General features: G+C 41.8%; 1 protein-coding gene across 1 annotated transcript; it reads right to left on the reverse strand.

Moving 5' to 3' along the window:
- Positions 1-1931: 1931 nt before the first annotated feature.
- PIKFYVE (phosphoinositide kinase, FYVE-type zinc finger containing) lies at positions 1932-114234 on the reverse strand. The gene is made up of 42 exons (XM_087706636.1): positions 114061-114234; positions 104717-104898; positions 101475-101663; positions 91894-92009; positions 91087-91258; positions 88468-88675; positions 86859-86948; positions 83768-83903; positions 80500-80657; positions 78234-78345; positions 73300-73447; positions 72566-72733; positions 66453-66515; positions 61597-61726; positions 58379-58559; positions 57493-57567; positions 55137-55244; positions 53167-53307; positions 52772-52898; positions 49301-50460; positions 46557-46657; positions 44554-44625; positions 41051-41222; positions 37698-37876; positions 36352-36465; positions 35612-35720; positions 35072-35226; positions 33129-33219; positions 30391-30451; positions 29735-29890; positions 26541-26661; positions 24636-24731; positions 21964-22047; positions 20487-20578; positions 19298-19462; positions 17423-17482; positions 12232-12408; positions 11211-11314; positions 10553-10681; positions 6820-7081; positions 3462-3536; positions 1932-2088 (listed from the first exon to the last, which is right to left on the reverse strand). The coding sequence occupies exons 2-42, from the start codon at positions 104886-104888 to the stop codon at positions 1973-1975; spliced, it is 6345 nt and encodes a 2114-aa protein (XP_087562762.1). The 5' UTR covers positions 104889-104898; positions 114061-114234; the 3' UTR covers positions 1932-1972.
- Positions 114235-117662: the final 3428 nt, after the last annotated feature.

The raw sequence follows: 117662 nt of genomic DNA on the forward strand, positions 1-117662 counted from the left end.
AGTTGCTACTTGTGTATTAATATGCACATTCATTACTCACAACTGCACACAAATATTCCAGCCTCTGGATAATTAGCAAAAGAAAGTCACTTCATGCTATATTTTGTTTTTTTAAAGTCAGGCAAAACATTTTGTTTCGAGTTACTTTGTACCAGCTAAAATACTAACACTGCTGTTTTAAGTAATGAATAATTAAAGAACGTGTTTTTTCATCGATATCAAAGCTAATGATCTTTGCTCAATCGTTCTGAATAAATAAATAAATAAAATGAATATAAACAGAATAAAAACTTGGTTATAAACATTAATTTATTCAAATTATTATCTGGTTTCATATAAAAATCTTTACTATTTCAGACATAAATTTCAAACAAGACTAGCCACAAAAGGAGATTTAAGATTTGAACTTCCCCATGAAAAATACAGCCTACAACTTAAGTCCACGCATGGATCATCAACTGTCTCTAAGCCAGAATTTAATGATTTCCCCGGAATGCTGTAACATTCCCTAGGCCAGTGTTTCTCAACCTTGGTGACTTGAAGTCCTGTGGACTTCAACTCCCAGAATCCCCCAGCCAGCTGGCTGGGGGATTCTGGGAGTTGAAGTCCACAGGACTTCAAGTCACCAAGGTTGAGAAACACTGGCCTAGGCTATGTTAAATAGGGTAGGTTTAAGGCTCCTGGCTGCAATCAGAAGCAAAATGAAAAGGGAAAACCTACCTCAACTCAACCAACTACTTGGGCTTAAATCAAAAGGTGGACAATCAGTAAGGCTACAAATCTTATCCGCTTAATGACACATCTTTTTCTTTAAATATAGTAAACATTTTGTATTTACAAAAAAATACTAAAAAAAGTGCTTACTCTCAATTTGTAAAAGTACCCAAATCTTTACCATGAAGTCTAATTTACTACCTACCCCACATCCTTTCTTTTTAAGAGCGCAACTACAAATAGTTTGTGGTGCCAAAAACTGTTTTAACAGCCTAATTTATATTTAATACAACCTGAGTATGTGGCAGCACAGCAACATCAAACGAACATTTCTCAAATGATGCTAAAATGAAACCAGGATGATGTTTTTATCAGGTAGCTTATTAGTTAGTGAATTAAAAGAAGATCTAATCAAAAACATCCCAATATTTTGCTGTGACAAAAAAGAGAGCCTGGAGTAGAGTTAAAGGCATATTTTAAAGTAACACCTAGTGGTTTGAGACTGTTTGACACGCAACCACGGAGGCTCCATTTGAAAAAATTTACCTTTGGGACACATAAATATTAGGACCTGAACTTTTCTGAAATTTTGCATGAAGCCTAAATTAGAATTCAGAAAAGGGAAGTAGCCCTCCAATAAAATATCAGAACCACACAAGAATTTTACAACGTTAAAAAAGGGGCTTCAAATGACCAGATGGGATGTTATGAAATGATTAAAATAATCAAAATACTGCTCAAAGGAAAGTTGCAAAATAAATCCAGTGCATAAGAAATTACACAATATACAATAACACTTACAAAATAGACTCCTACCACAGGGGCAGCACTATTAACCGACTCTCTTGGTTCCTCATGATTAAAGACAACTTTCAGATCTGCAATCAGTGGGGCCAGCATCCCCCCCCCCCCGGTCCCCCATTATTAGGACCACTCTTTCGATTGTTCGACAAAAGCCACTGGTTATTCAGTGCATCAATACAAGGCCGTGTAATTTCTGGCAAGCTCTCCCCTTGGTCCCAGACTTGTTCTACTTCAGGTTTTGTGAAAGTAACATTCCTGATCCAGAGAACTGAATGCTTCTTCCACTGCAGTGCTGATATCTCAAGGGCAAATTCACATGGCAAGAAAGCCTTGCTGCGAAGGCTGCAACAGAAGACCCTTTGGAGTTGCTGTTGTCAGAGGCGAGCTGAGGATGGCGATGTAGAAAGTCCTTTTTGAATCAGAAGAAATCATTCCACTGCACCACTTTTTAATCTTAGCAATTGAGGCCCAGGCCCGTCCAATGATCTGGCACCATCAAAAAGTACTTATCCATTGCTTCACAAAATCTAGTACGGTACAATTCTGGAGATACCACAGTTGGCATTTTACCTAATAATGCAAATGAAGGAAAAGACATTAGACACTGAAATAGCAGTTAGCAATAGCAGTTAGACTTATATACCGCTTCATAGGGTTTTCAGCCCTCTCTAAGCGGTTTACAGAGTCAGCATATCGCCCCCACACAGTTACAGAGTCAGCATATCGCCCCCACACTGTCTGGGTCCTCATTTCACCCACCTCGGAAGGATACAAGGCTGAGTCAACCTTGAGCCAGTGAGATTAGAACTGGCGAACTGCAGATAGCAGTCAGCTGAAGTGGCCTGCAGAACTGCACCCTAACCACTGCATCACCTCGGCTCCTTCCTTGCTTCTTCAATCATAAGCTATCTGGAATTTTTTAGTCCCGTATGACTTGGCTTCATCCTTCATTTGTGCTTTAACTCCTCTTTTGTTAAGCTAACTATAAACAAATTAATAGCAATAGCAATAGCAGTTAGACTTATATACCGCTTCCTAGGGCTTTCAGCCCTCTCTAAGCGGTTTACAGAGTCAGCATATCGCCCCCACAGTCTGGGTCCTCATTTCACCCACCTCGGAAGGATGGAAGGCTGAGTCAACCTTGAGCCAGTGAGATTAGAACCGCCGAACTGCAGATAGCAGTCAGCTGAAGTGGCCTGCAGTACTGCACCCTAACCACTGCGCCACCTCGGCTCTATAACTGAAACTGAGCCAATAGGAACATATTAATAGCCAAAGTTATATTTCAATATTACACCACCAGCTTCTGAATATCATTAAAGCCATAAAAGTAGGAACAGAGATTAATGAAGTTAAATCTTCCATTGTGGAAATTGAAAAATTATATTGGGTAATCGAACAGTCCGTGATAGAACTAAACCAGTGGTAGTCAACCTGGTCCCTACCGCCCACTAGTGGGCGTTCCAGCTTTCATGGTGGGCGGTGGGGGGTTTGCTGTAACTCTGCTTTATAAATTTTATAAAGTAAAGTTACTTCCTTACTTTATAAATCACCGTTACTGTGGAACCGGTGGGCGGTTAGAACATTTTACTCCTAACAGAGATGCAAAAGTGGGCGGTAGGTATAAAAAGGTTGACTAGCCCTGAACTAAATACTGAAACTCAACTGAAATATTTGGTTATAGGTGTTTAAACAATACAAGTTATAAATGATGCTTCTTTGTAAGCAACTACCTTTACTTTTATATCTATTTAGACCTTAATTCCACAACTAAATAAAACACATATTTAATAATCTCAGTAGCTTAACACTGTAAACCATTAAGCCAGTATTCAAAAGATCCTTAAAAATAATAAAGGATACTTCAAAAATATCCAGCATTTGGCAGCTGGGAAAGGAGGGAAATGCAATCAACATTGATTAGAAAAACTTTTTGCGCCTACCTTGTCCTCCTAAGATCCCTGTGGACTTCACCACCATTTCAAGTTTTTTATCCCAGGTAAACGTGCGGATGTAATCTGATGTAAAAAAAAAAAAAGTACATAGCATTAGGTAACTACACAAAGACCACTTTGGTAAAATAGGATATCTTTATTACCTTTCCTAGGTACTATGAGATTGCAACCAATTCTAGTAGTTTGGCAAAATGCCTTTTAAAGTATAAATTATACTTAAACTATAAATTTTATAGAGTTACAATTCATTACAGTCAAGGGATCCTCAGAAAAGTTGCTTCCAATGGACTCTTCTGACCTTTATTAAAATGAAACATGTTTTACAAGGGGCAACAAAGATGAACTCAACCCTGAAAGATTAAGATTTCTATTTTACAACAAAGCCACCACAATTCCTCAGGGTTATGTATTGAGAATTTAATTATTATTTTTTCTTCTTCTTCTTCCTTCTTCTTCTTCTTCTTCGTCCTCCTCCTCTTCCTCCCCTCTTCTTCTCCTTCTTCTTCTTCCTCTTCTTCTTCTTCTTCGTCCTCCTCCTCTTCTTTGTCCTCCTCCTCCTCTTCCTCTCTTCTTCTTCTTCTTCTTCTTCTTCTTCGTCCTCCTCCTCTTCTTCTTCTTCTTCGTCCTCCTCCTCCTCTTCTTCTTCTCCTTCTTCTTCTTCATTCTTCTTCTTCCTCTTCTTCTTCTTCTTCCTTCTCCTCTTCCTCCCCTCTTCTTCTTCTTCTTCCTCTTCTTCTTCTTCGTCCTCCTCCTCTTCCTCCCCTCTTCTTCTCCTTCTTCTTCTTCTTCTTCCTCTTCTTCTTCTTCTTCTTCGTCCTCCTCCTCTTCTTTGTCCTCCTCCTCCTCTTCCTCTCTTCTTCTTCTTCTTCGTCCTCCTCCTCTTCTTCTTCTTCTTCGTTCTTCTTCGTCCTCCTCCTCCTCTTCCTCCCCTCTTCTTCTCCTTCTTCTTCTTCGTCCTCCTCCCCTCTTCTTCTTCTTCGTTCTTCTTCGTCCTCCTCCTCCTCCTCTTCTTCTTCTTCTTCATTCTTCTTCTTCCTCTTCTTCTTCTTCTTCCTCCTCCTCTTCCTCCCCTCTTCTTCTTCTTCTTCATCCTCCTCCTCTTCCTCCCCTCTTCTTCTTCTTCTTCTTCTTCTTCTTCTTCTTCCTCTTCTTCTTCCTCCTCCTCTTCTTCTTTGTCCTCCTCCTCCTCTTCCTCTCTTCTTCTTCTTCTTCCTCTTCCTCTTCTTCTTCTTCTTCATCTTCTTCTTCTTCCTCCTCTTCTCCTCTTCTTCTTCTTCTTCTTTTGAGAATGGGCTCCAAGGAATTTGATATACAGAACCAGAATTTAAAGGATTTAACAAATGTTAACTGAAGAAATGTGTTTTGAATTGAATGAAACAAACTTCATCAAAGTGTAGGAAATTTATATTATTCAGCCAGATCTTGAGTACACTGCTATAATCTAACTACAGGTAGTCCTCGACCTACAATTACCTAGCAACTGTTCTAAGTTAAGAGCAACGTCCTCCCTCCCAAAGCTACTGACATCCCAGTCCTGAACTTATGGCCACTGCAACATCCCCAAGGTCATATGACCTTACAACAACCCACAGCAACACTCCCCCAGGAACCCCATATGCCTTGGGCCTGCTTCACAACCCACAAGGCCCCATACTCTCCTCCTCACTTACCTTTCAAAGATCTCTGAAGCTCCGGAGTTTGGGTTAGGCAAGGAAGACAGGTCGCTCTGTTGTTGAGCTGCGTGCCATGATCCCAGAAGTGACCATTTCTGGGACACCCGCATTGAATTATGGCCACTGGGAAAATGGCAACCACTTCTGGGATTGTGCCACATGGCCCAGCAACAGAGCCTTCTTAGCTTCACTAACCCAATCTCCGGAGCTCCAGAAAGGTAAGTCCAGAATGGGTGACATGGAGTGAGGAGGGGTGTATGGGGTCCGGTGCGGTGGGAAGCAGGGTCAATGCCTGTGGGGACCTCAAGGGGTGGAATAAAGAGCAAAGGATGCCTCAGGAGTTGGGGATGGCCTTGAGAGGCGTAGGGCAGGGCCTACGCTAGGCTTCCCAGGATCTCTTTCAGGGCTTCTGATGCGTATCATTCTCTGCTTAATGATCCGCTTGTATGTTTAATGACTGTACTAGGGAAAGCAGGATGGCGGAGACATGAGGTGGTCATTTGGGAATTTCACTTAACAACCATCGTGACTTCTGGCCATAAGGTGCAGGCTCAATTTCAGTTGGGAGTCAAGGATTACCTCTATTTGACTGGAGTATTTTTTTTTTAATTGAAAATTTTAGAAAAGGTTTTACAAATATTTACCTCCCTCCCCCACCCAAGTCCATCTCCCCCCCCCCAACCTCCCCCCACCCTGACTTCCCAGAGCAAATACAGGGAATAAATCTTTAACAATCATATTCTAAAATAAACTAAAGGTGACTTGGCTTCATCTTTCATTTGTGCTTTAACTCCTCTTTTGTTAAGCTAACTATAAACAAATTAATAGCAATAGCAATAGCAGTTAGACTTATATACCGCTTCATAGAGCTTTCAGCCCTCTCTAAGCGGTTTAGAGAGTCAGCATATCGCCCCCACAGTCTGGGTGCTCATTTCACCCACCTCGGAAGGATGGAAGGCTGAGTCAACCTTGAGCCGGTGAGATTTGAACAGCAGAACTGCAGATAACAGTCAGCTGAAGTGGCCTGCAGTACTGCACCCTAACCACTGCGCCACCTCGGCTCCTTCCTTGCTTCTTCAATCATAAGCTATCTGGAATTTTTTAGTCCCGTATTTATTTTGAATATAGTCAATCCATCTTCTCCACTCCAGTTTATATCTCTCATCTGAATGATCCTTAAGATGTGCTGATATTTTAGCCATCTCTGCTCATTGGAGTATTATGAAGACCGGTTTACAACATAACATCTAGAAAATCATTTCTCATTCCATCACTTTCCTTGCAACACTTTTTCATGCAATAGAGGTAGTCAGGTTATATAGCAGTAGCAATAGGAGTTAGACTTATATACCGCTTCATAGGGCTTTCAGCCCTCTCTAAGCGGTTTTACAGAGCCAGCATATCGCCCCCACAGTCTGGGTCCTCATTTCACCCACCTCGGAAGGATGGAAGGCTGAGTCAACCTTGAGCCAGTGAGATTTGAACCGCTGAACTGCAGATAATAATCAGCTGAAGTGGCTGCAGTACAGCACTCTAACCACTGCGCCACCTCGGCTCATATGCCACAAGTGATCTAAGACGAATATTAGCCAACCCAAAATAATCTATTTTATGTAAATTAACCATTTATGGACAATCACACCTTGGTTATTTTGCAGACAAAGGTAACATACCGATAATTCCAACCACAAGTTCATTAGTGGTATCATCCCTGCCCACGAGAAGAGAATAATCAATGATCAGGTGGCTGGAGAGGAAGTAAGAATCGCTGTGGATGGAAGCCTTCAAGACAGCCTTGGAGTGAGAACGGATATACAAGGGATTATCGCGCACCAACTTCAACAAATTTTCATCCAGCAGAACCACATCACAACTTTCTTTTCCTGTGTCTGTTTTCACATTTCTGTTTCGCAGAGAACCTTTCAGGTCAAAAACCTAATAGTAAAAAGAAACAATACACTCATTTACCAGATGGAAGCTTTTTGTTTCAGAATTCTAAATTCAAAAGGCAGAGCTAATTTATATAATTTAAAAAAAATATACATATTACAGACTTTGTAACTTATAAGCTTGGCAAATTTGCAAATAGCATAATAACCTCGTGGGAGCAGCAGCGTGCAAATTTAATAAGTATTTTAAGAAATAAACGTAATTCCCATTCACGCCAGATTTAATATTTGTACTCATTGTACAACAACTACCTAAATTAAAAGCTCACATGGCTACTTCTGATACCACAACATCCTTTATTTTAGAACTTATTTAAGTCTTTTTTTAGATTATCAGTGCAATTATACTGGTTATATCTATGTCTTCACTGATAAAATGATCAGGACATTTCTTGGTAAAAATTAAGATTCCTGGCACCTATGGGAAGATTGATTCAGTCCTTCCTGCGGTGTTCTGCAATTTCCAACAATTAAGGAGCAGATACACCCCTGCTTCAATGTGGAAAAGTGCTATTGTACCCATAATCCTGCCTGCTCTTTGGCAATGAAGGCAGCAAAAATTGCTTATTTCATTGCTTCATTGCTTTCATCCCAGCCTGAAGTAGTGATTCAAAGAACTGTTCTAAATAACCTTGGGATCAATGTTATTTACTCCAGTCAATTTCATCTACCAATCTTCACAACTTCTGCTAGGATGGATTTTCAGAGCATTTTAAGGATAGAACTGTGATTGTTACAAGTGGCAGCAGGGGTGGGTTTCTCGCCCCGTTCCAACCGGTTCGGTTGGAACGGGGCCGGCGGCGTCCTCGTGCACGCGCGCAGTGCACGCACGTGTACTAGCGCCTGTGCGATGCTCCAGCTGCTCCTGGAGGATCGCGCAGGCGCTGTATGCGTTCTGAGCATGCGTGGAAGCGCAGAACTCGTCAAAACCGGGTAAGAAGCGCGGGCAGGCGGGTGGATCCTTCGGCGTTCCCGGAAGTTACTTACTTCCGGGTTCGCCGACCAACCGGTTTGTGGGGACCGCCGCGAACCGCCTGAAACCCACCCCTGGGTGGCAGCCAGGAACTAAGTGTCCAATGCCTGGTTGGTCAAGTTCATAAAATCAGTTCCACTTTCTTCAGCCTAAAAATGTGGACCCAGATGCTTGCAGTAATTCATTTGGTCAACTTCTCCTTTGTCCATGGGTTGAAGCATGCATCATTTCACGATGGGATAATGGCTGCTGCCTTTAAAGGAGCAACTGAATGAACCAGGAAGGCATCTTTTAATTTGGGCCTTCAGGCCTTCCACATTTTCTGCTGTGGGAAAATGGGAGGGGGGGATTATATGGAGTACGGGGGATATATATTCTAAATAGCATTCCTTTCTCAGAGAGTCAAGGACATCTTGCCCTGCGCCTGGAGTGGTGTGACTGGGAGGCATCTCCAGTTTTGGACGGTGCCTGATTGGACATGTGAGTCCTGGACAGGGGGCTGAACTTTTTTTTGGGTGGGGAAAACCTGGAAACTTTCAGATTCGGGTTTTCCCAGATGTGCCAATATGACATCTCTAATAAAATGGAACTTTGAGGGAACTTAAGCCTCGGAGTCTTCTTTCGTTGGGGGTGTTACTTGGAACCCTGATAAAAACGTGGCACGACAAAACCGCGGTCCACTAAAGCGCGCCCGATTAAAGTGCGTCGCTGACGTCATCAGCAGCGCGACAACAGCGACCGCGGAGAAAAAAGGGCGCTTTAAAAAGCACTTTGAAAGCAAGCCGATTCAAGTTAAGGTAAGGGTTAGGTTAAGGGTTAGGGTTAGGTTTAGCGTTAGGTTAAGGGTTAGGTTTAGGGTTAGGTTTAGGGGGGTTAGGGTTAGGTTTAGGGGTTAATTTTAGCTTTAGCGCTCACAGCGTGCTTTTTTCGTTGCGCTGTGATGACGTCAGATACGCGGTTTCGTCGAGCGCGCTTTAGTCGAACGCGGTTTTGTGGTGGAACCGATAAAAAGAACCTCTCTGGATTAAAAATGTTGCTCAGTTTACACAGCAGCAGTAAACTGATGACATGCCCATTTGGGGAAAACGTGAGTTTTCAGATCTGTTCTTTCTTGAATCCCAGCCTCTTTACAGGACAGAAGAGGCTTTAATCATCTTGACCTTCAATGGGAAGGTGGGGAAGAGAATGTAACACCTCAATTCTACCACTTCTCGTGGTATTCTTGCAGAACGTCCCATAGATTTTAGGGCACTTTCAGTCATCATTTCCGTTCCCCTCTGGGCGATGGATTTCCAAGGAACAATATTGGCAATCTTATGATGGGGAAATCTCAAAAAAAAACCATCCTCTTTCTAGTACCGTTCAAGGTCTACATGAAGCCACATGATGTGGTAGTGAAAGGATTTGGAGGACATGCTGATCATAGTCAGGACTATTTCTCGGATTGACATGAGGCCTTGCATAAGCCAACCTGTCCTTAACTGCGATAGTGGACTGGATGAACTAAAATTAAAACTCAACAAAAGGATTAAGGGTAAGTGGTTCCTAGGGATGAAGAAAACGGCCTGCTTTAATGGAGGACCACGTTCTCCTGAAGGAACCCAGCTGCAGTTAGTAAAACCCCTCATTGTCATTAGAGCAGTGTTTCTCAACCTTAGCAACTTGAAGATGTCTGGACTTCAACTCCCAGAATTCCCCAGCCAGCGAATGCTGGCTGGGGAATTCTGGGAGTTGAAGTCCGGACATCTTCAAGTTGCCAAGGTTGAGAAACACTGCATTAGAGAAGCAGGTGATCTTTATATCTAGGAATGCTGACTTATCAACTTAGAAGGGTACCCCAACTCTGACTTTGGCCAGAATGATTCATACACTGATAACCTCCAGAATGGATTATATTCTAATATATTCTAAGTGACGCTGCCCTTTTTTAAAACCACTTCAGGGCTCAATGCAAAAAGCAGTGGATAAATAACTTTAATAAAACTTTTAATACACTACATTAAGGTAGGGCACGTCAGAACTATAGCAATAGCAGTTAGACTTATATACCGCTTCCTAAGGCTTTCAGCCCTCTCTAAGCGGTTTACAGAGTCAGCATATCGCCCCCAACAACAATCCGGGTCCTCATTTTACCCACCTCGGAAGGATGGAAGGCTGAGTCAACCCTGAGCCGGTGAGATTTGAACAGCCGAACTGCAGAACTGCAGTCAGCTGAAGTAGCCTGCAGTGCTGCATTTAACCACTGCGCCACCTCGGCTCTCTACATCCCACTAAAGCAATTAAAGTGGAACGGAACTCCCCAGTGGAGATCCAGAGGAAAACATTCTCTCAATATTCTCTCAACATTCTGCAATATCGCAATATTCTCAAATACAGCAAATTGCCATTTAAAGGAATAGTCTTATTAAATCTTTCAGTGGGAAAAGAAGACACAGCAACCAAGAAGACAACACTTCCCATTTCTGTAACACAACACTTATTCACCTGAGCCATTTTCCTGCCATAAAAGAGGTTTTCCATGACCAGCAGATCAAGCTTCTTTTCTGCGTTGTTCTGAGAGTTTTTATAGCCTATTCGATAAACCCCAAGAATCTTGGCCAAAGCTGTGGGTTTCTGGGGGGGGGGAAAAAAGTGTTAATGTATTCATCAGTTGCTCAAGGTTCTACTCCCCAATGCCAATGTTTATCTAGATTTAGTAAGACAGAACACAGAAACAAGTTAAAAAATATATACAAAGGACTAAACAAATTCACCAATGTCTTCCTTAAAAGGCATTCTCAGTTGATATCATTCAAAGGTAAGTCAATATAAAAGTGAATAAGCTATGTTTCTTTCTGTCCCATATTTCTGTTTAATAGCAATAGCAGTAGACTTATATACCGCTTCATAGGCCTTTCAGGCCTCTCTAAGCGGTTTACAGAGAGTCAGCATATTGCCCCCAACAATCTGGGTCCTCATTTCACCCACCTCGGAAGGATGGAAGGCTGAGTCAACCCTGAGCCGGTGGGATTTGAACCGCTGAACTGCTGATCTAGCAGTAGCCTGCAGTGCTGCATTTAACCACTGCGCCACCTTGGCTCTTAATCCTGTTACTTCGTTCTTGGTTTTAAAGGCAGGGAATAAAATATTCCACAAATCTTACCTTTTGCTGAACCGCGTTCGTAATGTATGTGAAGTAATGTGGGGCGAAGTCGAGAAAGGACTGGACTTCCAGGCGAGGCATTTGTTTCAAGATGAATCGGTCATCTAAAGAAGAAAATATGTTGATATATTGTATACGTACGAAGACATAAAACTATGCAATTCCTCCAAACGTCATCAGTGAAAACCGAGAAACCAGAGAGGGGTTGATCTGATTCTAGTTGTTTCTTTCGCTACCAAGACAGCTAGAGTCGTAAATCACAGAGTTGTTCGTATGCCGTAACAAGGAAGTAGCAATAGCAATAGCAGTTAGACTTATATACCGCTTCATAGGGCTTTCAGCCCTCTCTAAGCGGTTTACAGAGTCAGCATATCGCCCCCACAGTCTGGGTCCTCATTTCGGTTCCACCACAAAAATGCGGTAGACAAAAGCGCGCTCGACGAAAGCGCGTACGTGACGTCATCATAGCGCGACGAAAACATCGCGCTGTGATCGATAAATGTAAAAATAAAGCGAAAACCTTACCCTAACCCCCCCAAACCTAACCCTAAACCTAACCCTTCACCTAACCCTAAATCTAACCCTAAACCTAACCCTTAACCTAACGCTAAACCTAACGCTAACCCTTAACCTAACGCTAAACGTGTAACCCTAACGCTCTAAACCTAACCCTAACCCTTAACCTAACCCTAACCCTAACCCTAACCCTAACCCTTACCTTTATGTGAATCGGCTTGCTTTAATTTTATTTTTATTTCAATGTTTAATTTTTTTCGTCGCGCTGTGATGACGTCAAATGCGCACTTTCGTCGAGCGCGCTTTTGTGGACCGTGGTTTTGACGGGTCACGCTCATTTCACTCACCTCGGAAGGATGGAAGGCTGAGTCAACCTTGAGCCAGTGAGATTAGAACCTCTGAACTGCAGATAGCAGTCAGCTGAAGTGGCCTGCAGTGCTGCACCCTAACCACTGCGCCACCTCGGAAGTGCCAGTAGTCTATGAGGTACTAAGAAGTTAGCTACCTTCAGTCACGTAAAAAGCAGCTCCTGATTTCCCTCCTCTTGCCTGCCAAGGGAGTGAGTGAGAGAGAGAATGGATAAAATCTTCTTCACTACTTCCAAGAATCACTTCACGCATTTTATGGAACTCCCCTGCATAGTAAATCCTGCAGTAAAACTTGGCATTCGCATCGGAGAATTCTGCAAAAACACACAAAATAAATATTTTTTAAAAATTAATTAAAGGAAGCTCCATTTTCTAGATTGCATAGATTACATTATTTTCCTAACCCATACCAGAGGGTCTATGTTCTTCCTCGGAACATTTTGATTTCAATTGTGCAATAGTAATCTGCAGTATGTGAGTGAACATATACACACACAGAGAGAGAGAAACAAACACACAGCTACCTTTTCCCTTTTTTAAAATCATCAAATTCCAAACTCCAGGCAACCCAAATATGTACCCAAAAATCTCAATCCAGTTACTCTCTTGTTTTTAAAGATTATCTAACAGTTATACAAAGAGTTTGGTGGCCCTGGAATCTACAGTGTCTTGTAAAAAGAGTTTTGAAAAACAGCTATTTATTTATTTGTTTGTTTGTTTGTTTATTTGTTTGTTTATTTATTGAAAGAGAGAGGGAGGGAGGGAGGGAGGGAGGGAGGGAGGGAGGGAGAGAGAGAGAGAGAGAGAGAGAGAGAGAGAGAGAGAGAGAGAGAGAGAGAGAGAGAGAGAGAGAGAGAGAGAGACCAGATCAAGAAACTGATTCCACAGGAAGACTAGAACTATAGGCCAGTGGAAGTCAACCTGGTCCCTACCACCCACTAGTGGGCGTTCCAGCTTTCATGGTGGGCGGTAGGGGTTTGCTGTAACTCCGCTTTATAAATTTTATAAAGTAAAGTTTACAAAAGTGGGCGGTAGGTATAAAAAGGTTGACTACTCCTGAGATAGGCTATAGTAGCAGAATCCTGCAACCCTGAAAGGTAACATATTTTACTTTTCTTCCCTTTTATAACCTTCTGTGTCAGTGTTTCTCAACCTTGGCAACTTGAAGATGTCTGGACTTCAACTCCCAGAATTCCCCAGCCAGCATTCGCTGGCTGGGGAATTCTGGGAGTTGAAGTCCAGACATCTTCAAGTTGCCAAGGTTGAGAAACACTGTTCTGAGTGAAGAACAGCCTTCTGGAGCACTCCAGAGGCCCCATTTTGAGCCTGGAAGACCTCCTGCGGTATTCTGGAGGCCAAAAGCGGTTGTGAGGGGGAGGGTGCCCCCTCACACTCCATTTTTGCTAGTACAGGCACTGCAGGGCGTTCCTTTGCTATTTTCAGACTAGTGCCACAGGCCAAATCGAAGCACCCCGCAGGCCGGATTTGGTCCGTGGGCCTTGAGTTTGAAATGTTTGAAATGTTTATTCCATTTGTTTGCCACCCTAGTCCCGAGAAACTCAGGGCGGCTAACAAGCAGAGCTGAAGGGGAATACAAACAAGAAAAAAACAACAACAAGCAAGTTAAAACACAGCAACAGCCGCAACAATTCGAGTGGGGCTGGGAACTCATCAGCCCCAGGCCTGCTGGAACAGCCAGGTCTTAACGGCTTTGCGGAAAGCCTGAAGGGTGGTGAGGGTCCGGATCTCCACGGGAAGATCATTCCAGAGGTTCCAGTGGAGTTTGACACCACTGGAATATAAGATGCACCTAGTGAACTATCTTTACCCTGTTTCTTTGAAAATAAGACCTCCCTGTATAATAAGACATCCCTGAAAATATTTCAACGCAGCAGCAGCCGCCATGAGGTGACCACACTCGCCGCCTCCTGAACCTCAAAAATAATAAAATCTCCCCCAAAATAAGGCCAAGCGCTTATTTCGGGGGGGGGGAGAAAATAAGACCCTGTCTTATTTTCAGGGGAACACGGTAGTTGCTCGAAAAATGTGTTAATACAATGAATACAGGCTTGGAGTTACTACTAAGACTCAGGACACTTCCTGTAAGACTACAAAGTAACGCCCACAAAGTTATTTATTTTAGCACTACAGAGCAGCAAGGCCTAAATTTTTAAAGACAGGTTTTAATTTTAAAGACAAATTTTTAAAACAAGATTTCAAAATGTAAATAACACAGGCACTTTAGGAGGCTGCCTTACACTGTCTCAATCTACTGATGCATGTACCCGATATCCTCTAAAACGGATTAGTTATGGCCCGCCAGGATTTCAGAAGACATTTTTCCAGGAAATTATGGAAATTGGAACTTTCTTCAAGCAAAAGATGTTTTTGGTGACTGAGCTATAGACCCGAGGTCCCTTTTATTTATGAAAAAAACGCCAAGTATAGAAGGGGGGAAGTATTATTTGTCATACAATATATAGTCATTTATATTAATTGCAATCAAAAGGTATGAAATGGAATCTCAATATTTGCAGAACTGAACTGTTTGTGCTCATTCCTTTTCTTCTTACTCCACTGCATTTTTTAGAAAAGATTTTGAAGCAAGAACAATGATTTATATATTCATGTAGCTGCAGAATTTAAATTGTGTTACACAAATTATTTTAACGGTACATGCAAGAGAATCTGTGTAACTCAGGGCTGAACTGCGGAGCCCTTGGTGTTCTCTGAGCTTGGCTATTTGCTTGAAGATGTTTCATTATCCAACTAGGTAATATCATCAGTGCAAGTGAGAGTGGAGTTTGCTCCCTGCTTATATGTAATAGCTTGCCCTGCCTGTGTTAGTGGGGGTATCGCTTCTCCTGGTAGTTCCTTGATTAGAGTATTATTTTCTGCCTGATTGTTTGCCTGGTGTTAATATATGCTTATCTGAGTTGGCTGCTGGAGAGAAGGACTTTTTGTTGTTTCCTTGTTAGCTTTTCTCCAAGTGGTTCTCAAATAGCGCAGTGCTGTTTTTCAAATTGTGCGCAATCTTCTTATGAAATTTCAGAAGGCCTCAGAAACCTTCTGAAGCATTACAGGAAGAAAACTCACTAATTGGAGAATGGTGTGTGCTATTTGAAGTACACCACAAATGGCTTGGGAAGAAGGCCTGGCAATCCAGTAGCTGGGGAAACACCTCATTAACGCTAGGAAGAAAGGTTAGGAACTATTTCAGCTGGATCTGGTTGGGCCTGCAGAATGTGGGAGCTTTGTGCTATGATGACTGGCTGTGGTATATGGTTTAGTGTCACCATATACCATATATGGTAGAGCAGGATCTGAAGCAGACGTGGGTTCCTACCAGTTCGCACCTATTCGTTAGAACCGGTTCGTCAAATCTACGGAACCGGTTAGAAGAGGTTCCACCAGTGGACCCGGAAAGCAGGCCACACCTACAAAAGAGGCTCCAAAATTTTTTGAAACCCACCACTGCTAAAGGGTTAGATGTGCAAGGATCTTGTAACTTGACAGCTTTAAGACTTACATGCTTCAATGCCAGAGTTCCTGAGCCAACATGACTGGAGGAGGAATTCTGGGAGTTGAAGTCCCCAAGTCTTAAAGCTGTCAGGTTTGAACACCCCTGGGTTTTTTTCTCTAAAGGGTTAGATGTGCAAGGATCTTGTAACTTGACAGCTTTAAGTCTTGCATGCTTCAATGCCAGAGTTCCTGAGCCAACGTGACTGGAGGAGGAATTCTGGGAGTTGAAGTCCACAAGTCTTAAAGCTGTCAGGTTTGAAGACCCCTAGTTTTTGTTTCTAAAGGGGGTTAGGGGTGCAAGGATCTTGTAACTTGACAGCTTTAAGACTTGCATGCTTCAATGCCAGAGTTTCTGAATAGCTACTTGGACCGACCTAAGTACTAATTCATAATTTCATATCCGGTCACATGGGCGGCAAGCCACTCCCATCCGGTCACATGGGCGGCAAGCCACTCCCATCCGGTCACATGGGTGGCAAGCCACTCCCACAAAGGAGGCCACACCCACAGAGTAGGTTCGAACAATTTTTGAAACCCACCACTAGTCTGAAGAGTGTGTGTGTGGAGGGGGTGGAGTAGCAATTGACTGAGACTTTTGAAGGTCCCAGGCCTATATTTTAGCCTCAATGCCTCTACCGCTGAGGAGTGCCATTGTATGGAGTAGCTAACAGGGAGCTGAAATGTCCCTGCGGTCATAAGTGGACTGACAAGCATCCAAACGTCACAGGAGTACTGCAATGGCCATAATTTCTGGGACCAGACATAAGTACCATTGATTCAGCCCTACCATCATTTCAAAATGTTGCTGAATGAATAAGTTGTTATTTCATTTCATTTCATGGATTTATAGGCCGCCCAATCCCAGAGGACTCCGGGCGGCTTGCAGAACAAAAGAAAGTAATTAGTAGGGAAAAAAATAAAAGAAAACAATTTAAAAAGCATCACCATGCACCCAGTCTGATCGGGGCTGGACCTCGGTCATGAGTTCAACAGCCCGGGGCCTGCCGGAACAGCCAGGTTTTAACGGCTTTTCGGAAGGCCATAAGAGTGGGTAAGGTCCGGACCTCTGGGGGTAGTTCATTCCATAGGGTCGGAGCGGCCACAGAGAAGGCCCTCCTCCGGGGAGCCGCCAGCCAACATTGTCTAGCTGACGGCACCTGAAGGAGGCCCACCCTGTGCGATCTCACCGGCCATTGGGAGGTATGCGGCAGTAGGCGGCCTCACAGGTATCCTGGTCCTAAGCCAAGGACTATCTATAATATCTTCTGAAATGGCTGTCAAACGAATTTTATGAGATTGCTTTTTAGTGGCTCACGGAAGTAGGCATAGGATAGGTCGTCAAATACTATTCTGATTTTTGATGGTGGTGTAACTTGTTAATTGTTATCTTGTTAGTATACTAGCACCTACAGACTTCTGTTCCAAATTGTCTAACTTAATGTGTTACGTGCATTTTAAATCACGCATGGGCTACATTTCATGAGAATGGAGAGAGCTGCCAGGAAAGGAGAATCTGAATACTGGAGTATTGTATACAACAGCAAAAAACCTGAGCAAAGTTAGTTCATAAAACACCTCAGTATTCTGCCTCCTTGTGGAAATAAGAACAAATAGCAGGGACATAATGAACTAAAGACATCTTACCCCCCAAAAAATGACCCCCTCTGCACAAAAAATAATAATATGCTCCATCTCAATTTCAAGGATCTGCTGAATTCACCTTGATATCACAAGATCACAGAACCTAGAGTTACTGTATAATTTACAAAGGACTTTGTAGTATGTGTTGTTTTGTTATCTACTTACGAAGTTCAACATGTGGGTTTCCAAGCTGCTTCTTCTGTGCATCACCTCCCTCTATTTCATCTGGAAAAAAATATGAGCAAGAGAAGTAAACTAGGGCCATTTTTTCTGAACCTGATGTCTTGACTTGGTCTGTAATTCTGGAAATTTAGTTTAACACGTCTAAAGGCAGCAATTTGGAGAAAAATACTTGACATTCTCAGAAAAGCATTATCCCAGGTTTCCTTACTCTTGAACAGAGTATTTTATCTAGTCTGAGAGATACAGAACTATTACTGAACTATTACATTTTTCATGAGTTCCTAGGTTGGCTAATATTAACACCATGAAGGAAACGGGATCAGTGTTACAACCTGCCATTCATAAACTCTTATCTTCCCACAATCCCAAAACACATTTGTTAAACACGGCAATTAATAAATAAAACACAGCGCCCCAGCAAATTATAATCAATTTTGTAGGCTTTCTGCCATTAAATGAAACTAACAAGGAAAAAAAAACCCTAGAATTTAAAATTATTCTCATTTTATGTGATTTAATCTGCCTAATTTTTCAACTCCACCTTTTTGTTTTTTTAAAGAATGAAAATATAAGTCAAATCCTGACATTTCTGATTCAAATGATGCACTTTTTGCCCACATAAATTCAGTCATTCTGACCATTTGTAAATCATGGGAAATCGTTTTTAAAGGGACTAGAACTGATGAGCTTTTTAAAAATGACTTCGGTTCCCCTTTCTTTCTCATTTGGGTCAGACACAGCTTCACTAGATATCTTCTGCCAGCTTGCTAAGAGAGCAATTTTTCTTTTCTCTCCTTTTTTCCAGTGAGAAACGATGCAAACCAGTAATTTCAGACAGGAAAAAAATCAGAAAATGATCATCAAAAATGTAAAAGATTGTCACTTGCCTTGAAAAAGATCTGAAGCTTTTTATTTTGGATGTCAATGTGGTCATGTTTATCCCAAACATGTATCCTCCTCCCACCACCACCAGCCCCATTAGGTTTTGCTACTAGTAATATCATTATCATCGTGACCCGTCAAAACCGCGCTTGACTAAGCCGCGCCCGATTAAACCGCGTCGCTGATGTCATCAACAGGGCGACAACAGCCAGCGCGGAGAAAGAAGGGCGCTTTAAATAGCGCTTTGAAAGCAAGCCGATTCAACTTAAGGTAAGGGTTAGGTTTAGGGTTAGGTTAAGGGTTAGGTTTAGGTTTAGGGTTAGGTTAAGGGTTAGGGTTAGGGTTAGGGTTAGGGTTAGGGTTAGGGTTAGGGTTAGGGTTAGGTTAAGGGTTAGGTTTAGGGTTAGGTTTAGGGTTAGGTTTAGGAGGGTTAGGTTTAGGGGTTAATTTTAGGTTTAGGGTTGACAGTGTGCTTCTGTCTCTGCGCTGTTGTTGCCCTGTTGATGATGTCAGCGACGCGGTTTAGTCGGGCGCGGTTTTGTGGTGGAACCCATTATCATATCAATATCAGCCTTCAGCTGGACAATGCCGGCTGGTGACGCCTCAGAGTAGGGCCTTCTCTGTTGCCGTTCCGGCCCTATGGAATGAGCTACCCCCAGAGATCCGGACCCTACCCACTCTCATGGCCTTCCGTAAAGCTATTAAAACCTGGCTTTTCTGGCAGGCTTGACTGAGGTCCAGCCCCCCTTTGATTGGGTGCATGTTGTGTTTTCTTCTTAATCTTGTTGTATCTTATTGTTTTAATCCTTTTTAATGTTTTTTATTTCTGTAAGCCACCCGGAGTCCTCCGGGATTGGGCGGCCTATAAATTCAATAAATTAAATGAAATTTTTCAGAAGATGGAAACATTTCATTAATCCAGGAATACTAGGTAGGGGAGAGGAAAGCAAGAATGGAAGTTTCTACATTTCGTACCTTGGTTTTCTGCTCCTTGGTTTTCTGCCCCCTCTTTTCCGGTCTGCCCCACCTGGTAATAGGCACTGTCGGCCCCACGCAAGGTCTCCCTTTTTTGAGAAGAGAGATCTGGGCTTTTCCCTCCTGTGCCACGGAAGAAGGCCAGAACTCCATACTGCTTCTTTGCTAACGACATAAACACAAGGAACGTTTGGCGGGGGCTCCTCCATCATCTACTCTGTCATCAAGCCAAGTGATTCCAACCTAATTATCAAGTTGCTCCATGTCATTTCATAGCAGCTTGGAGAAATTCCATTGAAATCTCAGGATAAAATCTCAGGATAAAATTTCACCAAATGCTAGTGACAAACAGACCATCTATTACAGTGTTTCTCAACCTTGGCGACTTTCAGTCCTGTGGACTTCAACTCCCAGAATTGAAAAGCGTTCGGAGACTACAATTGGTCCAGAATGCAGCCGCGCGAGCGATATTGGGTGTGCCAAGATACATGCATGTTACACCTATCCTCCGCGAGCTGCACTGGCTCCCTATCAGTCTCCGAACGCATTTCAAGGTGCTGGTTATTACCTTTAAAGCCCTACATGGCCTAGGACCCGGATATCTGCGAGACCGTCTTCTGCCGCATACCTCCCAACGGCCGATAAGATCACACAGGGTGGGCCTTCTCCGGGTGCCGTCGACCAGACAATGCCGTCTGGCGGCTCCCCGGGGGAGGGCCTTCTCTGTAGCCGCTCCGACCCTATAGAATGATCTACCCCCAGAGATCTGGATCCTTCCCACTCTCACGGCCTTCCGAAAGGCTACTAAAACCTGGCTATTCTGGCAGTCCTGGGGCTGTTGATCTCATGAATGAGGTCCAGCCCCGCCTAGATTGAGTGCATGAAGTGATCTTTTAATCTGTTTAAATCTGTTTTTTCTCTATTTTTTAATTCTTTACTTTTTAAAAAAAATGTATTTCTGTAAGCCGCCCGGAGTCCTCCGGGATTGGGCGGCCTATAAATTTATACTTAAATACTTATTAAATTTATTAAAACAATATTTCCATTAGATTTGTTGTGGGGTTAGGACAGAACCTTAGATACATCTGAGCAACAATATACTGAAGTTTTCAGGATCTGATTTCCAAGTCCTGCATTAAGACAGATAATAAGAGGTTATGAACACCCACAAACTCTTAAAATTTCTTACGTTGTTCGGCTTCCGTTGTTTGGCTTGCCTGCCCCACATTCGTTTCAGATAGTCGGACAGGGCTGTTACTCTTCACTCTGCTCTCAGCCACACTGGAAGTCAAAAACAGTTTCTTTGGCTACAATTTACTTAAAATCCCACTTGATGCAAAGGTGATTGCACCAAACATAGAAGCCTACATTTTGCAGAAGTACCACCCTACATACAATACGGGTCGTATTTAAATTTAGTGAACATAAAAACAACTCTGCCGGATTGGAATATGATTCTGTAAAAGCTAGCATACGTTTCCCCAACATATGCCTTCTAAAACCCACCAAGAGAGAAAATTTGCTCCCAGGTTGTCTTCAAGAATGAATGCTATGAGAATGTTGCTTCTGAAATTTGGGTTTCATTTTGTTAATAAATAGCTGTCAAAAATCTACAGATAGGTGTTGTGGCCTAGCAGGAGCCGTTGGAGCTGCCACCAGACTCCGACAGCGAGGGGCCCTATGAGTCGGCTCTGGAGGATGTGGAGGACCCTGGACAGGGTTCCGACTCCAAGCAGGGCGCAGAAAGACTGGTTGTCCACCAGGAGGCGCCTGAGCCTTGGACCAGTGGGGAGGAGGGTGATCCGGACGTCAGCAGTGAGTTGTTCCAGGATGCCCGGCACCGAAGAGCTAATAGGTTTAAGGAACAAATCTCACTGGCTCAAGGTTGACTCAGCCTTCCATCCTTCCGAGGTGGGTGAAATGAGGACCCAGACTGTGGGGGCGATATGCTGACTCTGTAAACCGCTTAGAGAGGGCTGAAAGCCCTATGAAGCGGTATAGAAGTCTAACTGCTATTGCTATTGCTATAAACAGAATGCTGTATTTTGAAAATACCCCAATTTTATATAACACAATATCAAGAGAAAATGTTAGTAAGAATACAGATCAGCTTTTTTCTTAACTTAATGCCTTTCCAGATATGCTGGGATTCCGCTTCCAGAATTTCCAGCTAAATTCAAAGGATGGCTGGATACTCTACCATTTAGAGTGCTCTTGAAATCCATAAAAGTGCTCTTCCAAGCCTAGTCCAGGTGTGTCATTTGTTTCCAAAAGAGTGAATGGATCAAATAGAACCTATTGTTTGACAGTTTAAAGGAGCAACCAAAAATAGCCTCTGCCAGCAATTATAAGGCTACAGGAGGACCTGAATTATAGCAATAGCAGTTAGACTTATATACCGCTTCATAGGGTTTTCAGCCCTCTCTAAGCGGTTTACAGAGTCAGCATATCGCCCCCACAGTCTGGGTCCTCATTTCACCCACCTCGGAAGGATGGAAGGCTGAGTCAACCTTGAGCCGGTGAGATTTGAACCGCCGAACTGCAGATAACAGTCAGCTGAAGTGGCCTGCAGTACAGCACTCTAACCACTGCGCCACCTCGGCTCAGAATTATTCTCAAGAGCCCTAATTGAATGTACAGCTAAGAGTGAAAATTTAGTTTGTCACCTGTTTGACTGAAATCCTTCTTCAATACTGCTCTTCAAAGATACTTTTGATAATTCATCTAAGGCATTTTTGTATTCCTTGCAACTGAAAAGAAACAAATAGAGGTTTTATTCAAATGGTTTGATTCCATACTTTAAAGGATGAGTGGGAACCACGCAAAGAGATAGTTAAAAGTATTACTGGGAAGACAAACTTGTTTCTTGCTTGTACTACTCTGGACTTCAAGAGGTAATTCTCATAGACTCCTGCATGTTTTTGTAATGCAAATAACTCAAGCAATTATTTCCGCTTGCCTGTATCTTTTCTGCTCTGGATAGACTGAAGGAGGACGATAGAAAGGGCATCAAGTTAGTCAATTGTTGTGGGGGAGGAAGGCGTACTCTAGTCTTCCCAATGACTGTACAGCAGTGACAACAAAGCTACCTGTCTGATCATTCCAAAAATTCTAGAGCGCGGGTGTCAAAACTCGATCAGGCCACATCACGTATCACAACATGTTTTGTCTTTGAGTAGCCAGGTTGGGCGTGGCCTGCCTGTGAGGCAGTGGTGGGATTCAAATAATTTAACAATGGGTTCTCTGCCCTAATGACCATCTGGGTAGGTGGGGCTCGGTGGTCATGTGACTGGGTGGGCTTGGCCAACTCAAGGTCACTCAGGTCGATGGGCGCTTCGCCTTAGTTGTTACAATGGTAATAAGGGTTAACTGGAGAGGCAGTTTCTGTAAGCAGGGCAATAAAGATTAAGCTAGAAACAACACCAGAATGTTTCCTTCCTGCCTTCCTTACAGGATTAGCCCTGTAAAGTGGGGAAAAACAAAAGGAGATTTATTCCAACAACCGGTTCTCTGAACTACTTAGAAAGTTACCAACCGGTTCTCCCGAATAGGTGCGAACCGGCTGAATCCCACCACTGCTGTGAGGCATCTAGCCCACCCCTGATCTAGAGGATGGTGCAAAAGGACCTTGCTTTCAGTAGAATACAGCAGAATTCAAAGGGCTGGGACAAAGCCTGGGTTCCCGATAGTAGAAAACTGCTTCCATAACAGCTTCAGAAAAAAATGCATGATTTGCAAAGTCTTTGGGATACTATATGTGGGTATACTAGATTGTAACATCAGTCTAAGATCACTGCTGACGGGTAGATGAGACCAGAACTTTTTGCCCTGCCTACTTTCATGTAGATCAGTGGTTCCCAAACTTGGCAACTTTAAGACTTGTGGACTTCAACTCCCAGAATTCTCCCAAAAAAATTTTGAAACCCACCACTGGTCCTTGGATATGATTATTCTACACTATCATGCTCCTATTTATAAAACTCAGTGCCTCTGTGAAAGGCAAGGATGACTACTGCGTTTGTGGTGCAATCAGAACATTGCGTGTGTTGAAGTTGTTTTAAGGCAAACCAAAGATGCCTTTTAAAAAAACAAGTTTGCATCATATTCTTATGCATGCCAGTGCTGTGTGTGGGGTAATTTAAGGTGGTTCTGACAAGTGTCGTCGGCATCTTCATATCCGGTCACATGGGCGGCAAGCCACTCCCATCCGGTCACATGGGCGGCAAGCCACTCCCACAAAGGGGGCCACACCCACAGAGTAGGTTCGAACAATTTTTGAAACCCACCACTGGAAATGACCCAGTCAAATAATATTAATCTAATCTGACAGCTATACTACGTAGCACTTAAACTGACCCACCAGAAGGCAATTTTGGGTACTAAGAAAGTTAGTGGGACTCATGTTATAAAGCACTGTTTGTTTATTCTCTGTTCTTCATATATACTGCATCAAAGTCAGATACAAATGAAATAAAATGTTCAATTGAAATATACAATATTTGTATGCTCCCCTTCCCCAGTCAGAAATACTTTGATGGAGTCTAGATGGGGGCTCTTGGTAAAGCTTTAAAAAGAGGCCAGCCAGGGTAGAATGCGAGCAGTCAATTAAACAAGACGAATAAAACGATTTAACCAGTGGTGGGTTTCAAAAGTTGTTCGAACCTACTCTGTGGGTGTGGCCTCCTTTGTGGGAGTGGCTTGCCGCCCATGTGACCGGATGGGAGTGGCTTGCCGCCCGTGTGACCGGATATGAAGATGCCGACGACACTTGTCAGAACCACCTTAAATTACCTCCCACACAGCACTGGCATGCATAAGAATATGATGTCAACTTGTTTTTTAAAAGGCATCTTTGGTTTGCGTTAAAACAACTTCAACACACGCAATGTTCTGATTGCACCACAAACGCAGTAGTCATCCTTACCTTTCACAGAGGCCCTGAGTTTTATAAATAGGAGCATGATAGTGTAGAATAATCATATCCAAGGACCAGTGGTGGGTTTCAAAAACTTTTGGAACCTCTTCTGTAGGTGTGTCCTGCTTTCCCGGTCCACTGGTGGAACCTCTTCTAACCGGTTCAGTAGATTTGACGAACCGGTTCTACCGAATAGGTGCAAACTGGTAGGAAGCCACCTCTGCACTGTGCTTTAAAGACTCAAAAGCAAGCAAAGAATTCGTTTTTCTGAATGTGGAAAAAGAAATTCTATTCCCATAATCCCCAACAGGGAACCACTAGGTTGGGAAAGATGTCTAGGATCGAAGCAGGAAATGGAGTCCTTCGGGATTGGGCGGCCTATAAGTTGATTAAATACAAATACAAATACAAATACCAACGTACGTGAGAGCAAAGGCGATGATGGAGCTTGGTTCCTTTTCACAGACAGCTATAGGCACCCGTTCGTGCTCATACATTAAGTAATGCTTGTCGGGTTCACTACAAGAAGGACATTAAAAATTATTTGTTTACAGCAAGCAGGTCTACGTCACAGATTTCTCAGATGCCAGGAAACTTTGGATTTAAAATAATTTCTATTCCCCAAAACAGAAAATGAAGCAGAAGAACCTCACTGGCCTCTTTCACTATATTCTTAAAAGTAAATTATTGGGGGGAGGGAGAAATATAGAGCTCCTTCCAGGTGAACACAGCAAAATAAAGCAATTGGGGTAGTCTTTGTGACTTTTATTGTTTTATCCAAGTATAAAATATAAAGGAAAATAAAAATAGGAAATGAGGGGAAGAAAAAAGAGAGGAGGGGAAGAAAATATGAGATACTGGGGGTGAGGGGAGAAGCATTGATGACACTTTTTAACACAGTACAGGATAACATTAGAGCCTCAACTCTTTACTTTTACACATTACTATATCTTAGCCATTTCTATAACAACAAATCTACCTAATCAGCAAAACCAAAGTCAAAGTTTCTTTTTTTTTTTCACCACAAGCACAAAATCCAGAAGTGATTTCCAAACAAAAAACATAATTATCGTATTTTTCGGAGTATAAGACGCACCTTTTTTCCTCTAAAGAGAGGCTGAAAATCTGGGTGCATCTTATGCACTGAATAAAGCATTTTTTGCCTCCTGAAGCCCCGCCCCTTCACCAAAATGGCCGTGCATAGCCTTATGGAGGCTTTCAGACAACTCCTGGGGGCTGGGGAGGGCAGAAATGAGCAAAAAATGGACACCCCGCCCCAGCAGCACTGTATAAGCCTCTCCCTCCCTACCTACTGTATTTCTCTCTCTCTATTTCTCTATCTCTCTCTATCCCTATATCTACCTACCTACCTAACTACTCTCTCTCTCTCTCCCTATCTACTGTATTTCTCTCTCTTTCTCTCTTTCTCTCCCTCTCTATCCCTCTATCTACCTACCTACTTTTTTAAAAAAAACTTGCCTCTTCAAAACCTGGGTGCGTCTTATACTCTGGTGCGTCTTATACTCCGAAAAATACGGTAAATATATTCTCCTCTTCCAATAAAGCAATCAATTTAACGATTTCTCCTTTTACTTCCTTACTGTGCAAATAATATGTATTTCTGTTTGCACTTAATAATCTTTATAAACTATCAACATTTATAATAACAAAATTCATTGTATTCTTTCAGATTCTTTAACCTTAAAGGGAAATTTTCCCATCCCCTTTTCTTTAAAAACATTTCTAAGATGAAAAAGTTCTAATACATCTTTTTGTTAACTTCCTCTTAACATACAAACTTTAAAGTTCACTTTCAGTCAGGCCAATAAAATTCCAACTAATTCCAATTAACACAGGAAATAACTTTTAATTTAGGTATGACATTAGTTATAATATTTGGATAAGGATAAAATTGTTATTCTTTATTTTTATAATTCCTGATGCTAATGTTTCACTGAAAGGAAAATTCCAAACTAGCGTAATAATCCAAAGAAGAAAACCTCCCTCTCTCTCTCTCACACACACACACACAAATGCAAGTACTACAGCCAGTTAACAAATCTCCAGCTCTTCTTCTTAAACTAATATTAAAGTCCCTGTGGAGGTAATAAACAATTAGCAGAAGACAAAGGTTAAAGCTATCTCATTCTAAGTTTACTATTACTCCACAGAAAATATATTACACCTTATACAAGCCAATGGATTAAATATTACTGTCTTTTCACTTGACAATAGGCATTGCAACCAAGGAGAAATACGAACAAAACACACACACATAAAAACACATTGTACAAAAATTATTTTCCTTCCAAGCTGGATTTTACTTACAAGGGGGATGGAATCGGATTATAGCTATTCCCAGGTAACAGATTTGCTAGAATAGCCTTCATGGTGGATTTCTCTTTCACCTGACTATCCATAGAGCCCAGCAAATGCCCATCAAACACATCTGGAATAAAAAAAAAGGAAGGTACAACTTTTAATATTGCTAAAGCTCTAGGATTTCTTTAAAAGGCTCATTCTTGGGGTTGCTACAAAGATAATTTGTCATCTCAAATTGATAACTTCAATAATTTTGAAATATACTGCTGCTTCTGGAAAATGGTCAACAAGGCTACGAACTTTTATCAATAATAACAACATATGAATGTTAAGCTCTGAAATAAGTTTCATTGATCAATCCTTTTATGTTCTGAGAAAAACAAGGCCAGACTTATAAAATATGACATTGCAAAAGGACAGTCTGTGAAATCTCTCTCGCTCTCTCATCTATCTATCTATCTATCTATCTATCTATCTATCTATCTATCTATCTATCTATCTATCTATCTATCTATCTATCTATCTATCTATCATCTATCTATCTATGTTCTGAGAAAAACAAGGCCAGACTTATAAAATATGACATTGTCTGTGAAATCTCTCTCGCTCTCTCATCCATCTATCTATCTATCTATCTATCTATCTATCTATCTATCTATCTATCTATCTATCTATCTATCATCCATCTATCTATAATCTATCTATCTATCATCTATCATCTATCATCTATCTATCTATCATCTATCTATCTATCTATCTATGTTCTGAGAAAAACAAGGCCAGACTTATAAAATATGACATTGTCTGTGAAATCTCTCTCGCTCTCTCATCCATCCATCTATCATCTATCTATCTATCTATCTATCTATCTATCTATCTATCTATCTATCTATCTATCTATCTATCTATCTATCATCCATCTATCTATAATCTATCTATCTATCATCTATCATCTATCAATCTATCTATCTATCTATCTATCTATCTATCTATCATCCATCTATCTATAATCTATCTATCTATCATCTATCAATCTATCTATCATCTATCTATCTATCTATCTATCTATCTATCTATAATCTATCTATCATCTATCATCTATCAATCTATCTATCTATCTATCTATCATCTATCATCTATCTATCATCTATCATCTATCTATCTATCATCTATCTATCTATCTATCTATCTATCTATCATCCATCTATCTATAATCTATCTATCTATCATCTATCATCTATCAATCTATCTATCATCTATCTATCTATCTATCTATCTATCTATCTATCTATAATCTATCTATCATCTATCAATCTATCTATCTATCATCTATCATCTATCTATCATCTATCATCTATCTATCTATCATCTATCTATCTATCTATCTATCTATCTATCTATCTATCTATCTATCTATCATCTATCTATCTATCTATGTTCTGAGAAAAACAAGGCCAGACTTATAAAATATGACATTGTCTGTGAAATCTCTCTCGCTCTCTCATCCATCTATCTATCTATCTATCTATCTATCTATCTATCTATCTATCTATCTATCTATCATCCATCTATCTATAATCTATCTATCTATCATCTATCATCTATCATCTATCAATCTATCTATCTATCATCTATCTATCTATCTATCTATCTATCTATCTATCATCTATCTATCTATCATCTATCGATCTATCTATCATCTATTTATCTATCTGTCTATCATCTATCTATCATCTATCTATCTATCTATCTATCATCTATCTATCTATCTATCTATCATCTATCTATCAATCATCTATCCATTTATCTATCTATCATCTATCTTTCTATTTATCTATCTATCATCTATCTATCATCTATCTATCTATCTATCTATCTATCTATCTATCTATCTATCTATCTATCTATCTATCTATCTATCTAATCTATCCAGAATCCTACAAATGTTTTTTTTAAATCACATTAATTTTTGTATTTCTGTAATGGGCAACACAGCTTGAAGATGCCAGTTGTTGAATTCTGCTGCATCCGGTCTAATCAGAAATTTCTAGTGTCAAATGAAAAGGTGGTGATGAAAGCTAGTCTGGTGTAGTAATTAAGATGCTGGGCTAGAAACCAGAAGGCCCAAAGTTCTCATCCTCCTTTAAGCCCAAAAGCTAGATGAGTGAATTTGGGCCAGTCATTGTCTCTCTGCCCAACTCATATCACAGAATAGTGGTGGTAGTTGACGCAGAAGAAATAAAAGACAGGATCATTAAGTACACTGCATGGGGGCAAAGTTCTGAAGGGTTCTTGGTTTCTTCATATTCTCTCCATTTTGATTATAAATTCAATACTGATAGATAATTCAAAAAGAAACCTTTTGCTGTAATAGTGCATGATCCTCACTGGTATTATCATTATAATGTTCAGGGCCCATATATCAACTGGAACTTCTGAAATCAACCCTATAATTTGAGTCTGAATTTCTGTACTCTTCAGAGCAAATGAAGGGACTAAGACCAGGAGAGGGTTTTCAAGGTTATCTAGTAAGTTCAGCACAAAAAGTAATGTGATTTTTTTTTTTGAGCCAAACTACCTTATATGTATTTTGAACAACAAACAAAGATGGAATTTCTTATAATGTCATTCTAGCCAGATAATTTTTAAAGTAGCAAATATAATAAGATGTAAGCTTCAAGGTGCTAGTCGTCACTTATAAAGCCCTTCATGGTATTGGACCTGGGTACTTGAGAGACCGCCTGCTGCCAATTACCTCCCAAAGACCCGTTAGATCGTACAGGGTCGGCCTCCTCCGGGTTCCGTCTACCAGCCAATGCCATCTGGCTACCACCCGGGGGAGGGCCTTCTCTGTTGCAGCTCCGGCCCTTTGGAATGAACTCCCCGAGGAGATTCAGACCCTCACCTCTCTCCAGGCCTTCCAGAAAGCCGTTAAAACCTGGCTGTGCCGGCAGGCCTGAGGTTGATGAGTTCCCCTCCCCTCTCGACTTGTATGGCTGTATGACTCTTGTGTATTTTAATTACGTGTATTGTGTTTGTATCCCCTTTTCCCCTTTTGAGTTGTTCGCCGCCCTGAGTCCCTCCCGGAGAAGGGCGGCATACAAATAAACTAAATCTTAAATCTTAAATCTTAAAGCAGACATCCGAGGCAGCCTAGACCTTCACAAGGAGGAGTGAAGAGAGAAAGACCCCGCTGATACCTTCTGAGCTGCCAGCTGCATCTGGGTCAGAGAGAACATTGCCAAAAGTGGGCCCTCCGGTCAACTGGTCGGATACAACCTCTGGAGGAGTAGGAAGCTGGAGTAGAGAAGAACTGGTGGAACTCTGGCTGGACAGAGTAGTCAAGAAACGATCTTCTGGGGACGAAATATACAGACATTGGAGCGTTCTTAGAAGGCCTTCAAAACAAGGTATGTGTGCTTTAAGTAACCACCAAAAATGTTTTAGCACAGATTGAAAAAAAAGAAAAATGGATACTAGGAGAAGCACTCTAGCATTTATACTCTATGAAAACCAGGTCAGGTGTTTGTTTTTTTTCTTATTTTTCAACTATTTCAACATAAATATTAATATTAGATTTTTCTTAAGCTGTAAGTTCTGTTATAGCCCAGCAACAGCCTGTGCTGCGCTCTAATTAGTCGGGTGACGCACAGCCTGTGATTGGAGGTTCTAGTGACAGTTAAATGACAGTTGGTACCTGAGAGTATAAATACATCGCTTGTCATCTCGCAATAAACATCTTACTCTCTGATTCCATGGCTCCTGCGTCTATACCTCACACATATTTAACAAGTTCCATATGGAAAAGCTTCAAAAAAAAATACAACGGCAACATCTTCTTAAATATGCAGCATACCTTTGTCGCCATTCTGAAGAGCTGGAGAAACATTGCGAGGAGATGCATCCATTGAACTGATCTGTAGAACAAAGAGTTACGTCTTTCATATTAAAGATTTTTTTCTTCGAAATCAACACCACTTTGCTAAAAAAAAACAAACACCACTCTTTCTCAATGTACACAAACATGAAAACATGTGGTCTCCCAAAAGCGAAATGGGCAAAACTTTTCTTCTTGGGTGTTTCTCTAGAACAAGTGAAGTGCCCCTCATTTTAAGAAATATAATTAGATATGCATCTTCATTCAATGAAAAAGTACAACAGTTGTCAGAGAACTGTTGCACTGTAACCGTGGCACTGTAATATTGTGACCTATAATGAGATCTGTAGTTCATCTAAGTCAGTGTTTCTCAACCTTGTCAACTTGAAGATGTCTGGACTTCAACTCCCAGAATTCCCCAGCCAGCATTTGCTGGCTGGGGAATTCTGGGAGTTGAAGTCCAGTCATCTTCAAGTTGACAAGGTTGAGAAACACTGATCTAAGTCCTGTTAATAAACATTCTGCTTAAATGAACAATCTATACAATAAATATACTGTGTCTTACTTTTACTCAACACATTGAGCTAACATTTGCAACCATTCTTTAAAAAATGTAGAGTTTGAAATTAAATAATTGATGATACTTCCTTTAGCAGCAGAGACTTCCTACATTTCCTACACTGGTTGATCAATTCTGTACATCAACCTGGCAATATTTTGCTTCATTTTTTTTTTATAGAACTGATTCAAATCAATTACATTTCTAAATTGTTATGCATGCCTATGCTACAGATCATGCTGCAATATTTCACTTGGGTTAAGAAGAAGCTGCCTTGATTCTAGTATCTCAAAACTTTCTTTTGCTTCAGCTATTCTATTGCAGATACATTTGAAGATAGCATAGTTATTTGTTGTGGCCCGCCAGGAGCCGTTGGAGCTGCTGCCAGACTCCGACAGCGAGGGGTCTTATGAGTCGGCCCTGGAGGAGGTGGAGGACCCTGGACAGGGTGCCGACTCCGAGCAGGGGGAGGAGAGACTGGTTGGCCACTAGGTGGCTCCGGAGCCTTGGATCAGAGGGAGCGTTCCGGAAAACACTTGTGAGTTGTTTCAGGATGCACACCGTCGAAGGGCTACTCAGCGGCAAGAACAACTGCGTAATTGTAGGAGATGATTACATTTAGCTGATGCTTATTAAGATCCTCTCCTGATTATAAAAGAGACTGCTTGTGCCACGCCCTTTTGCAGGAGTCAACGTTCACGATTCAGAGAAACCAACTTGGAGAAGTGGTTCGCTGTGAGAGCTTGTTTGCATTGCCTAGTTTTGTAGGACTTGCTGCCAGAGTGCTTATCTCTTTGTTTATTTTGGGCTTGCAGCCAACAAGGGTCTGGACTGATTAAAAGTATTCTTATTTACGTTTGTTTGTGGCGTTCATTCCTGGACGGAGGAGGGGGGGTCAGAACAGTTATTACACTGGATGAGCTATGTCTGCTTAAACATTAGATGCCGTAACAAACGCTATAACAAAAACCTGCAGAATGTCCTAGTAGAGTCTAGAATTCATTATTATCTCAATGAGCCAAGCTTTCGATCCTGAGGCTACGAAGCAATCCTAAACCAAGAAATGCCACTTAAATGCTTAATAGTCTGTAATTTTTTGTTAGAATGCAGCATCTTACTTTTTCCAAATAAAATTTGCCAAAATAAATTCATTTTCATATCATCTATCCTGTTCATATCATCTATCATCTGTTACAATAGCATCTTGATGAGCATGGATATCAGACAATGCAAGAAGTCCCTACAAATCATTCACCATTATTCTAGATATTTTGCAATCTCCTGGAGCGTAGAATACCTTGCCCTTGTGACTGTTTTTGGAATCAATGGTGTTTCATTTTCTTCACTTGCAATCTGATTGTGCACTGATGGGAGGTCAAAGACTTTGGCAATGGTTTTGTAGTACTTTTCAGACTCATGTGTGCAAAAATTTCTTTGGATCAGCACATAATTCAACATATCTACGTTACAAAGATCAAACCCTGGCTGCTGAAACCATCTTTTTTTTTAATAGCGAAAGCCCTCTAAAATAGAGAGAGCAGACGTGATTCTTATCTCGCCAATTAGAATATTTTACTTTAACTTATTGCCTTAAGGTTTCCACATTTGTTTCCTAATAAACATAGGGAATTTTGGCTTAGTACATTAATGAAGATATGAACAGTACATTGTTTTATACTATTTATATTGTTTTAACAACAATTTCTATTAATAAGACTGAGATGAAGCTCTGATCACACTACAGATCAGTACTGTAGAATTACAAATAGTTTGAGCGCATTCTCAAACTTTTTCTTACCCATGTAGCTTTCCGCAGCGGAAATCCAAAATCACGCAATCATCATATACTCTCTGCTGCAGTTTGGCAATTTGTAGAAAACATTGCAGGTGTTTCACAAATTCCTCCTGCGTGTAGGAGGAGTTCAACAGAAACCTAACTTTATTCTAGATTTATTATGCTAATTTGTGCACTTAGAAGCAGTTGCTTTCGGAACTAACAATACAGGGATGCTGTTGCAGGCACTACAATAATGTATGCAAATGCCAATATTTCAATGAATAGCATTTTATTTGCAAAGAGAAAATGGTATTTGTACTGCTTATTTCTACTTGCAGCTGCAATTTTAAATATATAATCACAATGATCAAAATCCATTACCTTATTCTCTTCACCTTGCCTTAATCTCCCAGGACTCGGTGGCACCGAAGGGCGTTTCCTCCCTTTTTCTTGTTGGAAGAGATCTTGCAGCCTATAACAGATTTCATATTATCATATGATATTCTGATATATCTAATGCCCAAAAAATATTAGCAAGGAATCAACTTTTCCCTGAGATACATAAACCGTTTAGAGAACGAACCTTAAGAAGACAAGCAAGCCTTTTATCTGGAGTTCATTCAAGTCATATTTATTAGATTGTTAATTGAAAACCACACTGAACTGACAATATAGTCCTTCTTTTATATTCAGCAGTCAATGCAGCCTATTCAGAATGTGCCAAATGTCTGATAAATGCTTACTTTATTACCCTATCAGTATCTAATTTTAATAAAGAAATCCAATATTTCTTTGCCCTCTTCAAGGGCAGCCCTTGAAGAGCGTTCGGAGACTTCAGCTTGTCCAGAATGCAGCCGCGCAAGCGATTATGGGTGCACCCCGGTACACCCATGTCACACCTATCCTCCGCGAGCTGCACTGGCTACCTGTTGGTCTCCGGACACGCTTCAAAGTGCTAGTCGTTACTTTTAAAGCCCTACATGGTATTGGACCTGGGTACCTGAGAGACCGCCTCCTGCCAATCACCTCCCTACAACCTATTAGATCCCACAGATTAGGCCTCCTCCGAATACCATCCGCTAGCCAATGTCGACTGTCGACCCCTCGGGGGAGGGCCTTCTCTGTGGCTGCTCCGGCCCTCTGGAACGATCTACCCGTGGAGATCCGGACCCTCACCACCCTTCCGGCTTTCCGCAAAGCCACTAAGACCTGGCTGTTACGGCAGGCCTGGGGCTGATGAGTTCTCGGCCCCTCTTAAACTGTTGTGACTGTTGTTTTGTTTTTAACTTGCTTGTCTTGTGTTCTGTTTGTATTCCCCTTTCCTTTGGTTTGTTAGCCGCCCTGAGTCTCTCGGGAATAGGGCGGCATACAAGTTGAATAAACATTCCAAACATTCCTTTTAAAGATATTTTGCATAATCCACCATATTTTTATCCAGAATGCCTTAATCTTTTGACAGGTCCACCATATATGATAATATGTAGCATCGAGAGAACCACACCTCCAACATTTAGGCTGTACATTCGGATACATAGAAGCCAGCTTTTTAGGATCTAAATGCCATCTATAGAACATCTTATAAAAATTTTCTCTCAGGTTTTGAGCTTGTGTGAATTTCACATTTGTTACCCATATTCTTCCCGTGTATCCAACATTATTAGAGCCAAGGTGGCGCAGTGCTTAAATGCAGCACTGCAGGCTACTTCAGCTGACTGCAGTTCTGCAGTTCGGCTGTTCAAATCTCACCGGCTCAAGGTTGACTCAGCCTTCCATCCTTCCGAGGTGGGTAAAATGAGGACCCGGATTGTTGTTGGGGGCGATATGCTGACTCTGTAAACCGCTTAGAGAGGGCTGAAAGCCCTATGAAGCGGTATATAAGTCGAACTGCTATTGCTATTATTGGTTCTTCAATATTTTGAGCCCACTTTATCATACAATCTTTAGCTAATTCTGTTTCCGAATCCATCTGTATTAATACATTATATATCCTCTTTATATGCATTAAGCTTTGATCTCTTATTTGTTTAAACAAATTATCTTCAGCTTGAATAAAACCAATTTTTTGATCTATTTTCCACCTGGCCTGAGTTGTAGGCAAGCCTTCCTTCTTCCAGTATTGCGCCACCAACAGTCTTGCTGCCGTTATTAGGTGCAGAATCAAGTTAGTCTCTACCACTGTAAAGTCAGTACATATACCTAGTAAGAATAACTGAGGAGTAAACTTTATCCAAACATTCCAATATGATTCATAACCAACTATCTGGAAAAAGAATAACCGGTAGGAAAAAAAAAACCAATCCTTGATTTTCCACCCCTTTTCTTACCTGTTATTCCATGCTTGCAACATCTCACAGAGACTTTGCTTTTTGGCTATTAAAGATTCAGAAATGGAATGCAGCTGCTGAGGAGTGTCAAGTGAAGAGGAAAGCATCCTTGCTTGGATTTTCTCTATCCAGTTTCTAAATTCCACTTCCTCCATCTATCAAAGAGAAAAAACAAAAACAGAGTGACTTTTCTCAGAGGGAGGTTGCTATTCCTAATCCTGCGCTGTTCCAGGGGGCTTCCGAATATCAATCAAGTATTCACAGCTTATTACTTTAAATGATACCTATTTCTGAAGAATCCTTAATAAGAACGAAAGTCACGTTTGCAGCCGCACGGGAACAACGGATGACTTTTACTTACATACTGCAGTTTCAACTCAGCCCTGTCCACACTGCTTTCCAATTACTGAAAACTGGTTTGATGTTGGATTCAAAATAATTATCACCTTAGGGGCATAGCTGCTGTCTTTAGCTTCATGTATCCTATACCTTCTGTAATGAACGAGAATTTAATTCCTGTAAACATGCAGTACATTATACCTCCTTTTGGGCAAAGAGATCTTCCATTTTTTCCTCCCTTGTTTTGCTAAATGTGTCTGTTTTCAAAGATGTGAGGCGCTCATCGACAGCGATATACACCTGAGATATCCTGCAACAACAATAAGCATACTCTGAATCCAAACTCACCATTCAGAAGTTGCACTCTTGCAAGCTTCTCCTTAAGAAGTTTATCCAATATCCTGCAAGTTGCAGTTTTTCAAAGAAACTAGCCTAATTGTCTATATTAGGCCGAGAAACATTTAACAAGTATAATTTTCATGTTATGTATTTGTTCAACAAATGTTCAGAGGGAATGCATACAGTAGCTTAAATCATCAAATAAACAAGAATACAAAAGATTAAGGTCCAAAATATTATTACTGTTTGCTTAAACTTTCAACTGATTTGAATGCATATGTGAATCAGTACCATTAGAAAATTCCACACTGTAACTTGTTCAGCCGAAAAGGGAGTTTCTTCCATTTCTATCCAGGAGCACAACACAACTAGCAAAACATTAGAAAAGTTCTACTGAAAACACCGAGAATTTCAAGAGGAAAAATTACAATATTATATTTTAATTTTGAGACTGTGGGTTCATGCTTCATCCATTGTCTGCTGCATATAGCATTAAGTGCACAATACAAATACTTGCTATCCTTTAACATGGGGGCAATGAAGGAACCAGAACACAAACTCCAAATGGGACATACTGGGCTGGGGTGGGGATGTAAACCTACTTCTGAGAAAAGTCTTTCAGATCTTGAAGCATGGTGATCTTCAGGGGTAGTTGACGTTTGATATAAATCTTAGGATGAGGGACACAAACCTCCAGTAACCTTATAGCAGAATAACTAGGAAGAGAACACAACACAACATTGAGATGCAAGGCCTGCAAACATTATGCCTTTTGAACAGCAAATACATTTTAATATTAGTGAGAGAACTGACTGCACTTGTGCGTGACCCATCAAAACCGCGCTCGATTAAGCCGCGCCCGATTAAACCGCGTCGCTGACGTCATCAACAGGGCGACAACAGCCAGTGTGGAGAAAGAAGGGCGCTTTAAATAGCACTTTGAAAGCAAGCCGATTCAACTTAAGGTAAGGGTTAGGTTTAGGGTTAGGTTTAGGGTTAGGTTTAGGGTTAGGGTTAGGTTTAGGGTTAGGTTAAGGGTTAGGATTAGGATTAGGTTTAGGGTTAGGTTAAGGGTTAGGGTTAGGGTTAGGTTTAGGGTTAGGTTTAGGATTAGGTTTAGGGGGGTTAGGTTTAGGTTTAGGGGTTAATTTTAGGTTTAGAGTTTACAGCGTGCTTCTGTCTCCGCGCTGTTGTCGCCCTGTTGATGACGTCAGCGACGCGGTTTAGTCAGGCGCAGTTTAGTCGAGCGCGGTTTTGTGGTGAAACCGCACTTGTGAAGCGATCTCCTCGCTTCACAATCTCGCTCTGGAGCAATTTAAAATGGCGACGGATGTGCGCGCAGCCTCCTCCCCCTCTTTTCGGCTGCCTAAGAGAGAAAAGCGCGCGAAGCTATTGCCGGGCAGATTAGAAACGGCCCTGGCCAGCGGCGAAACTGCCCGCAAAGGCTCCCTGAACGATGGTTGGGGCTGGGAGCTTAGACTGGTGACCTGTACGTCTCCCACCACCCCCACCGCTCGCCAGCGGCCGCTGGACAAGCAGCTCACAGCCCCCTGAAGCGCCTGGGGCCAGCGGAGTCAAGGGAAGCCCGGGTGGCCTCTCAGCTAGAATCAAACCTGCACACTTCACAATCAGTCAGTTTTCCAAATTCAAGTTGTATAACGGTGGTCCAAAGTGGGAAAATCTCCAGCCTATCTGACCTTGGACTGGAGCACTCCCAAAACAGTCCCTACGGGCGGACTGAGTTTTCAAACTGAGCATGCAGAGGCAAAGGGAGGCGTGGTCAACAAAAAACATCACTCAGTCCAAGGGCAGATAGGTTGTGTTAACCCAGTATTGGACTCTCCGAGCAGTGCACTGGAGAACGTTATGTAGTGATGATATTGGACAGAAGATATCTAAAAAGATACACTTTGTTTTTTAAAAAAAGGTAACGAGTTTTTTTTTTTACCTGAAAGATGCTACCATCTGATTGTAGGAAAAATACTGGTGGTAGTCATGATGTATGGAGTGGCCACATGGTTCGGCATTGGCTCTTCGGGTGTATTGGTAGCCATAAAAGCGGAGTTCAAGGTATTTGGCAAAGGACATAGACCACGAATCATTGGAAAGTGGAACCACAGGTGTTACCTGGAAGAGTTACTGTGATTTTATACCCAGGAAACTCCTGACTTGCCCCCAGATCCACTCAACCAATTTGATTTTGCATGTCAGTAATTCTTGAATATAACAAGCATACAGCAAACAAGCATACAGCCTATCTTAAATTTATGCTGGCAGCTGTCAAGAAAACATTAGGAGTAGCCTATATTCAGATGGGGGTGTCATTACATAGAAGTAAAAAGTGAAACTATTGACTTAATCTGTCATACAGAGAGCCTTTTTAAAGGCAAACAGTTTAAGCTATGGCAAGCTTTCTCACCCACTTGGTAACCCAATAGTCTCCACTCATAACAACCACAATTTTCATTCGCCAGAGAGCTTCATTGCATAAGAGCAGTTTTTTTCCAAGCTGATACCTTCCTGATAGGCTAGACTTTAAATTAAATTTGGAGCCCAAGCATGTCTGGAGAAGACTAGGTATTTTAGGTATTTAGGTATTTATTATACATTTATAGGCCGCCCTTTTCCCTGAGGGGACTCAGGGCGGCTTACAATAAAAGGGGAAAGGGAGTGTAGGACAAATACAAAAAGAAGTGTGAACGAGAATAAATTAAACAGTAAAACACAACATTCACTCGACATTCGGGAGGGGCGAAAGTAAAAACTTATCCCCAGGCCTGGAGGACTATATGGAGGATGTTGCTCTAGAGCAGTGGTTCTCAACTTGTGGGTCGGGACCCCTTTGGGAGTCGAACGACCCTTTCACAGGGGTCGCCTAAGACCATCGGAAAACACGTCGGGGGAGGGAAGGCTGGGGGGGTTGGGGGGAGGGTGGGAGGTTTGACGAGGGGTGTTAGATTTTAATGTAATATGATTGCACGTTTATACTGTCTTCTCTTATTTTTTCTTTAAAACTAAGATATGTTAAGTATATTGATATGGAAGCATAAATACCATCAACATAGATTGGAGTTTGCTCAGAAGCGGAAATACACCAAGGAGAGGAAGAGTGGGAAACAGAAGGGGAAGAAAGATGGGAAGAGAGGGATAGGAGAGAGGGTAAGGGAGGAAGATGAGGAGGATAAGGAGGAGTGGTAAGGGGAGAGAGGAGAAGGAGAAAGGAAGGGGAAGTAGAGTAGAAAATGATGGAGGGAAGACAGGATGTAGAAGAGTGGGAAGCAGAGGAGAGAAGAAAGATGGGAAGAGAGGGATAGGAGAGAGGGTAAGGGGGGAAGATGAGGAGGATAAGGAGGAGTGGAATGAAGAGAGAGGAGAAGGAGAAAGGAAGGGGAAGTAGAGTAGGAAAGGATGCTGGAGGGAAGAAAGGAGGTAGGAGAGAGGTAGAAGAAAGAGGTGTATGGAGAGCAGAAGAGCTAATAAGGGGTTTTTATATTTTGGGGTGTTGATGACAAGAGGAACTGATGTAACTGCTATTTAATACAATAGGATACTGGCTATGTAATAGTATACATGTGATTGTATGTTATGAAAATGAAAATAAAAAAGTATACAAAAGAAAAAATAAATAAGAATTTTTTTTTAAAAAAAAGGAAAACACGTATTTTCAAAAAAATATGGAAAGCCGAAAATAATTTTATGGTTGGGGGTCACCACAACATAAGGATCACGGCATTAGGAAGGCTGAGACCCACAGCTCTAGAGCATAAGGTTTGCGTTGGAAAATTCTTGGACTAAATCTCTCCATTATTTCACCACTTATTCCTAGATGGGCTATTCTCCCTCCATCTTAGTCCTTTCCCTGCCTGTAATCTGGAAATAATAATTGTTGATAAGAAAGACAAGAAGTCTGAATAGTGGACATTGTAGTTCCTGGAGAACAGCAGAACAGAAGAAAAAGAACTGGAGAAAATCACAAAATACGAAGACCTGCAATAGAAGTAGAATGGCCATGGCAAAGGAAAGCAAAGATAGTACTAATAATAATGGGTGCCTTGGGAACAATCCCAACACAAATTGAAGCACAACTTGAACACCACCAATTTAAATGCAATTGAAAACCATATTTTTTTAGTTCTTTTAAACATAAAAATAAAATGTTCAGAGTTTGCTTTGTTTCTCCCATGGAGACTAACAAGAAATTGGTTTACTTATTACTAGGTTTTATAGTTATTATTTATATTCCATTGTGTCCTTCCAATAAAAGTCAATTCATCATCCGTCAATTACAAAAAGCAGCTTTACTTGGAACCCCCCATATCCTGCAATGATGCTTTTAACACCATCAAAGGATATCTGCCTATCCCAGGTCCTTGGAAAGGACTTGATAGGTGGATAAAAATGCCCTTTCCAGTCTAAACATCTAGCTGATTGTGCAACCAACAACAATAATGGCTGTTTTAAGAACTAGGTAACATAATATTGCATTCAATGAGATCACTGTAGGAAAACAAAGCACTACTGTTATTATACTCAGATTTCCTAATTTCCTTTTATTTTTGGATGGATCGCCTTCTGCCGCATACCTCCCAACGACCAATAAGATCTCACAGGTTGGGCCTCCTCCGGGTGCCGTCGGCCGGACAATGCCAGCTGGCGACTCCTCGGGGGAGGGCCTTCTCTGTAGCTGCCCCGGCCCTGTGGAACGATCTACCCGTAGAGATCCGGACCCTTTCCACTCTCTCGGCCTTCCGAAAAGCCACCGAAACCTGGCTGTTCCAGCAGGCCTGGGGCTGTTGATTAATGTCCAGCCCCACTTAGACAGAATGAATGGTGAGTTAATTTTAACAATTGTACTTTTTATCTTTAAATTTTTAAATGCTTTTTATCTTGTCTGTAAGCCGTCCAGAGTCCCACGGGATTGGGCGGCATACAAATTCTATTAAATTCTAATTCTAAAATTTAAATTCTAAAAAGAAGTTTTATGAAAGTAAATGTCTTTCAACATTTCTCATAAAATGCTGCAAAGCAGGAGGGCTGAGGTTTTGTCTGATTTTAAAAGAGCACATTCTATATACTATGAATAAACCCAGGTTTATTGCACTTATTTGTTCTGTGCAAATCTAGAAATACCTTTTAAAGAAGAATTAATGCCCTAAAAGTGGCATTGTTGTGCATTCAAAATGGACTTTTCCTCTCTCCACTATCCTCAATTTTGTGCCTCTTCTTGTAAATTTGCCAGCATTTGAATTCCAACATGAACTACCTGACTCTAGAAAAAGACAACTGGGATCCTCCTCTTACCTGCTTGCATACTCTACACCAGGAGTAAGTGAGAATTGTATGCTGATATCCAGGCACTGGAGAGTCCAATTCCTTCAATATGATCTGTACACAGCCTTGTCCATGGACGAAGCGACGGATGTGGTGCACCATTGGTGTTTCACAGAACATATTTGGGCACTGGTAGGAGGGCCTTCAAGCAATAAAAGAATAATTGTGAAACGTTTAGTTCTTTTGATCTGATGTTCTGTAGCAATGGTTCTTAAACCATCATATCCTTCATTAACTCATCAGTTCATTCATCACCTGCTCACAATCTCCATCAGCATGTTCCTCCTGTTCATTGCTAGTTAGTTGGCCACTTAAGCCTCGTGGTTAATAAATACTTAATTTTGCATTACAATGCTTGATGATGAGCCTTTTGAAATGGAGAGGTTGGAAAGGCAAACAAAAATGTAAACTCTCCACTGACAAACAAGAACTTCCACGCTTTTAAATGTGAAAAAAAGGGGAGTGTTTGTTTAATTGGGGGGGGGAGTGCCTGCATTTTCCAAATATTTATTTAGTAGTCCATGAGCACAGAAACTTTTGAGAAATCCTGCTGTATTTTACTCCTTCTAAGGAAATGAATGGTTAACTTGCTATTATCATGGCATGGGACATCCATGTCTTGTGTTGTATTTCCCGGCGCGACAAAATGGCGAAGTCGAAAGCGCGCCCACTAAAGCGCGCCAACAAATGCGCGCCGACAAAAGCGCGCCATCGAAAACAACGCGAAAACAACGGTAACAACGGTAACAACCCTAACCCTTACCCTAACCCTAACCCTAACCTAAAAACCCTAATCATGCTTTTGTGGGCGCGGTTTAGTGAGCGCGGTTTAGTGAGCGCGCTTTCGACTTTGCCGTTTTGTCGCAGCGGTTTTGTCGGCACGCATTTGTCGGGCGTGCATTTGTTGGGTCACGGTTCTGGATATACAAGCAGTCATTTAGCAACTGGCTGAAGTTAAAACTTAGGACCCAGATTCGTTCTGATGTCCATCTCCCCTTTGCAAGACTCAGCAACCAGTCTGCATTTATGGCAGTTTGCAGTATTCTATAGTCATGGGACCACAATTTACATCCCCCCCCCAAAAAAGCTGAATTTACTTCCAGTTTCTGGGGGAAAACAGCTCATAGCAAACAATGGATTTGCTTAATAACTGCTGCATTCACTCTGTGATCACCACCCTTTGCTTTACAACTATCACCTTCACTCAACATTTGCCACAAAGGGGTCACAAATCAGGTGCAGTCACACGATGAACTGCTTATCAACTATCAGACTTATGACTGAAACTGCGGGTTCAATTATGGCTGCAAATCAAGGACTACGTGAACATCTCTGCAACCTCCTCCTATTTCTTTTTAAACTTTACCCCAATAAGCCGGTGTTTTACACTGCCCTGCTATATTTATAATTTATTTCCACGCCTTTGAATAGTACCTGAAATAGTTCAAGTTCTACAACCTGCAATACAGCAATAATAATTTTAAAAGATCCATGAGTATAAACTGCAGATCATTATTTAAATCAGAACATAAGCATTATTAAAAAAAAAAAACTTAAAAGGATGTTTATTTTGGACTTCCCATTATATCAGTGTAAGGGTCTGTATTTCTCAATAACATTTGTTCAAATAGCAAGGATGCCTAAACTTTATTAACGTTTGCATTTTGTTTTTGTTTCAACTGGTGATGTTAGAAATTGATCCACAAATATTTCATAAATAAAGCACATACTACTGAGCTATGGGCCTTCCTAGGTAACAAGCCTGGGGAATAATGACAAATTACTAGCTGAAAATCTAACTCTTTCCAATTATAGTGATCCCTCTAGTTTTATAGACAATTTTCCTTTCTCCCTGGAAACAGCAGAATTTGACATTATGAGTTTTCTGTACTTCTGTTCCTAATCTCTTTAGGGTATAACCAAAGAGCTGCTCACCCAAAGAATATGGGATATGGAATTTCATGCCAAAGTTATAGGTTGCTGGTCAAAATGGCAGAAATTGGATAAGTATAAAGGTACTTGGAAACCAGCAAGATTCCAACAAAATTTAACTTTCCCCAAGTGGAGAATAGCATTTCTCAGAGCCAGGTGCAATCTATTACCATCTGCATTGCTGCAAGGGATATATTTTGCAAAAATGTATTAACTGAGCATAGCTACCCAGGGATCAAAACCATTTCACGTGTATTACTACATTGTAAATTCTGCAGGGATATCAGAGCCCCTTATATTTTGCTCTTAATAGGTACATTTCAGGAAAGCCAGACAATTTTTATGTGAACTATCTTTTAGATGATTTGAAACCTTTTGTTTTTTTCTGCAGTAGCCAAATTCTGTCTTGCTGCAATGAAATTAAGACATAACAGATAATAGAAATAACCACTTCTGCTTTGTCCATCACTTCAGCGTTAATATATATTTGCTTTAACCAGTGGTGGGTTGCTAATCCCGTTCCAACCAGTTCAGTTGGAACGGGGCCGGCGGCGTCCTCGTGCACGCGCGCAGTTCACGCATGCGTCTTAGCGCCTGCGCGATGCTCCAGCTGCTCGCAGAGACTCGCGCAGGCGCTGTATGTGCCATTCAGCTGCTCGCGGAGAATCACGCAGGCGCTGTATGTGCCATGCGCCTGCGTGGAAGCGCAGAAGCCTTCAAAGAGCGCGGTAAGGAGCGCGGGCGGGTGGGTGCGCCCTTCGCTGTTCCCGGAATTTACTTACTTCCGGGTTCGCCAACCAACCGGTTCGCGGGGACTGCCGCGAACTGGTTGAAACCCACCCCTGGCTTTTATTAATAGCAATAGCAGTAGACTTATATACCGCTTCATAGGCCTTTCAGGCCTCTCTAAGCGGTTTACAGAGAGTCAGCATATTGCCCCCAACAATCTGGGTCCTCATTTTACCCACCTCGGAAGGATGAGTCAACCCTGAGCCGGTGAGATTTGAACCGCTGACCTGCTGATCTAGCAGTAGCCTGCAGTGCTGCATTTAACCACTGTGCCACCTTGGCTCTTACCTAACTGATATTAGGTGAGTCACAAACTATATTACTTTAGATTTACACTTGCACAGGTGCTATTATGGTAGCATATGTGACATTTTTATTATAGATGTGTGTTTTCTTAGTATTTTATCTCATTTAAGTTTATTTTTTTATTGTGTATTTTCAGATTTTGTTGGTCACTGACTGAATAAACAGTATTTCTTTCCCTAATAATTCTTTCTTTTACTAGGAACATGATAAAATAGTCATATGTATCTTTCTAATAAAAATCCAGATTGATGAAGCAAATTAAATAAAAAAAAACTCCCAGTAAATATCTCCACTACATCAGAATGAACCGTGGTACTGCATCAGAAATATACCATAGCTGGAACCTTCATAGAATGTGAACGAAATGCTTTCATGGAATGCTGTGAAACAATCCCCTAAATATACTGAGCCTATTTTTATGATAGTTTACAATCAAATATTCTTACCTGAAACAATACCTTTCTAGAAATACTCCTAAGGTGAGATCATTCTTCCCATAGAACTCCATTACTACCATCCTAAAAAAACAGAAACTAAGACAGTTACCTTTAAAATAATTGGAGTTATTGGACATTTTCCTGCATGCAAGAGGCCTTTATTGTTTTTCCAAATGTCAAAGAAAAAAAAATGTGGTTCTACAGAATTTAACTGATTCTGAATTCATCATCAACATTACTTCTCTTGGCCTTAGACAATCACTGATGCTCTCTTGCTTCTTTGCCATGTAAATCCGATAAAACAAACAAAACAAAATAAATCAAAATAGTCAAAGAGTTGTGAGATTACAGCAAGATATAAATTCAGTTATTCCATCAATATGCTGCAGGCAAAACGCAGCTGCTGCTGCATATTTTATGATTTGAAAAATAGAAGGAGCAAAGTGCATTACTACAGCTGCATGTTATACTACATACTGCATGATCCGCCATTCATTCAACACAAACTGGCTTGGGCCCATAAGGATCTAAGCCAGTGTTTCTCAACCTTGGCAACTTGAAGATGTCCGGACTTCAACTCCCAGAATTCCCCAGCCAGCGAATGCTGGCTGGGGAATTCTGGGAGTTGAAGTCCGGACATCTTCAAGTTGCCAAGGTTGAGAAACACTGATCTAAGCAGTTAGTAAATAAAATAAATAGATATAAGAATGTCAGATACAGCAAGGTGTGAGTTCAACAAAATGCTAATATGTATATATTTTAAGTAACACAAAAATATGTCTGCATCCAAGAAAGAATTTAAAAAAATTGAGTCCTTTCTTTCCCTATTTTTAAAATGTCATAAAGTTTTGGTTTTAATGAGATGCACTGAAACAGTATTATATGATCTTTTGGGGAAGATTAAGTGCTTTATCAGATTTGGGAGGAGGGGGCACGCGGGAGGAGCAAAACTTTGCTAATCTGATTCATTGCTACATCGGTTGGAAAGTGGATTTGAGCTCATCCACCCAGAGATGGCAATGGGCTTTCCTCCTGTCCTGAAGATGGGAGGGAAACATGTCAATAGAAAAACCACTGCCCACTCGTTACTGCTGCAAGAGCTGAGGTGGCACAGTGGTTAGGGTGCAGTACTGCAGGCCACTTCAGCTGACTGCTATCTGCAGTTCAGCGGTTCTAATCTCACCGGCTCAAGGTTGACTCAGCCTTCCATCCTTCCGAGGTGGGTGAAATGAGGACCCAGATTGTGGGGGGTCGATATGCTGACTCTGTAAACCGCTTAGAGAGGGCTGAAAGCCCTATGAAGCGGTATATAAGTCTAACTGCTATTGCTATTGCTATAAGTGTGGTAGTATCCCAGAAAACAATATGGATAACTGGCCAACTCTGACCCGGGATCTCTGCTTGCACAGCTGTAATTGGAGCGTAGCTGTTGATGAGGAATTCTTGGAAAGAGTGCTCTCTTATGCCTCTTAACTGAACTCTGCCCAGGGTTTTGGGTTCCCCTGAAGACCTGTTCTTTGGGCCACTGATAGACCATTTGATGGACAAAAAAGCATAGGATGGGGAAAAAGAAGGTGGGGTTTTAAAGAGGCCTCTCCCCCAGGATTATTAAAACCCTGTGTTGTGTAGCAGTAATAGTAGCAATAGCAATAGCAGTTAGACTTATATACCGCTTCATAGGGCTTTCAACCCTCTCTAAGCAGTTTACAGAGTCAGCATATTGCCCCCAACAACAATCTGGGTCCTCATTTTACCCACCTCGGAAGGATGGAAGGCTGAGTCAACCTTGAGCCGGTGAGATTTGAACCGCTGAACTGCAGATAGCAGTCAGCTGAAGTGGCCTGCAGTACTGCACCCTAACCACTGCACCACCTCGTACTAGTAGTAGTAACTGCATGTTTACAAACCAGTAAATGGCAAGCCATCAAATAGAAGGGAAGTATTTCCCCATCAAATAGAAGGCAAGTATTTAGGGCACACATTTAAGTAATTAAATAAAATTAGTATCATACCATGGGCTAACACAGGAACTTGGAGCATTGCCAGATAGGGCAGAAGAACTACTGAACAAAACGCACAGCCTCTGATGGTTTACACAGCTAAGACAGTCCACCTGGGAAGACATGTAAATGGAAAACAGTTATTATATTATGTTAGCAATGGATGGACTATTTATTTATTATTTATTATCAAAATTTATATGCCGCCCAATCCCAAAGGACTCCGGGCGGCTTACAAAAAAAGAGAGAAAGAAAAAGAGAAAGAAAAAAAAGACAGTTTAAAATCACAACACCACATGCATTCATTCTAATCGGGGATGGACCTCAACAGTGAGGTCAACAGCCCCAGGCCTGCCGGAACAGCCAGGTTTTTACAGCTTTCCTGAAGGCCATGAGAGTGGGTATGGTCCGGATCTCTGGAGGTAGCTGATTCCAAAGAGTCGGAGCAGCCACAGAGAAGGCTCTCCTCCGGGGGCCAGCCAGCCGACACTGTCTGGCTGACGGCATCTGAAGGAGACCCAATCTGTGGGATCTTACTGGCCGCTGGGAGGTATGTGGCAGTAGGCGGTCTCAAAGGTACGCTGGCCCTAAGCCATATCGGGCTTTAAAGGTAATAACCAACACTTTAAATTGCATCCGGAGACCAAAAAATTAAATGTTTATGAGCGCACTGATGGAAGATCTGAAGAGCCAGATTGGCTACAGAAGGTCTCTCTATGTGGTTGTTAAGAATCAGCATCAACCTGATGGCACACAAATCATAATCAATATTTACATACATACAAACCAATCTGCCTCTCAAGGTAAGGAATGCATACCAAGCATAGTAAAGAAGTTAAGAAGAAGTTAAATAAAGGTGCAAGACAAGAAAATGAAAAATAGTTGCACCATTATATTCTACCTATACCTAGAATGTAAAAAATTTTTAATTTGACTTTATGCAAACTAAATATTTACAGGCAACAGAAATGTAGGAATAGAATTTGGGATAATGCTATGTCAAACGTGATAAACTTTTACGTGGCACGACAAAACCGCGGTCCACTAAAGCGCGCCCGATTAAAGCGCGTCGCTGACGTTAGGTTTAGCGTTAGGTTAACGGTTAGGTTTAGGGTTAGGTTTAGGATTAGGTTTGGGGGGGTTAGGTTTAGGTTTACGCATTAATTTTAGCTTTACCGCTCACAGCGTGCTTTTTTCATCGCGCTGTGATGACGTCAGGTACACGGTTTCGTCGAGCGCGCTTTAGTCGACCACGGTTTTGTGGTGGAACCAAACTTTTAAGATATCTGAACTACGTAATTCCATTCTTGAATGTTTGTGAAATCTTTGCTTCATGTCTCTCTCCATTTCTTTTGCAGCAATCACCCCTTTGCACACGACACTTCCTTTTTCAATTTAAACTCTTTCTTTGTCTAATACGTTTCCCTCCCACCTTAAGGAAAGGATTACAGATGATCTATGAGTTACAACCACTTGTCCAGCAGCTATTGAAAAATTATGATGGCACTGGACAAAGGGAACTCGTGACCAATCCGCATAATTGCAGCCATCACAATGTCCCCATGGTCACGTGATTACTATTTGTGACGTTCTGTGCTGGCTTCCCATAAGCAAAGTCAACGGAGATGCCTACAAGGAAGGACACAAATCACTCCTGTAGGTCATCTTCCATCACCTTTTTTTCCATCAAGAAATTGTCAGGCTCTGCTTTGCTGTTGCTTCGGCTGCCATGAAACGGGGAGGGAGGGCATGGTATTTGGGAGGGGTTACTAATTGTGCTGGAGGAAGGTTCTGGAGCTCAGCTGCCTGTCGGACTACGCATGCGTAGGAGTTTCCCGCCAGGACTAACGGCACCGACATTCCATCTTCGTGATGCCTTTTGAAGTTATCTCACACCTGACACTTGGGAGAATTATGATTGGACTGTAACTGTGATGCCAAGGGGTGGGGAATGGGCTATTCTATATATCAATCGCTTTCGCGCCTAAATAATCAGTCTTCGCTTTGCTATGCCTTTAATCATTTATAATTAGTAAAAGTACACTTGATTTCTACCTACGGAGTCTCGTGGTCTTCTTTCCTAATTATCTAATGGAGAGGTTCTGACAGAAGTCCTACTAGAATATAAGATTCCAAGGATCTCATAGTGCATAGCCCCCCCCCTGCCACCCACATCCCCTACCAGCTCACCTGTGCTCCCTAGAGCCTGCCATGGCGCCCAATAACCTACTTGCTGCACCTGTGTACCCCACCATATAGCAATAGCAATAGCAGTAGACTTATATACCGCTTCATAGGGCTTTCAGCCCTCTCTAAGCGGTTTACAGAGAGTCAGCATATTGCCCCCAACAATCCGGGTCCTCATTTTACCCACCTCGGAAGGATGGAAGGCTGAATCAACCCTGAGCCGGTGAGATTTGAACCGCTGAACTGCTGATCTAGCAGTAGCCTGCAGTGCTGCATTTAACCACTGCGCCACCTCGGCTCTTCCAAATCACCTTGCTTAGTAATGGAAGTTCTGGTCCCAACTGTCGTAACTCGAGGACCAGCCGTACTATTTCTCATAGCTTTTGCTACGATACACTCTAATGCTAACTTACTTACTAAACCAAGACTAAAACATTATGTAGAGGGCTGGGCAAGAGTAGAATTTAATTTCAAAATTCCTGAAAATAATACTTTGTTGGAAGATATTTAGAAAAGTTTTATTTCTTAAGCTTCCGGAATCCATCGAACTATTTAAAATATTCACTCACTTTTTGAGACAGTAGAGATTCCCCCTGAATGAACATTTTTTCATCATCTTCGCTCTTGACTCCTAATTTCACAGCTGGTGCTTCTTTAGACTGGACAAATGGGTCTGCGTTTTTCTGCATAATCCTCCCTCCTCTGGCTCGGAAGTCCGCGACCATCCTGGCCAGGTTTGAGCTACTGTTCAGAGGCTCAGCAATTCTGGTGCTGACGAGTTCGTGAGAAGGTAGAATCTGGATAGGCTTGGTCTGGATGCTTCCATTCATCCCTTGTAGTCCAGAGAGATCCTTTAACAATTGCTTCTTCCTTCTGATATCCAGTTCTTTGTACTCTTTGTTGAGCAGAGGAGAGAAAAAAACTTGCTCTGAGAAATATTCCCTAGTGGGACACCTCATGCCGCTCTCTGTTAACAGAAATGGCTCCCGGAACGAGATTACTGGGGAAATACCGAGAATAACATCCTTTAGTTCTTGCTTAAATGCTAAAGAAAACGTTTTGAGGCGATCTTCACAGGAAGTCACTTCCTCTGTGATATACAGCCCAGTGTCATCCTGCAAAGGATCTCTAAACTCCCTGGCCTGACTCTTAGGCTCTTGGTAGTCATTAATTATCCCTAGAGTTTCCAGTTGTTCGGTATCTAAGATTCCTAGTTGTTGTTCCGTTAAATTAAGAGGTAAAAGGGCTTCAGAAATTATTTTTGTTCTGTATAAGGAATCCACCAGAGGATACCCTTGCTGCCTCTGGGGAGCAGCTTCTCGTAAATCACCATTGATCTGGTCATCCTCTTCTGTCCAAATCCGTTGTTCATGGGAGCCTATCTCTTCTAGAGACATAGATTCAGATATGAAAGGCAGCTTATCTGAGGCCACATCAGCCTCTTTTCCTGCTGAGTCAAATTCCCTGTTCGGGAAATCTTGCTGCCCATCTTCTTCCCCGTGTTCTTCCATCAGGCTCTGGAAGGAACCATTTTTGCTCAACTGAGGAGGCATGGCAAACTCGTCCATGAGGAAGGAGATCTCCAACTGGGAATGATAGGCCACACAGATCATAAAGATAAGGATCTCCTTCACCCGAGCCAATTCATACTCTCCTGCACCACGCAACTTGACAGTGCATCCCAGGTGTTGAGGGCAACCTTCAAAAAACATCAGAGTTTTCGTTTGCTCTGAAAGAGAAGAGAACGATGCTTACTACATCATGACGCTTACTCTCACTACGTAGGGTGGCGCTTTGGCCAAGTTGTACCTCCCTTAGACCAATAAGATCGCACAGGATGGGCCTTCTCCGGGTGCCTTCAGCAGGACAATGCCGGCTGGCAACGCCTAGGAGTAGGATTTGGATTTGGATTTAACTTTATTTGTATGCCGCCCTTTTCCCTGAGGGGACTCAGGGCGGCTCACAATTCAGAGGGAGGGAAGGACAAAACAAGTTACATACATGAAGACAATACATCGTTAAAAAGCACAACAGTCATACTATTCGGGTGGGGTCTTTAGCCCCAGGCCTGTCGGGACAGCCAGGTTTTAAGGGCTACGCGGAAGGTCTGGAGGGTGGTGAGGGTACGAATCTCCACGGGGAGTTCGTTCCATAGGGTCGGAGCAGCCACCGAGAAGGCTCTCCTCCGGGTAGCTGCCAGTCGACATTGACCGGCTGATGGAATTCGGAGGAGGCCTAATCTATGGGATCTTATTGGCCTAGTGGAGGTAATTGGCAGTAGGCGGTCTCTCAAGTGGGCCTTCTTAGTTGCCGCTCCGGCCATATGGAATGAGCTGCCCCCAGAGATCCGGGCCCTCCCCACTCTCATGGCCTTCCGCAAAGCCATTAAAACCTGGCTTTTCCGGCAGGCCTTCTGATTGGGTGTTTGTTGCATTCCTTTTTTTAACTTTGTGTGTCTTACTGTTTTTTAAGTTCCTTTAATCTTTTATTCTGTAAGCCGCCCGGAGTCCCCCAGGATTGGGCGGCATAGAAATCTAATCAATTCAATTCAATATGTTAGTCAGAGTTATTAATGATTCAAAATGTATTCAAAACAGAGTCCAATCAGAAATTCAACTGATTTTCATTATATCGTTCAACCTATCAAGTTCCAGAGTTTTATTTATAGACTGAACAGACACTTTTAAACTGTGAAAATAACATGAAATATAAATACACACACAAATAAACACAAAGTAAATAGAAATCTTTATGTAACATCACTGGTTCTACCATGAAGAGTTTACAAAATAATATTTGGTTAACTTTCCATAAAACTGCCAGGATAATACAGCAAAAGATGGCAGCTACTGAAAAGGGCCTCCTGGGTTTTAGCATGTTCTGGTTAATTTATGTATTTCATATGAACTGGTTTTGGTTTTTTGTTTTTTTACTTCCACAAGCTTATGCCGTTGACAAATTGAGATTTTGGTCCATGAAATATTTTGTCACGTTGTATGCTACCCTTCATTATTTTAATTGCAGTAGATCAGTAAGTACATCTTTTTTGAACATTTTTTTTTCAGTTTTAATAAATTTTTATTTTAAACACATAAGCACATCAGCAGAAACAAACACATAACTTAAAAACAACATAGGAACAATAAGTTCCATCGTATATCATACGGCAGTTCCGAATCGGTTTCTTTGCAGTTAGTGTTTTCCCTTCTATACATTTCTATCTTGCGTTCATAATCTCCTTGTTCGTTATCCATTTTTAGGTACAATTCTTTATTTATTTATACTTAGCTACTTATGACCAAATATTATTTACCTATATTATGCGTTATATTTTCTTTCTTATTCTTTTGCTTTGCCATTCTTATATTATTATTATTCCATTTGAAAGGTTATAAGGTATAGTTTGAAATGCTTTGTTTACCATCCTTCGCACCTGCTGTGAGATCACCTTGTTTTCTCTTTCTTTTCTTTTCTCCCTCCCTTCTTTCTCTACTTCCTTCCTCCCCCCTCTCCATCCCTTTCTTCCTTCCCTTACCTCTTCCCTACCCCTACCCTTTTTCTTCTCCTTCCAACCTTCTCTCCTTCTCTTTCTTTCTCCTCCTCCCTCCTCTTCTTCTTTTTCTCTCCCTTCCACCCACCTTTCCTTACCTCTTTCTTCTTCCCTTACCTCTCCTCCACACTTCTTCTTCCTCTCCTACCGTCTCTCCTTCTCTTCCTCTCTCTTCTACCCTCCACTCCTTTCCATTCCTTCGTCCCTCCATTCTCTACTTCCTTCTTCCTTTTTTGAACATTTCTTATTTATGTTTTGAGTTTGTACTAGACAGGCTTTATAATGTGCATTTACAGTATGTCTCTGCTACCTGTAAATAAGAATTATGCCCTAACTTTAAGATGGCCATAGGAAAAGCACTGCATAAATTCCAATCTTTTATTAATGTTGTCAATCAATCATATAATATTTGTTTTATCTTCACATTAGTCTCGACAGAGAGGAGACAGACAGGCACAAGTGGACAACAGAACCTGTTGGCTTTACTCACCATTAGGTAACTGGAACACCTGAATATAAAATTTATGGCAGGTCCCAAGGTGTGGTTTGGTTAACAACTGATCCATTGACATCAATACATCGCCCTGGGTCATCCGACTAACTCGATCCAGAACATGCTGCAAAACATTAATAAGATAAAGGCTTCTTTTGGCTTCTTTTCGTCTTCATCAGATTTATATCCCACCTTTCCTCTCAAGAACATAGCAATAGCAATAGCAGTTAGACTTATATACCGCTTCATAGGGCTTTCAGGCCCCTCATGGACGAACCACAGGAACATCACATTTGGTAGCAGAGGATGGTTACTTCGCATCTGAGCTTTTAATAATGTGGAGTCACTTCGAAGTACACAATCATAATATAATTTAAAATGCTAGTACTTACGGGCTTAACATTGATGACCAAACTTATGCCATGATCCAGTAGCATGTCCTGAGCAAGTCGGGACACAGTTTTTTCAACCAAGACTAAAGTAGGTTTGACATCCACTATTCGCTGAACATAGTTTTTTAAAAACTCCCTTTCCTAAAATGATAAAAAAGACTTTGCAGTCATACACTGAGTATTGCACAATCAGAAAGGGTTACTAGAGTATTTCTGGAGTTCTTCAAGATTGAACTCAAAAAAACTTGAGTTTTTCTTTTCTTTTTTTTAATGGGATATTGCCAAGGGATAGGAGAGATGAGGAAAGTACCATCATAATTTCGTGGCACGACAAAACCGCGCTCGACTAAAGCGCGCCCAATTAAACCGCGTCGCTGACGTCATCAGCAGGGCGACAACAGCGAGCGCGGAGAAAGAAGGGCGCTTTAAATAGCGCTTTGAAAGCAAGCCAATTCAAGTTAAGGTAAGGGTTAGGTTTAGGGTTAGGTTAAGGGTTAGGGTTAGGGTTAGGTTAAGGGTTAGGAATAGGTTTAGCGTTAGGTTAAGGGTTAGGTTTAGGGTTAGGTTTAGGGTTAGGTTAAGGGTTAGGGTTAGGGTTAGGTTTAGGATTAGGTTTAGGGGGGTTAGGTTTAGGTTTAGGGGTTAATTTTAGGTTTAGCGTTTACAGCGTGCTTTTTTCTCCACACTGTTGTCGCGCTGTGATGACGTCAGCTACGTGGTTTCGTCGAGCGCCCTTTAGTCGAACGCGGTTTTGTGGTGGAACCCATAATTTACATATCATCTAAATTGTGCATATAACAGATTATATAATTAAATCATAAACTAAAAAAATCAGACACATTTCTAAAATTTCAGTTCACTCATTAAAAACATTTTATATTCAAAACGCTAGGACACATTCTTTTTAAGATTGAGAAGAAATGCTTCAAAAATTGTTTCATTTTTGGTTCACAATTAAATTATTGAAAATATATTTACAGATTCTCACACATGTAATCTCAAAATTATGAGAAATATTCTTCTTTTTTTTTTCCTGTCCTTTTTGGAACTGACCAAATGGTATAATATATCTTCCCCCATATAAATAGGTATGCAAAGACTAGCTTTATGTAGACTTTAAAATCACCTGCTCTTGTCTCATTCAAATTTAAGAAACCCCATAATGTATTCCTGAGTTAACATGTATAAAATTGTTGTGAGAATACTTAACAGAGCTCTTGAATACTAGTAAAGTTTTCCTTATCCAGTCGTGTCTAACTGTAGGACACAGTGCTCATCTCCATTTCTTGGCCAAAGAAACCAGCTTGGTCCAAAGACATTTTCTATGGTCATGTGGCTAGCATGTGTTCTATACGCCAAAGGCGCATGGAACAATGTTATGTTGATTTTGATGTTGATGTTGATTTTATTTATATGCCGCCCTTTTCCCCGAAGGGGACTCAGGGCGGCTCACAACTCAACCAGGGAAGGGGGATACAAGAGTGGTATCTATTAATCTACTTGAGTTTGCATGGTTTCAAACTGCTAGATAGGCAGGAGCTGGAATGTTCTCTATGTTCTTGAACACGAGAAGAGTTAAAATCAGTATCATTTACTGACCATTTTCTAAGCACGTGTGAAACATAGTCCACAGTCCTGAGCATTTCATCTCAAACCTCCTAGGAAGAAAGATGGTGGCAGAAGCATTTATTTCCTGTAAATGTTTTCTATAAAATTCCCAAATATAATGTGCTATAAAATATTACCATGTATTTATAATTGCATAATAAATATTAAATATATAATTGCACCCAGCCAAAAAGTCTCTAAAAAGAGAAACCTTTAGCAATTAGCCTGAGAACAGCTAGTCAAGCACTAAGAAAAACGTTACTAAAAGCAACCTCAAAAATCCATAAAACCAACTAATTCATTAGGCTTTGATTTAATGTTAACGTGAATGAATAGGACAAGAAAAATAAAACTATTCTCACCTGGAGGACGATGGGATCTATACATGTAAACTTTGTTTCTTCTCGGTAAAGATATTCAATGGAACACTTCAGCAGAAGGATTTTGGGGTTTTTAATACAGGAATTCATCTGGAATTAGATAGAAATTATGAAATGCATTCCTCTGTTGTATTGCAGTGTTGGTAAAACAAGCCTGTAGCTCAGCGTCACACAGTTAAGTTTGAAACTTCCGAAATAGAAAAATGTGGGATAGACAGCATCACCACCAGATGGATTCATAACTGGCTGACCAACCACACTCAACATGTAGTCTTTAACTGAATTACATCTACATGGAAGGTAGCATGCAATGGGGCGTAACCCGTCAAAGCCCCGCTTGACTAAGCCGCGCCCGATTAAACCGCGTTGCTGACGTCATCAACAGGGCGACAACAGCGAGCGCAGAGAAAGAAGGGCGCTTTGAAAGCAAGCCGATTCAACTTAAGGTAAGGGGTAGGTTTAGGGTTAGCTTTAGGGTTAGGTTAAGGGTTAGGGTTAGTTTTAGGGTTAGGTTTAGGGTTAAGTTAAGGGTTAGGGTTAGGTTCAGGGTTAGGTTAAGGGTTAGGATTAGGTTTAGGGTTAGGTTAAGGGTTAGGTTTAGGGTTAGGTTTAGGATTAGGTTTAGGGGGGGTTAGGTTTAGGTTTAGGGGTTAATTTTAGGTTTAGGGTTTACAGCGTGCTTCTGTCTCCGCGCTGTTGTCACCCTGTTGATGACATCAGTGACGCGGTTTAGTTGGGCGCGGTTTTGTGGTGGAACCGCAGTGGGGTACTCCAAGGCTCTCTCTTAGGCCTTAGGTTTTTAAGAACAGATTGGACAGCTATTTGTCAGGAATAATATAGGGTATCCTGTTTAAGAAGGGGGTTGAACTAGAAGACTTCCAAGGTCCCTTCCTTCTCTGTTACTCTGCTATTCCTACAAATATTTGCTCCCCTTCATCTATCTATACAAAAAGGGCAGTGTGTGTTTGTGTGTATGTGTGTGTGTTCCAGCAGAACTCCGGAATGCCTTGAGCAATTTCAACCAAACTTGGTACACAAATGACTTACTCTCTGGAAACAAATACTATGGGGGTAAGACACTCCTAACACTCCTCGGGGTCCGTATTCTGTTAAGATACAGCCTGTTGTGCCTTAAAATGGTTTCTACCGCACTGCTGTAAAATGGCTTCTACTGTACAGTGTAGTGGAGTTGGCATGGTAATGGCTTCACAGTACTCCAAAAGGGGGCTTCCTCTGATAAGGGGGGAAATCCAACATTAGAAATCCTATCTTAATACAGGATTAGGATAAATAAATAAACACCCGGGAATCGCCTGTTTGTCGGCTAGTCATAGATAGGTTCTCCCTACAGAGATTCTGCAAACACATCATAATCCACTGAAAGTAAATTTCTCAAGATCTCAACCAAAAAAAATAATTGATCCCCATCAGTCTAGAAAAGTTTATAAAACTTAAGTCCAGCGCTCAGTCACATCCACAAAGTCGCAGTTTATGCAACAATATTGAATCTTCCTCAAAAGGAGCCATTCTGTCAAAATCACTGTGAGAGAGCAGCATAAAAGGTCCCAGGTAGTCACAAATAAGCAAAATCCAGATATATGCAGTGATCTATCTTACTGTGATTAGAGTTTCACCAACAACAAAGCACAGGATAATCACAACTCATTAAAAGGAAAATTGATGCTTATCAAAAATACACCAAAAGTATCTCTGTGATTCTTCAGACTCGTGAATAAATGTTCTAAGAAAAAAAAATGGCTGTCATAACTGCCAAGCATAGAGATGACAGTTGCTTAAGGCATCCACCTACAAGACAGGAGACAACTTTCACATGCTTCCAAATAATGATAGCTTATCTGCAGAAATGAGCTTCAGATATCTCAAATCTTGAGGTATTCCTTTCCATGCTGAGTTGCTTGAACCTACTTTAATATTTATGGTTACTTTACATCAGTGTTTCTCAACCTTGGAGACTTTAAGTCCTGTGGACTTCAACTCCCAGAATCCCCCAGCCAGCTATGCTGGGGGATTCTGGGAGTTGAAGTCCACAGGACTTAAAGTCGCCAAGGTTGAGAAACACTGCTCTAGATGACATTTCATCATATCCAAAAATTCAAGGGAAAGGGGCAGATAAATACTTTTTTACAGAACTACGGTGAAGTGTAATAACATAAAAAGCAAAAGATGCTGTGTCATTAAGAATTGCATAGAACATTCGTAATATCACTGCTGTATTCTCCCCCCCACCCCCACCCCAAATATTATGTAAAAATGGTTCCCAATACCGCCCTGAGTCTCTCGGGAATAGGGCAGCATACAAACTCAATAAGTTGAATACCTTTTTATGTGCTATGTTTTTGGTGCATACAAAGCCATTCACCACTACAGAGTCAAATTTTTTTCCACCTGGAATCTGCAAAATTATAATAAAACATTATGTTAAGTTTGTATTTTCTAATTTCCGACTTAAATTAGGAAACAAACTGATCCTAGTCCTTCTATTCATACCGGCTGGTGAAAAGGGAAGTTGTGGGTGGCAGCTTCCTTAGCAACGAAGCAGCAGCCAATACAATTATGTTGATAGTTGGGAGACGAGAAAACGAAAATCTCTTTTGACAACAAAGTTAAAATACATAAAATGGCACATTAAAATGTATGCCAGAGTAAAATACAGATTTAAAGTAGGATGAATATGATCCTTCTCAAATACAGTTAATTAACTAGCCAGCCTGATGCTTTACCCTCTCCTGTTTTACATGACTATTATTTATTTATTTATTTATTTATTTATTTATTTATTTATTTATTTATTAGACATATACCGCTTCATAGGGCTTTCAGCCCTCTCTAAGCGGTTCACAATTTTTTTTAGCAAATTGAGTCAGCAACTTGCCCCCACAGTCCGGGTCCTCATTTCACCCACCTCGGAAGGATGGAAGGCTGAGTCGACCTTGAGCCGGTGAGATTTGAACCGCTGAACTGCAGATCACAGTCAGCCAAAGTGGCCTGCAGTACTGCACCCTAACCACTGCGCCACCTCGGCTCTTCACTAGACAGTGAAAAACAGAAAGGTGGGCAAATCCCTGGTAGTAGGAGTATAATTGGATTAATGTGTGTCCCAAATTGGGCAGCACCAGTAATATTAAGGAAGGACATCTTTTCAAAAAAGCTCCCCTCCTTCTTTTCTCCTTTTTTTTCAGTTCTAAACACACAGAGTGACTCACTTTTTTGATGTGGACAAACTGGCGAATGTCCATGTCGTCATCTCTGTTCTTGACGTCCGGCCGAACGGTCTGAACCACCTGGCAGACCACTGGCACAATTATATCACGCCAGGAAAGGGATAACGCTTCATTGTATAGCAGCTGTTGAAGGAGAGCCATCAGGTGGTTATGATTAGCAGAGCTGCAGATAAACATGATAAAGGTTCAAGAGAGAGGGAGAGAGAGAGAGAGCAGAGCTACAGTCATTATAGATATTCAGTTTATTATATTTCAGTTTATTATATTTATATGCCGCCCTTTTCCCCCCGAAGGGGACTCAGGGCGGCTCACAACTCGAACTGGGGAAGGGGGATACAGACAAAAAAATTAAAAAAAAAACAGCAAGCATAACAATATATAATTTAAAAACACACAACAGTCATACCATTCGAGACGGGGGCAACAGCTCTTTAGCGCCAGGCCTGTCGGACCAGCCAGGTTTTAAGGGCTTTGCAGAAGGCCTGGAGGGTGGTTTTGGAGCGGATTCTGCACAAATACGTGTACTTTTTGTCTAGAAGTGAACTTCAGGTGTCAATTGCAAATGTTCAAAATTTGCAAAAACTTCGGAAAAAAATTAGAAGTATGTAACTTCAGGAGAAATACTTCCAAATATGAAAACAAGTGCTCAAGAGTCTGTGTAAAAATATGTGACTTGGTTAGATATGTGACATCTGCTTTATAGGACATTTATCTGAAAACTTCTTTGTATTTCTGGCTGGGGGTTGGGGGGGTATTTTAAAAAAAGAATTACAAGTCCTTGGTGAGACATTTACTGTAGTTAATCAACAAAGAGGTTTATTTCAATAGAAATAATCCATACCTCTTTCAGTAGCCAAGCAGTGATAAAAACAAGTTCTGTGCCTTGCACTGATGTCAAAGTTCTGATGATATGTTTAGTATAGTTAGTCCTCATGATACGATTGTAGTAAAGCATCTCACTTAATAACCCCAACATCCTACATTCCCCAATGAATCGTTAAGTGAATGTGCAGGTCGTTATACAGAGCATGTGGTACATCAGGGGTGGGGGAGGCCCTTGGAGGCCTAGTATAGGCCCAGGCCCACCTGAAATGGTCCTCCCAAGACCTCTCCCATCCTACCTGTGCTCTGTTTCTTGCCCCTTGGGTCTCTACAGGCCTCTTACCACTCTTACCAAGTCCCCCAGGTTTTAAGCCTGATTCCCACGTATACACCCTTCTCCACCCTTTTGAAGAGCTCTGAAGCCTTTCAGGGTGCTAGAATACATCGCTTCATTGCAAGGCTGCACGGGAGACCACCTCCTGCCACATACCTCCCAACGGCCGATAAGAACTCACAGACTGAGCCTTCTCCGGGTGCCATCGACCAGACAATGCCGGCTGGCGGCTCCTCGGAGGAGGGCTTTCTCTGTAGCTGCTCCGACCCTGTGGAACGACCTACCCGTAGAGATCCGGACCCTCCCCACTCTCTCGGCCTTCCGAAAAGCCACTAAAACCTGGCTATTCCAGCAGGCCTGGGGCTGTTGACTTCAGGAATGAGGTCCAGCCCCACCCAGATTGAGTGTATGGTGCGTTGTTTTTTAAAAAATTTTTTTAATTGTTTCTTTATTTTTAACTCCTTATATTAACTTTTTCTGTAAGCCGCCCGGAGTCCTACAGGATTGGGCGGCATATAAATTTATTAAAAGTTAAAGTTAAAGGCACAATTCACGAAACAGACATCATTTTGTCCTACCCACAAAATGGCAGCTGTGTGGCCCAGGAAAAAAAAGTGCTCCATTTTGTTGCCTTAATGAAATCTGTACAGGATTGCAGAAGCTTCTGAGTACTGCAGTGTTGTGCAAATCGCAACAAAGCAAAATCCTCCTTCTCCAACATGAAGCTAGGAAATCTTCCAAAGGTAAAGGTGAACTAAATGGAATGAGTTTACCCTCCCTGTGAAGTTGCTGAGTATCTGAAGCACCTCCGACAAAGTTTCCATTGATAAATATTCTGGGAACTGTCCGGCTGCCCGTCATTTGATGAAGAATATCTTGAAACTGACTTCCATTTTCATAGCTATCAAGTTCTACGGCTTTATAATCATTTCTTGAAATAGTCTCTTGGCCATTTTGCAGTAGGAACAATTGCTTTTTGAGAAGATCACAACACAATTATCTGATATAGCATCTTTTATTTGGTTTGCTATAGCAGGTTTAGATATCGCTGTAGCAGCAGGTGCGTTGTTCCCCATTCTGAGCACCCAAAGCCTCCGCAGCGCCCCCAAAGCCATCCAGGGTGTCCAGGGTGATGGACATATGGGGAGCAGGCCCAAGTGCTGTGGAACCAGGGGTGGGTTTCAACCGGTTCGCGGCAGTCCCCGCGAACCGGTTGGTCGGCGAACCCGGAAGTAAGTAACTTCCGGGAACGGCGAAGGGACCGCCCGCCCGCGCTCCTTACCCGGTTTTGACGAGTTCTGTGCTTCCACGCATGCGCAGGACGCATACAGTGCCTGCGCGATCCTCCAGGAGCAGCTGGAGCATCGCACAGACGCTAGTACGCATGCGTGCACGAGGATGCCGCCGGCCCTGTTCCAACCGAACCGGTTGGAACAGGGCGAGAAACCCACTCTGTGTGGAACCCTGGTGGAGTGGGGTGGGGGGAGAGGTGAGGGCACTGCAGCGTACCTGTGGTCTGTGATAAGAGCGAATGACTGCAGCGGCACTGCAGCCATCATGACTTTGAAATGGGGTTGGATGTAATTTTTGGTGGTCTGTTGTAAGTTTGAACAGCCATTAAATGATCAGTCTAATCTTAAGGACTATCTGTACTATCTTTTTTGGAGGATCGAAAGTCAGGGGAGACTTTCGGAGTTGGAGTCAGGGGAGAATGTCAACTAAAGTCTGTACATTTTCTCATTCTTAGCGAAGCAATCCATTTCATTATTTACCACTTTTCTCTTTCTGTAAGATCTTAATGAGAAACATTTTTAGTCTGACATAGAAAAGTTCTCAATTTATGAAACAAAATTTAGAAAATTTATTTAGCATTAAACTCTTTTCAGCCCTTATACATTACAGAAATTAAGAACAGATTTCCTGTTTTCTACTTCTTACTCAATGTATAATAATTTTCTGTAAATTGGTGCCACTAGGGGGCCATAGTCACTATGCTCAAAAGTTAAAATATTTTCCAGGTTTCATTCATTTTCACTCAACTTACAGCAACCTCTCCATGGCTTGTTTTTCCCCATTCTCCTCCCTCAGCAGATCCAGATTGCTGTGATGCCAGCCTAGCGGTGTGAAGAAAAGGTCTTTGGATTTTTCTTCAACCCTCCGGTTAAAAAGTGACTCTAAAAACAAACAAAAATATAGATGGAATTGCATATTTGCAAATTAATTTATGCACTAAATACAGATTATAACTTCATTGTCAGAGTTCTGACCAATCCCCTAGTAAACTCATAACTTGTATAGTTTAGCACAGATCTACACCCTGCAGGCAAAACATAGTTATGGGAAGCATTATTGGAAAAATTGCTGTACTCTGCAGTCAGCTAAAGACTAAAGAATACTTCTCCTAGGAGGCGGGGCTGGCGTTGTGACGGTAGGACGTGCGATCTTGAAGCTCCAAGATCACCGTTGATATCTCTGCCGCTGGATGGTCCCTTTGGACCTAAACTGTCCTGTACAGACAGTGATAGAGAAGGGCACATCCTGCTGATCCCAGGGACATCGCAAAGTCCCTGGTAGATCCAGGAGAAGCCCTTTTTTCCGGCGACAGAGAAGCAGCCATTAAAGCTGCTGAAAGTTGAGACAGCTCCAGAACGGAAGAAAAGCTGGAGAGAAAGTGTGTCGAATTGGTGAGATAATTTTTATTATTAGATGAGAGAACACCCTAAAAGATTAAAAGTAAAGTTAAAATTGAAGACAGAGAGGTCAAGCAGCGAGATTAAGCCCGAGTCAAACTTAGTGTTATTTTTCTTTAATCCTTTTATTGCTGGAATTTTTACAAATGCTTCTTATTTTTTAAACTGGACTGTTTTTTTTCTTTTTCTTTTTTTAATACTTATTGTTTAAGACATTTTTTTCTTTTTTCAATGTCCTATTGTATTTTATTTTATTTTTACAAAAAAAAATTCCTTAAGTTTGGAATATAAAGAGGGAAGTAAAAGTAGAGGAAAAGAAGTAACACTGCCACTTAGAGGCTTGGGGGCTTGGAAACCTTGTTTTTCTTTTCTTTCTTTGAGCATTTGATAATCTTGTGCAAAGTAAGAGCTGGTGTTACATTTCAAGGACTCTGAGCTTGTTTAATAAAAATGATAGTAAGATGAGCATGGATTGTTTATACAGATGCTCCTCTGGGATACTATCAATATATATATTTATCAGCACAAATGCAACACAAATGTAACAAAGGCAACAGTAAAAATAATGGCTTTCTGTCTGGATGGTCTCCTAGGGTGAGCCAATAGACAGAGAAAGGAAGCAGTATGCTTTGTCCCATATTTGGGCATATCAGGGGTTGTGACACAAAATACATCCATATATATATAAATATTTATTTATCAGCACAAATATATATACATATACATATACATATACATATACATATACATATACATATACATATACATATACATATACATACATACATACATACATACATACATACATACATACATACATACATATATATATATATATATATATATATATATATATATACCGTATTTTCACCCATATAACCCGCGGGTTATATGCGGTTTTTACATGCACAGCGCCCCCCTGCGGGTTATATGCGTGGGCGGGGTATACGGAAGATATTTTACACGATCGGAGGCTTACCGGTACACAGGCTTGTTTCTCCGTTTCTTCCCCCACCCCGATCTCAGCTGTTTCCTTCTCCTCCGTTCCTTTCCTCTTCCCCAGCTTGCGCAGGCTTGTTTCTCCGTTTCTTCCCCCACCCCGATCTCAGCTGTTTCCTTCTCCTCCGTTCCTTTCCTCTTCCCCAGCTTGCGCAGGCTTGTTTCTCCGTTTCTTCCCCCACCCCGATCTCAGCTGTTTCCTTCTCCTCCGTTCCTTTCCTCTTCCCCAGCTTGCGCAGGCTTGTTTCTCCGTTTCTTCCCCCCCCATCTCAGCTGTTTCCCTTCTCTCTTACTCGTCGCGGGTTATATGCGTGGGCGGGTTATATGCGTGGGCGGGTTATATGCGTGGGCGGGTTATATGCGTGGGCGGGGTATACGGAAGATATTTTACACGATCCGGAAAACCCGCGGGTTATATGCGTGGGCGGGTTATTTGCGTGGGCGGGTTATATGGGTGGAAATACGGTATATATATATATATAAAGTCACAACCCCTGGTATGCCCAAATATGGGAGGAAGGTCACACTTCCACTCTCTGTCTTCGGCTCGTCACAAGAGACCATCCAGACAGAAACCCAATATTTTTTACTGTTGCCTTTTTGTTACATTTGTTATATTTATGCTAATAAATAAATAAAGGGAGACTAGTATAGATCTATTTCAAGCTATTTAGCTCTCATCAGCTAGCCACACCCTTGTTGGCACAGGTTCGATTCCCAACAAGGGTGTGGCTAGCTGATGAGAGCTAAATAGCTTGAAATAGATCTATACTAGTCTCCCTTTATTTATTTATCAGCATAAATATAACTAACATACATACATACATACATACATACATACATACATACATACATACATATATATATATATATATATATATATATATATATATATAAAATCAGTAGAGTGAAAAGGAAGCTTGGAGTTGAAAGAAAGAAGATTGCAGTGAACTTGGAAAGAGAATTGTGAACTTTGTTTGGAACTTAATAAAAGAGCCTTGGATTCTATATAGTGGCAGTGTTTACTATCTGAAGGAAAAGATCAATACAGATGATGTTGCAACAAGAAAAAGAAAAGGAAGTGACATTGCAGATGATTATGCAAGAAATTCAAAATATAGAAATGTAAGAACAAAGAACATTGAAAAGAGAACAGAGTATATTGAACAAAGAATAGGAAAAACAGATGAAAAAAATTAGAATATCCACTAAATGATGATGAAATATGAGGACAGATTTTAAAAAAGATGATGATGGAAGGAACAGACGAGGGGTTTCGAGTCTTTACAAGATATGCAGTGAAAAACAAGTTGCCAAGAGATGTCCATATAAGATTTGCCAAGAAAGCAATTAGAACACAAATACTACAAATGGCAAGAGATAAAAGACTGTATTACTATTGGATGGATACAGGATGACTTAATGAAATGCTATAATAAAAATTAATTTAAATTTATTTAAATTTAGAATATCTCACATAAAATGAAGTTATAATAGTTATAGTCAAATAAATGATTAATAATAATAATAATGTATACATATATACTAGATTGATAATATGAGATTTTATATAAATTGTAAGTGAGGACTATGGAGAGTATGCACAAAGGTTTGTAACCAAAGATAAACAATTTTATACAGAATATATATATAAAAATGTACTACTACTGGATGGATTTAGGATGATGTAACGAAATGCCATAATATAAATTTAATCAAAATTTAGAGTATCACATAAAATGAAGTAATAATAGTTATAGTCAAATAAATGTTTAACAATGATAATAATTGTATTTGTGCTGATAAATAAATAAAGGGAGACTAGTATAGATCTATTTCAAGCTATTTAGCTCTCATCAGCTAGCCTCATCAAATTTGGGCATACCGGGGGTTGTAAAATCTAATAAATGATAATAATTGTATACATATATCGGATTGATTATAATATGAGATTCTATTTAAATTGTAAGTGAACTATGGTGAGGATGCCCAAAAGTGTTGTAACCAATCGACACACTGTATGTAACTGGAAGATGGTTTTATGTTTCATTTTTTTCTGTGCTTGTTTGTTTAAAAATAAAAAATTCAACAACAAAAAAAGAATACTTCTCCCACAAGTCCTAGATATGGGGAAAGACTGCGCTGAATGTATCGCTTCTCCTCATGGAAAGTTACTATGACCTATTTGATATTAACATAGGTACTTGGCTCCAAATTTGTTATATTTTATTATTTTATATTTTTTACTATATTTTGTGATAGCTCTTCTTTTTATAAAGTTGTGAGGCATTAATAGCCATGGGCTATTGCAAAATCAACTCTAGAAATGTGAAATCAAAATCATTTTTCAGAAATGTGAAAAATAAACTTTAAAATCAACTTTTGACAGCATCTAAATTTTAACAATAAAAATTTAAACTATCTAATATAATAATTTCAGACTGAAAAGGAGTTATTCTGGTTCTACAATCTTAAGATGTATAGATAGAAGCTCAATTTTCATTTATGAACTCATTTATTGAAAGACAGATGAATATTATGAGGTCAATATTTAATTATTTATTTAAATTAGACTGAATGAAATCTTGTAAAGGTTTTATGTGCTTTTCTCTTTTTGTTTTATATATAAGAAAGAAGTAAAATAAAAGAGTAAATCCCAAAACTGTTCCTATGTTAACCTTTTTTTAAAAAATGTTTCTTTTAAAAACTTTTAAAAGCCCTATTATGATTGTAAAGACTTGAGGCAGATCAGTATTTACTGCTTTTAAGATATTTTTTGCTATTTTCATATTCTATACATCAAATGTACTAAATTTAATTCATAGGGAAAAATTTCTTACAAGCTAACATTGTGCTTTTTTATTTGTTCAACTAGCATGTGATGAAATCTAGAAATAGCTATAAAGTTTGTTGAATTATTTAAGCAAAATAAATGTACTTAATGTGTTAAAACATTAGTTAAAACTGAACTTTATAGCTTTAAGCTTAAAAGAAAACTAGTTAAATTAAAAGACAAATGCCAAAAATAGAAGCCAGAAGGAAAGGCAGGGATTTTTTAAAGTACCGAAAGACTTCCGCAGTTAAGGCTATCTTTACTCCAGTTGTAAGGCATTCCCAGCATTTGGAGGGAGAATAATTTGACATTCACCCAATGTTACATGATCCCATTTTCTGTGGTAGGGAGGGGGCATCCCTTTCACCTTCAACTTACCTTTGATGAAAGCATCACTTATGGAGATCATTTGTTGTCCTCCATTGTCAGCAATCATATACTCTGAATGAAGATAGAAAATAGAGATGGGAGGAGAAATGACAGGTTATGCTTGTATGCTATTATATGACATATACACCCATTCATTCCAGGAGGTTAATAAGAAACATGAGTCATGTATTTAGTCACTGAAGGCCTGTCCCGAGAGAACCTGTCTCGTTCGTTCTTCCTTCATTGTGTCAGCATAAATACTAAATTATCGTCCAATGGAATCGGTATGATATGAAAAAGATTCTGAATAAAAATATTTTCCAGTGGGGCTTAATTAACTTCTTATATGGCAAGTATTTGAACAAGACAAGGAGGGGGGGTCTTATCTTTTTTTAAGTGGATTCTTGGTTGCCGCATCTAAGACAAGAGATGTGTTAAACATTCCTCATACCCCTTCCCTACTTCCTCTGACCAACAACTCACGTTACTCAACTTTGTCCTCAGTTAATGGCTGTGGGGAAAAACACATATTTTGGACTCGACATTCCACGAGAGAACTGGGACAGCAAATTTGTATTTTTGCCTTGTCCCCACAAACTCTTTCTCATAGGACAAATACTGCCAGAAACATGATTAAAAGAAATAACGCCTAGAGGGGAGAGGAAAAGAAGAAGAGGAGGGAGGAAGAGAAAGAAAGAGAAGGAGAGAAGGTAGGAAGGAGAAGAAAAAGGGTAGGAGTAGGGAAGAGGTAAGGGAAGGAAGAAGGGGATGGAGACTAGGAAGGAAGAAAGTAGAGAAGGAAGGGAGGGAGAAAAGAAAAGAAAGAGAAAACAAGGTGGTGTCTTAGCAGGTGCGAAGGATGGTAAACAAAGCATTCTAAACTATACCTTATAACCTTCCAAATGGGATAATAATAATATAAGAATGGCAAAGAAAAAGAATAATTATGTGAATGTATATCTATAATCTGTATGTAAGAGAACAAATGATAGTAAAAATATATAGCATAATATAGGTAAATAATATCTGGTCATAAGTAGCTAAGTTTAAATAAAGAAATGTACATACAAAAGGATAACGAATAAGGAGATTCTGAATGAAAGATAGAAATGTATAGGAGGGAAAACACTAACTGCAAAGAAACCGATTCGGAACTGCTGTATGATATACGATGGAACTTATTGTTCCTAGTTTGTTTTTAATGTTATGTGTTTGTTTTTGTTGATGTGTTTATGTATTTAAAATAAAAAATTTATCCGGGGGAAAAAAATAACGCCTCTCCTACAGAAGTTGCTACACTGATATCTCAAAAGAACAGAGAAGACAGCTTTAAGGGAGCGCTCATTGCCCCTATTCATTACTTCAGCTTGCATTTAGTTCTTCTTTGTTCACCGTTACAAAGAGCTGAGTGGGTCTGGTGTTACTTTTGCACACCACGTATGCATACCTCCAGTATAAAATAGGACAGACTGCTACAAAAAGACAGCTTAAATCCTATTTTAAGCCCTCATCTTGTATGTGCATGCACACACACACACATATGTACATTGCTGAACTCCAAGTACACTTAAGAGGGTTTATGAGACAGCATATATATTACTAGTGAGCCGTAGCAAACGGTCCCCAACACCATTACTATGATTCTAGAAGTAAAGGCAGTAGCAACAAAATTCAAACATAGTTCCCTTTATACTATACTGAATACGGAGGGTGAAGTTTGACACACAGCCTCTGCAAACTACATTTTGAAAACTTTTTAGTGAGGAAGTGTTGATTTGCCAAGCCGCCTAGAACTAGACATAACATAATTTCAAATTATGTCCACAACGTAATTTCTGAGACAATGAACTCATTGCCAAAGAATTTAAAATATAATCATGCCTGTTCGTAGCTGTTGTAGCTTTTGAACCATACTCTGTAAACCCACATGACTATGGAATATTCTACAAAGCATGGTTTAAAAAGCAATATTTTAGTTAGAAGTCTTAACCAGTCAATGTATCATAATCCCAAATTACTCACATAAATATTCTGCAAAAATCCTCCTTTAAGAAAACAAGCTTTTACATCATGTTGTTTTCAGGAGAGAGAGGCAATCTTTTTCGGTTATGAATATATTTGAAGTGCTGGAGTTATGTCATAGATGCTCTCAAACCAGGGGTGGGTTTCTCGCCCCGTTCCAACCGGTTCGGTTGAAACGGGGCCAGCGGCGTCATCGTGCACGCGCGCAGTGCACGCATGCGTACTAGCGTCTGTGCAATGCTCCAGCTGCTCCTGGAGGATCGCGCAGGCGCTGTATGCGTCCTGCGCATGCGTGAAAGCGCAGAACTCGTCAAAACCGGGTAAGGAGCACGGGCAGGCAGGCGGGCCCTTCGCCGTTCCCGGAAGTTACTTACTTCCGGGTTCGCCGACCAACCGGTTTGCGGGGACTGCCGCGAACCGGTTGAAACCCACCCCTCTCTCAAACATAACTGCTATGGTAGTTTACCTAGTAATAAAATGGCTGCCATGTTGCGCATGGCTACTTGCAAAAGTTATTAGCCCATGGGATTGATGCCACTCTCCTTTTATCCTCCCAAGGCACACTTGGTTTTGCTTTATTTCTGGGTGACTGGGTTCATTTCCAAATATTCAATCATTTGATTTACTGCTCAATGAATATCACAACTTTCTGCCCAGCAACTAGCAGTGTGGGGTAGGAAGAGCCCTATATTAGTTTCAAAGAAATTTATTTGCTAAGGAAGCAGCTACAAATGGCTGGATATTTAAGAGATGCCATGCTGTAACAGCTATTCAACTGCTTGCATATTATTATCATTGCTATATATTGCATAGACTTACTTTGAAATATAAAGTTAAGGAAACTTCTATTTCTTATACTCTTTTCCTATTTCCCCCCGCAAATTTGCATATCCGACATCAGGAATTATTCCTTGCTTCAAAAAAGAAATTGCTGGATCAAAATAAAGTATCTTCCAAAATATTTATAGTTCTTACTAAAATAGAAAGTGGTAATCATTGGCAACTAAATCTTCAGATATGCCTTCCATGAGGTTTTTTTTTTTTTTGAGTATCTATATTTTTTTTAGGAAAGATGACTGACACCTACTCATTGAGTAATGAAACAACATTATAGACTAAACTTAATACTAAGTTGTGGTGAAATGATGATTTAAAGCAGCTTTCAGATCCAAGCATATGGAAACCAACATGGTGATCTTGGGCCAATCATTCTCTCTCAACCAATTCACCTCACAGGGTTCTTGCTGTAGGGAAAATAGGAGGAAGAAAGTGTTCGCTGCCTTGAGATGTTTATAAAAATAACAAAGGTAGGATATAAATAAAATAATAAATACTTGGAGTCACAGTGATAGAAGCGTCATTTTAATGTCCTACTCTGCATAAAAGTCAAGGGCTTGGACAAAATTCCAGGCAGAGATTGGTTGGTATTATAAATGACTGGATTACGTTTCTGTAACATTTCGTACTGAGATGCCAAGATTTTTCTGCTTAGAAGCAAAATTCCCTTCCCTTCCAATGAAAACAAGATTTTTCTGCTTAGAAGCAAAATTAGAAGCAAGATTTTTCTGCTTAGAAGCAAAATTCCCTTCCCTTCCAATGAACACCAAGGAATATTTTCAAAAGCATTTGGTATATTAGTATCATGCAATAATATTAGAAAAATGAAAATCAATCGCATGAACCGATATTATTAGTATTAGTTTTAGTGACCAGTGTTGTTATTCCATGCATAAAGCAGCAGAATCAAATACTGAATTACGATATCTAAGGTTATTTGTTAGCATGGGCACAGGAAAATTTACCTTTTTTTATTTTATTTTCTTTCGAACAGAATCCTCTCATGATTTTTTGTGAAGCAAAGTTGTCGAAAGAAAAGATTAGAGGAAAAGCTCACTTTTTATCTGGAATTCTTTAATCGTTTTGTAAGTCTCCCAGAGTCCCTCCAGCAATGAGGTGGGCAGCATATAAATTTAACTGAATAACAGAGTTGGAAGGGGTTTTTGGAGGTCTTTTAGTCCTCTGCACAAACAGGAGACCCTATTATCATTCCAGATATATGGCGGTCCAATTTCTTCTTAAAAACCTCCAGTGATGGATTGCCCACTATTTGTGAAGGCACTGGTTAACGTTGTCACGGTCAGGAAATTTCTTAGTTCTAGCTTGCTTCCCTCCTTGATTAATTTCCATTCCTTTGCTTCTTGTCCTGCCTTTAAGTGCTTTGGAAAATAGGTTGGCCACATCTTCTTAGATATGGGAACACTGATATCATGTCATCTCTAAGTCCTTCTTTTCACTAGACCAGTGTTTCTCAACCTTGTCAACTTGAAGATGTCTGGACTTCAACTCCCAGAATTCCCCAGCCAGCGAATGCTGGCTGGGGAATTCTGGGAGTTGAAGTCCAGACATCTTCAAGTTGACAAGGTTGAGAAACACTGCACTAGACTATACATAGACATACATAATTCTTGCAATCATTGTTCATGTGTTTTAGTCTCCAGCCCCCTAATGATCTTTGTTACACTTTTCTGCACTCCTTCCAGAGCTTCTAAATCTTTTTTTTATAATATGGTGACCAAAACTTGAGGCAGTATTCTAAGTATGGTCTTACTAAGGCTTTATAAAGCAGTACTAATACTTCCATGTGATCTTGATTTTATCTCTGTTAATGCAACCTAGGATTGTGTTGGCTTTTTTGGCTGCTGCCACACACTGTTGGCTCGTATTTAAGTGATTGTCCACTAGGCTCCAAGATCCCTCTGACAGTTATTGCTATTGAGCAGGTTTCACCTAATTTGTACCTGTACATTTGATTTTTCTTGCCTAAGTGTAAGACTTTACTTTTCTCTACACTGAAATTCGTTTTGTTAAATAGGGCCCAGTCTTCAAGTTTGTTGAGATCCATCTGAATCTTGAACCTATTTTCTGGATAAATCTAATACATAATTTATTTATTTAACGTTTAAATAAATATTAAATATTTATTAAATACATTTAATAAATAAATATTACTATTAAGAGCCTAAAGGGGAGATCCTTCACTGCCACCATTCTGATAAGTAAAAGAATATCAGAGTTTAAAATGCTTTATGCTTGCAACATGCAAGAAGCCCGAATTAAGCTACAAAATAGCTGGACAATACGTATGACAATAACTTCTCTGTCCTTTTAAGAAAGTAGAGATCAAATACCTAAAAGCATTTGTCTGAGACAGAAAGAAGAAAAGGAAATTTGGGTTCCTGCACTAGTCTGAACAAACTCTCTAAAAGACTCCATGTATAATTTAAGAGACTGAATCCAAATTGAGTTTTTTCTATCTCGCTACTCTACCCAAAATAGGATTGGCATAGCTGTATTTAGAAAGATCTGTGTTTATAGCAATAGCAGTTCGACTTATATACCGCTTCATAGGGCTTTCGGCCCTCTCTAAGCGGTTTACAGAGCCAGCATATCGCCCCCAACAATCCGGGTCCTCATTTCACCCACCTCAGAAGGATGGAAGGCTGAGTCAACCTTGAGCCGGTGAGATTTGAACCGCCGAACTGCAGATAGCAGTCAGCTGAAGTGGCCTGCAGTACTGCACTCTAACCACTGCGCCACCTCGGCTCTTATATCTGCTGTCTTCAGAACAGATGTTTATCAAAACTCTTACACTTCATGGAGAAAAGGCAACTGTCAGGGGAGTTATGCAAGAACTCACCAATCGTATAGGCAACACTTGTTGTTTGTGAAAATGAAAAACAGGAATTTATAGCAATAGCACTTGCAGTTAGACTTATATACCGCTTCATAGGGCTTTCAGGCCTCTCTAAGCGGTTTACAGAGAGTCAGCATATTGCCCCCAACAATCTGGGTCCTCATTTTACCCACCTCGGAAGGATGGAAGGCTGAGTCAACCCTGAGCCGGTGAGATTTGAACCGCTGACCTGCTGATCTAGCAGTAGCCTGCAGTGCTGCATTTAACCACTGCGCCACCTTGGCTCTATGGGAATCTAGGAATTCCCTAACTGTGAAAAGATTACAGGATTATTTGGACATATTTGAACCGAGGCATCAGCCTTGCTTTCTCTTATGGGTGACTCGGAGTGGCAGCTCCCTCCTACCTTTCTGGTCAGCAGGATGAGGGGGCACATGTGGGTATTTGGAGTGCTTCTTGATATGGAAGTTCACGTTGTCCAGCTCCACATTCAGGCTGATGGAAGCAGCTGAGTCGCTATCCATGGCAGACTGGAAGCTGCTGACCGAGGTACGCTTGCTAGGGCTGGCGGAATCTTTGGGATTTCAGTGGGGAGAAGAAAAATACAGGGGAGGAGAGGGGGGTGGGTGGGTGGGTGCAAATAACAGGTTTCAAGAGGATATCAAGGAGAGGAGAGACATTATCTTTAATTACACGAAATTGAACTGCTGGAGAAAGCGAGAAAGACGGTACTTTCGTCCGCTTGTATTTCCGTGGCTTTTCCAAAATTCTGACGGTCTTTTAAGAACCGTGACTTTATCAGACCATCGTGCTACAGAGATACGCTGCAAACACATATTTTAAAGCCTGAAAGCAAAATTAAAACAGTCTAGCTGACTGCACAAAAAAATAATGCTGCATTTGTTTAAGCAAATCTTCTCAGGCTGGTATCCTCCAGATCAATTGGATTACAAACCCCATTTTTTCCTCATGGGAGTTGTAATACTAAGAATTAAGACACATGAGTTGGAGCCAACTGGCATAAAAGGATTAGGGGGGGTGGGGATGGGGAGGGGGGGAAGCATTCGTTTCTACAGGCAGGAAGCAGCAGCAATGGGACTATCAGCTAAAACGAAACCCTCAAATGAGAGACAGACTCACTCGTCAAGTTGTCGTCCCCTTCTTCTGCAATTTGCTCCGTGTCACTATCATCAAACTTGATGTCTTTGAACCACGACGGCTCGGAATGGCCCTCCACGGAGTTGACGGAGTCGCTGTCTGGAGAAGGAGTTTCAGAAAATTCTGTACTCTATGAAATTAATGATGGGAGAAATACTAGAACATGAATTGCACAGAATGGAAACACGAGATTAACACAACCAGATTAAGAGAACATTTGCAGGGGAATTTCTTTTTTTAAAAAAATGAGCAAAGCGAATAAGTGTGTCTTTTCCAATATATTTTAAGTAACAACATTTTGCTGGCAAAAATCAGAACTCACAAATGAAACAATGAGAAACAAAAAAAATAAATAAATTGTTATTTTTTTCTCTATATGCAAATAAAGTTAGGAACCAATGTCGGGTAAGGGGTAACAGCCTTCTGATCCACAAAACAGGAAGTTTAATTTTGGCAGAGGGAATTGTAACTTCAAATGGTCACTCATGCCCTCGTCACCTCTAGGCTCGATTACTGCAACTCACTTTACATGGGGCTGCCCTTGAAGAGTGTTCGGAGACTACAGTTGGTCCAGAATGCAGCTGCGTGAGCGATATCGGGTGTACCTCGGTACACCCATGTTACACCTATCCTCCGCGAGCTGCACTGGCTCCCTATTGGTCTCCAGACGCGCTACAAAGTGCTGGTGATTACCTTTAAAGCCCTACATGGCATTGGACCTGGATATCTGAGAGACCGTCTCCTGCCACATACCTCCCTACATCCGATAAGAACCCACAGGCTAGGCCTCCTCCGGGTGCCGTCGACCGGACAATGCCGGCTGGCGACCACTCGGGGGAGAGCCTTTTCTGTAGCTGCTCCGTCCCTGTGGAACGAGCTACCAGCAGAGATCTGGACCCTCCCCACTCTTGTGGCCTTCCAAAAAGTCACCAAAACCTGACTGTTCCGACAGGCCTGGGGTTGCTGATTTTTAAATCAGGTCCAACCCCCAGCTAAGCCAAATGTATGTTGTGTTTTTTAAACTTTTTTTGTTTCTTTCCCCTATGTGTTTTTTATTTTATTTCGTATTTGTAAGCCGCCCGGAGTCCTCCGGGATTGGGCAGCATATAAGCTCGTTAAATTTCGAATTGTCAAACTTTTGTTTTTTTTAAAAAAAACTCTCTTGCTCTTAAAAGTTCTTCTGTGCTATTCTAAATGGGGAGAAATTCTGTTGCCACACTAATAAATCCCACAGGAAATTCAAATGATCACAAATGTGTGGGAATTCTAGCCCTGAAAATCAGAATGTTACCAACTACCCAATGGACAGCCCAAGGAACGTCAGTTTTTGAAGTAGACATGCTTTCAGATGTATCCACGTGTGATGTTAACATTTGTTAAGAGTTCCTAGTTTTCTCCACTTCATTCCATGGCATGCTTGTTTAACTTGCTCTCCTCTCTCGCAGGCATAAAGATATTTAATGAAAGTCAGTAACTCACTCCCCTACTCAGTCACATATTATTGTTTAAAAATATAGCTCTACTAATTATTAATATTGGGATCAAGCCCAGGTAATTATGCTGAAACTAAATTTTTTCTTCAAGGTTAGTATACTTTGCGACAGAGGACACACACACACACACGTACTAATTGAGCAATTTTCTAGCTAACCAAATAAAAATGACACTAATCTGTTGCAACTCAAAGGCCAATTTTGACCTCATCACAGATGAATTCTACAAATGCGAGTCTGAAGCAAGCATTATTGTAGACAGAACAGAAGGAATTTCTAGGAACAAACATTAAGCAATGTTTCTGATAAGGAATAATCTTGATATAAGCTGGAAATGTGGATTTATCCTTATTTTTCTCCATATGTGTATGTAGTTTTAAAAGCTTTATAATTTTTCCCCTACTACCGAAGCAATTTTATTTTATTTATTTCAAAAGACAAGACAAGAAATAGATACAATACATAGAGTTTTAAATTACTTATTTACAAGTGTAGGCAGTTGTTAAATACAGTCTGGCAGAAATGTGTACTGAGCAAATAAATCTATCATCAGCCTGCCTCCTGCATACGACAGGAAATCTAAACTAGATCTGCCCAACTCATAGAGGGAAAGGGCTACATTGATAAATCAAAACTAATGGTAGGCCATAAAGGAATAGCTGGCACCCCAGCTGTAACTGTTCAACAGCTGGCAAAGCAGCAATGGAGCTAGTGGCATTGATGAGGCCTTGAGGTGTTGGAGGTGCTTGGTAGCAATTCTTTCAAAGTGGTGGCAGATCCCTTTTAAAGGCAGCAATGAGGTGGGAGTAGAGTTAATTTATGTCTGTGGGTCAGAGGTGGGTTCCTACCAGTTCGCACCAGTTTGGTACAACCGGTTCGTCAAATCTACCGAACCGGTTACAAGAGGTTCCACCAGTGGACCCGGAAAGCAGGCCACACCTACTTTTGAAACCCACCACTGGTCCTTGGATATGATTATTCTACACTATCATGCTCATATTTATAAAACTCAGGGCCTCTGTGAAAGGTAAGGGTGACCACTGCGTTTGTGGCGCAATCAGAACATTGCGTGTGTCGAAGTTGTTTTAACGCAAACCAAAGATGCCTTTTAAAAAACAAGTTTACATCATATTCTTATTCATGCCAGTGCTGTATGTGGGGTAATTTAAGGTGGTTCTGACAAGTGTCGTCGGCATCTTCATATCCGGTCACATGGGCGGCAAGCCACTCCCATCCGGCCACATGGGCAGTAAGCCACTCCCACAAAGGAGGCCACACCCACAGAGTAGTTTTGAACAATTTTTGAAACCCACCACTGGTCCTTGGATATGATTATTCTACACTATCAAGCTCCTATTTATAAAACTCAGTGCCTCTGTGAAAGGTAAGGATGACTACTGCGTTTGTGGTGCAATCAGAACATTGCGTGTGTTGAAGTTGTTTTAACGCAAACCAAAGATGCCTTTTAAAAAACAAGCTTACATCATATTCTTACGCATGCCAGTGCTGTGTGTGAGGTAATTTAAGGCGGTTCTGACAAGTGTCGTCGGCATCTTCAAATCTACCGAACCGGTTAGAAGAGGTTCCACCAGTGGACCCAGAAAGCAGGCCACACCTACAGAAGAGGTTCCTAAAAATTTTTGAAACCCACCACTGCTATGGATATTCTCAGTCATCCAAGTCACGGCTGTCCCAAAGGTGCTTTTTCAAGAGGCAGCTTCTCATCCAAGAAGATCCTTCAGCTCTCACTGGACGGTGGGGAATGAAAGGATGTGTACTCATTGCAGACAGATGGACATTTGCATTCTTTTAGCGAGTCATTAAGGTGACCTGGAGATTTATCTCTGTCATCAGGGTCACCTGAGTGGTGCAAATGGGTGTGGAGGCTTCTTGGAACTATTAAAAGGACTGTGTTGTAGATTGGAGACAGATATCATATCCCTCCCCCCTCTGTTGAGAGAGGGCTGTTCAATTTTGACACAGATGGCCTCTTTGACCCCTATTTCAAACTAGCGATCTTCTCTGTCCAAAATGTGGACTTTGCTGTCTTCAAGCAAGTGGCCTGTGTCTTTCAAATGCAGATGGACTGCTGAATCTAGTCCTGATGTGTTTGTTCTCCCATGTTGTGCCAAGGGCTTATGAAGGGGTTGTTCTGTTTCCCCAATGTACAGATCTGCACATGGCTCACTGCATTATATTGCATATACCACATTGCTCAGTTTACGTCTGGGTGTTTTATCTTTGGGGTGGACAAGCTTCTGTCTTAGTGTATTCTTGGGTTTAAAGTGCGCACGTATGTGCATGTATGTTGGCCGAAGCTGTCTGCAAGGAATATACATCCTTCCATTCCTCACCATCCAGTCAGAGCTGAAGAAGCTTCTTGGATGAGAAGCAAAAGTCCACTTGAAAAAGCACCTTTGGGATAGAGTTAATTTAGTTTCAAAAAAGTCGGAAAGTCACGTAAGGCTGCTTTGCAAGCTGGCTGATCTAAATAGTTACATGTTTGATATCTATATTTACAGCCTTCGGGGTGTTTTCTTTTTTTAAAAAGTCTTGATTTTTTTTAAAATATCTGTACTTTGATTTTTCTTCTGAAGTTCTTGGAAAATGCCTTCTTTTTAATGAAGATTCCATAAATTTCCAAGTTTATTTCTTGCTGTTGTTAGTTGCGAAGTTGTGTCCGACCCATCCCGACCCCCTGGACAACGTTCCTCCAGGCCTTCCTGTCCTCTACTATCCTTTGGAGTCCATTTAAGTTCACACCTACTGCTTTGGTGACTCCATCCAGCCACCTCGTTCTCTGTCATCCCATTCTTCTTTTGCCCTCAATCTTTCCCAGCATTAGGCTCTTCTCCAGTGAGTTCTTCCTTCTCATTAGGTGGCCAAAGTATTTGAGTTTCATCTTCAGGATCTGGCCTTCTAAAGAGCAGTCAGGGTTGATCTCCTCTAGGACTGACCGCTTTGATCGTCTTGCAGTCCAAGGGACTCAGTGTAGGTGTCTTCTCCAGCACCAGAGTTCAAAGGCCTCCATTCTTTGGCACTCAGCCTTCTTTATGGTCTTTTCATACATTGCAACTGGAAAAACCAGTTATTTCTTGACCTTAGATAAATACGTTCACTTGCAGATTTATTTTATATACCACACATCTCACTCTGAAAAGTTGCTCTGGGTGGAAATTATCCTTATTTTCCTGATTTAATTATCAGAAATTAAATTGCTTTCCACAGGCTTTTCCAAAAGAACAAACGGACACACTTTCTGAATAGTTATTAAGTGAAATGCAAAGATCAGCATGAAACTTACAAAACTTGCTATTCTGAAATTTCTGGGTCAAAAATTCCAAAGCCACAAGACAATGTTAGTTTTTTTTTCTCCAAGCTACGCGATCCACACGTAACTTTTCACACAAAAGAAATCCATACCTGTAATGGTCTGTAGAGAGCATACTCATCTCTAAAGATTTGATCATGGTGACTGACACAATCCAGCCAACGCCCATCTACTAAAGCCTGTCCTATTGCAATTGCTTGAGCCCTGGAAATAAGACCATTTAAAACCTCATGTTAACGAACAAACGAATTTTTAATTTACCGTAGAGATGTTTTTCTTGCAGGGCTCAAAGGTAAATAATACATATAGAAGGTATAAGATTAAGATGGTTTAAAAAGTGAGCTTCAGAAACCTTTTTTCAACCAAAGGAGCCAAACTCAACAACCAGTTTGGTGAATTATTTAAGATGCTGGACTAATAACCAGGAGACACAGTTTTAGTCGTCCCTTAAGACATGGAAGCTGGCTGGGTGACTTTCAGCCAACGGCTCTCTCAACCCAACCCATCTACCTCACAGAGTGATTGTGAGCCGAGGTGGCGCAGTGGTTAGGGTGCAGTACTGCAGCCACTTCAGCTTACTGCTAGTTCTGCAGCTCGGCGGTTCAAATCTCACCGGCTCAAGGTTGACTCAGCTTTCCATCCTTCCGAGGTGGGTAAAATGAGGACCCAGATAGCAATAGCAATAGCAGTTAGACATATACCGCTTCATAGGGCTTTCAGCCCTCTCTAAGCGGTTTACAGAGTCAGCATTTTGCCCCCAACAACAATCCGGGTCCTCATTTTACCCACCTCGGAAGGATGGAAGGCTGAGTCAACCTTGAGCCGGTGAGATTTGAACAGCCGAACTGCTGAACTGCAGTCAGCTGAGGTAGCCTGCAGTGCTGCACTCTAACCACTGTGCCACCTCGGCTCTCTTGTGGGGGCGATATGCTGACTCTGTAAACCGCTTAGAGAGGGCTGAAAGCCCTATGAAGCAGTATATAAGTCTAACTGCTATTGCTATTGTTTTGGTGAAATAGGAGCTTAGACTATTAAGCAGACTGCCTTGAATTCTTCAAATAAGGGCAGAATATAAATCAAAATAATAATTTTAAGAAACTCTGTGTCTTTGCCAACCCCTCATAATTTTGCTTTCATGTCATCCTCAAGCTCTATACAAGGTACTTTCAAATCAACTTTTAATTGCTATGCTTTTAAAGAGACGCTTTTTCCTTTAGACAGGCAAAACCGAAGTACTGCTTATCTTGTTCTCTGGGGATATCCTGGTCTGGATAAGTGTAGAGTCCTGAACTTTAAACTCTTCCACTGTACCCACCAAGCTGATTCCTAGCTCAGAGACATGTTTTTGAAAAAAAGGATCATCCTCTTAGCAATAACCAGCATGGGGGACAAAAAGGGGGGACAGAAGCTGCCCTGTGGATTTGGGAGGAAATCTCTTCCTCTTGCTATATCACATTCTCTCCTGATAGTTGGTGAACATGAACCCATGTTCAGAATCCACCCAAATTAATGGCAGAGGGGTGATGGGTTCTACAAACTGTCTGAATCATCATTACACAATTCTCAGTTCCTGACAGGTGTTATTTGGGTTCACCGACAAATACCGACAAATGCGCGCTCGACAAAAGAGCGGCGATGAAACCGCGGCGAGAAAACCGCGAGTTCTAAATCGCGCCGGCGAATGAGCGCAGAAGCGCGCCGACAACAGTGCGCCGACAAAAGCGTGCCTTCAACAAACAATAACCGCGAGTTCTAAACCTAACCCTAAACCTAACCCTAAACCTAACCCTTACCTTAACTGAAATCCCTAAACCTAACCCTTACTTTAACTGAAATCCCTAAACCTAACCCTTACCTTAATTGAAATCCTTAAACCTAACCCTGAACCTTAACTGAAATCGCGCTTTTGTGGGCACGGTTTTGTCGGCGCGTTGTTGTGGGCGCGTTTATGACGTCACGGTTTTCTCGCCGCGGTTTTGTCGGCACGCTTTTGTCGTGTGGGCATTTGTCGGGTCACGGTTATTTGGACTATTTGAGATTAATGATAAACACAAAGGATATTCTGACTCATTAACAGAATAGACTGGAAGGTAATTAATGGATCAAAACTTAATTATTCTTATCTAAAAGTTTATTCCCCAAAATAATTTACTATAGGAGGCATAGATCAAGAACAAGAAAGAGGGGAAAAAATAGGTAGGATGGGAAAGGGTGGGTTTGACTAGATACGAAATGCTGGAGTTTAATTATGAATAATTTTACATTTGCAGAATCCCTAAACTGGAATAAGCCCAACTATTTTTATCTTACTATCCTACGTCAACTAACCCTGAACATACGTACAAAAGGCCCCGTTACCTAGTAGTGATGTGGCCATTCCTTATAAGCCAATTGACCAGCTCCTTCCCTACAATGCAGTTGGGGTGGGTACGCAGCCAGTAGCGATGATCTTGAAACTCCATCCCACTGTTGTGATGGCATATTTTCTTCCACAAATCCTTTAACTGAACTGAGTCCTAGAAGACAAAATGATGACATTTGGAGATAGCACACATTTACAGGGCTTAAGTGTTCTGTTCTGAGAGGTGCTGTTTACGCTCTTCCAAGTGATTTACAAAATTCCTCGTTTTGCCCCTCCCCTTTTCCTGGATAGACTGCTAAGACAGACAGTTTGTTCAAGGGACAAGTGCACATTTTATTTAAATATTCAGAATTTTAATCATTATCCTTCTGACCAGAGGTGGGTTCCTACCAGTTCGCACCTATTCGGTAGAACCGGTTCGTCAAATCTACCAAACCGGTTAGAAGAGGTTCCACCAGTGGACCCGGAAAGCAGGCCACACCTACAGAAGAGGTTCCAAAATTTTTTGAAACCCACCACTGGTCCTTGGATATGATTATTCTACACTATCATGCTCATATTTATAAAACTCAGCGCCTCTGTGAAAGGATGACTACTGCGTTTGTGGTGCAATCAGAACATGGCGTGTGTTGAAGTTGTTTTAACGCAAACCACAGATGCCTTTTAAAAAACAAGTTTACATCATATTCTTATGCATGCCAGTGCTGTGTGGGAGGTAATTTAAGGTGGTTCTGACAAGTGTCGTCGGCATCTTCATATCCGGTCACATGGGTGGCAAGCCACTCCCATCCGGTCACATGGGCAGAAAGCCACTCCCACAAAGGAGGCCACACCCACAGAGTAGGTTCGAACAATTTTTGAAACCCACCACTGACTAAGACAGACAGTTTGTTCAAGGGACAAGTGCAGATTTTATTTAAATATTCAGAATTTTAATCATTATCCTTCTGACTGAGAGAATGTTTAAATATAGATTGTTGGCTTTCTGACACTCCAGAGACTTTGTGATGATGCCTAGTCTCTTGATTCTTTTTCTTTTTAGACAAGTAACCAAAAAACGTTTTTGAACATTTTGTGATTTTTAGAATTAGACTGGACAATTAAGACTGGCTTGGGGACAAGCATTATAGAGTGCCTGTGTATTTCCACAACGCACACAGGCATTGCCATTCATGACTGTCAAATCTTCTCCCCTGCTTTATTTTTAACATTTCAAATGCGTGGAAAAGCAGTTCCTTCTCTTCTACCTATTCCATCCACTTCTCTGTTTTCACTGGTGCATAACTGCGTACAAACATTTTTTTTCAGAAAGGAAGAAATTATAGCAGCTGGGAAATCAAACTCCATAGAACTCCACCTACTAATTAGAATCAATCCTCTTTTTTAAAAAAAAAAAAAGGATGAACTCTGCTACTGATAAATTGAACAGTTTTCATGTGTTTAAAAGAAGGGATTTTTAAATATTTTGACATGGTGCAGAAGGTTGAAATGTGGCAGTGTTTTGAAACAATCTAAGGGTAATAGCCCATATATTCTTTTTTATTGCTTTTTTTATTCTTCGATTATGCAGGCCACCACAGGAATCAAGCCTATGATTGTGCCTATGGCATTTTCTCTGTTCTTTAGGCCTACAGGCAGAATAAAAATAAATGCTTAACTTTTGGTAAGACTATGGATGAAAACCAGTGGTGGGATTCAGCCAGTTCGCACCACTTCGGGAGAACCGGTTGTAAACTTTCTGAGCAGTTTGGTGAACTGGTTGTTGGAAGAATTCATTAGGGCAGAGAACCGGTTGTTAAATTATTTGAATCCCACCACTGATGAAAACCTTTCTAATACTCCGCTTCTTTGTAATGCCTCACTAATTTCCTGATTCATTACAATGCTCGAGAGCTTTGATACCTTTCTCCTCCACTAATGATTAGGATTCCCCTGAGGATAAGCTTAAGATTTGCATTTAAAACAACAAGCTATTTATTCACTACTGCAAAGTATCCAAAATATTCCAGGGAAGCAAATAAACATATATATATATGGTCTGGCGAACAACAAGCAGGATTTGGATGGAAGTTATTCAAGCTTGCATAGGAGACACTATAACACATTGCATATCATATTAGTAAGTATATCTTCTAACACTAACATGTTTGAGGGAGTTCAGAAATGGGGTTCCCTGCAACATCATACATTGACCTGCACAAGAAACAGAACATCCAAGGTGAGTCCATGAAGTAGGGCAGTATACAAATGATTGCACAGACAGACAGACAAATAAATAAATAAATAAATAAATAAATAAATAAATAAATAAATAAATCGCAAGTTGCAGAATTCAGAGTTGCATCAACCAAAGCAATTGCAAGCCATGAGAAATATCAAGTCCTATATCTCTCGTGAGTGTTTGGAGTTAATCCTTAGATAATTAAAATAATCTTTCATGCAAGAGCTCCTATGTTAAATTGGACTGCGTACTTGTGGAAAAGAAATACACCACACCAAGTACTAACAATTGCAGAAGCAACGCACATACATATTGCTTTGTAAAGTGGATTCCATTGCAAATGGGATTCAGAATAGCACAGCTATCTTTTTTAGGCCTAGCTAAATAAATCCTCTTTAAAATTAAGGCTTGTCTTTTTTTTCTAACTGGTGCTAATTTTCCTGGGGTGAAAGACCATATGCTTTCTTCAATAGCAATAGCAGTTAGACTTATATACCGCTTCATAGGGCTTTCAGCCCTCTCTAAGCGGTTTACAGAGTCAGAATATCGCCCCCAACAATCCGGGTTCTCATTTTACCCACCTCGGAAGGATGGAAGGCTGAGTCAATCCTGAGCCGGTGAGATTTTGAACAGCCGAACTGCAGATAACAGTCAGCTGAAGTGGCCTGGGTCCTCATTTTACCCACCTCGGAAGGATGGAAGGCTGAGTCAACCTTGAGCCGGTGAGATTTGAACAGCCGAACTGCAGAACTGCAGTCAGCTGAAGTAGCCTGCAGTGCTGCATTTAACCACTGTGCCACCTCGGCTCTTAGATGGTCCCATGAAAATAGTTCTTCAAACTTTTAAGATTATAAGGATACAAAACGACATCATCTGCATATCCTTTGAGGAAAAGTGAGGTACGTAATGCAAAAAACACAAGCTGTAAACAGAGGACAGTACGAAACAGGTAAACGTTAAGAAGTCAAGTACCACAAACGGCAGTAAGGTGTTACTTATTTCTGTTGGAAGGATGCAAGAGACAAGAAAAGCTTGGCTTGTACCAGAAGAATTTTGCGTTCGTCCTCGCTGGTTTCCTTCATGTAGGTTCGGTTAGTTTGAGGGCTGACAGATGTCTCATAGGAAGGCACCATGGGAGACCCCGATCGATCCAGAGACAGGTTAGTTATGCTGGCTGATCTGGTGGGTGGAACAGAACAATGCTTGTAATCTTGAGATCACTCCAGACCTACTTTAAAATTAACGTTTAACAGAACGGGGTAAAATTTCACCAAACGAAAACACACCAAACACAGGAACCTTTAAAAAAAAAGGTTAGAAGCTAATTTTTAGCATATAGATTTCTCCTTTCTTGATTTCTCAAATGATAAGAATTAAGCTGCTTGTTTTTACTCTTTATGTGGCTTCATGCTGCCAAATTTCAGTACAGGTAGTCCTTGACTTTTGGTTCCACCACAAAACCGCGTTCGACTAAAGGGCACTCGACGAAACCGCGTAGCTGAAGTCATCACAGCGCGACAACAGTGTGGAGAAAAAAGCACGCTGTAAACGCTAAACCTAAAATTAACCCCTAAACCTAAAACTAACCCCCCTAAACCTAATCCTAAACCTAACCCTAAACCTAACCCTAACCCTTAACCTAACCCTAAACCTAACCCTTACCTTAACTTGAATCGGCTTGCTTTCAAAGCGCTATTTAAAGCGCCCTTCTTTCTCCGCGCTCGCTGTTGTCGCCCTGCTGATGACGTCAGCGATGCGGTTTAATTGGGCACGCTTTAGTCGAGCGTGGTTTTGTCGTGCTACCTGACTTTTGACCATGATTGAGCCCAAAGTTTTAATTAGCTTCAAATCATATGGAAAACAATCAGAACTGAATTCTGATATTCAATGTAGAAAGCATATTTCACCTTGAACTCCCTGTAATCCCTGGTTTATTAATACTAAGTCTTCAAATATTATATTATATTTATTAACATTTGTATGCCGCCCACTCCCTTGGGACTCTGGGCGGCTTACAGACAAGACAAGAAACATATATTAAAAAAATTTAAAATAAGGATACAAGTATTAAAATTACAACAACATGCATACAGTTGGAGTGGGGTTGGATACTAATCAACAGCCCCAGGCCTGCCGGAACAGCCAGGTCTTAGTGGCTTTACGGAAGGCCGGAAGAGTGGTGAGGATCCGGATCTCTACGGGAAGATCGTTCCATAGGGCCGGAGCAGCTACAGAGAAGGCCCTCCCCCGGGGACCCGCCAACCGACATTGACCGGCCAACGGCACCCGGAGGAGGCCCAATCTGTGTGATCTTATTGGTCGTTGGGAGGTAAATGGCAGGAGGCGGTCTCTCAGGTAGCCAGGTCCTAAACCATGTGATACAGGTTTGAATGTACAAAGCTCAGGAAAATAATCAAAAATATCCACATCCCGATACATGGTGTTCTTGTGGATTCCCTTCTTTTCATAAATAGTTGAGAAAACTAGACCTTATCCCAAATTAGGAAATGCTGGTTCAAATGAAGACATTTTTCTGGCTTGATCTTACAAAGAGGGGCATTAGAGAAATTACAGACAATGCAACATGTTTTGGATAAATCTCAGCACATTGACAAGAGTCCAGGAAGCAGAAGAAGAAAGTACAAGATCTGACGCTAATGCATATCTTTAAGCATCAGCAATTTCTTCCTCAACTGTCCATAATTACTCTTGCTATTAATAATGAGATAAATATCCCATCAGACAATTGATTAGCTTACGATATCGTTATAATTCACAACTTTTATTTTTTGTACTTCACAGAGAATAAACCAAGCATACTGTCCTTAAAGACAGCGGTGAACATATCCAAAAGTAGATTAAAAAAAAAATACAACAGCCTCAAACCAATTGCTAAATTTGTAATGTTAAATATCTTTCTGTCGGATCAGCCATTTTAAAATCTGTTTCCATTCATCTGGACTAGGTAACAAATGCATAGCAATAGCAATAGCAGTTAGACTTATATACCGCTTCATAGGGCTTTCAGCCCTCTCTAAGCGGTTTACAGAGTCAGCATATATTGCCCCCACAGTCTGGGTCCTCATTTCACCCACCTCGGAAGGATGGAAGGCTGAGTCAACCTTGAGCCGGTGAGATTTGAACCGCCGAACTGCAGATAGCAGTCAGCTGAAGTGGCCTGCAGTACTGCACCCTAACCTCAGCTCTATGAAACATTTTACCAGTTTTATGAAAACCGATGACAGTTTTGGCCCATGACTCGCAAAGCCTTGGAGGAGCCCACCAGGCTCCCCAAAAACAGGCTGATAAGAAGAGGGCTAAGCCGAAAGAATACAAAGTTGGGGACTGAGTGTTTTTGTCCACCAAGTTTCAGCAAACCACCCAAAAGTCGAAGAAGTTGGGGGCGAAGTATGTAGGTCCGTTCCCCATTGTGAAAATCATAAATCCTGTATCCGTGAGATTGGAATTAGTTATAGTTATAGTTATAGTTTTATTGATTTGTATGCCGCCCACTCCCGAAGGACTCCGAGCGGCTTACAATAAAACAAGGGAGGGGGAATAATACACAAACAACATTAAAATATACAACAGTCACAATCTCCGGGGGGTTGGATATTTCGAGAGCCCCCCGGCCTGCTGGAGCAGCCAGGACTTAACAGCTTTGCGGAAGGCCGGGAGGGTAGTAAGGGTCCGGATCTCCACGGGGAGATCGTTCCAGAGGGCTGGAGCTGCGACAGAGAAGGCTCTCCCCTGGGGAGTTGCCTAAAAACCTTAGTAGGATTTATCCTGTGTTTCATGTGAGCCTATTGAAACCGGAGCACACTTCTTCTCTACGTCCACTACAACCTGCGCCCCCCCCGGCACCTCTTCTTATTGAAGGAGAGCAACATTTTGAAGTTAAAGATATCCTGGATTCCAGGAAACATAGAGGTCGCATTCAGTGTCTGGTCTCCTGGAAACATTTCCCGCCTTCCCGTGCTGAATGGGCCGACAAATCTCATGTTAGAGCTCCCAGACTTTTGCAAAAGTTCTACACCAAGGACCCTGGTAAGTCTTAATGTTATTTGACATGTGCATACTTAAACTCAAAGCATACTATTTAGTATAGAGGTGACCTCTAGTTGGATCACTTACCTATTCCGTGCAGGAGACTTCCCTGTTTCCTCCTGAACTGATCCAAGACGTGTTGATAAGGTAGAAGATGAAGAATCTGGGTGAATCAAGCTGCAAGTTAAGGATATTACATTTAAGCAGCAGTTAACACGCCCGGAGTCCTCCGGGATTGGGCGGCTTATAAATCTAATAAATTGAATTGAGTTGAATTGAGTTGAATTGAATTGAACACTGCATTGGAGTAGTTAATAAGACCCATGGGGCATTTCCACAGTGCCTCCCCTACATGTGAATGCAGAATAATAAGTCTAACAGAGGGGAAGCAGGGTCAGCTGGTGGGGGGGAGGCAGTGGCGGGGAAGCGGTTGTAAATTGGGCGGGCCAAATTTGTTCACATGACCACAGAGGCACTGCCACAGCTGTATTTCATGGACCATTTTTCAGTGTCGTCTTAACTTTGAACAGATAGATGCTGAATGAGGACTACCCATATATACTCAGAGTCCTCTTCCAATTTTCATTACCACATGATAAATATGCTGGTAGAAAATATAGTTTGGCGTTTTTGAAAAATATACCGTATTTTTCGGAGTATAAGACGCTCCAAAGTATAAGACGTACCTAGCCTTTGGGAAGGAAAATAAGAAAAAAAAAATCTGCCTCTGCCTTCCAGCAATTTGCCTCCTTGTAGCAAACAGGAAGTTTCAGTTTCAGTTTCAGCACAGCCTGATTAGCACAAGAAAAAAAATCTGCCTCCCAGCAATTTGCCTCCTTGCAGCGAACAGAAAACAGCCTGTTTCAGTTACAGCACAGCCTGATTAGCACAAGCAGCTGATTGTCCGGCCTCCCGGCGATCAGCTGTTTCAAGTTGCAGGGATTTCCATAGTCTATTGCCGCCTCCACATGCCCCATTTTCAGCCTCCACATCCTGTTTTCAGCCTCTGCACGCCCTGTTTTTGGCCTCCGCATGCCCCAGAATGGGAAGAAAATGGGGTGCGCAGAGGCCAAAAATGGGATGCGGAGGCCGAAAATGGGGCGTGCGGAGGTGGCAATAGGCAACGGCAATCCCTGCAGCCAGAAACAGCTGATGGTCGGGAGGCCGACCCAACCAACAATCAGCTGCTTGTGCTAATCAGGATGTGCTGAAACTGAAACAGGTTGTTTGCGGCAAGGAGGCAAATTGCTGGGAGGCAGGGGCCAAAGGGTGGGGGCTGGTGGGCGTGGCTACATTCGGTGTATAAGGCACATTCAAATTTTCACCCTCTTTGGGGGGGGGGGGGGAGTGTGTCTTATGCTCCAAAAAAATATGGTAATTTTCAATTTATAAGTTCCAAGGAATGAAAGTAACAGAACTGAGATCTCAGGAAAAGATGCTCTGTTACAGTATTTTCTTGATGAGAAATGTCAACACTGGATTGTAGAAGTGACTGAAATATGATCAATTTTCAATATGGCAATATAGGAATTGCATACTATTGACAGAGGCCACAGTGCCCTGAATCAATGCGCAGTTAAAGAATGCCAAAGAAATAACTAAAGCCATCTGAACAACTAATCGAGGGCTATAAAATTAGCGTAAGAATGAACAAAGAACAGATTTTCGAAGCGCTAAAATATAAAGACATCGATACCTTTGCCACGCAAGATCTTCTTCCAGGAAAATATTACGACTAGCTTTCCTGCTACCTACAGGGGTGCGGGGTTCCCCGGGATCCAATACCGATAAACAGCTTGATGAATCGGATAAGACGCTCAAGTCTTCCCCAATGGTGTTACCTTCTGTGGAGTGAGCATAGCTTAAGGCTATCTTGCGACAATAAGTGCACGCTCTCAGATCACCTAGGAGAAATAGAAGAGATTACTTTTTATTCTAAAAATTGTGACATGAAAAACAGATAGTCACTACTGTGTTTGCCTTATTTCAAAGGTAGGATAATTCTTTTATCATGCCTTGTACCTATATTTCAAGAAGCTAAAGAAAACTTTGAGAACAACACAAAATGCCAGCTAGATTTTGAACAGAAAGCATAAACCACATGCACCAAGGCTTGCTATATATATATATATATATATATATATATATATGTGTGTGTGTGTGTGTGTGTGTGTGTGTGTGTGTGTGTGTGTGTGTGTGTGTTTTATTTGTGCTGATAAATAAATAAAGGGAGACTAGTATAGATCTATTTCAAGCTATTTAGCTCTCATCAGCTAGCCATACCCTTACTGGGATTTGAACCTGTGCTGTATTGCAGTGGTCCCCAACCCCCGGTCCGCGGACCGGTGCCGGGCCGTGGAGTACCTGGCACCGGGCCGCGCAGCGGCCGGGGGCCATGATCGCTGCAGCGGCTGGGGGCCATGATCGCTGCAGCGGCCAGGGGCCATGATCGCTGCAGCGGCCGGGGGACATGATCACTGCAGCGCAAAGGCTCCTGGGCCGTGCGCAAAAGCTCCTGGGCCGTGCGCAAAGGCTCCAGGGAAGAGAGCGAACAACGTCCCCCCACCCCTGCGCGCGCTCAGCGGGCCACGGTAAAATTATCAAAGGCTGACTGGTCCGCGGCGATAAAAAGGTTGGGGACCACTGCTGTATTGCATCTCAGGCAAACGTCTTAGCCATTATGCCATATATATATATAAAAACTGAAGACAATCTAATGAAACATGTTTCATAGCAAAAGGACAACCTAAACTCCATCTACTTGCCATGCTAATCTTTAACCCAGTGTTTCTCAACCTTGGCCACTTGAAGATGTCCGGACTTCAACTCCCAGAATTCCCCAGCCAGCATTCGCTGGAGTTGAAGTCCGGACATCTTCAAGTGGCCAAGGTTGAGAAACACTGGGTTAACCAAAGTGTTGCAATCAGAATACTGGCTTCAGCACAAGGAATTTAGGTTGGTCTGGCCTTTCCTTACTTGCCACCCCATTCTTTAACCTGGTAAAATTACTTGGAAAAACAGCTGTAGGTCTAGAGACAAGATGGATTATTATCCTGACAATTTCTGGGAAGTGTCATTGTGTTTAGAGAAACCAGGAATGGCAAGGCATTATATGGTTGCATATCCACGTGTTCACCACAAAAGTCTTCCTTGTATTCAGCTGATGGTAGTACGGATGTTTCTGCTCATGAATTCATACTGACTGTTTCACTCACTACGTTTTAGGCAGGGACGTGCAGTCAGGGGAGGCGGGGCCTCACCAGTCTCATGAGGAAAAGAAAAGAATATTTAAAATAATTAAAAAGGCCAAGATAGTTGCTGCCAGACTCCAGAGTCACAGTGACTCTGAGTCTGCTTAGTGCTAACTGTAGCGGGAGGCCAGAGAACTCGGGGCCTCCTTTGCATAAGGAATTTTTCGCCCTTTAAGAGTTAAGCAAGGGTTAAAAGGCGAAAAATTCCGTATGCAAAGGAGGCACGTGATTCTCCCGCCTCCTGATCTGGGAGCAGCAAAGCATGCCTTGGCAGCCTTGCCTAAGTAAGTTGCTTTTTTATTTAATTTTTTACACTTTCATCATGGTAGGTGGACAATAGGAGAGTTGAAATCCACAGCTGGAAAAGGTATGTGGATCGGACAGAGGGAGTGGGGGGGATTCAAAATTATTTGTAATGTAAGTAATTGTAATTTGTTTTTATTTTGTGTGTGTGTGTGTGTATGTGTGTGTGTGTTTTACCCGCCTCTGCTGGCGTGCAGGTTGGCACATTTATTTTTATTTTTTAAAGCCATGCCGCCTCAGCCCGCCATAGAGCGAAACATGTCCTGGTTTGTGGCCGAGCGGCATGCACTTTAAAGTGCCAGCGTGCCGCCCGGCCACAAACCAGGACATGTTTCGCTGTATGGCAGGCCAAGGCGGCATGCACTTTAAAGTGCCGGCATGCCTTCCGGGCCGGCCATTCAGCGGGAATGGCCAGCCCGGAAGGCATGCCGGCACTTTAAAGTGCCAGCGCGCCTGTCCGCCATAGAGCGGGCTTGTTCTCTGCTTTAAGGGGGCTTTGAGTGGGAAGGGGGGGCTCTGCTTGGCTTTCCCCCCTCTCCTCAGGTGCAGCTGGGGTGAGGTGGATGGCGCGTGCGTGCGCACTATTCCGGCTGGTGGGGGGGGAGGCGAAATCCTGCCCGCTTGCCTCACCGGTGGTGAACCTCACCGCACGTCACTGGTTTTAGGGCAATGTGAAATTCATCCTCACCCACCCATTCCAACAGAAGAATGATTTCTTCATCTTCTCAAAAGCTAGATGTTTGATTACACTTCCATCTTACCTGTATAACCCATAAATTTTCCAGGGATTTCCTGGTTACAGCATCGGCTACAGAAAATCTGCCCACATAACCGACAGTGATGTCTGCGTCTAAAGGTAGTGAATTTTTCACTACAGTCGTAACACTCTTTACACTGGCTATCTGGCATCCAGTATTGTTTGAGGTCACTGTCCTATGGAAGAAATTTGCTGTTTAGTCAAGGAAAGAGTTTCACAGTTCTGAACACTTCCTATTTCTGAATGTGAGTCATATCATGAAATCTCACAAGTCCAAAATGTGATTATTATACTCATTTGCAGGTTGACTAGAGTTGAGATATGAAATTCAAATTAGATTCAGAACGTGGGAATACGGAAGCCTGTTTATAATGTATCAAAATTCTGCAATCCTCATAGTTGCTATAAAATAGATAATGGAGAATTAATACATTTGCACCGCTCCTGTCTTAAAAAGCTATGTCCTGCTAGGTTTACCCAACCCAAAGGATTTCACTTATGCAGTGCTCTGAATTTAATCATTAAGCCATAGGATTTGATTTACTAAAAGGCAGCTAAAGAAAAATTTCCAACTCATGCATGAGAAGGAAACCAGATATATCACACTGGGGAGGTATGAAAAGTGATTTGCTATTATTGTCAAAATTAGTAGACAGCCCTTGATCTTGCTGCTTGAAAATATATTTAGCAGTAGCAGTGTTTCATAATTCTCCATACAAATTCTAAATACAAAATGGGATTTTAAATATATATATATATAAAAAAAAACAGAACTGATTTCAGGATTACTCAAAAACTATTAAAGCAATACCTGGCTTTTCCCATCCATTATTTCTTTGAGACGTTTCAAAACTGTACTGAGGCTTCTAAGTTGAACAGCTGTCCTTGGATCATGGCCACTAAGAGGAGGATCTTTTCTTCGATTGTCTGGAAGTAAAAGACAATAGTTAGCAATAGCAATAGCAGTTAGACTTATATACCGCTTCATAGGGCTTTCAGCCCTCTCTAAGCGGTTTACAGAGTCAGCATATCGCCCCCACTGTCTGGGTCCTCATTTTACCCACCTCGGAAGGATGGAAGGCTGAGTCAACCTTGAGCCAGTGAGATTTGAACCGCCGAACTGCAGATAGCAGTCAGCTGAAGTGGCCTGCAGTACTGCACTCTAACCACTGCGCCACCTCGGCTCTTAGTTGCCATGTGAGATCCTGGTTCTCAATGAACAATGAATGGAAATCCCTTTAGGATACAAAAATATTATATACAGAAACTTTAATTTCAGTTCTCTCTTTTTCAAACTGAGGTCAACGCAGTGGTTAACTTCCTGGATTTGAATACCTTTCCTGTAATGCAGAGTATCTTATCCAAAGCCATGTTTCGTGAAAAATAGTTTTCAATTATAGCCAATTAAATTATCCTTAAATAAATAGGAGACAAACCGATAAAGAGCATTTGTCAATTCAAAGAAAGTTATGTTATAAATTGGTGATTTTATTTATCTGAAAGAAACCCGGATTGATTCAACAGACCTTGCTTCCTGAAAACGCAATTCAGAAACACATCATTTAGTTTCAAACATGAATATTTCACACTTGCAAAAAAATAAAAGTGGTTTTCAAGTTGTGCTTGACCCCAATTGACTCCGTGCAAATCTCCATTCTCACAGCAACAATACAGATGCATCCATTTCCTTCTTTGAAGAATTTTTTTCACCTTACTCACAAGCTCTGGGCTTTCCTTATTTCAATTAACAGATGAGATACCCTGAATAATTGCAAGTCTATTTGGGTTCTTCCAAAAAATAACAGGAATGAAAGGCAAATGATTGTGCCAATTTCAAACTGAGTTATTAAACAAAAGTATATGTGCTGTAGACACAGAACTAGTACTAATATCCCAAATATTGCAATCTGTTTTAATAGGTGTTTTTGAGTTTATGATCCACCAATTGATAATGTGCCATTACGAGCATTAAACCTTAGATCCCACTCCCTAGGACTAAAGTCAGCAAAAATCTCTCATTATTGATTCAAGGAGGACCGGAACAATAATTATTGCAGAGAAAAGTCAGCTAACATTATACAATATTTGCTATTAAAATTTTACTATTTTGCTTTGTCTTGAGAGTTAGAATATAGACACTGTATAAACGCTGAATAGGAAAAGACTTCACTAAGCACTTTAAATAAGAGAAAAAAAGACTGGGGTAGATCTAAAGATTTGGAAATATTTTTGAAATCAGGCTGCAAGTACACAACCCAGGGGTGGGTTTCTCGCCCCGTTCCAATCGGTTCGGTTGGAACGGGGGCGGCGGCGTCCTCGTGCACGCGCGCAGTGCACGCAGGCGTACTAGCGTCTGTGCGATGCTCCAGCTGCTCCTGGAGGATCGCGCAGGCGCTGTATGCGTCCTGCGCATGCGTGGAAGCGCAGAACTCGTCAAAACCGGGTAAGGAGCGCGGGCGGGTGGCTGGGCCCTTCGCCGTTCCCGGAAGTTACTTACTTCCGGGTTCGCCGACCAACCGGTTCGCGGGGACCGCCGCGAACCGGTTGAAACCCACCCCTGACACAACCCTAAACAGTTTAGTTTTTTAAAAAATTATCTCAAACCTGCACCTTAGCAGCATAGGAAGTTTATTCATCTGAGTCAACTGTTTCAGGGAGAAAATATTAACTTGCTTTAAAACCAGCTAATTGATACCCATTTTCTGAAGTCACAACAGTGGCTTTGTATATAGCATTATGGCAGTTAATTAGCCTTCCACCAGTCCATTTAATTTCTTGTGTTAAATCATCCAGTCAGCCACATATTAACAGCATATTAACAACAGCAACGTCAGCACGTTGCAGGAGAAAGGTTTTGTGCATTTCATCAGAGTTCCTTAATGACATGCCCTTCCTATTTTATGACTATTTTATACGGATACAGACACCCCGAGTTTTGCAAGCCTCCTTTTTCTTTATTGCATTTCCCCGCTAAGGACTATTTCGTACTTAAGAAGAAAAGTGCCTCAAGTTTCTTACCAATTCCACAGTTCCCCATTAGCCAGACATTTTGTTTTTCTCTCCTGTGGAAGCAGAAGAAACAGGGTTCCGCTGAATGCGCTGCTTTATATACCACTCATGTTATGTGGGATGCTGGCAGCACAGCCGAGAAACAGGCACAATAACAGTTGCTGTATAATGGGCCAGGCTCCCAACTTTGGAAGAACAAGAAACAAGGTTCGTCTTTGTAAGCTGTGCCAGAGGGTGTTACTAACAGCCATCTCCCAGCTAGAATCTATTTGCCAGCCTCCAAGTCCTGAGGAAAAGCATGGTGCCACTTCTATGGCTGATAATGGTTCACCGACAAATGCGCGCATGACAAAAGCGCGCCGACAAAAGCGCGGCGAGAAAACCGCGATGTTGAAATTGCGCCCACAACAGCGCGCCCACAACAGCGCGCCGACAAAAGCGTGCCATCAACAAACAACGCGAAAACAAGGTAATAACCCTAACCCTAACCCTAACCGCGCTTTTGTGGGTGAGGTTTTGTCGGCGCGCTGTTGTGGGCGCGATTTCAATGTTGCGGTTTTCTCGTCGCGGTTTTGTCAGCGCGCATTTGTCGGGTCACGGCTGATAATGGGTGATTTCTATCAACATTCCTAAATTGCATTGCTACATTTGAATTTGAATTTATTAAAATTTATAGGCCGCCCTTTTCCCTGAGGGGACTCAGGGCGGCTTACAATCACAAGGGAGGGAAGTGCAACATCAAAAACAAAACAAAATGTGAACAAAGAAAAAAATAGTGAAACACAACTTTCGTTCAACAATCAAACACTCGGGCGGGTGAATTAGGAACCTATCCCCAGGCCTGCTGGGAGAGCCAGATCTTGAGGGCTGCGCGGAAGGTCTGGACGGTGGTGAGGGTACGGATCTCAGCGGGGAGATCGTTCCACAGGGTCGGAGCTGCAACAGAAAAGGCTCTCCTCCGTGTGGTCGCCAGTCGGCATTGACTGGCAGATGGGATTCGGAGGAGGCCCAGTCTGTGCGATCGAATTGGTCGAAGGGAGGTAATCGGCAGGAGGCGGTCTCTCAAGTACCCAGATCCACTACCATCTTCCACTACCATCTACATCTTCCAGTCTGGTAATTTAGACAAACTTTTTAGATTTCTTTTCAGTTTTGGGCTAAATTTATGACAGAACAAACATCAAAGCAAGGTCTATGTATGGAACAACTACATTGTACCTTGAAGAAGAACTACTGGTACCTACTCAATGGGTGCTATAACAGGTGCTTGTTTTATTATGAATGTCGCTTTCCCGAGTTTTATTAAAACTTCAAAAGACTAGTTAATGAAAATAATACAAACACTATATAAATAATGTATACAAATATTGTAATAAGCTAAAACACCACAGACAGCACTATAGGATCAAGACTATATCTTAAAGTTTGGAAAAATAAAGGACTTTCCTGCAATTAAAATTATACAGTAGACAAACTGGGATATCACTAAAGCAGCCATCTCTGAGTTTTAGGACTGTGCAATGCTTTAGATTCAAATAGGAAAAAAATGCTTTGGTGCTTGTGTGGAAACATACTTAAGTTGTTGGCAGCTCCATACTGTGTGCCTTTTGCTATGATTGTGCTGCGGTTGCGGAGGTCGCTCTGTACAATTCAGAAATCACAACTGCTCTCAGTTACTGAGCGGCGTTAGCTAAATCTGTCCCATGTGCTGAGATGAAGAAGTGTTTTTTTTACTCTGAATAAAGAAAGATTGACTAACTGCAGCTACCGCCACTGTTCCCTCTAAGGTGCGCGGCCGCGCGGCCGTGCACGTGGAAAGAAACCCCCGCGCAGCAGTTTCTAACTGCCGCGCAGAGATTTCTGTAAAGCAAATGTGGGGAAATCCTTTGCAGGCGGCTACAACGGGCCGCCTGCAAAGGACCTCCCCAGGCTTGTTTTGAAGAGCACGGCTCTTCAAAGTGGGATTCCTTCCTGCGAGACCCCGTCCAGAAAATGCGGGGAGCGGTAGTGGAGACCCGGGGCTGCTTCTGCTGCGTCCGCTGGACTGTGGGGCTGGGAAGGGGGTGGGAAGAGCGGCGGGGCTGGCGGTGGCCGGCGGTGGCAGGCTGGTTTGCCTCCTCCTCCTCCAACAGCACTGCCGGATTTCCGCCCAATGCTGCGGGGGGCACCAGCGGGAGCTTTGGCGGCTTCACTTCAGCCGCAGTGCTGGGCAGCAAATGTGTTTGGTGCTGTTGAAGGAGGAGGAGGAGGCAGCAGCAATAGCACCTGAGGACAGGACAAGAAGCAATGGAAACTTGTCAGAAGGAGACTCAAGCTGGAAATAAGGAGAAATCTGACAGTAAGAACAATTAAAATCAATGGAATCTTAATTCATTTGCTACAGGTTTTCAAAAGACTGGACGGCCATTTGTTTCAGATGATATAAAGACTCCTGCCTTGGACAAGGGGCTGGACTAGAAGACCTCCAGTATCCCTTCTGATTCTATGATTTTAAAAACCACAAGCTCTTTACAGCTCGCTTGCAACTTTACCAAATTTAATTCAGCCATTTCCTTTTGTTATTAAATGGGTATTGCTAGTTCAATGCACATGCGCTCCACTTTTAAGATGCTGAAAAAATCCCCATGACCTGCAACAAAATTCATTCTTCCACTCTTATCTTGCCCTAACTTCTGATAGGTTCCTGAAATATAGATCTATAAAATTTAGTGAAAATATTGCTATCTATTTTAATACAGACTCATAAAACAGATTGGGACAAATGACATTAGTGCTCTGGGATAATAGCAGGTTTACTCTATTTGGATTTTCAGATAAAAGGTAACTTTTGTGCTAAGTTCTAACAATTTAGTTCTCTAATGTAACTCTGAAACAGTCCAAATATATAATTCCCCTCAGGGAGGAATTCTGGGAGTTGAAGTCCACAAGTCTTAAAGCTGTCACGTTTGAAGACCCCTGGGTTTTTTTTCCCCTAAAGGGTTAGGGGTGCAAGGGTCTTGTAACAACAGCTTTAAGACTTGCGTGCTTCAAATGCCAGACTTTCTGAGCCAACATTTTGGCTGCTAAGCAGGACCGTTGTTAAGTGATACTGATATTATATAACACTTTTAATTAAGCGGGTACCTTGAATAAACATAACTTTGAGTTTCAAATAACACTGATTTCGTTGTTGTCTTAGGTGACATCTGTGAAAAAAATTCAGGTGCTCAGGCATGAAAATATGCCGCTCAAACACTATACTTTTCTGCTCACACTGAAAAAAAATTAGAGGGAACATTGGCTACTGCTCATCATATTATCTTTCCTTTTACAGAATACAATGTTTGTATAGGGCTAGTAATCCAGTTAATGCTGACTCTGCAATCACATTGTATGCTCAGATCTCTAATACAGAGGAATCTGGAAGCAAAAAAAGTGTGTGTGTTTGCAGATCACCACGTTGTATATAAACAACCATTTTCCACCATGAACTGACAAAGCAGGAAAGTGTGGCTTTTGTCCAAGATGTAGAGCACAAAGTCCAGACCGAGTTCTTATGAAATCTCTTATAAATCTGCTAAATCAGGCCCCACGTGATAGAACATGTCCTGCAGAGTCCCCTGAACAAAAACTTTTAATATTAAAATGGCACAAATAATCTTTATTGCTGCTAGAAACATTTATCAAATAGCCACAGAAGCATGCACATTAATCAAAAGATTTCAGAACTACATTTTATTTATTTAACAAACTTACCATATATCATCACCAGGGGTGGGTTTGGTTGGTCGGCGAACCCGGAAGTAAGTAACTTCCGGGAACAGCGAAGGGCCGCCCGCCCGCAGTCCTTACCCGGTTTTGATGAGTTCTGCGCTTCTACGCATGCGCAGGACGCATACAGCGCCTGCGCGATCCTCCAGGAGCAGCTGGAGCATCGCGCAGACGCTAGTATGCATGCGTGCACCGCGCGCGTGCACGAGGATGCTGCCGGCCCCGTTCCAACCGAACCGGTTGGAACGGGGCGAGAAACCCACCCCTGATTATAGGGGAAAAAACAATGTTGAGCCTGTTGTGGCCCAGCAGCGGCCGGCTGAGCTGTTGGTGGAATCTGACAGCAATGAGCACTACGGGACGGCCCTGGAGGCTGAGGAAGACTCTGGGGGGGGGGTGTTCGGAGTCAGAGCAGGGACTAGAGAGGCCTGTTGGCCACCAGATGGCGTCTGAGTCAGGGAGCAGTGAGGAGGAACAGAGGGAGGTTGTCCCTGACGTGAGGATGCGTAAGTAGAGCTGATAGGAGGAGGGAGCAGCTTTGGAAGCAGGCTCATAGAAGGAAATAGGAAACAGGTGGCTACTGATTGGCCCCTCCCAGAGAGCTTAATAGCAATAGCAGTTAGACTTATATATCGCTTCATAGATCTTTCAGCCCTCTCTAAGCGGTTTACAGAGTCAGCATATCGCCCCCAACAACAATCCGGGTCCTCATTTCACCCACCTCGGAAGGATGGAAGGCTGAGTCAACCTTGAGCCGGTGAGATTTGAACAGCCGAACTGCAGCTAACAGTCAGCTGAAATAGCCTGCAGTGCTGCACTCTAATCACTGCGCCACCTTGGCTCTTATAGGTGGAGCGACGGGAGGGGAATTTTGCAGGAAACATGAGTTTAAAGTTTGAAGAATTCCGTGAGTTCCGTGAGTCTTGTTTTTTCATAGAGATAATTTTTCTGGGCTCCTAGATAAGGCGTGGCTTATCTCCCTCCTTAGTGGTGGCAGCCAAGCTGGGATCAGTATAATTTAGAGGCTTGGGACAGAACAGAGCCCTACTAAAACTTGTATCAACCAACCATACTATGCCAGTTCCACCAACATCCTGATCCCAGTGCTTGGGGAAAATTCTTTTCTGCTTTCCATAAGGCTAAAAGAGTCGGTATCATCTGTATCTTTTGAGGGAGTGTGGGTGGGGGGGAGGCTGTTCCATAAATAAGTGCCACGACAGAGAAGGAATGATTCTGAGACCCTTCCAAGCAACGATATTTCACTGAAGAGAGTTGTAGTATGCCCTTCTCTGCCAAATCTACTGGGATGGATGAAGCAAAAATTGTATGACTTGGATTAGTACTATGTGTGATCTGTACCACCGTAATTTGTAAATAACGTATGCCTTTGTATTTATATTTGAATTAAGCCACACATATTGTGTGGCAAATCATAAAGCAATGACTTAATACATTGTATGAACTCAGCTTATCACTGCAGACTTCTCTCTGTAGCACAGGGACTGAAAATTGCCAAAGGTAAGTTCAACCATCATAGCAATAGCAGTTAGACTTATATACCGCTTCATAGGGCTTTCAGCCCTCTCTAAGCGGTTTACAGAGTCAGCATATCGCCCCCAACAACAATCCAGGTCCTCATTTTACCCACCTCGGAAGGATGGGAGGCTGAGTCAACCCTGAGCCTGGTGAGATTTGAACAGCCAAACTGCAGAACTGCAGTCAGCTGAAGTAGCCTGCAGTGCTGCATTTCACCACTGCGCCACCTCGGCTCCTCTACTCATAGTTAAAATTCTATACCGTGTACGGGTTCTGGGAAGTCGGGGGGGGGGGGAAGGAGGAGGGGGGGTGGGGGGGTGGAGGGAGGGAGGGGTACACACCCCAAAAAAAATTGTACTTCAATGTTTTAATGATTGACAAATGATGACATATTTGTGTTTTTTTTAAAGAAAATAAAAAATAAAAAAGTTCTGTCAAGAAGAGTAGAAGAAACTCTTCAGGGGACGGGGATGTCCATGTGGCCGCTCTGTAGATCTCCGCCAAAGGGGCTTGAGTGGCCCAAGCAGCAGAAGTTGCTGCACTCCTGGTAGAGTGGGTGGTTAGCCTTCCGGGAGGCGGCGTAGACTGAGCCTGATATTCCGTGGCAATGCAGGGCCTCAACCATCTACCGACTGTGGGGGCAGTGACTTTCTGTCCTAGAGAGGCCGGCTGGAACGATACAAATAGCGCCTCAGATTTCCTGAATGGCAAGGTCCATTTCAGGTAGATCTTTAGAGCCTTCCTCACGTCCAAGGTGTGCCACTTTCTTTCTAGTGGATGAGCTGGCTCCGGACAGAAGTTGGGGAGAACAATTTCCTGAGCCTGGTGAAAGCAGGAGCACACCTTGGGGATGAAGGAGGGATCCAGACATAGCACCACCCGATCCTGGTAAAATACACAAAGGTGCTAACTTTTAATGGGAAATATTCCTGTGCATGGTTATCAGCAATAAAGAGTTGCCTTGCAGTAAGATGGGTACCAAACAAATTTAATAGACAGGTAGACAGACAGCTAAATACCCGCTTAATTGGAACTTCACAACTGGCCTTTTGCACCTGACAGGTATCTATATCAGGGACGTGCAGTCACTAGAGGCAAGGGAGGTGGGGCCTCACCAGTCTCCTCAGAGAAAGGAAAGGATTTTAAATAATTTTCTTCAAATAATTAAAGCCAGGGTAGTTGCTATCAGATTTCAAGTCACAGTGGCTTGGTGTCTGCTCTCAGTATTAACTAGGAGGAGGCCAGAGAACTAGGGGCCTCTTTTGCATAAGGAATTTTTCGCCTTTTAAGAGTTAAGCAAGGGTTAACAAGCGAAGAATTCCTTATGCAAATGAGGCACGTATTCTCTCGCCTCCTGTAGAGGGCATTTTTAGAGGCTTTTTAGAGTTCTCTGGGAGCAACTAGCTCAGTCTGACAGAGCTCTGGCTTTTCAAGAGGGCAGGGCAGGGCAGGGCAGGGAGAAGCAGAGTTGAAATGTCTCTGAAACAGCTGGAAAAGGTGCGTGTGTGGGGAGGGGGGAGGAATTCAAAAAGTTTGATCAGAAGGCAGCAGGGGAAGGGGGGGTATGGCAGAGGAGCTGTTTTCAAGCCTTTGGAAAATATATCCAATCCAACTTCTGTGTTTGTGTTTGTTTGAGAGTGAATGTGTGAGTGAGAGAGGGATCGAAGTTCTCTGTGTGCGTGTGTCTGTTTGAGAGAGGGGGGAGGGAGGGAGAAAGAGAGGCAGAGAGGGAGGAAGGAGGGGGAGGGAGAAGGAAAAGAATGGGAAAACTTATTTTGCAAGGGGGAAAAATGCTGTCACTTTAAATTGGAACTGAGCATGCCTGGCTGTGGAATTCTGGGAGTTGAAGTCCACAAGTCTAAAAAGTGCCTCACCAGGGCTAAAGCTGACCGCACATCACTGATCTATATAAGCTTCCCTGTGTGTTAGATTTTTCTCAACTAACAATTCTCTGTTGTATGGGGTTCTAAAATAGATATTTTTCAAGTGCTGAATTACAGGCCTCCTGAAAAGTACATGTAGAGTGAAGGTTTGAAAAATTTTGAAGACAGATAAAAGTTTACAAAAGAGGCTCCTTTTCAAGTTCAGATCTCTTACCTAACGAGGTGGAAGATCGTCGCTGTAGCTCCCCAGCAGGTTGTGTTTTTTTGTAAGCTACGGGGGATGAGCGCAATGACTGCGATCTTGAGGAATGTTCCGGGCTGGACCAATTTGCATTCAGTGTCTGCTGATGATCCCCCTGCCCAATCTCTGCTCTCTCGACAGAGGGTGCCAGTCGTCCATCATCTAGAAAGGGCAAATGATTAGACTTTGAAAAAGCTCTATTTTTCTACTAGTCTGAAAGCAGTGGTGGGTTTCAAATTTTTTTAGAACCCCTTCTATAGGTGTGGCCTATTTTGTGGGAGTGGCTTGCTGGCCATGTGACCAGGTGGGAGTGGCTTGCCGGCCATGCGACTGGGTGGGAGTGGGCAGTCATGTGACTGGGTGGGCATGGCCAACTTGTAAAATGTAGTGAAACTCACTTAACAACACTCTTGCTTACTCTAGCAACGAAAATGCTGGCTCAGAAACTCTGGCTTTTGAAGCATGCAAGTCTTAAAGCTGTCAAGTTACAAGTCCCTTGCACCCCTAACCCTTTAGAAAAAAAAACCCGAGGTGTTCAAACTTGACAGCTTTAAGACTTGTGGACTTCAACTCCCAGAATTCCTTCTCCAGTCATGTTGGCTCAGAAACTCTGGCTTTTGAAGCATGCAAGTCTTAAAGCTGTCAAGTTACAAGACCCTTGAACCTCTAACCCTTTAGAAAAAAAAACCACGCGTGTTCAAACTTGACAGCTTTAAGACTTGTGGACTTCAACTCCCAGAATTCCTCCTTTCGCTCTTCATCATGATGATGTGCAGACAGGGAAGGGGAGGGAGCTGGAACCGGTTCTAAACGGCACTGTAGATTTCTGGAATGTCCTCTATAGAAGAGGTTAGAACTGGCAGGAACCCACCCCTGTCTGAAAGGTAACAAATTCTCTTTAATTTTTAAATAAAACCGGTTGCCTTCAACCTTTTATATAGTGGTCTACATTTTTTTATCCTGCAGCCAAGGCCAAATTTACTCTTCAGTTGATTTGATGGTAATTAAGAAATAAAGAAATACCTTAAGACTTAGAAGGATTTAAGGTGCACATTTTCTTATAAGCCCCTCCATGGGAAAAATGTTGCCTGCTTTTGAGGTTGTTTTTACAGTTCTTAGAGGGCATAAAATGGTGCATTAAACCTCTTCAAGTTTAACGCATTCATTGTGCTTGTTCATGCATTACAAAACATTACAAAAACATTTAGCTCTATTCAAAGAGCTTCAGAAACTGCAAAACGGTGCTGGGGGGGTCATAATTGGTTCTGTATCCATGTACCAAGTGAGAGAGTGAGCAAACTAGATGGCAGCATTTCCTTCTTCAAACTCAAATATATCTCAGCCAGTTAAAAATTATAATTCAAACTCAATGTCTGGCAGAGGAATATAATGGGATACTAAGCAAAAATGCCATAAAGATCACAACATAATTCAGAAGAGTTGGGAAATTTTACAGCTGTTTACTTGACGGATTGTTTACTACTGAGAAGCTATGCCATGGATTACCATACTACATTTGATGGACAGGCATTGACTTCAAGGACTGATTTGATACATGTGGAAAGAAGAGATTCTTCATATTTATGAACCATGAAGGAATTCAAAATCATTACTTTCAATAAAACCTGAATCTGGAAATTAGGAAACATGGGCACAAATTGTTTGTATCACACAGTACTTGATCTATGCATGTATTAATTTAGTGAACAAAAACATAAAAAAGGGCAAACAGAAGGAGGGTGTCAATATTATATGAGAGATACTATAAACAAGGAGTTGCTAAGAGGAGTCCATACAGATTTGTTTAAGAAGATGTTTGGAGGAATGGATCCACAAATGGCAGAAGACATAGGATTGTTTTGCTATTGGAGAGATACAGGTTGATAGATGGAAGATTATAATTTAAAACCAGCTAAACTTAGTTAAATTCAGTGATAATAGTGACAATTTTAAATAAAAATTGATAATGATAGTAATGTATACAATAGCAATAGCAGTTAGACTTATATACCGCTTCATAGGGCTTTCAGCCCTCTCTAAGCGGTTTATAGAGTCAGCATATCGCCCCCACAGTCTGGGTCCTCATTTCACCCACCTCGGAAGGATGGAAGGCTGAGTCAACCTTGAGCCGGTGAGATTAGAACCGCTGAACTGCAGATAACAGTCAGCTGAAGTGGCCTGCAGTACTGCACCCTAACCACTGCGCCACCTCGGCTCTTGGCAATGTTGAGCTGTTATGATAAGTAATAATTGGATATGAATATTGAATGCTACCCATGAAGGGAAGGTTAGAAATATTTTTGGACTATATATAAAGGTTATTAATAACAGTAACAATAAAAAAGAACAAAATTAGACACAGCTAAGTTTTAACTAATAGGGGGGAAATGTTATGATATAGGATATAGTCAAATAAAGAAAGGATAATGATAATAAATTATATACATGGAGGATTAGAAAAATTTGGTACTAAATATTATGGATGTTTAGCTAAAACAGGATATGAGGATTTAATGTTAAGGGAGGATTTTATAAATAAGCAAATGAAATGCCAGCATGTGGTTATGTATTAAATCTTGGTATATTTTATCATGAAGGACGTTTAAATAATTATAGCCAAATAGAAGTGGAGATATGATGATGGTAATATATAATAAATATCTGAGTTGAGATATTAGACTTGATATGAATTATGTTTGATGACGGTGGAAGAGAGGCACAAAAGCCTTTTGTAACCAGCTGATACACTTTTTACAGTATGTAAAAGAGGAGGATCTGTATGTTTGTTTTGAAAAATAAATAAAAAATTATTTTAAAAAAGGGGGAGGAAGAACAAAAAGATCAGGATTGGGCTGCTACAGTATCTACACTGTCAAACACCACATGTTAGGCTTAGCATCACGCACTCAATCAAAGTCATCAGTCTGATGTTGGTTTCAACATAATTACAGTTAATGTGATGTTGACCTCCTTCTGCATACTTTCAGGCTTTGGAAGAAGCCACGTGAATTGAAAATGGGGCAAAAGTTTCCACCTTTTCTTCCAGAGAAGAGAAAGGAAAGAGGAACCCAGAAGTCTTGGCCTTAGGCACTGGTAGTATTTCAACATTTCTGGAAGTCACCAAATAAAGGGGAGGCTGTTTTAAAATCGCAAGTGACCGTAAGCCCTCTTTCAGAACGAAGAAATGAAACCATGAAAACATAATTTCCACGTACCCTTTGTGAAACGAAAAAGGTTTACGAAAGAACTGTAGGCAGATTTAAACGGAGGCTCATCCTGGTCAGGAGTCAAAGGTTTGAAGTGCGTGAGGTGAGATGGGCTTCCGGGGGAGTAAGGCAAATCATTCACAGATTCCAGGGTGGGAAACGTTTTGTCATCTGCAGCCATTTCATGAATCCTGAGAAAAACGAAAACGCATTTTACTATTTCACTCATTGACTTCAATAAAAGTCAGACCACCGTTTAGATTTTAGAAACCCCTTGAAGTCCCAGCTATGAAAATCCAGGGACGTTTGGCTTTTATGAATCGGCAATATTGTAAGAATGAATTCAAGCCATCTTTTCCATCTTCCTATCAAAAGAGAAAAACCAAGCCAAGCACAGCATTACGTGCTTCCTCTTGTGTACTTTGAAAACCTATGTGGAAGGTTAATGATACATACGTGGTATAAAAAGGAGTGAGCAACCTTTGATGAGACTTGAAGAGAGAGGATGATAAAAACTAGATTGTTAGCTTTTGCCTGTGAAAGGAGTTAGTATACAGGCACAATAAAAAAAAATTATACTTGTAAGCATCAATAGGGAGGAAGGTACAGAGTCCCAGTAATAAAATCGAATTTAGAAGTACTTGGCAATCCCTAGAAAGTCCCCCCTCCCCCAGTATTATCAGATGCTACATCCTGGTGTACTTTCAAATGTTTTATTTGTACCGTGCTGATTATAATAATACTAAAAAGCCACATTGAAATAAGAGTATTAAATGGCACAGAATAAATTCCCAAATAAAGTACGGTTGAACTTTTTAAAGTTGTATTAAAGGAGCACATCTTACCAGTAGAGATATTGCATAGAAAGCAAGGAAATAATGTACCAATCGTAAGCAAACTGAATAGCAGTTAGACTTATATACCACTTCATAGGGCTTTCAGCCCTCTCTAAGCAGTTTACAGAGTCAGCATATTTGCCCCCAACAACAATCCGGGTCCTCATTTCACCCACCTCGGAAGGATGGAAGGCTGAGTCAACCTTGAGCCGGTGAGATTAGAACCGCCGAACTGCAGATAACAGTCAGCTGAAGTGGCCTGCAGTACTGCACCCTAACCACTGCGCCACCTCAGCACAGAATAAATTCCCAAATAAAGTACGGTTCAACTTTTTAAAGTTGTATTACAGGTGGACATCTTACCAGTAGAGATATTGCATAGAAAGCAAGGAAATAATATACCAATCATAAGCAAACTGAATAAAATGAATAGATGGAACAACAGCCTACGTAATGATTTACTCTGAAGCAAAGTATGAAACCCACATCATCTAGACCAGCAATTTGTAAATAGATATTGTCAGTTTTAAAGAAAAGTTCTAAAAATCCACTTGGTAATAATCTAAATCAGTGGTAGTCAACCTGATCCCTACCACCCACTAGTGGGCGTTCCAGCTTTCATGGTGGGCGGTGGGCGGTTTGCTGTAACTCTGCTTTATAAATTTTATAAAGTAAAGTTACTTCCCCACTTTATAAATCACCATTACTGTGGAACCGTTGGGCGGTTAGAAAATTTTACTACTAACAGAGATACAGAAGTGGGCGGTAGGTATAAAAAGGTTGACTACCCCTGATCTAAATTAAATCTGTCCTCAGACACTTTTAAACAAAACAGGCAGCAAGTAAAATAAGTAAATAAATGATCAATCAATCAGATTAGGCAAGGCACATTAGACACAACCTGGATTTAAATCAGTCTGAATGCATATGAGTATATTTTTGGGATTATATAGAAGTTTGGAAGTTTATTAACATTTGTATGCCGCCCACTCCCTAAGGACTCTGGGCGGCTTACAGACAAACAAGGGAATATAAAAATTAAAAATAGAAATACAATTGTTTAAAATTACACAACATACATACTGCTTATAGTGGGGCTGGATGCTAATCAACAGCCCCAGGCCTGCCGGAACAGCCAGGTCTTAGTAGCTTTACGGAAGGCCGGAAGAGTAGTGAGGGTCCGGATCTCTACGGGAAGATCGTTCCATAGGGCCGGGGCAGCAACAGAGAAGGCCCTCCCCCGGGGGGTCGCCAGCCGACATTGACCGGCCGATGGCACCCGGAGGAGGTCCAACCTGTGCGATCTTGTTGGTCGTTGGGAGATAACTGGCAGGAGGCGGTCTCTCAGGTACCCAGGTCCGATGCCATGTAGGGCTTTATAAGTAACAACTAGCACCTTGAAGCGAGTCCGGAGACCAATCAGTATAGTCTCCGTATACTGATTATTTTCCCTCCCCCAAAGCAAATGCTTCATGGTGTTTATTTTTTTTTCTTTTCCCTACGGTGCTGGCTGGATATTCAAAAATAATGTGATGTGTTAACAGTGAATTTCTTAGCACTTTGGCTGGCCAGAGTCCTCAGGCAATAAGAGGTGAGCTAAGGTTGCAGTGAGATTGCTACTGAATGGCCTTTTACTTGTTCCCTAATTCGTCAAGGAGTTCTAGGAAATGAAGCAGCAGAAATGATCACATGAGGGTTGGTTAAAAAAAGAAAGTCCAAAAGGGAACCTACTTTGAGAGACCGCCTCCTGCCAATTACCTCCCTTAGACCGATTAGATCTCACAGGCTTGGCCTTCTCCGGATCCCATCTACCAGCCAATGTCGGCTGGCGACTCCCCGGGGGAGAGCCTTCTCTGTTGCAGCTCCAGCCCTCTGGAACGATCTCCCCATGGAGATCCGGACCCTTACTACCCTCCCGGCCTTCCGCAAAGCCACCAAGTCCTGGCTGCTCCAGCAGGCCGGGGGGCTTGTGAAACATCCAGCCCCACGGAAACTGTGAATGTTGCGTTTTTTAAAGTGTTGTCTTTGTCTATTTATCCCCCTTCCCTTGTCTATTGTGAGCCGCCCGGAGTCCTTCGGGAGTGGGCGGCATACAAGACAAATAAACTAAACTAAACTAAACTATACTTGGACCTATATGCTACAGTGCTGATAATGGAGATGATACATCACTACATCTATCATAACACATTGGTATGCTATCAATAGCAGTTAGACTTATATACCGCTTCATAGGGCTTTCAGCCCTCACTAAGCGGTTTACGGAGTCCGCATATTGCCCCCAACAACAATCCGGGTCCTCATTTTACCCACCTCGGAAGGATGGAAGGCTGAGTCAACCTTGAGCCGGTGAGATTTGAACCGCCGAACTGCAGAACTGCAGTCAGCTGAAGTAGCCTGCAGTGCTGCACTCTAACCACTGTGCCACCTCGGCTCTTCTGTCAGATGAGGAATTCCTTCTCAAGGAGAGGCAGGGCAGTAGATCAACCTGGCAGCTGTGACCATTTTGGCAATTTTGCAATTTTGCCAATTCAATCATTCAAATTGTCAAACTCTGCAGAGGCTGGTACATCAAACTATATTATCTGGGATTCCTTAGGTCTGCAGATTCTGAGGAAGCGGACAAGAGTGAGTGCCTTCTGGCATGTTCACTGTCATTTGTGGACTTCATCCATATCTCTCTTGGCTCATCGGTGGGACAAGGGTGTGCGATTAACTGCATCCAGGGGATGGTCAATGCTTCTTTCTGGGACAGGTTGAGGCTGATAAGCTTGAATAAGATTATAATGCAGTGTTTCTCAACCTTGGCAACTTGAAGATGTCCGGACTTCAACTCCCAGAATTCCCCAGCCAGCATTCGCTGGCTGGGGAATTCTGGGAGTTGAAGTCCAGACATCTTCAAGTTGCCAAGGTTGAGAAACACTGTCATAATGTGTCCTCCCTAGACTCAACTGGTTTATATCCAGAGAGACTCCAATGTGCCAGACTACAGTCTTTGAAAAGCTATGAGTTATTGCTAAAAGCAGGTCAAGATAGTGAGGATTTCTTCATGCAGATACCAAGAGTCACCTGATGCCACCTGATTTTGGTGCCATCTGACTATCTAACCCCAACAGCGTTTTGAAAATAAGATGGTTTCCCAACATTTGCAAATGCCTCATTTCCTGGATCCAGACTTTACTCAATTATGGATGAATAGATGAGACATGTTTCATGTTCCCAAGTATGAATTAAGGAAGTAAAAAGTTACCATTTGACAATGTAAAAACAAAACTTCGGCTAGTTCAGAGAGTAGTAAGGGCAAAAGAATGTTACAAATTGGGTAAATTCTGTAAGAATGTTATGAATTTTCCAAAAGAATGTAAGCAGAAAGATGGGTTGTAAGCCAAAAAGTAAAAACAATTCAACTCAAAGATGATGTAATGGTATTGTCAAAGTCTAAAGTGTTTTCATGACTACTATCAACTTTAGAAGGGAGGAAATTCCATGCATACCTTCGGTCTCATGTTTCTACAATCTAGTTGGAGAATATGATTTATGACCAGGACAGAAGGGGGGAGTTAGGGCGGGTAAAGTTCAAACGCAATTAAGCGAAAGTCAGTTTAAGCTCCACAGAAGTAATACTAAGATGTTGGTCCTAATAAATGAAGTTCAAAGTTTGAACTTTGTCTCGAGGCTCGTAAATTAATTAGGTCATCTCTTGGGAACTTCACAGGGATGAGGGAATGACGGGAGTGGAATAGGGAGATGCTACATAGACAAGAGAGGGCATAGCCAGCAGCTGCATAACAGGCAGAGAAAGAAACTGGAAAGGAACCTCCCAAACTTCTCAGACTATAAAAGAGATGGTGGAGGATCTGTACTGCTGGATTTGCAAGATTCTGTTTCCTGTCTAGTCTACCTGGAAAGGCAACATTTCCAAAAAACCATCCAGACCCCTTTCTTTGCCAGAAAATATTCACTGTAGGATTTTCCATCACCACAGGAAATGTTTTTTGTTGTCAAGTACCGTACAATAAAAGAAATCTTGAAAGAAAGAAAGAATGACACTCTGTCCTATCCTATGTCAAACAAAATTAAAACAATTACACTTTTCTGTTTCTCAGAACTAAGTAATCCTTTCTGGAAGTCCCTCCTTGTTGGTTCACTCATTCCTTCTCTGTTCCCATGGTCAGGTCTACAGTCCCGCACACACGTGATCTTCAGCAAGTAGCAATAGCAATAGCAGTTAGACTTATATACCGCTTCATAGGGCTTTCAGCCCTCTCTAAGCGGTTTACAGAGTCAGCATATCGCCCCCACAGTCTGAGTCCTCATTTCACCCACCTCGGAAGGATGGAAGGCTGAGTCAACCTTGAGCCGGTGAGATTAGAACCGCTGAACTGCAGATAACAGTCAGCTGAAGTGGCCTGCAGTACTGCACCCTACCCACTGCGCCACCTCGGTACACAAAGGCTTGGCTTTTGAACCTGACAAAAACGGAGAGAGAAATAGTCCAAAACCAATTTTGAACACAGTAATTTTTCCAGTTCCTTGTCCATAACTAAGTAATTTGCCCAGATTTTTCCCAACAGCAAGCCAAAGCTATGCAACATTTATTAAATTCTAAAAAATGTACTTCAGAACATAAATGTATGGCCTATCCTGAAAGTACCAGCATCTTTTCCCAGGATTGTTCAGCTGCTCCTTAAAGTTGCCTGGGAAAAGATGAGAACTTGGGAAAAGATGCAGCTGCTTTAAAGAACTGAAGATACAGTAAGCATTACATTCATGCCCTGCCTACTGGCACTCTCAGTGTTTCTCAACCTTGGCAACTTGAAGATGTCCGGACTTCAACTCCCAGAATTCCCCAGCCAGCATTCGCTGGCTGGGGAATTCTGGGAGTTGAAGTCCGGACATCTTCAAGTTGCCAAGGTTGAGAAACACTGAGCACTCTGAAACATCTTTCTGGAATCAAATCCAAAACATTGTACATTCATAATCAGAGCCCATAAGTATAGCATAAAATACCACGTGTTAAAGTATGTTATATTCCAAACATGTAATGTTGCATACTGTATGTCAGTTAACCCAGGCAACATTAATTAAAAGCACTTGTTCCAAAGTTATGTATTTTAAGAGGTCAAAATAATTTAATTGAAGGGTCACAAATATTGATCCTCTGCACCTTTAACCCGAGGTTCCATCCAATTTACATCACAAACATCTAATAATAGAACTGTCTGTGTAGTTGTTCATTTGCATGTGCTCACTTCTCACAGCAAACAGATAATCCACATTTCCTCTTTCTTCATCTAACCCAACAAGGCCAGGATGAAAAAAAAAAGGTATTTCTGAGAACAATAATGCAGCTTGCATATTATTCATATTAATTCAAAATTATATCTTCCATAAATTTATTCCTTTTTTCTTTAAAAGTATAAAATGTACTTGTGAGATAGGCAACAAATGATCTTAATAACTGTAGCATCTACTATAATAGTTCCTGTTTTAATAAATTCCGATATTAAAATTGTTAAAACTGCTTATTACCTAGAGATAAAACAAAAAAGACTTTTAAGAAATAGAATGCTTTAAATGTAGATTTAGCATAAGTCCCAAACTTAAGAATCCATGTTGGATAAAATCCATTACACAAAAGTGAGTATTTCCACATATATAATAATGTTCTGCATTAATTCACCCACTTGAATAAATGGTGTTCAAAGGGGAAATGAAGATTACAGGACTAAAAGTTAACTATTCTAACCAATGCTATAAAAATTTAGTTTCCTTTTCTTAAAAACAATGCCCACAACAAGGATTTCGGGGAGTTTTATTTCTAGAAGGATTCCCATGCCATTTTTGTAAATCAGGGTAACAGGATTTAATGTATCCAGCTATCTATTCAAAAGGGAACATTCATTGCCTTACACCAGTGTCTCTCAACCTTGGCAACTTGAAGATGTCCGGACTTCAACTCCCAGAATTCCCCAGCCAGCGAATGCTGGCTGGGGAATTCTGGGAGTTGAAGTCCAGACATCTTCAAGTTGCCAAGGTTGAGAAACACTGCCTTACACATTTCATTTGAATGCGGGTGCTATCAATTATATGACCTGACATTTTCTCAGTATCTTTAACCTTATGCAATTGTAGTTTCCACCCTGTTTTAAATCAAAGTGTCCTGTACAAGCCTATCCCAACAGAAACCCAAAATTGGGAAATGCATTGGGGAATGGGTGCATCACACACTCTTTGTTCCAAAGGTGTGCAATTCAAAATAATAGGAGCAATTTATCTAGTTTAGGTTTAGGTTTATTAAATTTATATGCCGCCCTTCTCCCAAGGACTCAGGGAGAAGTTGCAGTTTTAATCAGTGACTGTAATAAAAAGCCTTCATTCATTTACCTAATTGGCCAAGATTCTTACACACCGAGAAGAAATGACAGTAAAAATATAAAGCACAATATAGGTAAATAATATTTGGTCATAAGTAGCTAAGTATAAATAAATAAAGAATTGTACATAAAAATGGATAAAGAATAAGAGCCGAGGTGGCGCAGCGGTTAGGGTGCAGTACTGTGGGCCACTTCAGCTGACTGTTATCTGCAGTTCAGCGGTTCAAATCTCACCGGCTCAAGGTCGACTCAGCCTTCCATCCTTTCGAGGTGGGTGAAATGAGGACCCGGACTGTGGGGGCAAGTTGCTGACTCAATTTGCTAAAAAAAAATTGTAAACCGCTTAGAGAGGGCTGAAAGCCCTATGAAGCGGTATATAAGTCTAATTAATAAATAAATAAATAAATAAATAAATAAATAAATAAATAAATAAATAAATAAATAAATAGATTATGAACGCAAGATAGAAATGTATAGGAGGGAAAACACCAACTGCAAAGAAACCGATTCGGAACTGCGGTATGATATACGATGGAACTTATTGTTCCTATGTTGTTTTTAAGTCATGTGTTTGTTTCTGTTGATGTGCTTATGTGTATAAAATAAAAATTTTATTTAAAAAAAAAAGAGTTCTTACACACCGTTCAAAACGATCTAATCGAAGTAGGTAAGAACCCGGATTGTTGTTGGGGCCAATATGCTGACTCTGTAAACCGCTTAGAGAGGGCTGGAAGCCCTATGAAGCGGTATATAAGTCTAACTGCGATTGCTGTTGCTATCATCTATCTATCTATATCTATATCTATATCTCTGTCTGTGTCTGTCTGTCTGTCTGTCTATCTATCTATCTATCGGATTGTTGGGGGCGATATGCTGACTCTGTAAACCGCTTAGAGAGGGCTGGAAGCCCTATGAAGCGGTATATAAGTCTAACTGCTATTGCTGTTGCTATCATCTATCTATCTATATCTATATATCTCTGTCTGTCTGTCTGTCTATCTATCTATCTATCTATCGGATTGTTGGAGGCGATATGCTGACTCTGTAAACCGCTTAGAGAGGGCTGGAAGCCCTATGAAGCGGTATATAAGTCTAACTGCTATTGCTGTTGCTATCATCTATCTATCTATATCTATATCTATATCTATATCTATATCTCTGTCTGTCTGTCTGTCTGTCTGTCTGTCTGTCTGTCTGTCTATCTATCTATCTATCTATCTATCGGATTGTTGGAGGCGATATGCTGACTCTGTAAACCGCTTAGAGAGGGCTGGAAGCCCTATGAAGCGGTATATAAGTCTAACTGCTATTGCTGTTGCTATCATCTATCTATATCTATATCTATATCTATATCTATATCTATATCTATATCTCTGTCTGTCTGTCTGTCTGTCTGTCTATCTATCTATCTATCTATCTATCTATCTATCTATCTATCTATCGGATTGTTGGAGGCGATATGCTGACTCTGTAAACCGCTTAGAGAGGCCTGGAAGCCCTATGAAGCGGTATATAAGTCTAACTGCTATTGCTGTTGCTATAAGCAATTTGCAAACTCAGCAATCAAGGGTAAAAAAAAAAAAAAAATCTCAAAGGGAGCAAAACGTTCTCCACTCCACAACTTCCAAAGTTGCAACAATCCTCTTATATTTTGCAATTGTTCCATCTCAGCAGAAGCTTTTATTTTCTTTTTCTTTTTGGACGCTTCCTTTCCTCGCAAACCACGAGACCAGACCCGGCGGCTGCTCCTTCGCGGGGGGGGGGGCAGCAAATACACCTCGGGCCGTCTTTCCCCCCATCCCAGAGTCTCGAGACCCCCCCAGCGGGACCCCAAATGCTAACTTTCCCACCCAATCACCCACCCACCCCAAAATCTGGGTTTACTGAAACGCTCCACGCCTGGCAGGAGAAAAGACGGGACGGAAATCGGAGGGGCGCAGAAACGAGGCAACTATAGCACGATTGGCACAATTTTGCACAAGCAAAGCAAGACGCTATTGTGGCTCCGGTGCAGCCCCCCTTGCATGGGATCCAAGGCAGGCGGAGACACCCCCCCCCATAAAGCTCTGCGAGGATGCATGCAAGCCCCCCCCCCCCCCAATGCCTCCCCAGCTTCCTTTGGGAAGGAATCGCCTCTCACCAGGCTCCCAGCAGGCTCTCCCTGCCTCCGGCCACGGGTCTCCTGCGCTCTGCTCCCCTGGGGGCAACACCATCCAAGGAGGGGCAGCTTCAGACGACCGGCGAAGGCAGCAGCTGACCCGGCTTGGCTCTCCCTCCTCCTCCTCCCCGTCCGCTTCCTGCTTCTTCCCCCGCGAAAGCCAAGCGGCGGAGGAGGAGCTGCGCCCGCGCCATCCGCTCCGGCCTCTCCCGCAGGCGAGCCAGTGGATGCCGGAGAGACGGAGGAAGCAAGAACCGCGCGCAGACGTTCACCGACGACGCTGCAGTCATCGACCGGGGGTTTCCTATGCCGTTCAGTTGGAGAGTGTCCCATATAGTGACCAGTGGTATCTCCAACCTTGGGAACTTTAAGACTTGTGGACTTCAACTCCCAGAGTTCCTCAGCCAGCAAAGCTGGCTGAGGAACTCTGGGAGTTGAAGTCCACAAGTCTTAAAGTTCCCAAGGTTGGACACCACTGACTAACGATGAGGAACTCTGGGAGTTGAAGTCCACAAGTCTTAAAGTTGCCAAGGTTGGAGACCACTGACTAACGATGAGGAACTCAGGGAGTTGAAGTCCACAAGTCTTAAAGTTCCCAAGGTTGGAGACTAACGATGAGGAATTCTGGGAGTTGAAGTCCACAAGTCTTAAAGTTCCCAAGGTTGGAGACCATTGATTAACGATGAGGAACTCTGGGAGTTGAAGTCCACAAGTCTTAAAGTTCCCAAGGTTGGAGACCATTGACTAACGATGAGGAACTCTGGGAGTTGAAGTCCACAAGTCTTAAAGTTGCCAAGGTTGGAGACCATTGACTAACAATGAGGAACTCTGGGAGTTGAAATCCACAAGTCTTAAAGTTCCCAAGGTTGGACACCACTGCCATTGACTAATGATGAGGAACTCTGGGAGTTGAAGTCCACAAGTCTTAAAGTTCACAAGGTTGGACACCACTGCCATTGACTAATGATGAGGAACTCTGGGAGTTGAAGTCCACAAGTCTTAAAGTTGCCAAGGTTGGACACCACTGCCATTGACTAACGATGAGGAACTCTGGGAGTTGAAGTCCACAAGTCTTATAGTGGTTGGAGACCACTATAGACTAATGATGAGGAACTCTGGGAGTTGAAGTCCACAAGTCTTAAAGTTCCCAAGGTTGGAGACCACTGCCATAGACTAACGATGAGGAACTCTGGGAGTTGAAGTCCACAAGTCTTAAAGTTCCCAAGGTTGGACACCACTGCCATAGACTAACAATGAGGAACTCTGGGAGTTGAAGTCCACAAGTCTTAAAGTTCCCAAGGTTGGAGACCATTGACTAACGATGAGGAACTCTGGGAGTTGAAGTCCCCAAGTCTTAAAGTTCCCAAGGTTGGACACCACAGCCATTGACTAACAATGAGGAACTCTGGGAGTTGAAGTCCACAAGTCTTAAAGTTGCCAAGGTTGGACACCACAGCCATAGACTAACGATGAGGAATTCTGGGAGTTGAAGTCCACAAGTCTTAAAGTTCCCAAGGTTGGACACCAGTGCCATTGACTAACAATGAGGAACTCTGGGAGTTGAAGTCCCCAAGTCTTAAAGTTGCCAAGGTTGGAGATCAATGCCATAGACTAACGATGAGGAACTCTGGGAGTTGAAGTCCACAAGTCTTAAAGTTACCAAGGTTGGAGACCACTGCCATAAACTAACGGTGACCGGTGAGGCGCGAAGCGTATCCGAGAAAAGGGGGAAGCAATTCCCATGGAGGGCGAGGCTGTGCTTGACGCTTTGCAGCTTCTCAATGCGAAGGTGGTCTCTCTTCCCCGCAGCAAAATGGGGACGGGGGGTCCAATCCAGGGGTGGGTTCCTGCCAGTTCTATAGAAGAAGTTCCACAAATCTACAGTGCTGTTTAGAACCGGTTCCAGCTTCCCTCCCCTCCACCAGCCCGCACATCATCAAGATGAAGAGCGAGAGGAGGAATCCTGGGAGTTGAAGTCCACAAGTCTTAAAGCTGTCAAGTTTGAACACCTCTGGGGTTTTTTTCTAAAGGGTTAGTGGTGCAAGGGTCTTGTAACTTGACAGCTTTAAGACACACACTTTAATCCCACAGTTCCTGAGCCAATATGACTGGAGGAGGAATTCTGGGAGTTGAAGTCCACAAGTCTTAAAGCTGTCAAGTTTGAACACCCTTGGGGTTTTTTTTTCTAAAGGGTTAGGGTGCAAGGGTCTTGTAACTTGACAGCTTTAAGACTTCCACACTTCAATGCCAGAGTTTCTGAGCCAACATGATTGGAGGAGGAATTCTGGGAGTTGAAGTCCACAAGTCTTAAAGCTGTCAAGTTTGAACACCCCTGGGAGTTTTTTTTCTAAAGGGTTAGGGGTGCGAGGGTCTTGTAGCTTGACAGCTTTAAGACTTGTGTGCTTCAAATGCCAGAGTTTCTGAGCCAACATTTTGGTTGCTAAGCAAGAGTGTTGTTAAGTGAGTTTCACCACATTTTACAAGTTGGCCATGCCCACCTGGTTACATGGCTGGCAAGCCACTCCCATCCAGTCACATGGCTGGCAAGCCACTCCCACAAATCAGGCCACACCTACAGAAGAGGTTCTAAAAAGTTTTGAAACCCACCACTGGTCCAATCATAGAGCAGTATTACAGGTAGCGATAAGAACCCGTCACTGTCAACTCGCGTGTATGTTGGAGGAAGGAACTTGAGGCCGGCAACAGAGAAAATGCCATTATGATGTATACGTCTCCCTTTCTGAAATATGCGCCCCAGGCTCAGGTTTAGTTTCTCAGTGAGAATTGAACCAATGAATTCCTAAAGAAGGATGTATCAGTTAAACCAATGCTGCACAATATAAAACCAATGGAACGCAGGGAGCCGTCACCTGTGAAATCTTATAAGCCAATTCCCCACAGCTAATGTCTGACAGACAGGACCAATTTGAACTCAGAACCCAACTAATTTGGGGCGCTGAAATATCATCCCCGTCCGGTTCTCCAGTCTATATATAAAACACTTCAGAATTATAGGGATGATAATACCTGGTGGCCATTTCACACCTTCAAGAAGTTCATGTTTTGCATTGTCTGCTTCGGTGTTTGACCATTTTAAAATGGGTGGATTTCAGCTTCCAGAAGTCCACCTATCTTAAAAGCTGTCGAGACTGAGAAATGGCGCCTCTCTGCTTTTTCCCCCGAGGTCTGAATATGTGTAGATAGACAAGCGAACCGTGTGATTCCGTCCCATGACCAGGGCCGGATTTTCCTGTAGGCTAACTAGGCTTCAGCCGAGGGCCTCAAGATCAAGAGGGGCCTACATTCAAATTGTTAGCAAAATTAAAATTACACTATTCTAAAAACAGTGAACACTAAAACACTGAACCGAAAATAAGGAGAAATTCTACGCATATGACTAATAAACAAACATAAACATGTATTGGTTAAGATCGTTCCAGCGCCGCGGCAGTTGGGGAGCTCGTCCACGTTCCCGGCACCGGCGGTCGGGCGAGAGGCGCGGCCGCTCCCAGTAGCCGCCCCGTCGACGCGGAGCCCACCAGCGGCCAGGCAGGTGAGGGCGAGGGGACCGAGCCGGGCAGCTG

The sequence above is a fragment of the Thamnophis sirtalis genome, unplaced genomic scaffold (assembly GCF_051295495.1).
Source record: "Thamnophis sirtalis isolate CommonGarterSnake01/CBP01778 unplaced genomic scaffold, rThaSir2_p1.2 scaffold_1, whole genome shotgun sequence".
NCBI classification, from domain to species: domain Eukaryota; kingdom Metazoa; phylum Chordata; class Lepidosauria; order Squamata; family Natricidae; genus Thamnophis; species Thamnophis sirtalis.

Bases quoted from the DNA above. Each gene is read 5' to 3' on its own strand.
- PIKFYVE (XM_087706636.1), bottom strand. From the start codon at position 104,888: ATGGCTGCAGATGACAAAACGTTTCCCACCCTGGAATCTGTGAATGAT. The intron at 86,949-88,467 runs GTATCGATGTCT...CTTAACTTGCAG, and splicing joins GAAGATCTTGCGTGGCAAAG to CTTGATTCACCCAGATTCTT. The intron at 80,658-83,767 runs GTACAAGCCAAG...TTTGTCTTCTAG, and splicing joins ACGAACGCAAAATTCTTCTG to GACTCAGTTCAGTTAAAGGA.